Source organism: Schistocerca americana, chromosome 4 (genome assembly GCF_021461395.2).
Source record: "Schistocerca americana isolate TAMUIC-IGC-003095 chromosome 4, iqSchAmer2.1, whole genome shotgun sequence".
NCBI classification, from domain to species: Eukaryota; Metazoa; Arthropoda; class Insecta; order Orthoptera; family Acrididae; genus Schistocerca; species Schistocerca americana.
The window spans coordinates 850,364,860-850,509,038 of record NC_060122.1 but is presented as its reverse complement, the minus strand read 5'-3'; positions in this window follow the sequence as shown (position 1 = coordinate 850,509,038).

Genomic DNA, 144,179 nt, shown 5'->3' with positions numbered 1-144,179 from the left:
TGGACGTTACATGTGTTACATGTGTTACGACCCGTGGCTCTACCCTTCATTCGATCCCTGTGAAACCCTACATTTCAGTAGGATAATGGACGACCGCATGTTGCAGGTCCTGTACGGGCCATTCTGGATACAGAAAATGTTCGACTGCTGTCCTGGCCAGCGCATTCTCCAGATCTCTCACGAATTGAAAACGTCTGGTCAATGGTGGCCGAGCAACTGGCTCGTCACAATACGCCAGTCACTACTCTTGATGAACTGTGGTATTGTGTTGAAGCCGCATGGGCAGCTGTACCTGTACACGCCATCCAAGCTCTGTTTGACTCAATGACCAGGCGTATCAAGGCCGTTTATGGCCAGAAGTGGTTCTATGCACCCAAATTGCGTGAAAATGTAATCAAATGTCAGTTCTAGTATAACATATTTGTCCAATGAATACCCGTTTATCATCTGCATTTCTTCTTGGTGTAGCAGTTTTAATGGCCAGTAGCGTATTTCGCAGCGAATAAACGTTTTCACAATGTACCTCTGAATTAACAACTTTTTATCGTTTCATATGATTTGGACAAACGGTACTTCAGAAGATGACATTGCTCTATAGTTATTATCCCTGAAACATATGTATCTATATCTATTTCATTGTTTGATTTACGACGTCCTCTATACCAACTTCATTATGCAAATGTTTGTCAGAATGTCGTATTCTCCACATTTATACAGCAAATGAACGCAACACCAGTACCTCATATTTTGCCATACTTGTGATTTTATTTACTGAACAATTTACTACACCTTGCCAATAACTTTTTTTAAATGTCGATTGCAAGCGCTATTAAAAAGCTGTGCTAATTTAAGTGGTCAGTCCAATGTGTTAGCAGACACCACAATTGAAAAGATAACCAAAAGAGATTTCTGTCAGGAAGGCATAAATAATTGTCCAAACAATATTTAAGGACGACCTGCTGTTATTTATAGCGAACACACTTACACAGGAATGCCAGCTTTTTTTATTTATGAACTGGGTATTACTTGTATTTATTCTAAATGACCTGAGTGTGACTGAATGTTGAGAACATTTCTTTATTTATATATTGTTGTAATTTATTAGTTTAGAGCGGAAAAGTGGTCAGCGTGAATCAAATAATATCTGCAGAGCTTAAGGACGATGTATTTTTGGTGGGGATGGACTTGAGACAATGGAAAAACAGATTGTAGTGGGTCACTATGGAAGTCAAGTGGAGACTGGGACTTCCGGAGTAAAGAGCTCAATGGAGTGATTCTGGACACTCTGTGTCAAGTGCTGGAAGGAGGCAGACCTGCCTTTGGTAACGTTTAGGTGACTGGACGGGCTCTACAAAGTGCTTGTGAAAGGACTTCGCGTTTCGACCGGTCTGAATGTGCTCCAGAATAGGACTCTTGAGTTTTCCCGCTCGTACTTCCGAACTGAGAATGGACAGAATATGAGTTCTTATTCTTTGTACCACGTGTGTTAATTTGTGAAACATCATGTTGAACTCTGAACCATTTTGAGCTGGTGAATATTTCGTGTACTGTGTTTACGAAATGGACTTAGTTTCCGCTTATCTTTGATGACTATTCAGATTGGAAAATTTGCTACCATTCTGTTATTGCTCTCAACGCAACTTTACTACTTTTATAAGAGCATTTTTCATCTGTATTTTAATCGAATAATGTAGGACCACTTCCCGTTTCTTTGAGATGTTCTTTCTCGAATAAATATTATTCAACATACTCCGAATTCTCTGTGGTCTAAATCAATTACAGACGTTAGAACAGAACCATTGTTATTAAATTAATCATTTATCTTTCATTCTATATTTCTGTGTCATTAATTAATTCGAAATAATAGCCATTGCTTAAACTATTTGATTGCAGGATCGCGACTACAGGTTATTATTTGCCGTGAATCTGCTGTGGGGCATGAAAGGAGATGTGTTTGGTTCGACACTATGACAACATCGAGCTATTCTAGAATGAGGTTTTCACCCTGCAGCAGAGTGTGGGCTGATGTGAAACTTCCTGGCAGATTAAAACTGTGTCCCGGACCGAGACTCGAACTCGGGACCTTTGCCTTTCACGGGCAAGCGCTCCACCAACAGCAGGAGAGCTTCTGTAAAGTTTGGAAGGTAGGAGACGAGGTACTGGCGCAAGTAAAGCTGTGAGGACGGGGCGTGAGTCATGCTTGGGTAGCTCACTTGGCAGAGCACTTACCCGCGAGTCTCGGTCCGGCACACAGTTTCAATCTGCCAGGAAGTTTCATCGAGCTATTCTCTGTAACAAGAGCCCTGCTGTCTCGAGGCACCAATACTAAAACCATTAGACCACGAACTGTCTACTTTGTTTCGATAATATTAATGGTTCATATGGCTCTGAGCACTATGGGACTTAATATTTCAGGTCATCAGTCCCATAGAGCTTAGAAGTACTTAAACCTAACTAACCTAAGGACATCACATACATCCATGCCCGAGGCAGGATTCGAACCTGCAACCGTAGCGGTCGCGCGGGTCCAGACTGAAGCGCCTAGAACCGCTCGGCCACAACGACCGGCGACAATATTAATGTAAAGATAGAAGTTTCGGTACTAGTATTCATACCTAGTGTAGCATGGAATCTGACACTGAAACGTACCTATGCTTGTGATTCCCCAGCTGTTTCACATTGTAAACTCCCCACAGAAATGAAATTTTATGACAATATAAAAAAGGAAAATAGAGCCAAGTGTAACCTCCCCGTGAAAATATGATAATGAAAAGAATTGAATAGAATGGCAAATAGTGCCAAATGTTAGCTTCCCACACTAATAAAACTCAATGATAATAAAAATGTGCAAAAATGTTAAGTCCCCACAAAATTAACGTTAAGGTGAACCTGATAAATTTTATAAGGGCAGCTGCGCTGACCTTAGGCCCTGTGCAATAATTAACCTGATAAATTGATTCTGCGAGGAAAAGCATAGGAAATATTGTTTCAATTCGAATGATTCTTTTCTTAAGAACGATTGCTTTGAAAACAAAATTATTATTGGGGCATTTCTTGAACAAATTAATTACAATTAACATACATTACATTATCAGATGTGCGCAATGCTGCTTCATTACCTTATTTAACAATATACCTCGTCCTGAATCGTGACCAGAGACCCATGTCGACGCCCGCCGACTCCTCACACACAACTACTGTTCCTGCCGACTCGCTATACGCAACTGACTACTCGCTCTGCCGACTCCTCACACACTACCGAACTCTCGCGCAGACTAGCAACGATAAATAACTCTCTGGTCAGAGATTCTGTCATGTCTCGCCATCGCTGGTACTGTTTCATAACCCTCCACTGAGGGGGGAGGGGGGGGGGGGGCAAAAATTTGGCAGCGATGGTGAGTCATTTGGACTTCCCATGAGCAACAAATTTTTTCTTAACTAATTAACTTAACAAACAGAGAATATACAGATAAAGAACATGAAGTAAATATGGTGAACGTGCACCGAATGCAAAACATAGTAGGCAATAACAAAATGTGAGTACAAAACATGTAAACAAATGACATAAGTGCACATGCACTGAAAAATTCTTCAAAGTCTTCACAACAAATAAACATAATGAGTACAAATATCATTGACAAATGACATAAGTGCACATGTACTGTAGTTCAGGACATATCAGCAAATCAAAATGCACATACAATGAGTAGAAATCATGTTAGAAAAATGACAAAAGTGCACACGCACTGAAAAACTCTTTAGCATTTTCACAACAAATAAACGTATTGGCAAAAAAAAATCATGTTGACAAGTGACATAAGTGCACATGTACTATGGTTCAGAATATATAAGCAAATCGAAAAAAATGTATAGGCCATGAATACAAATGACGTTAGCAAAAAAAAAAAAAAAAATGATTTTCACTATGTTACAAGAATTAGGATGGGAGAGGGAAGGATTGCATCATGGTTGTAGCACTTTAGGTTGCACGCAGCTGCACTGAAAGTCCATATCTTTCCACAGAAGTACAACACCAAGTGAGACAATCTGAAGTTCTTTTCCCAGAAGTGTTTATCAGCGTAGCCAAGACACTGAAATGTCGTAGTAATATTCCATCATTTTGGCAGTACATCAGGTACACCAAACAGGGGACCATAATAACGTCTCCATCGCTCACGGTGGTGGACAGCATGTCGTGTCAACACCACGCTCTTACAAGGCACACCAACGTAGAATTAGTGCAAAAACCAAATATAGTGCTCCATGATCAAGAGGATATACAGGACAAATGGATATTGCAGTAATTCAAGGTAGTTAGGTCAGAAGGTGGAGGACATTAAGTCACATACTAGTCTTCATTGCGAATTACATTAGTAGTTTGCGGCAGTCATAGCCCAGTTATTGAACATTTCTGTACCATGTATGTAGTATTACAGAAAAATGTACATTAATTGTTTTACAGAGAACATTGGCACTCATTCTCTAACTACAAATCATAGAAGTCATTCGTTTTACAGAGAACATTTTACAGAGAACATTGGCATTCATTCCCTAATTACAAATCATCAGAAGTCATTACTCAAAACAGGAGGTTGTAAGTAACATAGTATTACAGAATAATGTTGATGATTAATCATTGGCCATCCCAATACAGTAATCATTAGCATTCATTTCCCAGTTACAAAGCATTATTAATTAATCATTGGTCATCTCAATACAGTAATCAGTAGCATTCATTTCCCAGTTACAAAGCATTATTAATTAGTCATCTCAATACATCTACATCTACATCTATACTCCGCGAGCCACCTTACGGTGTGTGGCGGAGGGTACTTATTGTACCACTATCTGATCCCCCCTTCCCTGTTCCATTCACGAATTGTGCGTGGGAAGAACGACTGCTTGTAAGTCTCCGTACTTGCTCTAATTTCTCGGATCTTTTCGTTGTGATCATTACGCGAGATATATGTGGGCGGTAGTAATATGTTGCCCATCTCTTCCCGGAATGTGCTCTCTCGTAATTTCGATAATAAACCTCTCCGTATTGCGTAACGCCTTTCTTGAAGTGTCCGCCACTGGAGCTTGTTCAGCATCTCCGTAACGCTCTCGCGCTGACTAAATGTCCCCATGACGAATCGCGCTGCTTTTCGCTGGATCATGTCTATCTCTTCTATTAATCCAACCTGGTAAGGGTCCCATACTGATGAGCAATATTCAAGAATCGGACGAACAAGCGTTTTGTAAGCTACTTCTTTCGTCGATGAGTCACATTTTCTTAGAATTCTTCCTATGAATCTCAACCTGGCGCCTGCTTTTCCCACTATTTGTTTTATGTGATCATTCCACTTGAGATCGCTCCGGATAGTAACTCCTAAGTATTTTACGGTCGTTACCGCTTCCAATGATTTACCACCTATGCCATAATCGTACTGGAATGGATTTCTGCCCCTACGTATGCGCATTATATTACATTTATCTACGTTTAGGGAAAGCTGCCAGCTGTCGCACCATGCATTAATCCTCTGCAGGTCCTCCTGGAGTACGTACGAGTCTTCTGATGTTGCTACTTTCTTGTAGACAACCGTGTCATCTGCAAATAGCCTCACGGAGCTACCGATGTTGTCAACTAAGTCATTTATGTATATTGTAAACAATAAAGGTCCTATCACGCTTCCCTGCGGTACTCCCGAAATTACCTCTACATCTGCAGATTTTGAACCGTTAAGAATGACATGTTGTGTTCTTTCTTCTAGGAAATCCTGAATCCAATCACAAACCTGGTCCGATATTCCGTAAGCTCGTATTTTTTTCACTAAACGTAAGTGCGGAACCGTATCAAATGCCTTCCTGAAGTCCAGGAATACGGCATCAATCTGCTCGCCAGTGTCTACGGCACTGTGAATTTCTTGAGCAAATAGGGCGAGCTGAGTTTCACATGATCTCTGTTTGCGGAATCCATGTTGGTTATGATGAAGGAGATTTGTATTATCTAAGAACGTCATAATACGAGAACACAAAACATGTTCCATTATTCTACAACAGATTGACGTAAGCGAAATAGGCCTATAATTATTCGCATCTGATTTATGACCCTTCTTGAAAATGGGAACGACCTGCGCTTTCTTCCAGTCGCTAGGTACTTTACGTTCTTCCAGCGATCTACGATAAATTGCTGATAGAAAGGGGGCAAGTTCTTTAGCATAATCACTGTAGAATCTTAAGGGTATCTCGTCTGGTCCGGATGCTTTTCCGCTACTAAGTGATAGCAGTTGTTTTTCAATTCCGATATCGTTTATTTCAATATTTTCCATTTTGGCGTCCGTGCGACGGCTGAAGTCAGGGACCGTGTTACGATTTTCCGCAGTGAAACAGTTTCGGAACACTGAATTCAGTATTTCTGCCTTTCTTCGGTCGTCCTCTGTTTCGGTGCCATCGTGGTCAACGAGTGACTGAATAGGGGATTTAGATCCGCTTACCGATTTTACATATGACCAAAACTTTTTAGGGTTCTTGTTTAGATTGTTTGCCAATGTTTTATGTTCGAATTCGTTGAATGCTTCTCTCATTGCTCTCTTTACGCTCTTTTTCGCTTCGTTCAGCTTTTCCTTATCAGCTATGATTCGACTACTCTTAAACCTATGATGAAGCTTTCTTTGTTTCCGTAGTACCTTTCGTACATGATTGTTATACCACGGTGGATCTTTCCCCTCGCTTTGGACCTTAGTCGGTACGAACTTATCTAAGGCGTACTGGACGATGTTTCTGAATTTTTTCCATTTTTGTTCCACATCCTCTTCCTCAGAAATGAACGTTTGATGGTGGTCACTCAGATATTCTGCGATTTGTGCCCTATCACTCTTGTTAAGCAAATATATTTTCCTTCCTTTCTTGGCATTTCTTATTACACTTGTAGTCATTGATGCAACCACTGACTTGTGATCACTGATACCCTCTTCTACATTCACGGAGTCGAAAAGTTCCCGTCTATTTGTTGCTATGAGGTCTAAAACGTTAGCTTCACGAGTTGGTTCTCTAACTATCTGCTCGAAGTAGTTAGTAGCATTCATATCCCAGTTACAAAGCATTATTAATTAATCATTGGTCATCTCAATACAGTAATCAGTAGCATTCATTATTCAAGTGACATACTATTCAGAGCTAATCAGAATTACTCAGAACTCTCTTAAACTGGTATCATTATTTGGGACTGGTAATATATTTTTTTGTTAGCAATGCATTGCTTTGGGTATTTATAGGGGAAAGCAAGAAGAGAAAAAGAAAAAAATTGCTTCTGGGTTGTTCCTGTAAATGAAAATGTGTAACGTCATTCGTCATGAGTCAGCTGTAGCAAGGTTATGAAACAAGTAGAGTATATGTAATCACATTCATAAATGGCATAGATTTAATGAGCAACTGCTTATAGCACATTAATTTCACAAATAATTTCTCCTGCAAAAATATATTTAAAAAATGGATTATTAAGCGGAAAGAAGAAACGCATTTTATGCTGAAAAGTAGTGACCTTCGAATTAACAGGTAGTGAAATGTGTATAATAATGTGTTCCATAGCTGTCCTTTCCAAAGCCTTCAGTCATTATACTGTGCAATATAACACCTGCTGTCAAAGCGAACTGCAACAAATACTTAAATAACTACATAGCATGAATACATAACTTCCACATTATACTCATCTGTAAAGAAAAAAAGAGCTTCATTATCGATCACTTCATTATCTGTATTATCATAACTTCATTATTATCATCACCTGTAAAGAAAAACTTCATTATCCATAGTAGCATATTCTTCATCATTATTCATGAGCATTCATGATCATCTGCAAAAAATCACTTTATTACTCATTATACAACTATTCCTTATTTCTATCATATTTCATCACTAAAACTAAGATGTGTAGTTCTGTCTGACAGCCTGCATCAATCGCCTCGTATTCTGAAAGAAAAAATTAGTTAAGACTGCTATTCTACGATGTGTATAGTATATTCTTGTTAATGCTTGTTAATTCTGATCCATTTACTCTTCATCACGAAGTATTGCATTCTCTTTCGTTCATTCCGAAGGTGAAATTCCCATTTTGTTTAATTTATTTCTTTCACACATCATTTCTTATTGAAATTGATGAATAAAGAGCAATATCTTGCATTTACATCATATACTCACTAAATAATGACTGGTTTATGGTAACATAATTAAGCATACAGCATAACATGACAGAAAACGTAATATGTGAAAAACTTATATAGTGTTCAGAGGCAAAAATGTACTCAGTGTATCACAATGTAACAGTAAAGTAGTCACGATGTTGAGATATCATAAGGCAAAATGTCAAAGTCAACTAGTGTTTGCTATATCTTAACTATTTCATAGTGCATACAAACAAAACATGAAACAATCGTATATACCTAAGAAAGACAAAAAATGTGACGTTCGTTGTGCTCAGCTTGTATGTTGTGTAGTTAATAGGGGCGAGAATTAAAGACTCTAATGGAGAGAAAATTTAATAAAATTAATATGTCACTTGATAACATTGCATAATTATTCATAAGATACATAAGTTTCTCTGGAAAAAATGTGCACAGTCTGATATGTAACGACAAGAAAAGCGACCTGCTAACCTTACCTTGCCGGGCACTTGCCAAGAAAAAATACGATAATCATTAATAAGTAGTCACATAAATATAATTGCATAAGTGGTCATAAAATGTGTAAATTCATCTGGAAAAATATGCACGGTCTGATGTGTAACGACAAGAAGAGCGACCTGCTAACCTTACCTTGCCGGGCAATTGCCAAGATAAAATACGATAATCATCAATAATTAGTCATGTGAATATAATTGCATAAGTGATCATAAAACTAGCAAAATGGCATTATAGCATGTTAAATCATAAAGTGTCTTCATTCAATAAAAGGTTTGATGTTTGACCAGTGGTGAGTGCCTTTGGATTTTCTGGTTCTCAAAGTTTCGACGTGTACAATATTGGGGTGAGGAATGCTGCGAATCCGATATGGACCTGCGTATAGAAGTTCAAATTTACTGCACCTACCTTTTCCTTTGTTGGATAAATAGTGTGTACGTACTAATATTTTCTGTCCAATGTGAAAGTCACGGCGTGTACAAACCTGTTTTTGCTGTCTTCTCCGGCGCTCTGCGGCACGTTTGATGTTGTTCAGCGCAATGTCAATTATTTCATGGTGTCGTAGTCGACGAGATGTAGGAAATGTTACTAATTCTTTAATTTTGTTAAGTGGTTCAACATTTTTCAGTATAACAGACGGAGATAGCATAGTAGATTCATTTGGTGTAGAATTAATTACATCTTGGAATGAGTGTATGTGTGTGTCCCAATCAATATGACTTTTATGGCAGTATATTCTACACAGTTTACCAATTTCTTTCATTAATCGTCCACAAGGGTTCGAAGAAGCATGGTACCTGGATACATAGATCGGAGAAATGTTTCTAGCTCGTAACATACGTGTCCATATAGCAGATCGAAATTGTGATCCATTGTCGGAAATTACTTTCATCACATGCCCTGCATGAAATAAAAAATGTTTTACAAATGCTTTCGAAACAGTTTTAGCAGTAGCTTTGCGTAACGGAGTGAAGGTAACAAATTTTGAAGTGAGTTCAACAGCGACAAAGATGTAGCAAAAACCTCTATTAGTTCTTGGAATCGGACCAAAAATGTCTACAGCGGCCATATGTCTTAATTTAACAGGTACAATGGGATATAATGGAGGAATATATGAAGTTGTGTCTGACTTAGCTTTCTGGCTGATTTTACATGACGCTAAAACTTGTCGTATACGTTTCTCCATGTTGGCAAAATAACAGTTCTGTCTCAGTATAAGAAAACATTTTCTAGCTCCGTAATGTGCGTAACTTAAATGAGTATACCAGATTAATTTGTTAACCAGTTCGTCAGGAATGCATAATAACCAATTGTTGCTGTCAGGATAAGAGCGGCGAAACAGAATGTCATTGCGTACAGTGTAATGGTTTCTAATCGTAACATTATTCCTATCTTGCCAGAGGTGTTTAATTTCTTTCCACACGTTGTCTTTATTTTGCTCTTTTGCTATGTCCTGTAATGACGACGAAATGAAATTTTCAAATGCAACTTGCTAAATGTACATGACGCTGAAATTTGCTTTGCAGAAGTTGGTTGCGATGTCTTGCTGATTGTTGCTGAGAGAACGAGATAGTGCGTCTGCTACAATATTTTGTGTGCCGGGAATGTGAGCTATTGTAAAACTAAATTCCTGCAAGTAAAGTTTCCATCTGCTTATTCTGTCGTGAGTGAATTTAGCTGAAAGTAAGGGTTGTATCGCTCTGTGGCCTGTGTAGACGGTGGTATGTCTTCCATAAAGAAAGTGCCTAAATCTCATAAAAGCCCAAACAACACATAACGTTTCCAGTTCTGTAACAGAATAATTTCGTTCAGCAGGTGACAGAATGCGACTTGCAAATGCGATGTTTTTAATTACTGTTGAGCCATCTTCTTCAATTACCTGGAAAATATGTGCGCCTAAAGCGGTGTTGGAACTGTCGGTGGCAATGGAAAAATTTCTAGTAAGATCTGGGTGCGATAAAAGTGGTGCATTCAACAAAGCATGTTTCAGGTTCATAAATTCAGAATGTGCTTGCTTATCCCAGGACCAAATAGTGTTTTTACCTGTCAATTGGCATAACCTTGGTGTGTCTAAAGCAGAGTGATGAATAAATTTACGAAAAAAGTTAATTAAACCCAAAAAATTGCGTAGTTGCTTCTTCGTTGTACGAACAGTAATGTCACGTAAAGCTTGAAGTTTTTCCGGATCAGGCGCAATGCCTTCTGCTGAAATTACATGTCCAAGAAATTTTATAGAGGTTTTGCCAAAGTGCGATTTACTGAGATTAACTGTGAGTCCTTGTGCATGAAAAGTTTGCAACAGTCGTTCAAGAATCATATTGTGTTCATACCAGTTAGCTTCTGTAATAAGAATGTCGTCTACGTACGTCGTGATTCTGTCTTTAAGTTCTGTCGGAAGTATTGTGTTCAAACCGCAAATAAAAGCTGCTGAAGAAATAGTTAAACCGAATGGTAATTTGCAAAATTGATAGCAGTCGCCAAAACAGAGAAACGCAGGGTACTTTCTGCAGTTCGGATGGAGCTGAATTTGCCAAAATCCCGATTTTAGATCTAATGTAGAATAAATAGCAGTACCGTGAAATTTCTGTAGAAGTTCCTCTAATGTCTGTGGTCGATCTGTTTCATTAATAATTATGTCATTGATGTGACGCGAATCAAGTACGAGGCGAAGTGAGCCATATTTTTTCATAACAATATTTAGCGGGTTTATGTACGGACTAACTGCCGGTTCAATAATTCCTTGGTCAAGCATATCCTGCAATTCTTTCTTAACTTGTTCTCGGTGGATATATGGAATGGGATAATGCTTTGCTTTAAATGTGTCGTGCTGTTTGACTTGAAATTCATACATAAAACCGGACATAGTACCAGGAAAGCTGGCCGCGGTGGTCTCGCGGTTCTAGGCGCGCAGTCTGGAACCGTGCGACTGCTACGGTCGCAGGTTCGAATCCTGCCTCGGGCATGGATGTGTGTGATGTCCTTAGGTTAGTTGGGTTTAAGTAGTTCTAAGTTCTAGGGGACTGATGACCACAGCAGTTGAGTCCCGTAGTGCTCAGAGCCACTTGAACCATTTTTGAACCAGGAATGTTGTCAAAAACTGGAGCTTACTGTAAAAGAATTTTGTGTAGTTGCGTGCGTTCGTCGTCTGTATTTGCACTGCTTTGTTTAACTTTATCAGAAATCATCTGCATTACGTCGTGGTCAGCTTCGTCTGGAGTGTTATAGTTATGTACGTACGTATCCGTGAACAATGTGGAATTACAGTCTATGCCACGTGATACGGAAATGACCTCTGAACGATTAATTGTTTGTTCTTCCGCAGATAAAGAGTGCTGAAATTCTAAAGCCAATTGTACATTTTCATCCTTTAGCATTAAATTGGAATTTTGAAAATCAATAACTGCGTCGTGTTGTACCAGAAAATTAGTACCTAAAATAACGTCTGTTGTCAATAAAGGAACAATCCAAAAATTTGAGTGAAATGTGTGACCTGCAATGCAAAATGATAAATGTGTCTGTAATTTAACATCTACTCCTTTACTCGATACTGCTCCTTTCACTTTCGTTTTGCCTAATGGTAATGTAGGATAGGTATTCTCTTTATTACACTCGTTGAAAGTTTCTTCATTTATTACTGACATAGGTGATCTGGAATCGATTACTGCTGAAAATTTCGATGAACCAATTTTAATTTCGATGACAGGATGTGAAATGGATTTTTGCACAATTGGTCTTTCCTGCAAAAGAGTGTCTCTGATGTCGTCGAAAGTAATTACATTTTCGTGAACAACATTCTGCGTGTCTAAAGTAGTGCTTGTGTTAGTGGAAGATGCGACCTGTACAGCATCTAGTCAATTTCTATCTGACGTGTTATTATTGTCAGGACGATTCTGTGCCATTTCGATATTTGAACTGTTCTATTATTTCTTCCTGACGTATTACGCTCTGGATGATACCTACTGTCTGGTTCATTCACGAGAATATGTTGTTGCTGATCATTTTGTTGCTGGTAAGACCGACTGTTATTAAACGTATGTTGATAATTGTGCTCATCGTTTTTGCGTCTGTCGTGATAGTCATTTCTATACGGAGCATTACGATAGGAATTGAAATACTGTGTTTTCTGTACGTAGTTGTTTCTTCGATGCCGTGCGTTACTATTTGTTGTACCCTGGACTATACGTGCACGCGGGGAAACATTAAAGCTTGGTTGACCTCGTACATAACATTGTTGGTTAGGTATACTAAGCGGCTGACTTTCATGCTGTTGCGGTGAAAAACGTCTATTGTTACAAAAATGTGGTTGCGACTGCTGAAAATTTTGTACATACTGATGATCACGATTTTATCAGATATTAAAATTACGGCTGTAGTTCTGCGCTGCCTAAAGTGAACTGTTACTTTCGGTATAACTTGTCACATCGGGTTTTCATTACATATTTCTTAATTCTAGATAGAGCAATAGTTAAAGAGCTGTTTTGATAGATATAAAGGATAGTAGAAGAGAAGGCAGCAGTGCAGAAAACTAAAGATGAAACAGCACTACTACAGCTCGGGGCCCTATGCACGCTACGGCACATATTCATTAAAGCGTAATGAATCCCCTGAGGTTAACTACGCACTACAAATAAATTTTGGCTTTTGCGTTGCAGGCAATGGTGGCAAAAATCTAAAAGCAAATCGTTGTATCCATGCTAATTCCAGTTTCTGCATTATAGGCAATGCTGATGAAAATACAAAGGCAAATTGTCGTATCCAGTTTAAAGCTAGTTTCTGCATTACAGGTAATAGCGGTGAAAGTACAAAAATAAATTGTCGTATACAGCTCAAATCGTGTATCTGTGTTCTGTCATTATTAAGTTCCTTAGATTTTCTTACAGATAAAAATTGCTCCTAATCTACGTTCTCGTCACTGAATTTAAGAACACGTTCAGGTTTGTGTGAGAATCTGTTTGTCTGTGTCATTTCGGATTTCAAGTTGCGTAGCTTTTCAGATTTTAAGACGCGTAGTCTCTGTAGATTACCCAAATTATACGGGCTGCGTGAGTCTGACAAAATTTCGCAAAGTGGCGTCTGCTGTGATGTGTTAAACCCTGAAACATTTTTTATCTCTGTTACCTCTTGCTGTAAACTTGACAATTTTTTACGTAATGTGTTATTAGATGAATCGATCTCATTGATTGTCTGTTGTAGATTTTGGAATTCAGGTGTTTGATTAAATGTAACCGGTGAAGTATTGTCTGATTTGCTGTCATTATTACTTTCAATATCATCAATACGACTGGCCAATTCATCATATTTTTCAGTCAGTATTTTTACCTGATCATCGGTTTTAGTGTCAGACGCATTAATCTGTTTTTGCATTTTACGTGTGGTTTCGTTCAGTTTTTTAACGTCTGCTTTGATGACATCAGAATCATGTGTTAGTTCTAATTGTTCGAGTCTGTCTGTCACTGTCTGAAAGTCTGTTGTCTATGTGTTTGTTTTCGATCGGAAATTTCGTCACGTAATTCTGTGTTCGACTGTTTGATGGTATTAATTTCGTCGGACACTGTAGCAATATTGTTGTCTACGTATGTTTTTGCTTTCGCGAACAATTTACGTTTGTCTTCCTGTCTCTGGGCAGTGATTGTTTCCATGACTTGACGTTTTACTTTATTTTGATCCTGTATAAATTTGCGGAAACGCGTATCACTGTTTTGTATGTGGTGATTAAAACGTTCGTCAATCTGAGTGTTCTGTTGGTCGAATTTCGCGTCTATCTTTGCATCCATTGTGCGCGAAAGTTCTGCTGTCATTAGTTTAAACTCGTCGCGTAATTGTGTAGCTTTTTCAGAGCATTGTTTAGCGACTGCGCTAATTTCCTCTCTAAGTGTTTCTGTTGTAGCTGTTTGCATATCCCTTAATTCTTGAGCAACAGATCTAATTTCTTCGCTACTTTTTCTTGAACAAGCCTCAATTTCCTCGCGTAACTGTTCCTTAGTGTCATGACACTGCGCGGCAACGGCTTTAATTTGTTCACTAAGCTGTCTGGAATTGTTGTCTAATTTTTCATTACGCTGTTTGTTCTGTTCACTAAGTTGTTTGAGATCTTCATTATTATTGTCTAGTTTTTAATTCTGTTTGTCTTGTTTTTCATTAATTTGATTAATCCGTTGTAGCAATAGTGCCATAATTTGATCCAAGCCTAAATTACCTACTCTATTTTCTGTACTGTTTGATGGTGTATCTGCAATTGTCGCGTTTTGTGTGACCATTTGGTCATTCTGTAATCTACAAAAAGGTTTGCCAGTCGGATGTACACTGTCAGTCACTATTTCGGAATTAAATAAATCCGTCCTACTTTGAGTATCCTGTTCATTTTCATTAGAAAAATTTGTCTGCTCGTCACGTGAATTTAGCGAACCGGTTGTATTAAGCTGGGCAGCGCTCATTGCAACAGAACGCCCCACGTCATCAATTGTCGTCAAATTAACAGAGGAGACAATTGAGTTCGTTTGTTCATCATTAAGATAAAAATCATCATTAGTGGTTGGAACGCACTGATTGTCAGTGAACGCAGGATTGTCATCAATACACTGCATGTCACAAGTACTATCTGTGAAGTTATTTAAGTCGCGATGTACTAATAATAGTTTTTCGCGGCATTTTAACACAAATGACAATTATTCACAAATCAAACAAAGACAATACAAAATTCAACAAATACAAGTACAACAAAGAGCAACGAATTGCCGATGATCTGTGGAAGAAAGTCACAAAATTAGTAAAAGCGTTGCGCCAAATGCTAATTATATTAAGTAAATAAGAGCAGATATCTGACTACTTTTCACAAGATTATCAAAGAAATACGATCCTGGTCCGGATGTCGCCATGTGTAAGCTCCCCACAGAAATGAAATTTTATGACAATATAAAAAAGGAAAATAGAGCCAAGTGTAACCTCCCCGTGAAAATATGATAATGAAAAGAATTGAATAGAATTGCAAATAGTGCCAAATGTTAGCTTCCCACAGTAATAAAACTCAATGATAATAAAAATGTGCAAAAATGTGAAGTCCCCACAAAATTAACGTTAAGGTGAACCTGATAAATTTTATAAGGGCAGCTGCGCTGACCTTAGGCCCTATGCAATAATTAATCTGATAAATTGATTCTGGGAGGAAAACCATAGGAAATATTGTTTCAATTCGAATGATTCTTTTCTTAAGAGCGATTGCTTTGAAAACAAAATTATTATTGGGGCATTTCTTGAACAAATTAATTACAATTAACATACATTACATTATCAGATGTGCGCAATGCTGCTTCATTACCTTATTTAACAATATACCTCGTCCTGAATTGTGACCAGAGACCCATGTCGACGCCCGCCGACTTCTCACACACAACTACTGTTCCTGCCGACTCGCTATACGCAACTGACTACTCGCTCTGCCGACTCCTCACACACTACTGAACTCTCGCGCAGACGAGCAACGATAAATAACTCTCTGGTCAGAGATTCTGTCATGCCTCGCCATCGCTGGTACTGTTTCAACATGAAAGTCACAGAGAAGTCGAGCAGGTTTAAGTCTACACCCCATCATTTCAAATTTAGGTTCTCCGTAGTTTCAAATCCTTTCCAGGCGAACGACGATTTACCTCCTCCTTCCGTTGTCTTCCTAGTGCTCGCGAAGGCCGACGAGACGTTAAGGGTTACCCTTCGTTTCCTCCTCCTTTTCCGGAAGCATAACTGGGTATTTTCAGGTAGCGTCCATAACTTTGTAGAAATAAATATATTATCGACGGCTATAAAACAGTTAATTTTCTTTAGAGGCATTAGAACCTCGTCGTGAATCCTGTAATGTGTGTGCTTTTTGCTTTAATCGGCATTTGTAATGAAAGTTTGTGGGTTCATTTGAAAGTTGCATAATTGTTTTTAATGGCCCCTTGTAATGAAATTTTATGGCTTTATTTTTTGCTTAACGAGTACAGCCCGACACTAATTTAGCTGTAGCCCGCACACATGCTAAGTAAGCGAAATTGCAGAATCATGAAAACTTCACACGATTAACACTCTGCGACAAATTTCATCAAGATTAAGGAAACGGTAAAAACAGTTTCGTTCCGAAAAATAATGACAGTAAATTGTTTCAGGAACTTTCCACCAATTTTTGTACGTATTGTTGATATAAAATGGTAGAAGTGGATTTAATGTTGTATTCTGACGCTGTTTCTTGGCAAGATTTCCCTGCTTGTGACGTCGGAGCATTACTATACCACGTTAGATATACAGCATGATTCCGTGTCACGGGTTTCCTGTACTGGAAAGTGTAGTGCACAGTTCTGGTAGGTTTTTCATTAAACTAACAGGGTATAATCGTAAAGCCTTATTACCGTTACATAATATTAAACATAAGAGTTTTGCCATATCTGCTTGAATAAAGAGTGAGTCACTTTGAATATTTGGAGTCACTGGACACATTTTAGATTCTTATAAAATTACTTGAACTTTTGCTCCAGAATTTGGCCACATCTATGATACCTCGAGCCTTTTTTTCCATGATACTATGTGGTCTGTTGTAGAGTTCATTTCTCCCGTCTGACTGGGTCACTCAATTCCGTGCACTTAATGAAGTATAAGGACTGCTCATTATTAGTGAAATTAAGAAAATTCGACTTCCAGACTTATGCATTTACATCCAGCTGTGAAGCAGCTACTACGATTACAGATTCGAGGGTGCAATCGGCGCTAAAATATTATATAGATGATGTACTGAAACTGACGTAAATTATTTCGTTCGTTTTCAGGTACATGGCTAAGTTTCGGGTACCTTACATTGTTTGCTAGTGTTAGCCGTAATAGATTCGCTTTATTGATGCGTGTTTTATTATAGTTAGTGTTAGTGGGCTACATCACCGTCTATAGGGGATAGGCTGTATTCTCTTCATGACATACAGTATCCATCTAGTGTATTACGCACACTACCTGATGAAAAGTGCCTGGGCACCGGTACGTAATGCCGAGTTAGCCTCTAAATGGCACGCGTGAATATAAGGAGAGGCCGGTAGTGCTGTCTGGTCAGTAGGAAAGTATTAATGACAGCAAACCTGTCAGGAACATCCCAACCGCTCTAAAGCTGCCCTTGTTGACTGTCAAGTGATGTGACAGCCAAGAGGAAGCGCGAAGGAAGGACCATAGTTAAACGGAGACGGAAAAACGCACAAAACCAGCGGAAGCAATGAATCGTGGCTTCCAAAGGGGTACCAGCAGCCGAAGCCAACACAATAACTTTGCTCAGGGAGTTCAAAAGAACAGAGTACAGCGTTCTAGCAGCTCCTCATAAGTTACATTTTTCTGTAGTCACCGCTAAGCGGTGCTACGGGTAGTGTAAACAAGGAGCCCACTGCACAGGGGGGGGGGGGGGGGGGGGGGGGGGTGGTACCTGGAGACGGGTGATTTCGGGGTAATAAGCCGAAGCCTCGCAGCACTCTGACGGTAGGGTCTGTCTTAGGCAAATGGTTGCCATCATGTGTGGAGTGAACAGTGAAGTTGAAACATCCCCTTAGAAAAATTATAAATGACTGCTTAAACTTACACAATATTTTTAGCGCAATGCAATCTGACTTTCAATAATCTCGACAAAAGAATGGCCCTGACTAACATGAACCTATAACTTTCACAAATCACTTACCTCACAAAAATCTTCGTTACTCGAACTACTGCAATACAGCGAGCGCCAATACTGCCAGCTAAATAAAAGATTCTAACTACTGAAGGCACTAACTACTGATAGACATAGTTAGCAATTGAAAGATTTTGATAAAGAACAAAGAATGTATTTACCTTAATAGTGTTCAAAAGTCATAATATATATACATATCAGTTCATGACATCCAGTCTTATAAATTTACTGTCTCTGATGGACACACGTCCAGATCATCCGCTCTCAAAACTACGCCATCTCTCTCCCCACATCCACCACTGCTGGCGGCTCACCTCCAACTGCGCAACGCTACGACCTGTTTACATCGAACTGCCCAACACTACAATAGCGAATATTGCAACAATGCCGACCGGCCTCAGACTGCACACAGCACAGCCAGTGATTTTCATACAGAGCGCTACGTGACGTTACCAACATAAAAACCTAAACAGCCTACATACAAAATATGGAAGAGATCGTGTTCACGGTATTGCCGTGTTTTTCGCTGTTAGTGTGTGGTCTCCTAGCTGGAGCTCATCCCAGATACATTCCACTGGGTTCAGGTCGAGACTCTGGGCTCGTCAGTACATTCCAGGAATGTTTTGGCCATAAACCACTGCCTTACACACGCTGCTTTGTATGACAGGGTGCATTGCCATGGTGATACAATAAGCGTCTCCTAGCTATTCCTCTACAGTACACAGTACATGACGTATTCTTTTTAAGCACAACTGGTTTGGGCCACTGAGGAAGAATGTGCAACCACAGGCACTCCGACACCTCACTGAAACTGTGCTCGGAATTCAAGCCGTCATAAAGACGAACAGTGGACGCACCTCACATGCATTTCCACTAATAGGAGTCCAAATACTTTGGACCAGATAGTACGAACCGTTCAGATGGACAGTAGAACTGCAATCCACATATAGAACGTTCTTCCATGTTATTCACGTATTTTTGTGCTACAAAGAGGAACTCTCGGCTTGTTGTTGTCAGGCGTTTGTTGCGCAGTATCCGGACGGGCTAAGGCTATTAACACTAGCGAAAGGGAATGCATAAGTGCTACTGTTCCACCAGTAATCCAAGAAACCCAACATCCGACAAAATGTCCGACGTAATTTAAGCGCATTCGCCAGACGCTGACGCAGAAGTGAGGTCCGGCACCATCAATCACCAGTGTAATATTTATAATACTTTGTGAAGATGGTCATCATTCAGCGGGTATTAAACGAGTGAACTTTCATTCCATGCGGAACTGATGCGCATTGTCAACATCAGAATAAATTCTGACCCACATGGGGGCAAATACAGTCTGTTACTCGTAGTGGCATGGAAGCAAACGCCCTCCGAAAGTAATGCTGATAAATTTCATGCCATTTCTAAAACACGTACTGTGTTAGTTCATGAGGACTGCTGTGCACTGTGATATCTTTGCTTGCCTCTTGTGTTTTTAATGTGCCTATGTTACCTGTGTCTCTTTCGAAGTGCACTTTCTGGCTAAAGTGTCGTTATATATTTTATCATTCGCAGGTAGGCTGGTATGAAACTGCACGTTCTCACAGTGTATCCAGACACGCTCTCTGGTTGAGAAACACGGGACAGGACAGATGGGTCAATAATTCGCACTTTCCTCAGGGCGTTTGTAGTATAACTTACAGTGGGTGGTCTTGTATTGTCCTGCTGGAATATGCCATGTTCTACTCTCATCATTCGGGACCCACAGAAGGATTTAAAATTCCTGCCACATACTGCTGAGCATTCAACATACCTGCAACAAATACCAAAGCAGTCTTCCTTTCGTTCCAGCAGCTCTCTACACCATGGGTCTAGAAGTCGAAAAGTTTGTTAGTAGCGGGAACTGCTGTATCCTATGACAATTCACAAGATCATTTACTGACTCTGCAATGCTACACGGGCTCAGTGACAAATGAAAGAAGACAAATTAATGACCACCAGCATTAATTCATTGCTACACAACCACCGCAGGGCGAATACACTACCTTTAAAACTGCAAGTGTCTCATTACTGCAATGGAGTTTGGTCGTGTACTGTCAAGCTCTCACACACGAGTATCTATAATGAGGCACCTTACTTTAGCGTAGGCACTGTAGCGATTAGACAAATAAATTAGGAAATAACTGTGCGGCTGGTCCCGGCGGAGGTTCGAGTCCTCCCTCGGGCATGGGTGTGTGTGTGTTTGTCCTTAGGGTAATTTAGGTTAAGTAGTGTGTAAGCTTAGGGACTGATGACCGCAGCAGTTAAGTTCCATAAGATTTCACACACATTTGAGCATTTTTTTAGGAAATAACTGTGGATAACACAGGGAAATATTATTTAGCATGAGATACCGTATGACAGTAATGTGAATCACAAACATATACACTCCTGGAAATTGAAATAAGAACACCGTGAATTCATTGTCCCAGGAAGGGGAAACTTTATTGACACATTCCTGGGGTCAGATACATCACATGATCACACTGACAGAACCACAAGCACATAGACACAGGCAACAGAGCATGCACAATGTCGGCACTAGTACAGTGTATATCCACCTTTCGCAGCAACGCAGGCTGCTATTCTCCCATGGAGACGATCGTAGAGATGCTGGATGTAGTCCTGTGGAACGGCTTGCCATGCCATTTCCACCTGGCGCCTCAGTTGTACCAGCGTTCGTGCTGGACGTGCAGACCGCGTGAGACGACGCTTCATCCAGTCCCAAACATGCTCAACGGGGGACAGATCCGGAGATCTTACTGGCCAGGGTAGTTGACTTACACCTTCTAGAGCACGTTGGGTGGCACGGGATACATGCGGACGTGCATCGTCCTGTTGGAACAGCAAGTTCCCTTGCCGGTCTGGGAATGGTAGAACGATGGGTTCGATGACGGTTTGGATGTACCGTGCACTATTCAGTGTCCCCTCGACGATCACCAGTGGTGTACGGCCAGTGTAGGAGATCGCTCCCCACACCATGATGCCGGGTGTTGGCCCTGTGTGCCTCGGTCGTATGCAGTCCTGATTGTGGCGCTCACCTGCACGACGCCAAACACGCATACGACCATCATTGGCACCAAGGCAGAAGCGACTCTCATCGCTGAAGACGACACGTCTCCATTCGTCCCTCCATTCACGCCTGTCGCGACACCACTGGAGGCGGGCTGCACGCTGTTGGGGCGTGAGGGGAAGACGGCCTAACGGTGTGCGGGACCGTAGCCCAGCTTCATGGAGACGGTTGCGAATGGTCCTCGCCGATACCCCAGGAGCAACAGTGTCCCTAATTTGCTGGGAAGTGGCGGTGCGGTCCCCTACGGCACTGCGTAGGATCCTACGGTCTTGGCGTGCATCCGTGCGTCGCTGCGGTCCGGTCCCAGGTCGACGGGTACGTGCACCTTCCGCCGACCACTGGCGACAACATCGATGTACTGTGGAGACCTCACGCCCCACGTGTTGAGCAATTCGGCGGTACGTCCACCCGGCCTCCCGCATGCCCACTATACGCCCTCGCTCGAAGTCCGTCAACTGCACATACGGTTCACGTCCACGCTGTCGCGGCATGCTACCAGTGTTAAAGACTGCGATGGAGCTCCGTATGCCACGGAAAACTGGCTGACACTGACGGCGGCGGTGCACAAATGCTGCGCAGCTAGCGCCATTCGACGGCCAACACCGCGGTTCCTGGTGTGTCCGCTGTGCCGTGCGTGTGATCATTGCTTGTACAGCCCTCTCGCAGTGTCCGGAGCAAGTATGGTGGGTCTGACACACCGGTGTCAATGTGTTCTTTTTTGCATTTCCAGGAGTGTATTATGGGTGTGCAATTAGGCAAAATACAAGAAGCATTGAGCATATGAGGAGAACAGTATGGGCATTATTTTTGCATACTGCATCAACAAATGAGCACCCACAACATGTACTGTACCCCACTGGTGATGACTCATGGTGTACGTAACAATCAGGAAAGGAATATACCCATAAAACAGTTTGGGACTGGATGAAGCGTCGTCTCACGCGGTCTGCACGTCCAGCACGAACGCTGGTCCAACTGAGGCGCCAGGTGGAAATGGCATGGCAAGCCGTTCCACAGGACTACATCCAGCATCTCTACGATCGTCTCCATGGGAGAATAGCAGCCTGCATTGCTGCGAAAGGTGGATATACACTGTACTAGTGCCGACATTGTGCGTGCTCTGTTGCCTGTGTCTATGTGCCTGTGGTTCTGTCAGTGTGATCATGTGATGTATCTGACCCCAGGAATGTGTCAATAAAGTTTCCCCTTCCTGGGACAATGAATTCACGGTGTTCTTATTTCAATTTCCAGGAGTGTACCTCTGCAATCTATCAATTGCTTAATCTGTCAATCTTCCTCTTCCTCCAAGGGTCTTAGCATCACTAAGATTCTGGGTTCCTAATGTCTGCTTTAGTTTGCACAAGCGAGCCCCTTGCGCTTCTGCACATGTCCAATGCACTCCTGTTCATTAATGTGAATTTCATTGCCATATTTTTTGAGTTCCTCTACTGCTTTATCTCCCTTAGAATCACCATCTCCTAAATAGTGTATCGTACATTATACCACTCCTGTGATCTGGAAAAAAATGCTTTCACTCCCTCTACTTCCATCGCTCCACTCGTGCCATGAAAATTTGCTTCACAACTTTCACTATGTTCGTCCTTGGTATTGCCCTTACATCTACAACGTTTTGAGAGAATAGCAACAGCAAGTACTTTGCAACTGTCTCCACTGGTAGCTGTCACAACTCCATTTAGAGATTTATGTCCAATACGTTCCCATGATCCATGTAAAGTAACAGTTAAATCTGCACAATTCCCATTATCTGTCACAGCTTCTTCAACTGCTTTCTTCATTGTTACTTGAGCAATATCTTCAACAGAAGATCGCAGCAATTCATTATAAAATCCAAACTTGGGTGGTGGTTTTGGCAAGTTCATAATTCCACATAACATCGTCCCTACAGCAATGCCCTTGCCAATGCAACGCAAGCCATACACTAGCCTAACATTTATATCATACACCTTCTTTCCACTATTACCACTACGAGGAATACTGTTACAGTTACAAAACGAAACTTCTGCAGCACATTTGTTACACTTCAATAACATTTTACATGCCAAACCAATGTGTGAAGTTATTTTCAATTCCAGTCCTCTTTCTTTGCAAAAGTGGCATAATACGTTATGATTCAAAATATTAGAGAGCAAGGAAATTTAATTATCTCATTCACGTCATTAATGTCACTTTCATAGCTTTCAAAATTTTTCTTTGCTGTCCCAAAGTTTCTTGCTGGAAGAAGTTCTATCACATTCATTTGGAGTAGTCGGTGAAGCAGTCTGAGCAGCATCTCCCTTCGAAACAACAAAAGATTTCTTCTTCCACTCATTGTGCCTTTTCTTAAAAACTAGATTGCTGAAACGGGGCATACTGATATCCACCAACCTAATACTTAAAACAGGTACGAACAAAATTCCTCAATTACGCAAAACTGAACAGCTAAACAACACAAAGAAAACTCAACAAGTCAACACACACGGTATGGCGTTTATGTTTACCTATACGAACAGTCCCTCGGGAGAGCCTGTAACTCCTAGAGGGCGCGTCCCCAGGTGGCGGATCGGGGAACGCCTCCCAGATATGGGTGGTAGGAGGGAAATCAAATACCTCCCGCGGACCAACAGGCCGGGCAGAGCAAGTTCGTTAGCTGAAGTGAAAGCAACTGCTCTAGGGGTAGGCATCCCCGAAATCAAGACCCTGGTCCTCCAGGTTGGGGGTTGTGCTTAGGGCCAGCGACCCTATCACAGGATCCTGTAGGAGAAAATGGATTGCTACGAATCAGAATGACAAGAATGCTGGGCCACCAAACTTGATGACGAACTTGCAAAATTTAAAGGTTATGAATATGGGAACATGGAATGTATTAAGTCTCTATAGATCAGGATCACTGATAAATGTCATACAGGAACTTGAAAGGTATAAAATGGATTTAGTTGCAGTACAAGAAACCAGATGGACGGGTAATGGAAGTATAAACAAAAATAAGTATACAATAATGTATGGGGGAAATGATACACAAATACATGCACTAGGGACAGGATTTATAATAAACAACAAATTGTTACCTTTTATTAGGAAATTTGAGGCAGTGAATGAAAGGATATCTCACATTACGATTCAATGCAAATATAAGACTTTAAATGTTATAAATTGCCATGCTCCAACAGAGGATAAAGAGGACAATATTAAAGAAGAATTTTACAACAAATTGGAACAGGTATATGATACATTCTCGAAAAATTCAATTAAAATAATTCTAGGAGATTTCAATGCCAAGTTAGGACATGAAAATCATTATAAACCTACAATTGGACTGTTGGGTGAAAAGAAATATGAATTCAATCAAAATGTACATATGCTTTTCATTGATTTTAAAAAAGCTTTTGACAGTATCAACAGGGAATATTTATGGAAGTGCATGAGGCAGATTGGCATCCCTAACAAATTGATAAATTTAATAAAATCTTGCACTTTAAACTCAAAATACAAAATAAAAGTAGCTAGCAAACTTTCTGAAGACTTTGAGGTTAAAACTGGAGTCAAACAAGGGGATTCACTCTCACCAGTTCTTTTTAACATAGTAATCAATAGAATAATCCAAAAAGTAAAGCTACTACAAATTGGAGCACAACTGGAAAGCAAAATTAACATTGTAGCATACGCTGATGACATTGCATTATTATCTGACAGTGAGAATGATTTGAAGCTTCTTACAGCACAATTAATTAAAGCCACAAATGGCACAGGCCTCCAGCTGAATACAGACAAAACAATGTACTTTATCTTATCCCGCTATCCATCAAATAATAATGTACTGCAAATTAATAACACAGCTTTCACAAAGACAAATGAATTTAATTACCTTGGTACAATAGTAACCTCTGACAACTCCATAAAAATTGAAATAGAATCACGAATTCAGAAGGCTAACAAATGCTACTATAGTCTCTTGACAGTTTTCAAAAGCAAGTTAATTTCTAGGAACACCAAACTACAAGTATACAAATCATTGATTATACCAGTACTCACCTATGGATCTGAAACCTGGACTCTCACAAAAAAAGAGGAAAACAGATTAAGAGTATTTGAACGAAAAATTTTGAGAAAAATATTTGGACCCATAAGAGATAGGATCAGTGATGAATGGAGATTGCTAAATAACAATGAAATTTACAAATTATATAAAGACTCCGATATAGTGGCCAAAATTAAAGCCAAAAGACTGAAATGGATAGGGCATGTCATCAGAGCACCACCAAACAGGACCATCAAGAAAGTGACTGAAGAGATTCCCACCGGAAGACGACCTCTTGGACGCCCACGCATGAGATACTTGGACAATATTCAAGACGATCTCAGAAAACTAGGACATGACAGACAGTGGCAAATTACTTGTAAAGACAGAGCAAAGTGGTTCAACATTGTCCATTCTGCAGCAAAAAGCCTTCATGGATTGTAATGCTTAATAATAATAATAATAATATACGAACAGTCACTTGTCACAGAGATATACAGCGTTGGAAAACAAAACACTGTCTAATTCCTCAAAGACACCCTGCTTGCAGCCAACGAGCGGCATCAGAGGTGACACACCAAGTCGCTACAACCGTTCACGCGGCGCGTCAACTTCTTAGCGTTAAAAAGACACTTTGAATTAACTTAGAAGGGTGAAACTTGATTTGTTTTATTCAGAAAACTCGAAATAATTTTAAAATGAAAAAAAAAACAAAAACGTTAATTTTGTCATTTTCGTCGTTCCGGCTCCCCTTAATAGTCTTTAACAGTATTTCAAGCGCAGCGATAACAGGGTCCTCGTGGTCATAAATCGCACAGGGTTGAGAGGAAAAAACACAGGTTCTCAATAACGTTTATTCTTTTACTGAAAGGCAACATCGTTCCGTACCAAAAGGATACGAACACACGTTACTAAATTCACACAAAACGAGTCAATTGAATAACCACAATAATTTCTTCCCTACAGAGGACTGCCCCTTGATACTCTCATCGTCAATTTTTCAAAATAATTTAGTTCTCCAATCACAATACAACCACAGAGCGACAAGACGAAAACATACAGTGAAAAACCGGAACTCAGATATTTATCACACGTTTACCACATAACAGAAATGACACTTCCAAATTTAGCGGAGTTCATAATAAATAAGTCCAATGAATGACTATCATAATTCTTTCCCTACCGGCGATTTTGCTCCAATACAGCTAACGTCAAGATCGCAATGTAAGTTCGTTTCCTGAATGCAGTACGGCCCATAGATCGGACAAGATACCACACACAATCGCAGAAACGCAATCGACAGCCGCAAGTCGACCAAAACAGAAATCAAGTACGAGGGTTGTCTAGAAAGTGAGTTCCAATCCGCCGCGAAATGGAAACCACTGGGAAAATCCGGTAAAGCTCTGCACAGATGTGTTGGGCAGTGTCTCTAGTCTGCCCGTTGATCGTGTCGCGTCGCTCTTTTCAGTTTTGAGTAAACAGTGTGCACTTAAAGATGCGTAGGGAATAGCGCCTCCCGCCAAGTATGAGGGCCTGGTTAGAGATTTCGCCTGTGTCACGCAGCCCACATAACACAACTGTCGGGCAGTTCCTTCTTCGTGCCAATTCTCGGCCGCACACTGCAGGGGCAATGAAGACGCTCCTGCAGCGTTTCAAATGAGAAGTGTCTGATCACCCCCAATACAGTCCGTAATTGGCTCCCCCTGAGCCTCATCTCTGCTCACAAGAACCGCTGGCTATGAAGGCAAAATTTTTCCACAGACAACGAGCTGCAGACCATTGCAGATAACTGGCCGAAAGCACAGTCGGCTGCTTTCTATGAGGAGGATATTGGTTTAAATGGTTCAAATGGCTTTGAGCACTATGGGACTTAACTTCTGAGGTCATCAGTCCCCTAGAACTTAGAACTACTTAAACCTAACTAACCTAAGGACGTCACGCACATCCATGCCCAAGGCAGGATTCGAACCTGCGATCGTAGCGGTCGCGCGGTTCCAGACTGTAGCGCCTAGAACCGCTCGGCCACCCCGGCCGGTGACGAGGATATTGCAAAGTTGATACAACACTACAACAACAGTCGAAGTTGGAGCGGTGACAATGTAGAGAAGTAGGTGGAAGGTGTACCTAACGGTTGCGAATAAAACGTTTCTGGTTTTCACTGTGGTTTCCATTTCGCGATCGATCGGAACTTTCTTTCTGGACAACCCACGTATTTGTCACACATTTATCAGGAAACAAAAATTACCGTCCAAAATAAATTCAGAGCAATAAAAAAACGAGTTTTGATAATATGAAAATATACAAAGACCCCTTTAAATTCACTGCACGCCAAGATTGGACCTAGCTAGAAGTAACTGTCAACGGCTCGTGGGATGCTCATAACTGATTAATAAAAATCTAAATGTGAAGAACAGTGTAACCAAACTGTGAGGGTTATCTCCAGATCGGTAACGTAAGGTCATTATCCGATCACACTACGCTAATTTCACTTGCTGTCCCGTCAAAACTAAGGTTCACCAATACTAGCACCCAATGCTAAATCGGCGCGTTACAATAGCGGCACAATCGACCAGAATGTCCGTACAGTTTCTTCCTCGGAGAGCTCGGAGTCGGCTTTGAGCACCGCCTCCACGCCAGTCCAGAGCGGCCGCCAGCACGCCACCGTACTATGGTGCCAGAGAGCCCTCCGCGGCCGAGCTGCGGAGGGATGCTCTAGATGACCATCAGTTTGGCTTTAGGAAAGGTAAAGGCACCAGAGAGGCAATTCTGAAGGCGCGGTTGGTAGTGGAAGCAAGACTAAATAAAACTCAAGACACGTTCATAGGATTTGTCGACCTGCAAGAAGCTTTCGAAAGTGTAGAATGGTGCAAGATGTTAGAAATTCGGAGAAAAATAGGTGTAAGCTATGCGGAGAGACGGGTCGTATACAATATGTACAAGAGCAAAGAGTGAATAATAAGAGTGGAAGACCAGGAACGAAGCGATCGGGTTAAAAAAAAGTGTAAGATAGGAACGTAGTCTTTCGTCCCTACTGTTAATCTGTACATCGAAGAGGCAATATTGGAGATAAAAGAAACGTTCAGGAGTGGAATTAAAATTCAAGGTGAAAGGATATCAGTGACATGATTCGCTGATGACATTGCTATCCTTAGTGAAAGTGAAAAAGAATTACATGATCTGATAACGGAATGGACAGTAATGAGTACAGAATATGGACTGAGAGTAAATCGAAGAAAGACGAAACTAATGAAAAGTAGCAGAAATGAGAACAGCAAAAAACTTAAAAAAAAGTTGAAATGTGTGTGAAATCTTATGGGACTTAACCGCTAAGGTCATCAGTCCCTAAGCGTACACACTACTTAACCTAAATTAACGTAAGGACAAACACAAACACACACCCATGTCCGAGGGAGGACTCGAACCTCCGCCAGGACCAGCTGCACAGTCCATGACTGTAGCGCCTTAGAGCGCTCGGCTAATCCCGCGCTGCGAAAAACTTAAAAATCAGGGTAGATGATCAAATAAGGAATTCTCCTGCCTAGGTAGCTAAATAATCCACGACGGACGCAGCAAGGAGGACATCAAAAGCAGACCAGCTGTGGCAAAAAGGGCATTCGCGGCCAAGACAAGTCTACTAGTATCAAACATAGGCCTGAATTTGAGGAAGACAGTTCTGGGAACGTACGTTTGGAGCACAGCATTGTATGGTAGTGAAACGTGGACTGTGGGAAAACCGAAACAGAAGAGAATGGAAGCATCTGAGATGTGGTGCTACAGGCGAATTTTGAAAGTTGGGTGGACTGATAAGATAATGAATGAGGAGATTCTGCGCAGAATCAGAGAGGAAAGAAATATGTGGTAAACACTGATAATAAGAGACTGGATGATAGAACATCTGTTAAGACAACAGTGAATGACTTCCATGATATTAGAGGGAGCTGTAGAGGGCAAAAACTGTAGAGGAAGACAGAGATTGGAATGCATCCAGGAAAAAATAGAGGGCGTAGGTTGCAAGTGCTACTGTGGGATGAAGAGGTTGGTACAGGAGAGGAATTCGTGGTGGGGCGCATCAAACCAGAAGACTGATGACTCAAAAAAAAAAGTGTAATACTGGTCAATTGCAGCGATGGGGTAGGAGTGGCTGTTGGGACTGAAGAGGGGGTGGAGTAGAGGGGAGAATTGGGAACGCGGCGTAGGGAAAGTAAGGCATAAGGGAAAAAAAGGGGGTAAGTTGATGAAGGGAGGAGAGGGAGAGGAAGCCCTGATAAGTTGAACTGAGTGGAGTTATAGCTGGTAGCATGGATAAATATTGGGGCGTAGTTCGTGGTCTGGGAGGGTTGCTGGTCATATGAGTGAATTCGGTTACTTACTTCTTTAAATTATTGTTGAGTTCATCTCGGATTGCTGGTCCTATGCATGAATTCGGTTACTTATTTACTTACATTATTGTTGAGTTCATTTCGGGCGCGAATCCTCCCAGAAGTTCACATTCTTGTTGCAGTCCCTTGCGTTTTTTCGACGTAGGTGTGACACCACATTACTGATTGGCTTGACCGCTTCACATTTACGAGTATGTGGCCTTATTTATGTGAGTACGCCACCTTTCACAACCGTAGCTTTCATTTTAGTATGTCAGTCCCATATTACTTTTACGTTAGTAGCTCCTTCTCTTGTTCGTGGTTTGTGGTAGCTGAAGACAAAGCTATAAGCTTCCAAACCGGTCAGGGAAACTGAAGCGGATTTTTAATCTGTATCTGTCAAATCGAAAAACTAATAATTCCAGTTTCAACAAATCAGGTGCTGATAGGTGTGACTATCTGTACAGTAAGTCATGGTTGCGAAATACTAACACGAATTCCTTACAAAGGAATGGAACAGCTTGTGGAAGCTAACATCGTGGAAGATCGTCTGAAGAAACAAGCAGCCTTAGTTGCAATGTTGTTTTATTATTGTTATTATTATTATTTCCAATAACGCGTTTCACCTTTATTTACGCTTCTTTGGATTGGCTAACATTCGGTAGCTATGGGCGCATGGGATACCGAGCACAAAAATCGCAGCAGGTAAATACCCGTTGTCAGAAATCTACAAACACTGCGGAATGTGTTATTGTAACTAGGCTGTTTAGGTTTTTTTATTGGCAACGCCACGTAGCGCTCTGTATGAAAATCACTGGCTGTGCTGTGTGCAGTCTGTGGCTGCTTTGCATTGTTGTAATACTCGCCATTGTAGTGTTGGGCAGTTGGGTGTGAACAGCGCGTAGCGTTGCGCAGTTGGAGGTGAGCCGCCAGCAGTGGTGGATGTGAGGAGAGAGATGGCGGAGTTTTGAAATTTGTAATACTGCATATCATGAACTGCTATATACATTATGACTTTCGAACACTATTGAAGTAAATACATTGTTTGTTCTCTATTAAAATCTTTCATTTGCTAACTATGCCTACCAGTAGTTAGTGCCTTCCGTAGTTTGAATCTTTTATTTAGCTGGCAGTAGTGGCGCTCGCTGTATTGCAGTAGTTCGAGTAACGAAGATTTTTGGTGAGGTAAGTGATTTGTGAAACGTACAGGTTAATGTTAGTCAGGGCCGTTCTTTTGTAGGGATTTTTGAAAGTCAGATTGCGTTGCGCTAAAAATATTGTGTGTCAGTTTAAGCATAGTCTTGTATAATTTTTCTAAGGGGACGTTTCATATGTCGACCCTTAGCCGAGGATACCTCACTGGAATCGTCTGATTTTTTTCTTGTTGTTTGTGTAATTAGTGTAGCTATTGTTTATTGCTAGCGCGTAGTTGTAGAGAGAATCTCCTTTGTAGTTGCAGTCTTTCATTGTTGTACAGTAAAACAGTTGTGGCATGCATGTAGATTTGCACCAAGTATTTCGCAGCTGCGCTTGCAATTAACTAGATATTATTTTCAATGTGTTTTCTTATTTTGCTCATCAAATTGTGCTTTTCTGTGTTGTCGTGTGAAATATTGTGACAATAATGGCGTGTGAAAAACGTAACACTAGGCTCCAAAGTAAACTGAGAAATATTAGTGACGACGAGCGTAGCTTGCCAGCACCACCGTGTAATGAATTAACAGACATTCAAAGTAGTAATTTGGTAATTGTGCATAGGGAAATGGAGCGGGCGTCAAATAGTGGTGTAGACAGTGAAACAGGTAGTGAACAGGGAAGCATTATCGATCGATCGGTCGGCAACAGCTCGCCTCAGAATCGGGAATGACAGAACACAATATTGCAAATACTGTAGACTCAGGTTTTGGGTTCTCACCGTTTTCTCAAATGAGTCAAGACACATTTTCCGCTTGTCAAAATGTGAATGTTGCCGGTGCAAATGCACTGCCGAAAAGCATAGAGGAACAGATTCCAGACACTAATACATTATTATTGCACTTAATGCAGCAAATGAAACAAAATCAGAGACAAACACAGCAACAGTTAGACACGATGGAACAAAATCAGAGACAAACACACCAACAGCTTCAAAAGTTAGACTCATTGGAGCAAACTCTTGAACAAAAACGTGAAGATTTAACTACTGAGTTACATAACATTGAATCGAAATGTCAAAAAGCCTTTAATGACGTACAAACACAAATTTGTGAGCATTTTCAACTTATTTTTTCACAGCATGAAAATGCATTACAGAATCACGAAGCAGCCATAAAAGAACTGCAAATTATTGTTCATGATAATCATGAGACTTGCGAGCTAAAATTGACTCAGTTGCATCTACCGATTCGGTTAAGCAACTTGCAAAAACTCAGGAAAACTTAAAGGACACCGTAGATACTCTGAAAATTGGTTCAGAAAGACACATGGAGGAAATTAGTTCATTATCAGAGAAAGTAGTTGAACTTTCGGATCAACTAAATAATTTATCTACGAAGGTAGATGATAATCTGAATGACACAAAACCGGTAGTCTTTAATGACACAGAAGAGTGCGAACAAATTAGGAAATTCAAACAAAATCAGAATCAAATAAATACGCAACACCAAAGAGAAATCCGGGAAGTACAAGATCAGCTGACACAGGTAATACAAGAATTACGTATTTCAGAGGACACTCGCGCTCCAGTACGGGAAGAGGGACATAGAAATACAGAGCAACCACAAAATAATAACACAGGAAACTTCGGAAATCATGAAAGAAAATGGCAAGGCGCATTGAATTTTGAGATGGAACAGCTGAAACGAAGTAACAATGAGCGATGTGCGACTCGCCGACACGATGATTTTGACTATAAGCTGTTCCTTACTACACGTAAATTCAAAACATTTAAGAATTCTGGCAACGACATTCATCCACAACCATGGCTTCATCAATTCTGTCATTGTTTTCCTCCCAACTGGTCATTGGAGCACAGGTTAGAATTTATGTATGGCTATTTAGAGAATGAACCAGCTGTAAGAATGCGATCGGTCATTCACGATTGTCACAGTGAAGGAGAATTTTATCATGCCTTCTTCTCAGCATATTGCTCTCAAGCTACACAAGACCGAGTAAAACATAGCATCATAATGATGAAACATTTCGAACAATCTGAATTTTCCAGTCTTGTCAAATATTTTGAAGACATGTTGCATAAGAATCAATATCTTTCAAACCCATACGGCCCTTCAGAACTCATCTGCATTTGCTTAATGAAATTGCCTGAACATTTAAGAAATATTATTTTGGCAGGACGTTGCAAAGACGACATTGAAGCTTTTCAGGGACTCTTACAAGAATTAGAAATTGACACTGACAATCGCGGAACGCGAAAACAGGAACACAACAATTACAGGTCACATCCATCGCAATTCCGTGATGAAAGAAATAATAACTGGACACGACAAGGCTATTCTCACAACACAAATCGTGACCAAAACAGACACCACCCGTATGACAACCGTTGCCAGAGTAGTAATAATTACAGGGAAAGATCACCTCTCTGCGGTAATGACTATCACATAGACAATCAGAGAAACAGACAATATGAGAACCGAAATAATTATTATCAAGGGAGGCAGAATAACTTTAGACGTAACGGTCCAGCGCGCATTTACGATTCTGGGAGAAATTCTCCACCACGTGACCGACAAGAAAGAAACTGTGGAATCTACTGACATGACGACAGACGCTATAATCATAACGACACACCTGAATTTTATCAGAAGTGGCGGGATTCTAACAGAGTAGGGCAATCTCGACAAGGTGGATTTTGTAGAAATTAGGTCTCCTAATCCTAATAACGACGCGCGCCAACAAAGAGACAGACAATGACTCGCACAGCAGGCAGCCGCGTGCGCCAGCTGGCTCTGAGAAAAATTACAGAGACGCTAACCTTGAGAAAAATTCCAGTATTCTTTACCGACGTATACCGCATGATAATTGCGTTCAAGTTGAAACTCTGCGTACTAGGAAGAGTAAAGGTTTACACCACATTTCACATGTAAAACCCTTTATTGAAAGATAATCTGCTTTTTAACATTGTCTTTGCCATACAACTTTTCACTTTACATTGCTAGTATGCTTTGTCAGACTTAGAATCTGTTAACATGCAACAATGTTTGAAGTTAAATATCCAGTCAAGAACCAAGAGAACTTATTTAAACAGAAATTACGAATGCATTGTTATTGCGAACAGACAACACAGTGTAATTGTGTGTGTACATTCTTGCTTGTTAGTTGCACGATTACATAACGACTATAAGGCTCACATACACTGCTGGTCACCGTAAATGCTACACCTTGAAGGAAGCATCCGAATCAAGTGAAATTTACACCATGGGTTTGCAGCGATGGGATATGCAACTGATTAGAATTTCAGCACAGACGCACATCACGCGCGCCTGTGGCGCCACCTCATAGCGCCATTTAAGGCTTGGCGATTTCGACGAGTGTACGTTCGGCACGTGTGTTTACCCTATGGTTGTTTCACAAGACGATCAGTTATGCCTCATAGACAACAGCGAACATCGTTTGATCAAGTATCCGAGTTCGACAGAGGAAGGATAGTGGCTTACTGAGATTGTGGATTATCATACAGAGAAATCGCTAGTCGTGTTGGACGAAACCAAACAACTGTAATGTGGATATGTGACCGTTGGATGCAGGAGGGTACGACGGACCGACGTGGTCGATCGCATTCACCCCGGTGCACCACTGCACGTGCTGATAGGCTAATTGTGCGCATGGCAGTGATGGATTGCTCAGTGACATCCCGAACCATAGCACAGCACATTGCGTCTGTAACGCATCATCCAGTGTCTGCGCGTACCATTCGACGCCGTTTACAGCAGAGTGGTCTGTCCGCAAGACGTCCATTGCTTCGTCTACCATTGACGCAGAACCACAGACGTCTCCGTCGCCAATGGTGTGATGAGAGACGGATGTGGACGGCAGAATGGAATGACGTTGTCTTTACTGACGAAGCACGCTTCTGCCTGCAGCACCACGATGGTCGGATTCGAGTGTGGAGACACCGTGGAGAGAGGATGCTGGACAGCTGCATTATGCACTGCCACACTGGTCTTGCAGCGGGTATTATGGTACGGGGCGGTTTTGGATATTACTCTCGCACGCCTCCAGTACGTATTGCCGGTACTTTCAATAGCCGGCGCTACATATCCGAGGTGCTGGAGCCAGTTGTCCTTCCTTACCTTCAGGGCTCGGCCACAGCCATATTTCAACAGGATAATGCGCGACCACAAGTGGCACGCATTGTCCAAAGGTTCTTCGTCAATAACCAGATTGAATTGCTTCTCTCGCCGGCTCGCTCTCCGGATATTTCGCCATGTGGTCCATGGTTGCTCAACGAGTGACCCAGATTACATCCCCAGCTGCCACACCAGATGATCTTTGGCAAAGTGTGGAAGCTGCTTGGGCTGCTTTACCCCAGGAACACATCCAACGTCTCTTTGACTCAATGCTGGGACGTGTGGCAGCGGTGATCTCCAACAATGGCGGCTACTCTAGCTACTGATTCTGGCAGGAACCACATGTCACAGACGTCTGTAAACGTAATCATTTGATACTTGGTCAACATGTTATCTACAACATAAATTTTGTTGTCCTACCTCTTGTCTTTCTTGGTGTTGCCTTTACGGTGGCCAGCAGTGTACTTAGAACATTTACCAGTACTGCTAATGAGATTTTAATGCAACATTTCGGTTTACTTGAAAATACATTCTGGATTTAAAGTACTTTCTGTGAGATACCAGATGGCACAGTGGTTAGTTTATGTGACAGCTACACGATTTTATCACGACACTACTAATGAGTGACAATTTGCAATGTTGCTTTTGCGGTGTTTTTGTTTTATATCTGCACAGTTTTTCTGAATTATTCTGGAAAGTAAAACATGTTTTAGTAGTAACTTTTGTGGTATAGCTACAAGCAGACAGCCTTTTCCGTAGCACAACAATACGTTGCAGCACAGTACTTTCTTCATCACGGCAATAAGCGTAATAACTAAGATATCTATACGCAAAGCATTTCACTTTTGTTTATCATGAGGTAAGTACATTGGTTTCTGCAGAACTTAGCTTTTGGAGGACAATAACTACGACACTTCCACAGAGATGATCTTACAGCAAGACGCACATTTAGCACTACAGGACATGTATTTGAGTGATTAATTTTGTACTTAAATCATTTATTTTTAAAGACATTTGAAGTACAATGATACAAAGGTTTTCCATAATACGTTTCATTCTATTGTTGTAATCTGTAACACCTGAAGGTATAATTACATTAATCCTCAGGGGGGTACACGTTTACTTTGTGTACCATGTGTGTGGCAAGCACAAGGAGCCCTAGCTAATATGGTATTTGCTTATACAACTTTACACATCGGTACCATATTTCTCTAACACATAAATTACACAGCTATCTGATTATTTAACAGAGAAACAAACATTTTTTTATTACATCAGTGACAAATGTTTACGTAATTACACAGTTGGATAACTTCACACTTACGAAATTGTATTTTGTCTGTACTTTGTGAACCGTTCATATTTTTTTGGACCCATTGTGATATTATGAGAGCTTTGAATAATATATTTGGTATGGGATCACGAGTTTTAAAGGACATTTGATGCAGATGACACTTTTGACATGAGCAGAGAATTTTTTTTGGTTTTGAAATTATTGGAGGAAGCTACGACGATTTTGAGAGTTGACTGAGGTGTGATGATGTTATAATTACGATGACTATGTGTATTACACTGTTGCGGTATGTTTATGATCAATAAGCTGATGCTATATGAGTTATTTGATTATGCTACAGATCTGTTATGATGAAATATTGCAGAAGTGTTGATGAATAAGATAAGGAATAATGAGTAGTGTTTAGGGACTCTGGTTTGTGAAAAAGGTTGTTGGAACCAAGAATCGTACTTTAAGAGTTATGAAATGTATGCGTGAATGTATTACAATGCCGACGAAAATTTTTTGGACACTGTTATATCAATAGCATTTTGTTTCTACAGATTTGTAACGCAAATTCTTGACCTGTGAAATATTTTTATATGAGACTGTCACTGTAGCGGAAACTGCTGTCGTAAATATTTCGGTAAGAAAGTTAAGTGACCACCTTCACGTAATGCGTCGTGGGCACCCAGCTGTGCGACAGACGCCCGGAAAAAAAGCCATTAGTGTGTGCCTTTCAGAGGCACAGGTGGAGAAAAAAAAAGGGGCCATTATCCTCGCTATTGACATTCCTTTGTAGAAGGCATAAGTAAATACGACACCCTCAAACTTGAAAACATGTGATTACACTATGGAGCTCTTAATTTATGCCTAATGAAATGATGAGAAACATTTTTACATTTATTGTCTTTCTAGTTGAGAGATTGCTCAATTTGTTTAATACCTAGTTTCTAGCTGCCCTGCAGCATTGGTTAAAATAAAATTTTATAGATGTACTAATATAAATATTTTATGCCTACAGACCCAGTAAAGAATAACTTTATGATGTACTTCAAAAAAACGAAGGAGCACAAAAAGACATTTCCCTTCACAGGAATTGCGTACAGAATTTTCTTTTCAAGTACTTGGTAATTTCTTTTGTTTAATAAATTGTGATGCATCACTCTAGTGTTAAGATGTGACATAGGTATTAGACATGGCCATCTTTAGTGTAATATTTTTTCTGCTTGAGCTTTGTCATGTTTAGATATAAGTTATTACATTTGCTGCTGCTGTTTGCCAGGCATAGTGCAACTACTCGTAAATTTCACTTTGTATTGGTCTGTTAATCTAGTTTTACCACTGATTTATTTTTCTTGTTGCTGCACATTGGCTCATATTAATTATAATGTTGCATTGCTTGGTAATTTAGATTTACTGCAGCTTGCTTTGACAACTTCCATTTTTTTTTCATTGCTGTTTGTATTAATTGTTTTATGCTGCTGCATTGCCTCGTCCCTTAGTTTAGCATCTGAGCTCAGTAGATTTAAGTTAGCTTAAGAGAGGGTAGACTATATAAGAGAATGAGTTGCGATGAATTGGAAGAAATGCATTGAGAAGTTATACGAAAGAAGTACAGAAAGCAGGTATAGATAGGACCTTTTGGTAATAATGATGAACGAAGGGAGATCTCCAAGAAAAAAAGGTTTTGTTTGCAAAATACTGCAGTACAAATGTCACACTGAAAACAAACCCTGCCCTTTCCTCTTGTGTTATTCTGCTATGTGTTTGTGTACTCTTGTATATTTGTGTTTTTCCTGTCTTTATGTGTTTAGCTGATATGAGTTACGTTGTAGAATTTTTCTAATACTATGTTATTTACTTTGTAAAGCTGTTAGACATTATTTATCTGCTCTGTTTTGTTGCTCATATGTGAAGTTGATGTTTCAAAAGTTATTCTGACCTTTTATGTATGAACTTATGTCATAATTCCTGTAACACTGATGTATATGTTATTTCGATTCTTTTGTAAAGCCTGTACTACAAATGTTATCTGTATTGTTATGTTCTTTAATGATGCATTTTGTACCTTTGTAATTATATTCTTCTGTTGTAAAATTGTAATTGACACCAGTTCATCAAATTAAGTAACTTGTAAGTTCCATTTCACTGCACACGTTTCTGTTGGTCATAGTATTTGGACAATATGTGAGAAGTAGGAACTGTTAGTGTTTGCACGTGTGTTAATAATTCAGTAAGGGACTGGATAACAGCATTGCTGGTTCTGAGGACAATTCCAAAAACTTTGTGAGTTCACAAGTGGTGGTTATGGACCTGCTATATTATCTGCAAGACTCTTCAATGGTGATTGTGCACCTGCACAGTCACAACAGATGGCTGCTGGCCATCTCTACAAGGGCTACAGTGGGTTTGCATCTTTGATGACCCACTAATACCATTATTTCTATAAGGACTGCAGTGGGTCTGCACCTCTGGTGGCCCAACAGTACCATAATCTCTACCAGGACTACAGTGGGTCTGCTCTGTGATGACCTACCAATATTCTTCAACTTCGACTGACTGTGCTGTGGGTTTGCTCTGTTGTGGCCCATTACCTGTCTGCATGTCAAGAGTCAGCACTGTCTTTCCGTTGGAAGGACAACACTACTTCTTCAAGACTGCATGGAAATCCACTACTTCTGTGTGCATTTTCTTTTACTGCGCAGACTTTTAGAAAAAAAACACTGCAATTTTACTGTGATGAATGATCAGGACTGTGAGAAAATTTTAGCTTTTGACCAACATTGTATCAATAGGTGTGTGCATTTGATATCTTTGTTATTGTAATTATGAAAAATTTTGTCAAATCATTATTGGGCACTGCCCAAAACAATTTGTAAAATTTTTAGTGGGGAGCATGGGGGTTTTGTAAGTAGGCAGTTTAGGTTTTTTTGTTGGTAACGCCACGTAGCGCTCTGTATGAAAATCACTGGCTGTGCTGTGTGCAGTCTGTGGCTGCTTTGCATTGTTGTAATACTCGCCATTGTAGTGTTAGGCTGTTGGCTGTTAACAGCGCGTAGCGTTGCACAGTTGGAGGTGAGCCGCCAGCAGTGGTGGATGTGAGGAGAGAGATGGCGGAGTTTTGAAATTTGTAATACTGCATATCATGAACTGCTATATACATTATGACTTTTGAACACTATTGAGGTAAATACATTGTTTGTTCTCTATTACAATCTTTCATTTGCTAACTATGCCTATCAGTAGTTAGTGCCTTCCGTAGTTTGAATCTTTTATTTAGCTGGCAGTAGTGGCGCTCGCTGTATTGCAGTAGTTCGAGTAACGAAAATTTTTGGTGAGGTAAGTGATTTGTGAAACGTATAGGTTAATGTTAGTCAGGGCCGTTCTTTTGAAGGGATTTTTGAAAGTCAGATTGCGTTGCGCTAAAAATATTGTGTGTCAGTTTAAGCATAGTCTTGTATAATTTTTCTAAGGGGACGTTTCATTATTGTGGCATCTGGCGCAGCCGCGCGGTCTAGGGCTCCTTGCCACAGTCGGAGGTTAGAGTCCTCCCTCAGACAAGGGTGTGTGTGTTATCCTTAGCGTAAGTTAATTTAAGTTAGATTAAGTAGTGTTTTAACCCAAGGAAATCTAATAGTCATGCGCGACTGGAATGCAGATGTAGGGGAAGGAGTAGAAGAAAAGGTTACAGGAGTTCTGTAACAAGTTTCAGTTAGTAATAGTGAATACCCTGTTCAAGAATCACAAGAGGAGGAGGTATACTTGGAAAAGGCCGGGAGATACTGGAAGATTTCAATTATATTACATCGTGGTCAGACAGAGATTCCGAAATCAGATACTGGATTGTAAGGCGTACCCAGGAGCAGGTATAGACTCAGATCACAATATAGTAGTGATGAAGAGTAGGCTGAAGTTCAAGACATTAGTCAGGAAGAATCAATACGCAAAGAAGTGGGATACGGAAGTACTAAGGAATGACGAGATACGGTTGAAGTTCTCTAACGCTATAGACACAGCAATAAGGAATAGCGCAGTAGGCAGTACAGTTAAAGAGGAATGGACATCTCTAAAAAGGGCCATCACAGAAGTTGGGAAGGAAAACATAGGTACAAAGAAGGTAGCTGCGAAGAAACCATGGGTAACAGAAGAAATACTTCAGTTGATTGATGAAAGGAGGAAGTACAAACATGTTCCGTGAAAATCAGTAATACAGAAGTACAAGTCGCTGAGGAATGAAATAAATAGGAAGTGCAGGGAAGCTTAGAAGAAATGGCTGCAGGAAAAATGTGAAGACATCGAAAAAGATATGATTGTCGGCAGGACAGACTCAGCATACAGGAAAGTCAAAACAACCTTTGGTGACATTAAAAGCAACGGTGATAACGTTAAGAGTGCAACGGGAATTCCACTGTTAAATGCAGAGGAGAGAGCAGATAGGTGGAGAGAATACATTGAAAGCCTGTATGAGGGCGAAGATTTGTCTGATGTGATAGAAGAAGAAACAGGAGTCGATTTAGAAGAGATAGGGGATCCAGTATTAGAATCGGAATTTGAAAGAGCTTTGGAGGACTTACGGTCAAATAAGGCAGAAGGGATAGATAACATTCCATCAGAACTTCTAAAATCATTGGGGGAAGTGGCAACAAAACGACTATTCACGTTGGTGTGTAGAATATATGAGTCTGGCGACATACCATCTGACTTTCGGAGAAGCATCATCCACACAATTCCGAATACGGCAAGAGCTGACAAGTGCGAGAATTATCGCACAATCAGCTTAACAGCTCATGCATCGAAGCTGCTTACAAGAATAATATACAGAAGAATGGAAAAGAAAATTGAGAATGCGCTAGGTGACGATCAGTTTGGCTGTAGGAAAAGTAAAGGGGCGAGTGAGGCAATTCTGACGCTACGGCTAATAATGGAAGCAAGGCTAATGAAAAATCAAGACACTTTCATAGGATTTGTCGACTTGGAAAAAGCGTTCGACAATATAAAATGGTGCAAGCTGTTCGAGATTCTGAAAAAAGTAGGGGTAAGCTATAGGGAGAGACGGGTCTTATACAATATGTACAACAACCAAGAGAGAATAATAAGAGTGGACGATCAAGAACGAAGTGCTCGTATTAAGAAGGGTGTAAGACAAGGCTGTAGCCGGTCGCCCCTACTCTTCAATCTGTACATCGAGGAAGCAATGATGGAAATAAAAGAAAGGTTCAGGAGTGGAATTAAAATACAAGGTGAAAGGATATCAATGATACGATTCGCTGATGACATTGCTATCCTGAGTGAAAGTGAAGAAGAATTAAATGATTTGCTGAACGGAATGAACAGTCTAATGAGTACACAGTATGGTTTGGGAGTAAATCGGAGAAAGACGAAGGTAATGAGATGTAGTAGAAATGAGAACAGCGAGAAACTTAACACCAGGATTGATGGTCACGAAGTCAATGAAGTTAAGGAATTCTGCTACCTAGGCAGTAAAATAACCAATGACGGACGGAGCAAGGAGGACATCAAAAGCAGACTCGCTATGGCAAAAAAGGCATTTCTGGCCAAGAAAAGTCTACTAATATCAAATACCGGCCTTAATTTGAGGAAGAAATTTCTGAGGATGTACGTCTGCAGTACAGCATTGTATGGTAGTGAAACATGGACTGTGGGAAAACCGGAAGAGAAGAGAATTGAAGCATTTGAGATGTGGTGCTATAGACGAATGTTGAAAATTAGGTGGACTGATAAAGTAAGGAATGAGGAGGTTCTACGCAGAATCGGAGAGGAAAGGAATATGTGGAAAACACTGATAAGGAGAAGGGACAGGATGATAGGACATCTGCTAAGACATGAGGGAATGACTTCCATGGTACTAGAGGGAGCTGTAGAGGGCAAAAACTCTAGAGGAAGACAGAGATTGGAATACGTCAAGCAAGTAATTGAGGACGTAGGTTGCAAGCGCTACTCTGAGATGAAGATGTTAGCACAGTAGCACAGGAAAGGAATTCGTGTCGGGCTGCATCAAACCAGTCAGTAGACTGATGACAAAAAAAAAAAAAAAAAAAAAAAAAAAGAAAGCTAAACATCCGACATGTTTATGGAAGCTTTGCTGTCGGCGGGAAGGTAAAAGTTGGGTTGGTGCGAAATACTGTAAGGAGTCTTTGTGAGAGAGATAGTGGCTAGCCTGCAAACAGCCAACTTCGTGGGTGCTAAGCAGAGCAGCAAGAGTGGAGTAATTATGTTTCGCAAGTGGATGTATATTGGCTACAACGTCATGGGATTTGTTATTAGTTTGCTTTGAGTCATAAAATTCCGGCGCTAGGAAGATAATTTACAGAGCAATTTCACCTCATTGATCTACCGTCACGTAATACCTGTACCACAGAATATTTTCACCTTAGCACTTTCACTACGAATAAAGTTCAGTACAGCATGTATTTGCATTGACCAGTAAGTTGCTTAATTGCGAATAATAAATGCTTTCACCTCAACTTCGTGTCGAAAACAATAATTTGTCCTCAAACGCTTACTTAGATAGATGCCTCTTTATGATGCCAAAATAATTCAGTGTGTCCAAATTTTAATGAACTGCGGAATCAATACTGTTAAAAAAGTAGTATCTTTTTTCGTGGAGCTATAATTTTTTCAAGCGCTTAGATAACCTTTATATGAAGTGCACCAGCTGTTCTGTAAAAGTATTGCAAGAGAATAATTCCTAAGAAGGATTAATTACGTTATTCAGATCCAACTATAATCAAAAGTTTTGCTCAGTAGTGAAGTAACAGAATGGATTGTGATTATTAGGAATATTTACAGAGCGTTACAGCTTGAAAGCCAACACAACTATGTTGTGCTTTGCAGGTCTGTGGCAGTGGTTCTGTTCTAATGTTCCCCATTGTTTATGCGTTTTTAACTATGCCTGGTCAGAAGTATTTGTGCTAAACTCAGTCGACAGAAAGTACATATTCTGAACTCCTACCCAATTTTGAGCCAGTAGTTCAGTAATTCTTACAGTAACTGTTTTTATGGAGAGCTGTAATCATTCCAGAGAAATGTGTGTTCTTATAAACATAACTGGCCACAACTTAGTAAGACTGGATGAGATTCAGACTACCCAAAGTTTTCCTTGTGTTCTGCATAGTGCAAAGACTTATATGTTCCACATAAAAACATTTGTTGTTGTTGTGGTCTTCAGTCCTGAGACTGGTTTGATGCAGCTCTCCATGCTACTCTATCCTGTGCAAGCTTTTTCATCTCCCAGTACCTACTGCAACCTACATCCTTCTGAATCTGCTTAGTGTATTCATCTCTTGGTCTCCCTCTACGATTTTTACCCTCCACGCTGCCCTCCAATACTAAATTGGTGATCCCTTGATGCCTCAGAACATGTCCTACCAACCGATCCCTTCTTCTGGTCAAGTTGTGCCACAAACTTCTCTTCTCCCCAATCCTATTCAATACTTCCTCATTAGTTATGTGATCTACCCATCTAATCTTCAGCATTCTTCTGTAGCACCACATTTCGAAAGCTTCTATTCTCTTCTTGTCCAAACTATTTATCGTCCATGTTTCACTTCCATACATGGCTACACTCCATACGAATACTTTCAGAAATGACTTCCTGACACTTAAATCAATACTGGATGTTAACAAATTTCTCTTCTTCAGAAACGCTTTCCTTGCCATTGCCAGCCTACATTTTATATCCTCTCTACTTCGACCATCATCAGTTATTTTGCTCGCCAAATAGCAAAACTCCTTTACTACTTTAAGTGCCTCATTTCCTAATCTAATTCCCTCAGCATCACCCGACTTAATTAGACTACATTCCATTATCCTTGTTTTGCTTTTGTTGATGTTCATCTTATATCCTCCTTTCAAGACACTGTCCATTCCATTCAACTGCTCTTCCAAGTCCTTTGCTGTCTCTGACAGAATTACAATGTCATCGGCGAACCTCAAAGTTTTTATTTAGTAATCATAATGATTAGCGTAACAGTCCGAAGATAATTTTCTATTATCGTCTCGCAATTGTAAAGTGCTAAAGCCAACTCCTGTCAAACTTAAGTGTGCTTCTCGCTTGTTATAATTGGCACTATGTATTGAACATTATCTTCCTTGCTTTCAGACAGAAAACGAGAGTTAGAGAGAGGTAACATGCTGGCAAGACATTTTAACAGTATATCTGCGTTTCTCATGAATAGTTACTATACAAGTATGATCTAGACTGTACTATTTTTTCGTATCCAATGCACAAAACCGATTCCAGTTAAAGTGAAGTCACATGCAGCAATCAGTTTTCTTGATTAACGGTGTATTTTATTGGGATCATTTTACATAACTAGACTGGCGACCGTTTCTCCTTAGCTCGGTTACAGTACTGTTTTCCAACTTGGGTATCATGGTTCGATCCCTGTTAGTATAACTACTGCTCTCTGCCAATGCGTTATCTTTCCGATGATGAAACATAGTGCAATTCTTTTCCCTTAACACACTATCATGATGAGACTTTTATTCCTATCACGGGAGTAACATTATCGGGAACTTACTCAAGCGGTAATCACCGGTAGTGTTATAACTACACGAAACCGAGTGCCGATACTCGGAGAGTATCTGATGATGATGGCCAGCCAGCACCGCAGAGCTTATGTTATTTCTGCTTCTAATCTTAGCAGATGTTCGCTTCATGCGCTCTGGAATGTAAAGTGTCCTAACTAAGGTGATCCCGAGGAGTTTCGATGTATGTTATGACGAAATTTGTTACCCTCAAAGTAGACATCAAGGGATCGTTGTGGAAATATTCTGGACAGAGGAAAATATGCATTTTCTGTTTAATTTCGGTTAGGTTGTGATCTCCAGTTACGAAGCAAATGGCTTAAGATGCCTAGATCAAAACTTTGGACTTTTTAAGTCGTTTCGAAGGTTTTATGTTGGATAGATTAGCCCAGTTATTCCCACAGCCAAACTTTATGCACTGTGTTGGAAGAATATACATACATTAAACTGAGCGAAATAATAATTCCAGAAAATGGAGTTGAGCCAATCAGAAATTCGTGAACTCTACAACGACGATCATGGAAACCTCAAAGTTCCCGAAGAAGATCCCAGTAGAGCTGTTGAAACGTCCTATATTGAAGAAGAACATTCAAGGAGAACTGGACGCGGTCTAAAAGTTTTCATAAACCGAAAGTGGGTACGAGACCACGTTTTGGAGAAGGGTTGGCAACGAATATCCACTAGTATCGAAAAAAAAAAAAAACAGATATAACATAAAGGTGGACAGCAAAAAAATTAACGTCAGACATCTGCTAAACACACTATATATTGTCTTAAGGTGAGACGTACATTTTATATTTTTTCTTGTCTTTACAAACGAACATCTGATTATGCTTGATGAAACGAAAATCTTATCCTACCCATCTACCTACTGCTCTTCCACCAACGAAGAAGCCGTTGCTATGGTAATGTGCAAGGACAACTGTAACTACGACAGTGACTGTACGCTTAAGCCCTTTTCACACTATCGATTTTCTTGTCTCAGTTGACTACTCGAGAGAAGTGAGTCTACAGCAGTCTTACTGGCGATTTATTCCTGTTCTGAGTAGGTATGTTTCTAGTGGTCATTTTCGTTTACACGGCAGCACCAAAACTGCGTGCGTTATGACTGTCCGCTGTGCGGTTTGGCATCTGAACTGTGAAAGCAAGCATATGATGGACTACCCTCTTTACAAAAAAATCGAAATGTAGTAACAAAATCTAGGAACAAGCAATAATAACAGTTTATTAATGACGGAAGCAGAGTTCATAACGGAAGTCGTTGTTGAAGGTTGTGTGGTAAATTCTCTACACTCCTATGAATTGAAAGAATAGAAAAGTGTCATCCAGAAATATCAGAACATGTTCATTTATTTTCTCGAGAAAATACGTACCTGCAAACACATCAAACTATGTCTGGAACACAGTAAACAGCGTCTTTCTGCCATATCTTCTGTATCTTGTTTCTTACTAAGTACAAAAATTAAATCGAAAATTACTTTTCTCGTCGAATAATTCTGTCTGTCTCAGTATTAAAGTACTTTTCATTGAAACACGTTGAATTAAGTACGTTCCAATTTATTCTTAGAATAAGCTTTTTCTCCATAAAAGGTAAATTTCATTTTGCTCTGAGATATTCCGTCTCTCCTGTAGGGAACACTAGTACGAAGAAATACCAGGACCTTGTCTAACCTTTCAGTGTGTCACGAAAACGAAGCAAGCAACACTATAAACATAACGAAGAGACGACAATCTTTGTATTAGGAGTGAGGTGGACCAGACTAGGTTAGCCAAGCTCCCACCAGGCCGCAACCGAGAATTGAAGTAACTGTTTCCGAACTGAAGGCCATCATCTGCAGGGACGAATGTGAAAACCAACCTACGATTTGAAGGTTTTGAGAGATAACGAAAGGAAACCGAAGAACAAAATAAAGGGCTGTGTAATTCAAAATATCTACTCAGTAATCAAGTCTATCTTAAATGAATGTAGTTCACTAGTTTATTAGGTCTGCATCGGAAGACGGGAAGAATACACGGTCTGTTTCTTATAAGTAGGAGCGGAACTGCATCAAGTTATCGATTCAAGGTTTTTGTATGAGTCTTACTAGGTATCTGATAGTGAGATTATTTTACCATTGACTGAATTTGCCACTTTCGGTTCCTGTTCAAACTTTGCTAGCTCATAATCTGCGTCTGTCGTTTGCGTTTGTTTTTCAGTCTTTATTTTTTACGTCACCTCAATTTCCACAATTTTATCGTATTTTTCCTTCAACTGGTTTGGACGTGAATATATGTAATCTGCAATATAACTTGAACCAGCCACCTAATTTCCGTACTTTTTTCTAACAATAAGTATGCCAAGTCCTTATTAACGGCAGTTGCATGCCATAAGTCATCGTGTATGCAACGTCTTATCAGATATTTGAAATAATTTACGAAGTGCAATCAAAGCATTGCCCTGCAAACGGCACTTTTCATATGGTAGCGCCACACTAGGGTAATTGAGCGGTCTAGTTATTTTTAGTACGTCTATGAGGTTAGGTTCCGATGCTAGCAAACGGCGCCACAGTCCCGAGCAAGCGCAGTGTACAAGATACTCGGAAATTTAGAGCGGGAGACTCGGCACAATCTATAAATCCCATTCAGCCTACTGGATTGCAATATAACTGACCGTGGTCGCATACGCCTAATGAAATTTTACAGTGAGCCAGGCTATCGTTACCGAAGGGAAATAACGCCGGTTAGTTGGAGGAAAGTGTACAACAGACTCTTCTGCAGGAGGAAACCTATTCTAAACTTAAGCTGATGATAAATTTGAAATGGGTGGAATATATTGTAATCGCTCGCAGGAGGGTTGGGGGCGGGAGAAAGGTACTACGTAATGTTTACTACAAAAATCACTGATAACACAGAGAAAACACTGATTAGTTAAAAAGAAGGGATAATTAAACGATAGCCAGCCCTCTAGGGCAATGATTCTGCATAATCTTGAAAAATGTAACGGCAAAGAATTTTACGCAAATAATCACTGACGTGGCAATAGAAGTTTGTCACACTGTTCCACAGCACAACAGTTCACGACAAAATAAATGAATCAGAAAGCACTGAGTTTGCAGTTACTCATTCTGAAACACCATGTTTTGAAAGTAACGTTCAATTGAAATTATTAGTTAAATAAATGACTGGCTTAACTTAAACTTTTTTATGTAAAAAAATAACTTTCAGTAACCTCAGTGTAACGTGATGCAAAATTTAGAAAAAGGCGAGCAATTTACTTTATTGTAATACTGAACTCAATGAGCAATTGATTTTACTTTTAAATACAACAATAAAATACATACCAAACCAGCAGAAGTCACTCTCTAAGCTAAATACAGAATAAAGGAATTTGTGCACTCGTAATTTGTGCTATATCTTTAGGCATTAGTTTTGACAGTGCAATTTACTTTAAGTAGCCTCTGTCATGCAATACAAGAACGAACTGTTACTGAGGCAAAAAATTTGGATTGAAACTGGTTAGTGCCAAATGCGCAAAACTGGCAGTAAATAATCAGTTTTCATATTCGTGCGACACTCGGTGATTGCATGGAAAGGAAAGGGACCCTGCTTGATAATAATGTCTGAGGACAATGACGATACAGGTGTCCTACAAGTGTTAACTGTTGCAAGTTATTATTTAGTTTACCCATACTTTGGGAAAGAAATGTTGCTGGGCAAAGCCTCTACATTACAACGTTTCTGAGTCAACAGTCTTACAGTGTTGTAGCCGTGCGGACGACGAAGAACGTAGCGAGCGACAATGCTGATCTGCCATTGTTGCTGCTGGTGCTGCTGTACGAAGAGAACCGCGAGTCGTCTCCAGAGCCACGGATGATTACGAGACAGGCAACAGTTGGAACTGCAGCTTCCTCCGCCGCTCCTCTCCTGCCGCGCGGGTTAACAAGTGAGGCGCGCCTACACTGGCGCCAGCACAGCTACACACCGCGTCTGCGCCAGCGCCCAACAAACACTTCGGCACTCTTTCACCACTCAGGCTGCTCCGCCTCCTCTCTGCTCGCAAAGTTAAACAACGGCGGCACAGTCATTGCCATTTCGTCGTCGCTATCGATATATTTCAATGAAGCTCCCTTGGTTATACCAAGCAATTTATAATATTTTCATAATAATTACAATCAGTCATATACAGTAAAAAAAAGGGCACTAGCACATCGATTACGTATTGAATGTAGTTTCTGTAATACAACTTAAGGATTCAGAACCAAAGGACAGTGCAAGTTATCAACGGATATTAAACGGCGAAAATTTTGAATGTTGCAGAAAGTATTTTATCAGCATTTTCACTCATACAAACACTTGTGTTCTCGTCGCTTGCTGACTTCCACGTGGGCACGAAGGGCTCGCGCTCTTGGGGTGGTCGATTTTTACGAGAAAGTCGCTCGTGTAAAAGAGTCTTGAGCGACGCATGGAAACGGACTCTTGACGCTCGAAGGCTACAGTTTTGAACCATCCAACGCAGTGGTAGCCAAACTGTGGCTCGAATCAAGTATTCCCTCGGTCCGCGGTTCTCAATCGTATTTTAGAGTAATGCGCACGCAGCAACTAACAGCATAATCCAAAGACGTCAACTAACGTTAATACTTCCTTGAGAGTGTAGTTTTCGATCTCAGTAACAAACAAAAATACTTAGAGGTTCGATAACATTTTGAGATGTGCTTGATTTTGGTTAACGTTGGTCAATTTAGCCACGAGTTATGTTGAGTTCACGGCTTACCTCAGCGGCAGAGAGCATAGCAGCGGTGTGACTGCCGGGTTGTAGGGTGTGACAGGCAGTGTTCCCTTCTTTGTCTTTCAGTACAGAGAACTCATTCAACTGCTGTGAAATATATTTTGACGCGGGAGTAACATGGTTCCGCGGATGGGCATTGCAGAGACGGTCAGCCTGAAATGTGGTACTTATTTGCAAGCAAGGAATATGAAATTTAATGCCGGCTGTTGTAATATAACGCAGTAAGTAGAAGAAAAAATGACATTAAAAATATTTAGTAAACATTTGTGATTGTGGCTGACGTTGCAATATGCATTTAAATACAGAGGGTGTTCGGAAACTCCCACTACAAGACTTGTAGAGGGCAGTGAGTACGTTGTATTTTGTGTAGGAACTCACGACCGTACCGTTATACGACGGTTTAGCATCAGATGTGTAACACGCCCACTTCTGCTGAGGGAAAGACAAAAGTCACAGAATTACATGTTCTGGCATGCAGTAGGGTAGACAGGTTGACGTGAAGTACTTCTTGTGTCGTTGTATGCAAAGATTGATTTACGAGACTCCTGTAGAGGCACAGGAAGATTTGCTGCCACGGGATCTGCCCGCTGCACCAGGAACTGATGAGACACGCGATGGAATGGCGACTGTATACCAGAACACGCTTCATTGGTGTAATGTCCGTAACGACGATGATGGTCGTCACATCGAGCCACTGTTGTAGTACATTAGTAGCGTTCTGTACGTAAGAGTACAATGGACTTCTTATCCTTCTGTAATAATATAAATGTGTGTTAACACAAGAAAATGTACTTAAGTGATAAATGGATGATTCGTTGTGTTTCCCTTTCGAATTGTTACCTAACAATTGTACTGCCTAATTTAGCTCCCCAACCAGAAGTGGATAAGTTAAAAACCTGAACTGAAACCGTCATAGAAAGGTTACGGTACATTTCTGGACATGGGATCCTATTCAAAATACGCTAAAACGCCAAAGAAACTGGTATAGTCATGCGTATTCAAATACAGAGATACGTAAACAATCAGAATACGGCGCTGTGGTCGGCAACGCCTATGTAAGACAAAAAATGTCTGCCGCTGTTGGTAGATCGGTTGCTGCTGCCTGAATGGCAGGTTATCAAGACCTAAGTGCGTTTTAAGGCATGTTACAGTCGGCGCAAGAGCGATGGGACACAGCATCTAGGAGTTAGCGATGAAGTCGAGACTTCCCCGTACGACTACTTCACGAGTGCACCGTGAATATCAAGAATGCGGTACGAGATCAAACTTCCGACCGGCCGGAAACAGATGTTGAAGACCGAGACCAACGACGACTGAAGAGAATCGTTCAACGTGACAGAAGTGCAGCCCTTCCGAAGATTGCTGCAGATTTCAATGCTGGGCCATCAACAGGTGTCAGCGTGCAAGGCACTCAACGAAACATCATCGATATGGGCTTTCGGAGTCAAAGGTCCACTCGTCTGTCCTCGATAACTGCACGAAACAAAGCTTTACACATCGCCTGGGCCCGTCAGCACCGGCATTGGACTGTTGATGACTGGAAACATGTTGCCTGGTCGGGGGAGCCTCGTTTCAGACTGTATCGAGCGGATGGACGTGTACGGGTCTGGAGATAATCACGTCAATCGGTGGGCCCTGCATGTCAGGAGGGGACTGCTCAAACTGGTGGAGGCTCTGTAACGATGTGGAGCGTGTGCAGTTGGAGTTATGTTGGACCCCTTGTAACGCCGGAAATGCATATCCTCCTATTTCCATCTATTGTACTATTATTTTTTTTCCTGGTTTTGTTACCTCAAGATTTGACATTTCTGTCTCTTTATATATTGTAATTGTTTTACTGTTTGTATATATATATATTTATGCACTCATGTCGATGTATAATTGGTTTGTTTCGTAAATATTATTTGTATTTTTACGCTGTGTCTTGCCTAGGGAAAACTGCTATCGAACGATTACATCGATAGGTCGTGTGAAGACTCAAAGTGTGTAGGATCTGTGGTAGTGTTAACTCTGCCGCGTGGAGCGCGGGCAGAGCAGTAGGAGTCTGGCTGGAGTAGCGAGTGGAGCAGGTGTGTTGTGTGACGCTCCCGCGAGTTGCCGCGCTTTCGGGGTTTGGCAGCATGTAATTGCGCTCGACTCGCGATGATAGTTTCTGACATGGTGTCGCGGACGGGAAGCATTAGCTGGCGCACATCAAGAGCCCGTTTCGCCTGGTGACCGTGTCGAGAAGAAGGCGCGCCAACATCCAGCTTCTGCAACAGCGACGGCCGACAATGAGTGACTGTCGCCACCTCCTCGATCGACGGCTTCAAACCTTCAATCAACCAACAAGGAAGACTAAAAGCACGTAAAGTTTCAGAACTGTATGGCAGACCTCAGCTTTTCAAATTGTTCCATTTGCCTCGCAAAATTACAGCAACTTAGCATGAACCTTTGTTGCTCATTGTCCCAATTGCATTGCCAAGCAGGGTCCCTTCCTTTTCCGAAATGAACCCGAGTGTCGTTGAAATTCGAACGCCAGCATAATTCCATTTCACTGCTTTAATTTCAAAGTTCAGCTGGCTACAATATTTAGATTACACAAGCACAAATTAAGAGTGCGAGTTTTATTACCGTATTTTAGCTTACCTGTGACTGCAGCGCAGCTTGGTACGTACTAAATTTTACTATTGTTAATTGTCAGAATCATGTAATTCAAGTTCAAAGTTAAATCTCGTCTTTCTAAATTGCGTAGATTCAAGTAGCTTTAGAAATGATTGTTGAGGTAGTCCAAGACTAACTGTATTTCGATGTGCTTCAGAAAGAAAGCTCACTATTAACTTCAGTCACTAAATTAACTTTCGAATTTCCGGTTTCATTAATTCTTTTGCTAAATTAAGTGTAGCGAAATTTATTACTTCTGACAAACTTTCAGTTTTCACACTCCACGTGTTTTCACACTCCAACCTTCAGTTGCCACGCTTCTAGTGCTAATTATATGTGTAATAACCTTTCTTTTTCAGTTATTATAGTAATTGTCCATAGGACTGGCGACCGTAATTTCCCCCAAATCTCAAATATCTAATTACCGCTAGTTGATTGTTAACGTAACGGCCGCACATTTACTTTCTTTATTAACTTTATCCCTATTTCAAAATTAATTTCCACCAGTTTCACTTGCATTTTTCCTTTCATATAGATGTAACCCTTTCCTCCCTCTTTACCGACAGGTTAACTTCGGTGACGATTGCTTTTCCAAAATTCCCATTAGGTACACGCGGTTTCATTTTTCACTGTCATTAAGGTCGATAAGTGAGGGGGAGGTTACACGTGGCGACCTGGTGACAGGACAATCTTCGGATTTGAGGTTGTTCTGGACACGAATTTTGTATGTTGCAAATCTCGTAACGAAGTACTGGTTACGTACAGGCCGTTACGTCAGCGAGAATAAGTAGTGGGAGGAATCCTTATTAGATTTGAGATATGGCATTTATATTGAAAATTATTAAAATGAGTGAAGGCAACAATTACCAAAATTTGGTAGGCTTGGATAAGGAACAATCGGTCGAACAGTGGGGAACGCGCACCGCGGTACCCATTGTTCAGGGACAGGCGGCTAGCATAAAAGACGCGACCGCCGAAACGCAACAAAGAGCAGAAATGGAATTCCACACTTTAGAAAATGTTTGGGAATCGGAAGTGAAAATCAAATCTGAATCCCTTGATGACGAATACGGGGGGAAAATTAAAGAGGAAGCCGCTGCGGAAGTGAAACCGGTAGTTTCCGGGAATTTAACTGATTTATTGAATGTTTTGATTAACGAAATCAAGAGTCAATCGGCCAAGCAAGAAGATCAGGCTGCCAAGCAAGAAGCTCGGGCTGCCAAGCAAGAAGCTCAGTCTGAAAAACTTGAACAAAAGCTAGACAATCAGAACAAAGCTATTAATGTTGTTAACAACAATGTTGGAGTTGTTAACACAAAAGTTGATAAAATCAAAGAAGATATTGTCGTGATTAATACCAAAATCGGTAATCTTAAACAGGAAATGATAGGCGTTCAGGCGGAAATTGCGAGCATAAATACTCGTTTTAATTCTGAAATTAGCAGAATCGAGAAAAGTGTAGGAGAATCAGTTGCTCCGATCATCGAGAATAAGGTGACGGAACAAATTCAATTAGTGAAAAAAGAGGATCAAAAGAAGGTGGAAACTTTAAAGGCTTTAGTATCCGAAGTAGATACCAAAGTGACGAAGCAGGCTAATACCTGCGAAGAGAAAAAAAGGGAAGTAGAAACGCTTGCGACAACCACTTGCCAAGTAATTACGAGAGTGTCGGAATTAGAAAAGAAACTTGACGAAAAACAGAGCTATGTGCCAATCTATGCACATAGTTCGGAATTGTTGACGAAAGAGGAGCGGTTCGACCCCTTGAAAAAAGGCGGTATACACGCGACGGATTTCATTAAGAATTGTGAAAGAGTTTTACCCAGATCATGGACTGATGAGAGAAAAATTAATGCGATTATTGATGTGTTGGCTGGTGATGCCAAGCGTTGGGGCTTAAACCTCAACATTACGAACCTGACTTTTGACGAATTTAAAAATTTGTTTCTGGCTGAATACTGGTCAGAGCAAAAACAGCAAAGTGTCTGGCGCGAATTTGTCGTATCGAGGCCTTTCGATGCGAATTCGCGCGGTTCGATGAAGGAGTTTTGTGAGGGCTGGATCCGCAAGTTGGATTATTTGCGTGATCGCCGCACGGAATCCGAAATAGTCTGGGAACTCTACATGAAGCTTCCAGATGATACAAAACGCTACGTAGGAAGCAATTACAGAACAATAAATGATTTCCGGGAAAGAGTGGAGGATGAGGACAACTGGCGCAATAATCGCGACAGTGGTAGAGGCCGTGGTAGCAACAACGGGTACCACAGCAACCACAACAACAATAACCATGGGAATAATGCATACCGCAACCATGGCAGCAATAACAATAATGGTTCGGACCGTAATAACAATCGGTACAATGCAAATAATAACAGGAATAACGGAAACCAGTATCATACTAGCGTGATACGGGCTTCGCGCAATAGTAATAACGTCAGAGGGTGTGATAAGCCGCCTCAGCAGCATCCGGAGAGCGTATCTGCTGGGACGAGACAGGGAAACCGTTAGCCGCGCCGGTGAGGGGCCGACCGGGCGTGGAGAAATTTTGGCGGCCCAATAGCAGGAGAAAACCCAGGTGTCGTCGTTATGAAAATTCCGTGTGGAATAATCAACGGCGGGAGAGTGTGCCAGTGTTAGGAGAAAGGAGTGCGCCCACAAGTAGTAGATCAGCTGTATACACGGCAGTAGGAAGTACATTCACTGTCAGTGAGAACAATTTAAGTAGTGTTCCGGAAATCGGTTATAAAGTGGCAGCTGTAATACCCACAGCGGAACTGGAGATTGAGTTTAAGAATGATTCACAATTGTTGAGAGAAGATCAGATGTCGGATAACACGTCCGTCATTGAGCGAGGGGATGCAGAGAGGGATGAGGTCTGGTTAAGGCAGTTCGGCCGCTTATACGACGAACTAAGAGATTATAGGGGCCTGTATGGGAGAAGTGTTTATGGGGAGCGCGTGCAGGATTTTCCGCGTCTCGTCCCGCAGGAAGATAGTGTTTGTGAAATGATAGAAAGTTCTGGCCCTAACCGGCAGACTTTACTAGAAATAGTTGATGTTAATGGGGAGCACGAGCAAGATTGGTCGTGTTTCGTCCCGCAAGAGTTGGATGTTGAAGTAGTAACGGAAAGTTCTGGCCCTAACCGGCAGACTTTACCGAAAGTTATAGTGATAGAAGTAGCCGACCCATCCGACGCAAACCTCCAGTTTAAACGTTGCGAGAGTATTAAGGAGAAAGATTACGAAAATTTTAGTGATAGCCGGACACGATTGGTAGAAAAGCACATAGATTACAGCGTGTATGAGGTTAGAGCTGACATTATACAGTCAGACGATAGCAGTGTGGGTTGCGCAGATCTAGAGGAAGTAATTGCAAATATTACTGGGCACATTTCTCCAGGTAGATTGGCAGATGAGATCAATCTGACCAAAGAGGAATCAACAAAGGTGACAATTAGTGAATTGATAGCAAAGCAACACTCACTAGTTGACAAGTTACAGGAAAAAGTTTCGGTATTGGAGGCGAAGCTAGAGACTAAGCCTCAGGACAAACGTGTTGAAATTAAAACTGTAAGTGAACAGAGGCTGAAAAAGCCGCCAGATAAACCGGATTTAGGATCAAAGCCGGTTGGTTTTTTCTGGAATGACCTGGATATAGACGAGGATTTACTGTGGGAAAATAAAGAAACAGTCGAGGACAAGTGTAGACAGATAGTAGTGTCTGTTAATATGCACGACCTACAACTAAACGTGTTGATTGACACCGGTGCAGAATTGAGTGCTGTATCTGGGAAAATATTTGAGTTCCTGAAAAACAGACCCGGCATCGTAGTTATGCCAGTAACAGGAGTGAAAATTATCGGTGCTACTGGGAAGGCCAGTAAACCGGTCACAAAACAGATTTTTGTCAACTTCGAGATATGTGGGGCACAATTTGAGCAAGAGTTTGTCGTCGTGCCAGACTTAACTACGGAAGTAATTATCGGGTTAGATTGGCTATTAAAGTACCGTGCAGTGATTAATTTCGAAAGCAAAACTTTCACATGTACGTCCCAAGATAAAACAATAGTGGTTAGTTTTGACGAGGCAGGAGACGGTGTGCATAGGCAATACCAGTCTATACACATTGTTAACTGGCCGAATGGTATTGACGTAGGTATGAATTTGAACTACTGTAATGTGAGGAATCTCGGCATTGACAATAGTGTAGAAAGTGAATTGGAAAGTATTGTAGACGGTGTGTCAAACGTAACACACGAACAAAGACGAGGCCTGTATGAAGTAATAATGAGGAATAAGAGTGTGTTTTCAGACAAACCGGGACTTGTGGAAGGATATAAATGCAAGTTGCATGTAATTCCGCACGAACCATTCTTCGTGAGACCGTATGCTATACCGCTGTCCAAAAAGGAAGCAGTGCAACGGGAGATAGATAAGATGATCGAATGGGGAGTGATTGAAAGTAGTACGAGTCCATACAATAACGGTTTGGTCATTGTAGCAAAACAGGATGGTAGTGTGCGTATTGTGATTGACGCACGCACGTTGAATAGGGTCGTTCAACGCGAAACAGACAGACCAGAGAGTATGGAGGAGATTTTGCAACGTTTTCATGACGTTAAGTTCATGACTAGCCTCGATCTGACGGCTAGTTACTGGCAAATAGAACTCGAAGAAGAATCTAGGCCATACACCGCCTTCTTGTTTGCGGGCAGGTGTTATCAGTATAGAGTACTGCCGTTTGGACTTAATATATCTGTGTCCGTATTCATCAGGGCCCTAGATAAAGTGCTAGGACCGGCTTTGAGTTCAAGATTAACTGTATATGTTGACGACCTATTGTTGGCCAATGCCACCTGGCATGACCATTGTGACCTGTTAGATGAAGTTTTTAGAGCATTGCGCCGTGGCGGAATGACTCTAAAGCTAAAGAAATGCGAATTTGTGAAGCAGGAACTGAAATTTTTAGGGCATGTAATTACCACTGCTGGTATTACGAAAGACCCAGAGAAACTAGAGGCAATAAGGAATTGTCCTCCACCCAAGTCTAGGAAACAGTTAAAAAGTTTTCTAGGGCTCACAGGATTTTACCGTAAATTTGTAAAAGGACAAGTGTTTAATGATGAAAATTTGAATAACCTCTTACGCAAAGATGTTCCGTTTGTGTGGACTGACGGGTGTCAGACCGCTTTCGAGAGATTAAAAGACGAGTTGTTAAGATCTAACATACTATTTCATCCTGATTTATCGCTACCCTTCCATCTGGGAACGGATTCGTCGAATTACGGGGTGGGGGTAGAACTGTTCCAAGAAGTTGGTAAAGGAGAGGATAAGGAACACCGGACGATAGCGTTCGCGAGTCGAACTTTATCAAAAAGTGAGCGAAACTACACGATTTCTGAGAAAGAGTGTCTCGCTATCGTGTGGGGATTCAAGAAGTTCAAGGGTTACCTATGGGACCGTAAGGTGATTGTTCATACGGACCATAAGGCGCTTACTTATCTGAAGGATTGTAAACTACTTCACGAAAGACTGACTAGGTGGTCGATGTATTTACAGCAATTTAACTATGACATCTGTTACGTAAAAGGGACCGACAATTGCGTAGCGGATGCGCTGTCGCGGTTGCCCGAGTCTAATCAAGGTCTATTGAAAGATGAGGCAGATGGAGTGGTCAAATTGTACTATTTTAAAGAAGTTGAGGGACGTAAATTAATAATGAACATCTGTAAGAATCTACGTCGTCATCAGAACGAGGATGGTTGTTTAAATATGGTGAAAACCCGATATGATGAAAAGAGTCCAGAAGGAGAGAAATTAAGGAAGTATTACAAGATATACGATCATATCTTGTACATACGTAAGGGTGAAGATAGTAATATTTGGCGGGTATGCTGGCCCACCAAATACGTCACGGAAATAATAGACTACTACCATTTGGCGTATGGTCACTGTGGACCAAAGAAATGTACGGAAAAGCTGAGTGAAGTAGTGCATTTTAACAACATGTTAAAACGCGTTACTGACAGAGTGAAAACTTGCGATTTATGTCAGAAGGTGAAGGTTACCAACTGTACGAGTCGTGGTCCTATGCAAAGTATAAGGCCTAACGACACCTTTGAGTTACTGTGCGTGGACTTGTACGGACCTTTGCCCAAGTCATCAGGAAACTTTGCCTACATTTTAGTAGTGCTAGAAGCTTTTTCCAAGTTCATCAAACTATACCCGATTAGGAAAGCTACAGCCAAAGCGGTCTATAGCAAGCTTGTGAGCGATTATTTTGTTCATATTGGTAAGCCCAAGGCGATTCTATCAGACAATGGGGCACAATTTACTTCTAAGTTGTGGAATGAAGGCATGGCAAGTAATGGGGTCGAGGTGATCCATATTTCAGCTTATTGTCCGGCTGGGAATCCCGCTGAGAGGTATATGCGCGAGCTAGGCCGACTGTGCCGTACCTATTGCCATCACAACCATAGGGCATAGGGCAAATATGTAGCAGTATTTGAGAGAATTATGAACACCTTGAGACATGAATCTACGGGATTTTCTCCAGATGAAATCCTGTTGGGTGACAGAAGTAAAAGTTTAGTGGAAGAGATAATCAAATTCCCTCCACGGATTGACATTAGTATTGTTCTGAAAAAAGATCGTTTGCGAGAAGTAATGAAGCTTAAAGCCGATGCTCGCATACGTCGTCATGACGCTAAAGCGCGTTTTGCTAAGTTTGCGATCGGAGACTTAGTACTTGTAAAAGCTCATTAGAAATCGAGCGAGATAGACAATGAAATCTCTAAATTTAAGTTTGTTTATAATGGACCATATAAAGTCATTGGTATACCTCACACAAATGCTTATTGCTTAGAGTATCCAAGCGCTGGAAAGCTATTAGGTATACGAAACATTGTAGACCTGAAATTGTACCAACCAAGGATTGATTAGTACCACAGATAGGGTAATTTGTACGGTATGTAGATATAGAGTGTAAGATTTAAGGATGTGCCATGTGGCGATGCTTTTGCCTGACCTAGAGGTCATTAAAAAGTTGTAATTAATAAGTAATTAATGTTGATTAAATGATTTAAGAGTTACTGAATATTAATCAATTTTAAAACCAAGCTGCTAGTTTAAGTTTTCAGCTGAGTCACAGTAGATTAAGGAATGTAAATATGATTTTGTAAATAGCTGTAAGATTCCATAAATATGTGATTTACTAGTCATTGCCGATGTACTTAGACGCTGTTTTAAGTTTCAGGCTAGTACATGCGTGTGATGATGGACAGTGTTGAGTTATCCACTGTGATAGTGTTTATGGACTCCTTGAGATTACTCGGGAGTGAGTTTTTCCGAAAGAATTCAGTGAAACGGACGTTCTGGAAATGCCATAACACAGGCGAGTGAGATCAAGCGTGCCGCACAGGCGGGCGCAACAATACTGGCGAGGCGGTGCCGCTGTCGGCTCTTGTGCCGCTGTCGGCATTCTTTGTACTTGCGAGTACGGAAGGCGGAATTGTTTTTCTTCCCGAATAGATGATGTGAAAGAATTCTGCTTTCAATACTTATGTTTTTTTCGATCTACTGAATATTATTTTCTTGTTTAGCATTAAGTGGACTCTCATGGAAAGCGTATTAATTATGAAAGTTTTATATAAAATACGTATTCTATGTAATTAATTATTAATTTGCGTATTTTGATATACCTGTTTTTTATGACCATGTAATCTGATTAATTTTGTAAATAGTATTCCATTTCTTGATACTGCTAGGAATTTAGATTTTTAGAATAGCTAAACCATTTTCTATGTTTTCTATGAATTTTAATATGTTGTCAACCTGTTTTGTTTTGATCAAGATGACAGAGTGGAATAAGATTAGGAGAGTCTCAACTCAATTATTATCGTCTAAAAATTGGTTTATGGTTAATTAGGCGAATGCTAAATTTTGTTGATGTTTTGAGCATATGCATTTCCGCTGTTTCTTTTTTGGGACATTTTCTGAGTCTGTTTACGTTACACGAACATCCTCAGACAATGTGGGGCACGTGTATCGCCGGAAATGCATATCCTCCTATTTCCATCTATTGTACTATTATTTTTTTTCCTGGTTTTGTTACCTCAAGATATGACATTTCTGTCTCTTATATATTGTAATTGTTTTACTGTTTGTATATATATATTTATGCACTCATGTCGATGTATAATTGGTTTGTTTCGTAAATATTATTTGTATTTTTACGCTGGGTCTTGCCTAGGGAAAACTGCTATCGAACGATTACATCGACGGGTCGTGTGAAGAATCAAAGTGTGTAGGATCTTTGGTAGTGTTAACTCTGCCGCGTGGAGCGCGGACAGAGAGAGTCTGGCTGGAGTAGCGAGTGGAGCAGGTGTGTTGTGTGACGCTCCCGCGAGTTGCCGCGCTTTCGGGGTTTGGCAGCATGTAATTGCGCTCGACTCGCGATGATAGTTTCTGACACGGTGTCGCGGACGGGAAGCATTAGCTGGCGCACATCAAGAGGCCGCTTCGCCTGGTGACCGTGTCGAGAAGAAGGCGCGCCAACATCCAGCTTCTGCAACAGCGACGGCCGACAATGAGTGACTGTCGCCACCTCCTCGATCGACGGCTTCAAACCTTCAATCAACCAACAAGGAAGACTAAAAGCACGTAAGGTTTCAGAACTGTATGGCAGACCTAAGCTTTTCAATTTGTTCCATTTGCCTCGCAAAATTACAGCAACTTAGCATGAACATTTGTTGCTCATTGTCCCAATTGCATTGCCAAGCAGGGTCCCTTCCTTTTCCGAAATGAACCCGAGTGTCGTTGAAATTCAAACTCCAGCATAATTCCATTTCACTGCTTTAATTTCAAAGTTCAATTAAGCTGGCTACAATATTTAGATTACACAAGCACAAATTAAGAGTGCGAGTTTTGCTAGCATATTTTAGCTTACCTGTGACTGCAGCGCAGCTTGGTACGTACTAAATTTTACTATTGTTAATTGTTCAGAATCATTTAATTCAAGTTCAAAGTTAAATCTCTTCTTTCTAAATTGCGTAGATTCAAGTAGCTTTAGAAATGATTGTTGAGGTAGTCCAAGACTAACTGTATTTCGATGTGCTTCAGAAAGAAAGCTCACTATTAACTTCAGTCACTCAATTAACTTTCGAATTTCCGGTTTCATTAATTCTTTTGCTAAATTAAGTGTAGCGAAATTTATTACTTCTGACAAACTTTCAGTTTTCACACTCCACGTGTCAACCTTCAGTTGCCACGCTTCTAATGCTAATTATATGTGTAATAACCTTTCTTTTTCAGTTATTATAGTAATTGTCCATAGGACTGGCGACCGTAATTTTCCCCAAATCTCAAATATCTAATTACCACTAGTTGATTGTTAACGTAACGGCCGCACATTTACTTTCTTTATTAACTTTATCCCTATTTCAAAATTAATTTCCACCAGTTTCACTTGCATTTTTCCTTTCATATAGATGTAACCCTTTCCTCCCTCTTTACCGACAGCTTAACTTCGGTGACGATTGCTTTTCCAAAATTCCCATTAGGTACACGCGTTTTCATTTTTCACTGTCATTAAGGTCGATAAGTGAGGCGGACGTTACACCCTGATACGTCTAGATACGACTCCGGCAGGTGACACGTACGTAGGCAACCAGTCCGATCACCTGCATCCATTCATGTCCACTGAGCATTCCAACGGACTTGAAGAATTCCAGGAGGACAATGTGACACCCTACATGTCTAGAATTGCTACAGAGTGGCTCCAGGACCACCGTTCTAAGTTTAAACAGTTCCACTGGCCATCTAACCACACCTACATGAACATTATTGAGCGTATATGGGATGGCTTGCAACGTGCTCTTCAGAAGAGGTCTCCACCCTGTCGTACTATTACGGATTTATGGACAGAATCATGGTGTCAGTTCCCTCCAGTACTACTTCAGACATTAGTCGAGTCCATGCCACGTCCTGTTGCAGCATTTCTGCGTGTCTTTGTCTTTTCAGTGTACTATGTAGTCGCTCTCCTCTAGAGATCCTTTGTGACGCGAATTCTCGAACAACCTGTCTATGCACTACTAAGCACTGTTATAAATCGCTTAACCATTCGCTCAGACAGGCAACTACAGTGTGACAATTTGGAGGGGGGGGGGGGGGAGCGATCACAAACAGTCGACGCGAAGTGTCCGGAATGGTGCCGAATTTTGACGGTCTGCGCTTGGGTCTCGTAGGCAAACTTCTCGCCCCCTTAGTATAGCTAGTGTGTTGTTGGTTCATAACATACTACACAACTGGCCATTAAAATTTGCTAAACCACGAAGATGACGTGCTACAGACGCCAAATTTAACCGACAGGAAGAAGATGCTGTGATATGCAAATGATTAGCTTTTCAGAGCATTCACACAAGGTTGGCACCGGTGGCGACACCTACAACGTGCTGACATGAGGAAAGTTTCCAACTGATTTCTCATACACAAACAGCAGTTGACCGGCGATGCCTGGTGAAACGTTGTTGTGATGCCTCGTGTAAGGGGAAGAAATGCGTACCGTCATGTTTCCGACTTCGATAAAGGTCGGATTGTAGCCTATCGCGATTGCAGTTTATCGTATCGCGACATTTCTGCTCGCGTTGGTCGAGATCCAGTGACTGTTAGCAGGATATGGAATCGGTGGGTTCAGGAGGGTAATACGGAACGCCGTGCTGGATCCCAACGGCCTCGTATCACTAGCAGTCGAGATGACAGGCATCTTATCCGCATGGCTGTAACGGATGGTGCAGCACCGTCTAGATTCCCGAGTCAAAAAATGGAGACGTTTACAAGACAACAACCATCTGCACGAACAGTTCGACGACGCTTGCAGCAGCATGGACTATCAGCTCTGAGACCATGGCTGCGGTTACCCTTGACGGTGCATCACAGACAGGAGCGCCTGCGATGGTGTACTCAACGACGAACCTGGGTGCACGAATTTCAAAACGTAATTTTTTCGGACGAATTAAGGTTCTGTTTACAGCATCATGATGGTCGCATCCGTGTTTGGCGACATCGCTGTGAACGCACGTTGGAAGAGTGTATTCGTCATCGCCATACTGGCGTATCACCTCTTGTTCGCACTGACGGCAGTTTGAACAGTGGACGTTACATTTCAGATGTCTTACGACCCGTGGCTCTACCCTTCATTCGATCCCTGAGTAACGCTACATTTCAGCAGGATAATGCACGACCGCACGTTGCAGGTCCTTACGGGCCTTTCTGGATACAGAAAATGTTCGAGTGCTGCCCTGGCCAGCTTATTCTCCACATCTCTCACCAACTGAAAACGTCTGGTCAATGGGGGCCGAGCAACTGGCTCGTCACAATACGCCAGTCACTACTCTTGATGAACTGTGGTATCGTGTTGAAGCTGCATGGCAGCTGTACCTGTACACGCCATCCAAGCTCTGTTTGACTCAATGCCCAGGCGTATCAAGGCCGTTATTACGGCCAGAGGTGGTTGTTCTGGGTACTGATTTCTCAGGATCTGTGCACCCAGATGTCGTGAAATTGTAATCACATCTCAGTTCTATTGCAAAATATTTGCCCAATGAATACCCGTTTATCATCTGCATATCTTCTTGGTGTAGCAATTTTAATGGGTAGTAGTATATTTTATTTAGGTTAGCAACTAGTAATAAGATGCGTGCGTGTATGGTTGGACTCAAAATGTCAGTATTGGCTCCTGAGCAGAAAAGTTTCACGACTTCTGATTTGACGAAATCAGCATCAACACAATCTCTGGCATCATATGCGAGTTCCGTGATTCGTGACTTCCTTGTGACGTTATTTAGCCAAGAGAATGAAATGGCGGATGACGTACAGGTAACTCGTGACGAAGATAGAGGAACTCATCAAAAGCCTGAGATTACATACAGCTCTAACAAGGAGACGTGAGGACCGTGGGGTCGGGGATTTGTCCGCAATTTTGTGTGGTGAAAGAGGACCCCTAACACCTCACGTGGTTAAAATATTAGGACGCACTACTCGGAAAATCGAGAGAAAAATCGATCCAAAGTTTCTTAGGTGACTTATGAGCATAAGATGTTAGTCCAACGTCGTGCCGCCGTCTGGCCTACGTGTTTAGCGCTCGGACCCTTACGCCAGAGGTTTCGGGTTCTATTCCTCCTCCGGCACTTTTTTTTTCCTTCTGTTGCTTGGAAAATTGCAGCGCATTGTTACTGGAGAATCGTGAAATTAATTCCCGGGAAGATTGCATAAAAATTCATTCTATAATTCACCATCAATTATCGTCACCAATATTCCGAGACATGATTTAATATGCCTGGTTTGCCTCAAAATTGTCAGAAACTCGAAACATTTTCGTAAACGTTAATGGGGCATGTTTTGGTACAGATTTACTGCAAAAGCTTTGTGATTGTAAAAAATCCGCTTTTATATGTCGCCCAAGATGTCGCAAAAATTATTGCTTTGTTTGTTTTTAGGATAATTACCACTGCGGTTCTTGTTTATAATTATCATACTATAAAAATTGAATATTTCCCAATCGACTTTGTTATCCTGATTAAAAATGCAATGTTTCTCCTCATATTAATTTACAACGAAAAATGGAAAACCCACCGCCATGAATTGTGTTGTTGGACAAAAGAAAATAATTTTTATTCAATAATGTAACTAATTTGTTAAAGATAATGTAGGTTTGGTTTGGGAAACTTTCTGAATAATTGGTGGAATAACCAAAGAAAATGAAACAGAAAAAAAAACGTGCTAGAGGAAGAATCGAACACGAGATCTCTGGCGTAAGAATACGAGGCCTAAACACCGAGGCCAGACGGCGGCTCGGAACTGTACTAACATTTTATACTCATAAGGCACCTAAGAAACTTTGGATAGATTTTTCCCGGGATTTTCAGGGTAGTGCGTCCTAATATTTTAACCACGTGCGGTGTTAGGGGTCTTCTTTCACCACACAAAATTGCGGAGAAATTCCCGACCCCAGGGTCGTGCCGTCTCCTTGTAAGACGACGGGAAGCCCGTGGAGCACCTAGCCGGTGTCGTGAATGCTGACACCGGGCCAGTGCCGTGACGAGGTGGGGGGAGACGGGCTCCCGGTTCGCATTCCGGCCGGCCGGCCCCAGAAGACGCGCCACCGCGGCAGATTCCGGCCCCCGCTCGGGTCGGCTTCTCATTAGCATCGGGCCGCCTTATTCGGCCTCCAGGTCCGGCCACGGCTGGACTGGCCTTCCGCGTTTTTGCCGCCCGACCCGTCGGACGCAGCCGCTCCCGTCCGGGATAAATCAACGCTCGCGTCCCACCACCTCCCACCGCCTCTCATAATTGCGAGCAGTATATTTATTTCGCTTCGGGGTCGCAACAGAGACGTTCGCCCAAAAGCGCTCATTTATCCCATTTGGAGGACTCACTCATTAAAATTCGATAATAGCGATCACCTCGTAATTTCGGTCCAGTTTTTAGACACCGATTCCCCGCACGTACAGATTATTCGTATCGACACGCTCGGGACGGCAGTCCTTTGATGCTCCTGTCGATGAGAAAGAGGTCATCTGCGTATTTATTGTCGAGTGTCTGACGGCGGTGGCAGTTGCGGTGGGAGGGGGGAGGAAGTGGAGGGGGAGGCGGTAGGCAGGGCCGTTGTGGCAGCAATAAATGTGTTTCAGAACAGGGAACTCGGTCGCGTATACTGCCACTCTGAATGGGATAGCTGTTACTGAATTCAATAAAACGTGTCACGAATAATCTCTAGTATTCACCCCAGAAGAAAAAGTCAAAGTTACTGATAAACATTCATGCTGAAATTATTGTTAATAACAAAATAATAGAACAAGTCGAAAACCAACGATGTTGCCTGTAACATAGGACGAGTAAAAGCAGTATCTTAAAAGCAAAGAACGAGTTCCTTAATTTCGAGGGTCGTTCCATAAGTAATGCTCCATATTTTTTTTCTCAGAACGTATTTATTGTCAAGAGTTAGAATATCGTGACAGTATACAGCAACATGACTTGTCCATCTCCTATTTTTCTACGCAGTCTCCATCACGTTCTATGGACGTACGCCAACGATGTGGAAGAGCATGTTGGTAGAAGCTCTTTGCTCTGTAGGCGTAGCCATGTTTTCACTGCACAACTGACATTCTCGTCATCTTCAAAGTGTGTGCCCCATAGAGAATCCTTAAATGGCCCAAGGAGATGGAAATTTAAGGGTGTCAGGTGTGGACTGAAGGGTGGATGAGGCAATAATGTCCAATCCAATTTGGCGATATGTTGCCGTGATATCAGACTTGAGTGTGGGCGGCCATTATCGTGCTGGAGCAAGGTTTCTGTTGGATTCTTGTCCGATCGAACACGTATGCCTCTGAATTGATGGCTGTCCCTCTTTGCATCACATCAGCCAGAATTACGTCATCACAATCCCAGAACGCTGTCACCAAGGCTTTTCCGGCGGAGGGGGTTGTCTTGAATTTTTTCCTTTGTGGTGAATGAGGATGATGTCACTCCATGGATACCTTTTTGTTTCCGGCACAAAGTCCTCCGTAACGATCCGTGAGAGAAAGGCTTCTTCGTCGGTCTCAAAAGATTGCAACAATTCATATGAAATGGCCCTTCTTTGAATCTTGTGGTCTGCTGTGAGCATTCGTGGAACCCATCGTGAGCACTTCTTTGAATATCCCAGAGTCTCGATCATTGCAGACGCACATCCAATGCAGACCGACCACTGTAGAGCCAACTGTGGGGTTGTGATGCGCCGGTCGACACGAATAATGGCGTCCTCCTGATTCAGCACATTTGGAACAGTGGCTGTGAGGGGACGCCCGGAGCGTGGCTGATCATGGAGCTCTGTTTCTGCATTTCCTGCGGCTGTAACTTTCTTTACCCATCGCCCAACTGTACTCCTATCAACTGCAGCATCGCCATACACTGCACACAAACGTTTATGGATGTTCACCACGGTTTCTTTGTTTGCACACAAGAATTCAATAACAGCACGCTGCTTGTAACGTGAGTCGTGTGTAGACGCCATTTTCACGCTTCACTACGGCTCTGCCATCTGCCAGAACGGTTCGAAACGTCACCAGCGCACAGAACAAACATCAAATGTGAAGCACCAACAAGGATGTTTGTCTATGCACATTAATGGCTTTTTTTTTTAATGTGGGGCATTACTTATTGAACGACCCTCGTAATTTGTTAGTTTGACTTCAGGTACACGTTCGCGGCTCTGGTACACACAAGGCATCCTCTTGCCACAGTATCGTAGCGCGGAGCTAGAGGAGCCTAAAGCAAGTTGCAGTATCGAGTGGGATTTCGTTTTCGGCAGCAGTGAAGGTGCAGAAGCTGTGTCCAGCCAATCTACAGGGTGCTCCATCTGAAGGTTCGGATGAGATTATCTTGGAAACTATACATCAGGTAAAACTAGTGGGTAAGACAAGTTCGTAAGCTCAATGGGGGACATCGAATGATACTACCCGTGACTCCCAGGCCCCGCCCCCTATGTGGGGCGGGGGCCAACTTTTAAATCTTAAAAGGAGACGCCCATTTTTATTGCAGATTCGGATTCTCCATAAAAAAGTAATCAAGTTTTGTCTGAAACATTTTTTTAAACAATTGACAGATGGAGCTGAAATCGAGAAAAATTAAAATTTGGGCAGAACTCCGATTTATTTAGAATTATCCGAGAAGGACGCATCAAACCGATAAAAAATGTGCACCAATTCTTACATTAAGCCAAATTAAGCTAATCTTTTACACAATGTGTCCTACCCGCCACAGTTTTTCATGGAGTGAGGCGGAATGGTATTAAAATCTCGTTAGGGAACTCTTCACAGTTGCATTACTCACCCGACAGTGGCGCTGCCGTGGCCAAACTGCGAACTATGGCTCAGTATAAAGGTCGGTGCAATGCGATCAGACGACACATCACTTTCAGATTGTGAACCGTAAACATGAACTGACGAAAGTAAATTATTCTTCAGCGAAACATGGCACACTATCCTCCTAGAGAGATTGCTATGATGTTAATTTTAGGTGAATGCCATAACAATTACACTGCAGCTGCGCAGTTGCATGCGGATCGTTTACCAAACACACGAGATTCAAGCGAAAACATTATTCGAAATTGCACTCAACGAGCCCGAAATGGATACATCGCAAATTCAATGAAAATGACGCTCGCACCCTTACCGTTCTCGCCTGTGTCCAACTGGATCCCGAAGTTAGTAGTCGTGCAACTCAGAGACAGACTGGATTACCGAAATCAACTGTTTCGTGGATTTTGAAGGCACACTGACAAAGGTATTAACGCCGAAACATATGCAAATACGAGTGCATTTATACCAATGGGCTTGGAAATGATAAGAGGTGACAATGATGTTTTTAGATACCATATGTTCACCGATGAAGTCACATTCAAAAACAATGGCGAATTAAATCGTCATTATTGTCATCATTCGTCCCCTGTCAATGCACACTGGCACAGACCCTTTGACAATCAACACAAATGGTCGTTAATGGTTTGGTGTGGCATTGTAAACGGTTACGTGATAGGACCGTATTTTTTTGACCGAAATGTTACTGGGTAATCTTACACTACTGGCCATTAAAATTCCTACACCACGAAGATGACGTGCTACAGACGCGAAATTTAACTGGCAGGAAGAAGATGCTGTGATATGCAAATGATTAGCTTTTCAGAGCATTCACACAAGGTTGGCGCCGGTGGCGACATCTACAACGTGCTGACATGAGGAAAGTTTCCAACCGATTTCTCATACACAATCAGCAGTTGACCGCCGTTGCCTGGTGAAACGTTGTTGTGATGCCTCGTGTAAGGGAGAAATGCGTACCATCACGTTTACGACCTTGATAAGGGTCGAATTGTAGCCTATCGCAATTGCGGTTTATCGTATCGAGACATTGCTGCTCGCGTTGGTCGAGATCCAATGGCTGTTAGCAGAATATGGAATCGGTGGGTTCAGGGAGGTAATACGGAACGCCGTGCTGGATCCCAACGGCCTCGTATCACTAGCAGTCGAGATGACAGCATCTTATCCACATGGCTGTAACGGACAGACAGGCGCGCCTGCGATGGTGTACTCAACGACAAACTTGGGTGCACGAATGGCAAAACGTCGTTTTTTCGGATGAATCCAGGTTCTGTTTACAGCATCATGATGGTCGCAACCGTTTTTGGCGACATCGCGGTGAACGTACATTGGAAGCGTGTATTCGTCATCGCCATACTGGCGTATCACCCGGAGTGATGGTATGGGCTGGCCATTGGTTACACGTCTCGGTCACCTCGTGTTCGCACTGACGGCACGTTGAACAGTGGACGTTACATTTCAGATGTGTTACGACCCGTGGCTCTACCCTTCATTCGATCCCTGCGAAACCCTACATTTCAGTAGTATCATGCACGACTGCATGTTGCAGGTCCTGTACGGGCCTTTCTGGATACAGAAAATATTCGACTGCTGCCCTGGCCAGCACATTCTCCAGATCTCTCACCAATTGAAAACGTCTGGTCAATGGGGGCCGAGCAACTGGCTCGTCACAATACGCCAGTCAATACTCTTGATGAACTGTGGTATCGTGTTGAAGCTGCATGGGCAGCTGTACCTGTTCACGCCATCCAAGCTCTGTTTGACTCAATGCCCAGGCGTATCAAGGCCGTTATTACGACCAGAGGTGGTTGTTCCGTGTACTGATGTCTCAGGATCTATGCACCCAAATTACGTGAAAATGTAATCACATGTCAGTTCTTGGTGTAGCAATTTTAATGGCAGTAGTGTATTTACAACTTCTCCTCCATGATTTGTTGAAGCTAATGGAAGAGGTTGATTTAGAAACTACGCAAAGAATGTGGTTCCAACAGGACGGAGCAGCTCCCCATTGCGCTAAAAATGTGCGGAACGTTTTAAATTTGTGGTACCCTGGTCGGTGGATACGACGTGGCGGACCAGTTCAGTGGCCTCCACGTTCACCAGACCTAACATCTCCAGATTTTTTCTGGTAGGGTTATTTAAAAAATAGTGTTTATGAAAGACAGCCCACTAACCAAACGATATGGAGCAACGCATTCGAGGAGCGTGTGCAGCCATACCACGGGATGTGCTGCTTAAAACTGTGGACAACTTTCGCAGACGATTGACTTTGTGAACTGAAGCAAATGGGGATAATTTTGAACAATTTCTTCGTGACTAATTTCATTAGACTCACACTAGTGAAGCACCCCAACATGTGTGACGCAAGGGGACCCACACTAATGAAGCACCCCACGAGAACATAATTCTGCTACGTACATGTCGTTGTTCCTGGGTAACGCTAAAAGTAGGATACAGTATATTTTGTATAAAAATAGCTTAATTTGGCGTAATGAAAGAATTGATGCACATTTTTTATTGATTGTATTGTCTTTCTTGGATAATTCTAAATAAATCAGAGTTATTCCGTAATTTTACCTTTTCTCGATTTCAGTGCCATCCGATTACTTTTTTTATGGAAAATCAGAATCTGCATTAAAAAATGGGTGTTTCCATTTAAGATTTAAAAGTTGCCCCCTCCCCACCCAAGCGGGCGGGGGCTGGAGGTCAGGGGTAGTATCATTTGACGTCCCCCTTTGAGATTACGAACTTGTCTTACCCACTAGTTTTACCCGATAGATAGTTTTCGAGATAATCTCATCCGAAACTTCAGATGGACCACCCTGAGGATGACTTATTTAGCGACCGGGATTGGCCTAAATCTGATATTTGCAATGTAAACATCTCAATGTGTAAGTGCTAAGTCATGATAATGTGTTTATTAATATGCTCTGTTGGTCAGACAAATTTCCATCAAAAGTGGTAGAACCTTACTGGCACGCACAGAAAATAATACCGTTCACGCTCACGTGAACCTACACGTAACTGTATAGCACCTGATGACGGCAGTGCTGAAAACGCTTCATGCTAACAAATATTAGTAATAAGTCACTAAGCAATAAAAATTATTTTATAAATGTGTAATACAGTCGCTTACCTCAATCACTTCCATACAACATGGATAAATTTGAAAAGAATCACACACTATACCATCGGTGGAAGGCATACGAAAAAAAGTACGTTTTAGTGTCATGGATCTTTGGAGGATGATGAAGATTTCAAAGCACAAGAACTAATATACACAGAAAATGGAAAAATCGATATTGGTTCAAAATGGGTCTGAGCACTATGGGACTTAACTGCTGAGGTCATAAGTCCCCTAGAACTTAGAACTACTTAAAGCTAACTAACCTACGGACAACACACACATTCATGCCCGAGGCAGGATTCGAATCTGCGACCGTAGCGGTCGCGCGGTTCCAGACTGTAGCGCCTAGAACCGCTTGGCCACTCCGGCCGGCAATAGACATTGATCATGAGACATTCTTGGATGTCCTTCCCTATTGATATAGATAGCCCTGAATCCAAGTGCTAACATTTAGAATAAAATACACCTCTGTCTACACAGTTCTGCCAGGGTCAACAACCGCTATTACGGGGTCCGATTAACAACCTTTGGAAAAACTGTTTTTACCAGCACAAAACTCGTTACAGAGATCCTAAATGAATATCTAACTGCGTAATGTTAATATTCTACCGGAGAGCCTGACAATAACTGAAGTAAAAGTTGTATCACTGAATCGTGAACAACTCTACTAACCTGTATCGTTTTGTTTCCAAACCGTACACCATTTGAAAGTAAATGTAAATACTAAAAGCTCAAATTTCTCGTGAGTTCACCCATACTCCCAAAATTACAAAGACAGTATGTTAATGAATAGATCATGTATTTTAATAAAATAATTAGTGTGTTAGGCCGCATCATTATAAAACACTACAACAGACGTTTTGAGCGTCTTTGCAGCGTTCCTCTTCAGGGCGACAAGACTGAAAAGACGATCGAAACATCGGTTGTATAGCTGTTTCAGTATTTTATCATGAAGTGGCCTAAATCACACAATTAATTTGAATATAAAGCTGGTTTCTGTACAGATACCATTGGTGATCTTGCAGCTGTCGAAAAATGAAGTTAAAATGAAATCCAGACCTTTATATGCTTACAGGCGTTGATAAATATCAACGGGGACAGTTGAAAAATGTGTGTCCCGACTGGGATTCGAACCCTGGACCTCCTGCTTACATGGAAAACACACTATCCGACTGAAACATCGTAGGCACAGAGGATAGTGCGAGTGAGGGGATTATGCCAATTATATGGACGACACATTCGTTATCTGGCCTCACGGTGAAGCAGAATTGGGAAACTTCCTCCAGTACTTAAATAGCCCGCACAAAAATATAAAGTTCACACATAGACCGAAAACAATGGTACCTTGCCATTTCTGAATGTGGAAGTATACAGAGCTGCTGGAGGTAAACTGGGACACAAAGTGTACCAGAAACCAACACACACTAATCGTTAGCTGCACGCGGAGAGCCAACACTACCCAGCTCAAAAGTATTCTGTGATGCATACGTTAACTGCCCGAGCCTACCGGATAAGCGATGAAAATAACATCAAAGAAGAGTTAAAGGAGCTACAACACACGTTTCGTGCCAACGGCTATGATGACAACATCATAAGAAAGGTAGCTAAAACCAAAGGGAGCAGAACACGAGAAGAAGGCAAAGAAGAGAAGCTTCCACTGGTACACTTACCATAAGTAAAAGGCGTCAGTGAACGGCTAGGCAACGTCCTCCGCCGACGAGGTTTCAAACCGATTTTTCGAAGCAATCACAGGATCCACGAAATGATAGGTTCCACCAAGGATGTAGTCAACAATCTTAACACTGCAGGTGTTTACGAACTACGGTGTGAGTGCGGAGGTGCCTACGTAGGAGAAACATGGAGATCTGTCTGTTTACGAGTAGCAGAACACGAACGGTATGTACGATTGCAACAACTTAATAAATCGGCACACCAGCGTGACTGTGGACAACCTATCAGGTTCCAGGACGCCCGAGTACTGGCGAAAGAATCGCGGATGCGAGAACGCAAAATACGGGAGGCGATCGAACTTATTAAGCAGCCTGACAACACCAACAGAGAAGATGGCTACAAACTCCCGGCGTCCTGGCTGCCAGCCATCCCAGTCCAACGGGCCGCGAGCGGTCACTGGGCAGAAGCTACACGGGACACGGGCGTATCTGTAGAGCAACTGTCACTCCACTTCCACACACACCAGGAGGAAAACTTGCCGACCAGAAGCCGAACGCTGATTGGCGGACAGCTACCAATCGTTGACGACACGGACATCCACGAATAGCCTCTTTCCTTTCATCTTCCCTTACGTCATGACTAGCCATTCATATTAGAGGGCCAATTAAAAGTTTTACAACAGTGACGTCAGACATCGATAGTCTGTGATAAATAGAAGCACCTATCCCCATGAAAAACCAGTCGTGCCCTGAGGAAGGCCGTTGGAATTCGGCCGAAACGTCGGTTTTAGTTTATTATTGTTGTTAGATTTTTAGCAATGACGCGGCATAATACCCAGAAGAATTTTAATCACTATGACACCGGCCGCGAAAGCCTACTTTCTTATATCGAATAGCTGTAGTCTAATGCAACAGCTCCAGGCAGTGTCAGCTTCGGATACGCTGCTTCAGGCTTTTGCTGATGAGTATTAGTGTGAGGGGCCAGACATGTGGATCTGAGGGACGTCCAATAAGACCCACATGTCCCGCTATTGTGGCCGCCCCTGTTACTGCCCATACTGTGGTTGACCCCTCACCTGTGGTCGAGTGGGAGGTCTTTCCGAGTGTGGCAGGCAGCGAAGGACTACTGGGGGGACCTTCTGGAGAGCTGTAACAACAACAACGCTGTACTATTGTACATATAATAATTTTTTCTTCTGATTTTCGATAAATTAGTGTAATCGATGTTCTGATTTCATTTCTTTTTTGTTTTATGCCATTATGTTAAAGAAACTGTAAACAATTTTCGATGTGAATATTAATGTTTATGTCAAATTTCAAGCAATATTATAACAGAATTGAAATGTAAGAAACGTTGAAACTATTGTAAGATGTTAAAATTGTAATTGTGCGTCTGGTCCATACATAGGCAATGTATTAGGATATGTAGAATGCAAAACCTCGGGTGAATACCCTGTCAGTAGGGGAGCGGTAAAAGGTGGATGGCAGGCGAGCGCGGGAAAATGCACACGGGCGCTGCACGGCATAACGGGCTCAGCAGTTGTAGTTGGAGTTTGGCATTGGTCTGAGCAACACCTTCTGGAGCGAGGAGGCTCTCCTGAAAGACGTAGTTTCATTGAGGCTCGGGTATGCCGTTCCAACGCCCATACACCATGGTAAAATTCCATAGGCACCAAATGGAAAAGTATAGCGACGCTAAGAAGAAGTAAAGTGCCGATAGGTCAAGAGCCATTGCTGTGGTTGTATGTGTGCTCTGTGCCTCGCCATCTCGCCGCCCGCCAACCGCCACATCGATAGCGAACAGGTTGAAACTTTTAGTACTGTATTCGTGTGGACCAGTGTTACTTTTGTTCCATACTGTTCAATAACAACTTAAATTTTACCAGAATTGTCCTATCATTTAATTATCCTCACAACTAACCTAAACAGGGTCCTTTCCAAATGTTGTGCAATCCGAGTGTCCCGAAATGAAGAATTAAAGTTTCTGTTAATAATAATTACCGGCAGACCTAGCTATGTTAGAATGATGTTTAAAGAACTTTTTTGTTAATGAACCAATAGACGAATAACAAGGTCTGACAAAATTAGAAGATAATTTTGATATTGATTTAGTAATGAAGGTTAATTATTTCGAGACAAATATAATGGTAATTAAATGAGCAGGAAATAAGACAAAAAGAGTAGTAAATCATATATTGGAAATCTTGAGGGCATAATGATTTCAGTAATTAATTGATTCAATACAGTGATCATAACAGTTTCAGGGTCCCCCCCCCCCTTTTTTCTTCATTTGAATTCTGAAGTGTTCTAAACTGATTTGACCAGCAAAGTCAAAGCCAAAATAGAAACCAAAATTTATCAGTGTTTTACCTTTATCAAAATTGACATTGTGCGTGTGTTTCGAAAGTGCTATTTCTAGGGTAACCTATGCCCGATTTTAATCAGATCAATAGACAGTACGAAGTTTTGTAGTAATATTACAGTGTAATGTTATGTATTTATGGTTTATCCATATTAGTTCAGAAAGTGAAATTATCAGTTCAGTAGATTTTCTGGTTCTAAAATTTACCATATTATGCAGTGTTATTACGTGTGGTTTCGCATGAACGTACATTAACTTGTACAGGGAAGAAACTCAGTTAGTGCCTAATTAGGCTGGCGACCGTATTACTAACAAATTGGTAGCATCTTCTGTGTTGTTTCTTGTCCGTCCTGACGTGTAGTTGCATTTCGGACTTGCTCGACGTGTCATTGTTATTACAGGGTGGGTGTAAGTCTGATTTGCCTCCATTCAGGTACATGCGGTCAATATCTATAAAAAAAATCCTGTCTCGTAAGGTAAACCCCACTCACTTACCATAGTACAGGTTTTAAAGAGTATTGTGTGCCACAAGCGCAGCGTTTACAGAGCCTCCTCGGTTCGTCTGACGAACTGGTTTCAATCCCGCGTCCAGCCATCCTGATTTAGGTTTTCCGTGATTTCCCTAAATCGCTCCAGGCAAATGCCGGGATGGTTCCTTTCAAAGGGCACGGCCGACTTCCTTCCCCGTCCTTCTCTAATCCGATGAGACCGATGACCTCGCTGTCTGGTCTCCTCCCCCAAACAACCAACCAATCAACGAACTGGTTTCGGGTGCTATCTGTGACTGACAAAGTCATTAATGGAGAACGGAAATGCAGTTACGGAGGTAATTTGTGAAAACCAATCTAGAAACAGAGCCCTGTGGCATATGGTCATCAACATTCAACATTACGCTCGATGATGGGAAGGTAACAGAAAACTGGCAACACTTGTTGCTCTCTTAATGGAAACCAGCGTCATGAAAGTGCAGAACAAAGGGAGAAGAGAAATCAGAACGGTAATTAGTTCAGAGGACTGTACAAATAATAAGCGTCTATACGCCTCTGGAGAAAGAGAAATTATGTTACGAAAGAAGAAATCTCCAGAACAGGATAGCATTCCTCCAGAAGTAATACAAGGCTTAACTAACATTTACCTGAATGAAATGTGTAAGGAGTTCCTCTAGCAGGTAAGGATGGAAGAGTTTTGAAATGGTTGTTGCCATATAGGCTGTGATGAAAGTAACGTGGAATGGAGAATGAGAGACAATGAACTACGTGAGCAGGTCAGACACTGTAACATAATCGAAGTGGTAATGAAGAGAATGTTGAACCCCGTTCGCATCAATATGAACCCCATTGTCAACATAGTATTTCATTTTATCTGTTTCTACTATCGTGTTATAATTTCATGTATTGATTCGTTCCATGACCATGGAGACCTCTCCTTAATTTGGTACCACGGAACAATAAATAAATAAATAAATAAATAAATAAATAAAAATAAATAAAACATCGCTCAACACTTCGTGTGAGTAAATTAGTAGTTGTATTTCACAAGAACGATGTTTTCTCTTCTAAATTCGTGTTGACAATGAGTCAGAAGGCCTCTTCGAGGTAATTCGTACTGTTCGAACATAATATACGTGCCAAAATCCTGCAGCATATCGACGCTATAGATTTGTTGTTAGTTAATATTCTCAAAGGATGGAGAAATGGGCAGTGAGACCGGCAACCAGTAGACGAAACGACCTATTTAGAGTGTTCGTTGCATTAGTCCTAGCCATTACATTCGTGTCTATTTTGACATTGCGTCGAAAATTATGTAATCGGTTGCAGTGAAGGAAGAGATTGAAGTAGCTTCAAAACAGGTCCGTTTGCGGAAGACAACTTCCAGTAGTGTAGTAGTATTAGTTTCACAAAAAGATAGTAATTCTACTGAAGAAGCAAAATTACTGTAGTCATAGAAGCACTATTACAATAGCAGCAATAGTGGTTGTGTAATTCGTTCGGCTGTCAATATTTCTTTCTTACAAGGGAACCTCCCCATCGCACCCCCCTCAGATTTAGTTGTAAGTTGGCATGGTGGATAGGCCTTGGAAAACGGAACACAGATCAATCGAGAAAACAGGAAGAAGTTTTGTGGAACTATGAAAAAAATAAGCAAAATATACAAACTGAGTAGTCCATGCGCAAGACAGGCAACATCAAGGACCGCGTGAGCTAAGGAGCGCCGTGGTCCCGTGGTTAGCGTGAGCGGCTCCGGAACGAGAGGTCCTTGGTTCAAGTCTTCCCTCGAATGGACAGTCTGCTTTCGGCTGCGGTGGGGCGAGGACGTCCGCTGCGCCTCGCCGTGCGCGACCGTGAGCGCTTGCTTGTGTTTACCTTCTCGCGGCGCGAGTTGTGTTTGTTCCAAGTTCAGTGCGACTATGGCACACACATGGCGCCACGATACGATCAAAATTACTTTCCAACCAGATCACGCGCGTCCTCGAGCCTATGAAATAGAACAGTTCATACGCGACGATCTACGTTTAGATCCGGCGACTGTCGTCGGAATACATTTTCCTATAACGGCGAGCGTGGTTTATGTTAAAATGACCAGTGCAGAGGTCTGCGCGACAGTGGTTTCTAAATGCTCGAACTCTCTCAGATTCAAACATTCTGACGGGCACATCGGTGCAGTGACGGTGGATCATGCAGGCATGGGCCTAAGGACTGTAAGGGTTTTTGAGCTCCCCTTCGAGGTCCCAGAGGAAGTTGTCAAGGACGCCTTCCGACCATATGGCAATGTTATCAGCCACGTTGCAGAAAAGTGGCAAACTTTCTCGACGTATAAGGTTTACAATGGTGTGCGCCAAATTAAACTTGAGCTCAAGAAACATGTGCCGTCCTATTTGAACATCGGTGGCTGTCGTGCAATCATCATGTACGACGGTCCACCGCGTACCTGTTCCGGATGTGGGCAGGAAGGCCATGTTCGATCGAGCTGCTTACAACGTAGAATTACGCAGATACCAGTGGGAGACTCCGTTTCCCCGACGGGGACGACAATCCTGCCCCTCACGTACGCTCAGACGACGATGCGCACCATAGTTGAGGACGAAACGGGGTATCAGACACATCCATCGACGCCAGAAGTACCAAAGGAGGAAGAGGAAGGACCCTCGGTGCCAACCCATATGTCGTCCCCTCCACAACAACAACAGCAGCAACAGTCCCACGGACTCCAGACGCAACACAACATTCAGAACGTGATGGACGTGGACGCGACCATTGTCCAGACCGCGGTTTTCCTAGCGGAAGGTGATACGACGCTGGATTGCCTCCCACATTCGGATACGGATGTCCACGTTCGAAAGCAACGTTCGCCTCGACGACGAAAGCGACGTCGGCGGACCCCTTCTGACGATTGCCTCCCACACACTGCCGGTCAAGAAGGTGACATCTCATCAGACGGCATGGATGCTGCGCCTGCTGAGGATCTAAGTGGTGTAGACGGTTCACTTGCCCATACTACGAGTGCCCAGTTACTTCTTGCACCACAGACGCGGCAGGTCGCGTCCATGGATGGCGCTCCGTCTACCTCTACCAAAGATGACGTACGTGAGAGAGATTTAGGTGCCCATCAGCTACACAGCAACGTGTTGCACCCACTGTGGTCGGACGATGTTGAGGAACTTCCTGAAGAGGACACGGATGACAGGGGAGGGGACGGCATTGGGGGTGCCACTCCTAGCGTGAAAAACTCATAATTTGTAACGGGTTTGGTGGGTCCGTCATCTCTTGCGGTTAGTTTTGATTGCCATGGCGTCTACCCTAGGTGAAGAGGCTAGACAGCACACCTTTCGCCTTGCCACAATCAATATCAACGCGATAAGGGCACCACACAAACTGACAATGCTACAACGCATGCTTGATGCGGCGGACATCGACGTGGCCCTCTTACAGAAAGTATGTGTTGCTAGTTTCCCTGACTTCTACGCATGTACCGCCCTCATCTCCCACGCCTCTTCTACCGATTGTGGTGTGGCTGTTCTGCTACGGGACGGTTTGGCGGCTACGGACGTACTGTACTTACCGAGTGCAAGAGCCATGGCAGTAACTGTCAACGGTGTACGACTCATCAATGTATATGCCCCTTCAGGATCAGGGAGACGGAGAGATCGGGCCCGCTTTTTTTCGGAAGATATTACGCGTCTATTTATGGGCCGCATAGACGATATGGTGATCGGAGGAGATTTTAACTGTATATTATCTCCATCTGATCAGCAGCCACATCACGTCCCGTATGCGGAATTGGAAATGCTAGTGCGTGACCTCCACCTGATCGACACGTGGCGCCACATCCACGACCCAGCTCCCGGTTACACCCATTAACAAGCCATTCGTCAAGTCGGTTGGACAGGATTTACGTCACAAGCACCCTTTCTACGGCGACGAGAGGAGCAGAGCTCTGGCCCACTGTATTCACCGACCACACAGCCTGTATTCGCACCGTTGCCCTCCAACCTGCACGTGTGTGGCGCAGTAGGCCCCCCTGGAAACTGAACGTCGCCCATCTGGACGAGCCGGCATGTAAAGGTGCTGTCGAAGAGTCGTGGAACGCGTCCTTACAGCGTCGTGGTCGTTTCCGATCGACCCTCAGTTGGTGGATTGAATGTGCGAAGCCTGCTCTTAGGCGCACCTTCATGGCTTACGGCCGGGAAGCGGCGGCATGGAGGAGGAGCACGGAAAACTTTTATTACACCGTCCTACGGGAATGTCTTGCTATGGAGCCCTCACCTGACAGGCAGATCATAGTCAATCGCGCGAAAGCGCAGCTCGTCTCCTTAGCACGCCGTCATTTACAAGGCGCTGTTATACGGTCGCGTGCTCCAGACATGATACAATCAGAAAGGCCACCTATGCACCACGTGCTCCTAGAACACAGGAGGCGCCGAAGGGCACTGGTAACCGACATGATAACGGACGACGGTCGACACGTGGTAGAACAAGCAGATATAGCAGAAGCCTTCTATGGGCATTACGCTCAACTTTATTTAGCAGTGCTCCCTGATATGGCGACGGTAGACACCGTTTCAGCACATGTCCACGGTACAGTTCCACCAGACATGGTACCGACCTTACTGGGAGAAGTGACAGAAGAGGAAGTGCTCGACGCCATTGGTAAAGGTGCTCCCCATAAATCACCAGGAATCGATGGATTACCATTAGAGTTCTATCGAGCCTTTAAACAACTGTTGCTACCGTGTTTGATTGAAATTTGCCAGGAATTGATGTCCCCGGGTATAACATTGCCTGCACCATTCTTGGGAGGTCTGATTGTCCCCATCCATAAGCTGAAGGGACGGAATCTGTCCGCGACTATCGTCCCTTAACGTTATTGAACAGCGATCTCAAGATCTTTTCGAGGCTGCTATCAGAACGTATTCGCGGCACATTATTGCACGTCTTGTCCGGCGATCAGACGTCCTTGGGGGGACCCAACAACATCAGAACTGCGTTATGTCGTTACAGAGATCTCATCTCCCTTGCACGGGTGAGACGTTTGCCGGCAGCCCTGGCGTCTATCGACTTTAGCCAGGCTTTTGACCGTGTGGGCCACACTTTCCTCACGGCCGTTCTACGGCGCATGGAATACCCCGACCCCTCTATCACAGTGTTGACACGCCTTCTACATGGTGCAACTTCTCGAGTTCTTGTTAATGGAAGACTGACGGCACCCATGCCCATCCGCCGATCAGTACGACAGGGATGTCCATTATCAACATTGTTATTTGCATTGGCCTTAGAACCTTTGTTGTGTGGTCTCCGAGGCAGACTCACTGGGATACAGTTCGGCGGCTCTATCGTTGCACCGCATATGCGGATGATTTGATGATCGTCATACGTGGAGCTGACGACATGGCCGCGGCTTTGGACTGGATTGCAACCTACGGTACAGCTTCTGGTAGCCAAATCAACGTTGACAAGTCCCTCGCCTTGAGCATCGGGATTGGGCTACCGCAGGAACACATTGCCCCCTTACGCTTCAGTGATACTGTACGCTGCTTGGGCTTAGATTTCAAGAACGACATGCGACGCGCGACGACGCTCAATTATCGACGCCTTCTTAACCAAATTAGGGCCGGATTCGCAAATCAGCGCTTGCGATCCCTCAACATCGTTCAGCGGGCGTATTATGCCAATGTATACCTTGCGTCCCGCATACCGCATGTCGCCCAAACGCTACCCATTCCGAAGCCCTTGGCTCGTAGCATTATCGCTGCGCTGGGATACTTCGTCACCGCTGGTATGTTACTGAAGATCAGATACGTATCTCTTACCCTCCCCAAGGAAAAATGTGGTCTCGGTCTAGTTAACGTCCATGATAGGGCCATTGCCCTCTATGTTAGCTCACATTTATGTCTGCTGCGCCGTTGTCCTACGAGCCTCACGAGTCTGCTTCTGACGGCGCTACGACCTGCTTCACTAAGAGCGCCGGTGCCACTACAGGACATCCCAGCGCCCCTCTCTTATATAGGACGTTTCTATTTAGAACAAAATTATTGCAGTGTGGCGCTCACGGCACCACAAATGGCCACAACTCGACTCCTATATCATGACATGCTGCAACGCCGCCCCCTAAATGTGGTCGAACTAAAACATCCTGACGTACGGTGGCGCGTGGTGTGGAAGACTGTACACGATGCCATGCTTGATTCCGATGTTGTTTCTCAATGGTACGTAGTCGTTAATGGGAAGCTGGTCACGCAAGAACGTCTCTACAATATTCACATGGCAGAATCTCCCAATTGTGTGGGTTGTAATACAGTAGATTCTGACGAGCACCGCCTCGGCTGTGGAGAGGCGGAACCGGTTTGGCACCTAGTGCGGCAGATGCTGGCTTATCTCTTGCGAGTTAGGCCGGAGCATATATCTGCACGCACGTTATTGTTTCCGGATGAGACATTTTACCCCAAGACTCGAACCAACTCTGTCACCTGGATACGTGGACATGCAGTCCATTACCTCTGTCGTGACGAACACAAGAATTTCCTTTACTTCTGGCTCTATTTGCAAGAAAGACATCATGCTATTTCCGGGCATACCAGATTACCAGATATCGACAATGCTTCGCAAACCACCTATGGAGTGCCTTTCACAGCCCGCCGCGTAGCTGGAATGTTCCATGTAGTGGCAGATTAGGTCAGAACGAACTGCAAACGAGCATATATTGAACAATCTTTATCAGTGGGCGCAGTCGCTGGGAAGCCTCACTACGACGTGGTAGCTATCTTTTCATTTTATTTATGTTTCATATCTTCGATGGCGTCTTCATTCTGTTTTAGTTTTCCAGGCTTGATTAACTACGACTGTTCGCAAATTGATATCTATATAAATAATTTTAAAAAAAGATTAAAAAAAGTGGGCAGGAGACCTGCTTTCGCGGTTCTAGGCGCGCAGTCCGGAACCGTGCGACTGCTACGGTCGCAGGTTCGAATCCTGCCTCGGGCATGGATGTGTGTGATGTCCTTAGGTCAGTTAGATTTAAGTAGTTCTAAGTTCTAGGGGACTGATGACCACAGCTGTTACGTCCCATAGTGCTCAGAGCCATTTGAACCAGCCAGACCTGCTTTAGAATCCAAATAAATACACAAGAACAAAATAAGAACAAAATGAACAACAAATAAAATATAATAAAGTATTATACCCTTTCCTTTCTCCTTTTATTTTATTTTTTATATAAAGTTCAGAGGCATATTTAATTTTTGTTCGTTGGCGGAACCTGAAGTGGTGGCGAACGGCCGTCCTAGTTAGCATTAGGATGAAAGTGGCGGTGGCACTAGCTTTGTTTTTGTTTTTAGGCTAGATAGGTTTTTGGGGGTAGTATGGGTGATAGGGGCCAACGCCTGAAGTGGAAGAGGTAATTTTCTTTCCTTATTAAAAAAAAGGGGGTTAGCGTAAAAAAAAGGTCCTTGGTTCAAGTCTTCCCACGAGTGAAATGTTTACTTTCTTTATTTTGGCAAAGTTAAAAAAAATATAAAAAGAAAAAGGTGTAGCGTCAAGTTAAAAAATGAAAAGTTTACTTTTTTTATCTTCGCAAAGTTATGATCTGTCCGTTCGTTCATTGACGTCTCTATTCACTGTAATAAGTTTAGTGTCTGTGTTTTGCGACCGCACCGCAAAACCGTGCGATTTGTAAACGAAAGGACGTGCCTCTCAATGGGAACTGAAAACATTTGATCGCAAGGTCATAGGTCAACCGATTCCTCCACAGAAAAACGCGTCCGATATATTCTATACGACACTGGTGACGGCATGTGCGTCACATGACAGGAATATGTTGTCGATCCACCTAACTTGTACACTTGGCGAATGGGTAAAAAGATTCTTCTACCTTGCCCGATTTAGGTTTTCTTGTGGATGTGATAATCACTACCAAAGAAGTGATGAAAACATAACGGACGGACAGACAGACAATAATGTCTGGAAATAAAAAGTTAAACTTTTCACTTTTTTTATTATTTTTTTTTATTTAATTTTTTTTTCTGAACACAAAAAATTAAAATTTTCACTCTAGCAAGACTTGAACCAAGGACCTACCGTTCCTTCTTTTTTTTTTTTTTTGAACAAACGGAGAGTACATATATATATACACAAAGCAAAAGTTCTTCAAGGTACCAGTTAAACATATACAAATGAGTGTTAGGTAAACAAATGATTAGAATAACATGAAATACAACAAATTAGAACATATCCTGTTTACCTTTTTTTTTGTTTCTTTTGTTTTTGTTTTTGTTTAAAAATTTGTATTGAACAAACTAAAAGTACATATATATTCACTATGCAAGAGTTCTTCAAGGTACCATTTAAAAATATACGAATGACTGTTAGTCAAAAAAAATTATTAAAAAAGAAAAACATTAAATACAACAAAATATAACATATTCTGTCTTCTTCCTTTTTTTAAAAAAAAATTGTGATTGTTTTTGGTCGATGCATGAGAACGTGGATAAGGGTGTTGCATCATGTGACAGGTAGGCATGGCACACCCCAACTTTGAGGGGGGTCAAGGAAGACGCTGCGGAGATAACCGGCAAAAGTTTGTCGGTAAGATGGTTTTCGGGTGAGGGTGCTATGCGCGGTCACAACTTTGTACCAGAAGTCATGGACTGTATGCGGACCACTCCGAAAGAGATATTCTACAGCCTGTCCTCGAACCCAGATTAGGGTATGGTGCTTAGCAAGAGGGTAGTGAAATGTCTGGGGCAACAACAGGAAATCCGGGGTTACCGTCGTTGGCGGGGCACGGAGGTAAAAGCCCACGATTCGTTGGATGAGGAGCCATACGTTTTGTTTCAGGGGGCACGTAAGACGGTGCTCGTCGGTGTCTTCGAGCTCACAGTCAGGGCAGAGAGGGGAGGTGGCCAGTCCTATGCGATAAAGTCGACTATTAGTCGGGAATTTTCCATAGACTAAAACATACCAGAGTGCAGACACAGACGACGGTAAAAAGGGTGCATGCACACACCCCCAAACCGTGCGCCAGTTAATGTCAGGATGCTGTAGCACCATGGGGTCGCAAGGGTTGGACAGCATAAACAAACGATAATAATCTTTAGTACGGGGAGGACGGGTGACTGGAAGATCGGCCCGAACGTAGCTGAGTTCTATGAAACAATTGGCGACGTAGTACAATAATGGAGAAATAGGTGCCACATTGATCGGTGGATCGAGAGAAGCTGGTCGGAGGATATCTAAGAGACTGCGTGTTAAAGACGGGACCGGCCCCTGCCAGTGCCCCAACAGAGTGTGGACAAAGAGTGCAGAAGAGCGTGCCCGCACGTTGATGAGTCCGAGGCCACCTTTTGCAGGAGGCAGTGTTAGAGTGTTGTAGCGGACTTTGAAAAGTGCCCCTGCTGACACGAAACATCCAAAGGCTGATTGGATGCGGCGGCCAAGGAGTAACGGCATTGGGAGGATCTGGGCGACGTGTACCAGTTTAGGGGCGACATAGATGTTGACATAGGACACACGTTGGAGTTGGTTTAAGTTACGGTGCACTTGACCGCGGACATGGTGCCGAATCGACTGCAAAAGCCGCCGGTAAGCCAGGGCCACTGTGCGGTGTGTGGAGCTCGTAAATTGAATTTTTACTCGAGGGAAGACTTGAACCGATGTCCTCTCGTATTCACTCGAGGGAAGACTTGAACCAAGGACCTCTCGTTCCGCAGCCGCTCACGCTAACCACGGGACCACGGCGCTCCTTAGCTCACACTCTCCTTGATGTTGCCTATCTTGCGCATGGACTACTCAGTTTGTATATTTTGCTTATTTCTTTCATAGTTCCACGCAACTTCTTCCTACTTTCTCGATTGATCTGTGTTCCGTTTTTCAAGGCCTATCCACTATGCCAACTTATACCTAAATCTGAGGGGGGTGCGATGGGGAGGTTCCCTTGTTAGTGGCAGAAACTAATTTCTCTTTTCTTCCCTTATTTTTCTGTTTGCACTTTTCTGTAGTATTAGTGTTTCTGTAATATTAGTATGTAGCAAGTAGTAATACCCGTTAAACATACAACCTTTATAGCAAAATTTGTGAATTTTATTGCATTTTTCAGTTATTCAGATAATGTGCTTTAATTGCTAAGCACTAGTAAATTAATGAAATATGCACTTACTGATCGTTCGTTAGCGGTCGTCTTGTAGGGCTCCTAGAACCGAGGAAACTACTTAGTGGGACCCAGTGTGGGTGTAGGTCGTACCGCCCTGATACTTTCACTTACGGAGGCGGCAGTGTGTGGAATGTCCCGTGCCACACCACCCTGCGGGAGTCTTCAGTATTGAGAAATGCTACGTTGGTAATTAGGCACAAATTAAGTGATAAGTTTATGAACAAAGAAAATGTAGACACATTCCCGTCCTAACACAAACCTTCTTTGACAAATGCAATTTTCGTTATAGATTCAGCGAAGTTCTATCAGATTGCTTCTGTCAGAGAAAGGGTCTATGAGGATGTCATTTATCACGTTACATAAACATCCCAGTGCAGTTCTCTTTCTCGTCTCATTTCTCGATCATACGTTCATTCTGAGCTCGAAAGCTCATTAAATTCTGTGGAGTATCGCGACGTTGCGACGACTGTTCAGTGCGGAACACGAGGTAATTACGGTGGAGAACGATGGCTTCTGAACGATCCTGTTTGGTCTAGCGTTGATGTAGTAGGTGGGCCGCGATTTCCAAGTAGTCGGCTATCCCACATACAAGGGGAGGCCACTACGTTTGGAACGTGGATTTACTGCAGACTTCGTACACTCGTAGTACTCCATGAGGACAACAAAATGTGTAATCTGTTGCGCGTACTTCTTAAGCGTCATTAAGAAAATCGCAAGATAATTTCGGTCGTCAAATCTATACCTCTGCGTGGCCATTTTTACCACGAAGCGGCGGCAGCCGAATGTTGCCGGCACGATAGCTCAGCTTGTTCGGTAGAGGGCTCTTTGCTCTCTGTAATAAAAAAAAAAAAAAAAAAAAAAAACCTGTGTAAATGAAACAACGATCAACTTGCACGGATGTTTTGTGACGTCCGCCCAGACCAAACGCAACGAACAATACCAACCAAAACGAGAAAAAAGCGGTTAGCGTTCAAGCTCCATAATCGCTGGATCGACTCCCGTTCGTCAGGTTTTTTTTATTTTCAACACAGTCAGTTTCTTTACTATTTATATTACAATTGATATAATTGGAAAAATATGTGTAATCGGATGAGGTTTTATTAAATTCACAATGTTATTTGGCAGTCTACAAATCTTTATTATCACTAATAAAATAATCTTCGTAATTATTGACTACTAAACGACCAAACGTAAAAAGAGATACTGAAAATATATGCTTGTCCGTGATTTGAGAAATCCCTTACATCTGGAAGAAGCCCGAAAGGACTTGTTACCTCCAAGTTTTGACCGGCACAGACGGCTTTCAAAAAATGTACAATTAATCGTCGCTTTTGACATTACAAGTTACAGGATGGTATTTTTCGTAAAAACATGGAGTACATAAAGTTAAACGGCACCAGCTGCATTGAATAAATGCTATGTTTCCGCATACGCAAGGTCTTTTGAGGTCTTCCGTGGAAAAACAAACCACGTTAACATTTTCAAAGACCTCTCTTTCAGCCGATAATTTGGAAGCAAATCACGCATATCGCAGTATTTCCTTAAATATCGGCGCTGATAATCGGTCACGCAGTATCGAGTGTATTTTAATAGCGTCTTCACGAGAAGCGATTTCTCTTTCGATTAAATACGGACAATTTCGAAGACACGGGCAAGCATACATTTTCAGTATCACTTTATGCGTCTGGTCGTTTAGTAGTCGATAGTTATGAACATTATTTTATTTGTGACAATAAAAATTTGTAGACTGCCAAATAACATTGTAAATCTAGTAACAGTTCACCCGATTACACGAATTTTTCCAATTATATCAATCGTAATATGAATAGTAAAGAAAATGACTGTGTTAGAAATAAAAAAAAGTGACGAACGGGACTCGATCCAGTGATTACGGGGCTTGAAGGCTAACCACTTTTTCTCGGTCCCTTTTTGTCCTATATTGTCCGTTGAACTTGTTCGTGTGCGGATGCCCGATGACACCGGTTCAGGTTGTTCGTTCATCCGTTGACTCAGTTTTCTTATTACAGAGCCTAGCGAAGCCCTCTGACCGAACACCCTGAGCCACTATGCCGATTCCTCAATAACGCTTGAGAAGTACGCGCTGCTGTTTATACATTTTGTTGTCCTCATGGAGAACTACGAATGTACGAAGTTTGCAGTAAATCCGCGTTCCAAACGTTGTCGCCTCCCCTTGTTAGAGAGGGCCTCGTGACACAGCCACAGTCGCTGACACATGAATACACCGCCGATCCACCTTGTGGGCGCCTGTTTACTCCAGGGCAGCATGCACCAAAACCATCCCGGTTTCACACAAGATAAGGTTTTGTGGGAGTGTTGGCTGCGGATGTAGTGTAAGGTTTTCACACCAGATGGGTCTTACTCACCGCAGTGGTAACTAAAAGTTGTAAAGTGATTTTAGAAATGATAGAATACAACAAAAAGTTGGTAACGTTTTTAACTGTGGCTTTATTTGTAAATTAACATGGTGACTGCACTGAATTTATACAGGGGCAGAAAAATTACTCGATAAGACAAGACTACGGCAATATATTTCGATGCAAGGGAAGTTTTCCAAATGAATGTCGCCCAGCAATGCACTGCAGCCAAATCGTAAAACGATAGCCAGTCAGTGCGCTTGGACGTGAGTGCATTCAGACTGACTTGGTCCCTCTAATAAAAGTTACGCAAAAGAGAATAGTAACTAATTAATTTAGCTAATGCAATAGTTTCAAGGTGAACATTTAAAACTAGACAAACTTCAAATTTAATACACGGTTGGTTAAATTACACGTGCATTTTGTTTGTTTTTCAATGGTTAAACCTTAAACTATTAAATTCACTATCTTAAAAGTGCCGTAGTGGCATTAATTTCCTAAAATACTAACGTGTACTTCGGAAACAGCAATGCAGTAAGATAGACGATATGCTTTACTGCAGAGTGCATTGTTATTAACAGCCGGCCGCGGTGGTCTAGCGGTTCTAGGCGCTCAGTCCGGAACCGCGGGACTGCTACGGTCGCAGGTTCGAATCCTGCCTCGGGCATGGATGTGTGTGATGTCCTTAGGTTAGTTAGGTTTAAGTAGTTCTAAGTTCTAGGGGACTGACGACCACAGTGCTCAGAGCCATTTGTTATTAACAAGTAGCTGTTCTAGGGCACGCGTTGCTGTGGTTCATTCGAGTTTAGTGGAACAGAAACAAAAGAAAAATCACATGTATGGGAGCTCGATATGGACCCTACTCTCCTATCTGTGTACATCACACATCACCTGCTAACTGACTCGTTCCACAACATTTCTATTAAGGAATCACTCAGAACACCGATGGAACATGTAAATAGCTAGGAAACAAGGATTGAGAGTTTGGATGAGGGTGTCAAGAGAGTTACCAGAGATAAAGAAAATGTATATAAATACCAATAGTTGAAAGGGAAACTACAAAAAGGCACAGAGAAATATGGGTGCTTAAAAGCTTGGCGTTAACATGGAACTTTTGAAAGTAGGTGACAGGACTTTCGAGGAACGATTGCTGAACTTTATGAATAAGGTATGGAGGGGATAAACACCGCTAGAAAGGCGGCAGAGAGCCATTGTCATCCCAGTACATGAAAAGGTGATTTCATAAACCGCAGCCGCGCGGGATTAGCCGAGCGGTCTAGGGCGCAGCAGTCATGGACCGTGCGGCTGGTCCCGGCGGAGGTTCGAGTCCTCCCTCGGGCATGGGTGTGTGTGTTTGTCCTTAGGATAATTTAGGTTAAGTAGAGCGTAAGCTTAGGAACTGATGACCTTAGCGGTCCATAAGATTTCACACACATTCGAACTTTTTTTTCATAAACTGCAATAACTACGGAAAAATAAGGTTATTCAACACTTGTAACAAAATTTACTATAAAAACATAAAATTAAAACTGCATTTTATGAACCACTAAACCAAAGTTATCAGCTGCATCGGCAAAGAACAAAAGAGAACTAAAATTCAAGTAGACAACACAATCCCTGAATTAGGATCAATATCAAAATACCTAAAGTACATTTAAGAAAACGGTGTGGGGCACAAAATCACAAATTTCACAAAAGCGTCAGGACTAAAAAGAAACATCTTCAGAGCATCTCTTGTTGAGTGACACACGAGATTCAAATTGTACGCCAACCGCTCCGGACAAACCTACCCTCTTGTATTGCAATGAAGCGTGAACACAGGGTAGAGATTACGAAACGAGACCATTAAGTACTGAGATGCAGATCATGAAAAGAACAGCCGGATTCACGCTATGGGACAGGGAAAGACCTTGAGGGATTTCAACGTAAATCCAGTTGTCAACGCAGAGCGGAACTACAGAATCTCTTGGGAAGATTATGTAGTACGGATACAAACTGGCCGGAACTCCAGAAAAATCCTTAAATACCATCCCACAGGTGGAAGACAGGTAAGACATGGGGTGAGGTCGGAAAAGGGCTACGAGCCTAATGCTGGATAGAACGGAGGATGTAACAAAGGGTAGAAGCTGGTATCAGACAGAAATGAAGTACACAATTAATAAAATGTTCCTGGCTATTGTGTCGTGGTGGAATTGATTTCACTTTAAAACCCGACGTTTCGTCCCTATCTGCGGAGGACATTTTCGAGGGGGATGGGAGCTCTGTTGAGTGTCCCATGCCAGGGTGCGACATTCAACAAAGCTAAGACCCCCCTTGAAAATGTTCTCCGCAGCTGGGGAAGAAACGTCGGGTTTCAAAGTGAAAGCCATTCGACAACGGCATAACTGCCCGGAACATTTTATTTATTCTTTCCGGCGGTGAAAGTTTACGTTTCACACGAATGAAGTACGTTTACAAGCACGCATCCGATACGTAATAAAGTACAAGGCAGTGGTTATGCTTAGTTTGAGTGAGTTATCAGCGGACACAGTATTTATTGCTTTGATTATACTCCGTGGCACATTTCTCCGTTTTCTGAACAAGTAATTATATCTCATGATAGATCACTGTAGCTACAAAGATTTACTTTGAAATCGGGCTCACAGTAGCTGTGAACTTCCTAAACGACTCCATGGCGCAGTCAACTGTCAATGTTCAATACGCGCAGTACAGAGAAACTACAGCCTTGGGGCATTTTCAGACATCCTGTTAAAAGTTTGTTACATTCGGAGTACACAGGTTTTGGTTAATGTTACAAGGAAAGACTAAATAGAATGTAGCTCACACTTTACGAAATAACTCGCTACATACATTCGTTGACTGTTTGGGCACACAAACTTCACACTGGCCTGCTCTGCCATACAGGCGTTTTGTGCGTACGTCCCGTACGTGAAATACGCCACTTTGCCCAGTACTTCCGAGTTTTGATGGTGTAACCGCCCTGGAAAATTGTTAAAAACGTAGTCAGCAGGTGTCAGAATTTTGAAATGAGAGGTACAAAATTGAAATAACAATAATCTTCCAGAGTTACAGGAGCTGGTATTCAAGGTATTGTAAATGAGAAAATCGTTTTGTTTCAGAAGCTGTTTAGCACAATTTCACTTGAAATTACACAGCACTTCGTTTACACGTCTTATCACAACAACATGAAAACAACGAAACGTAACTATTACTAAAACTCATAAACGAAGAGCGTAAATCTTCTTTTGTCCGTCAGTTTTAAATACTTTTCAAATTAATCTTTCGTATGAGAGTCGAATAATTATCTATACATTTATCGATAAGAAAAATTTATTAATTTTCTTTACTATGGCCAACCAGCCAACGAATGTTTGAAGTAAGTTATTTCACGTAGCGTAATGTATGTTCTGCTTAGTCACTGTAACTTTAACTGGAAACTGTGTACTCAGAACGTACCACTGCTTTGCTTTAAAAATACAACGTTGATCAACGGCCGCTGTCGAAAGTGTCCTACGATCGAAAGTGGGGAATAGTACACAAATATACTAAAATCAACAGTTGCACGCGACATAGTATCATTTATGATATGGTAATTACCTTCATATTGATAAAGAATACACGCACCTTTAGAGTATCAAAAGTACGTAGCGAATCTCACATCCAGAGAGCTGTTTCGGAGATGGCACGCTTATAGCGTGACAGTAATTCTTTCTTTTTCCGCTCCCCACCCGCATAAATCGATCAGCGAATCGGTTTTTCTGGCAGCTCTCCTAATGAATTATTTAATATTGTATAATGCTCCATTACAGGCAATCCATGACATCGGACGAGGACATCAGAAGCCCGTTCGATGAGTCGTGTCGATTATTGGTGCTTAAAATTTATTGCAGACGGCTGTGGGACGCCTTTGATGATTGCGTCGGCCGCATCAAAGAGCGAAGGAACAAATGGTCTCGCCCCACCTTAAGATACGTGGCACGTATCTCGCGTCCGAATCTTGTATTTTTATACGGACAGACACTTTTTAGCGCACTTGGTCATTTGATCACAGCCCTTTGGTTTGTTAGCTTTTTCATTATGATTTCTGAAGTTGAACAAAATTGAATAGAGATGACATTTATTACACAGTCTGAATAGGTCCTGCCTATAGAGATTTTTTTTTATTTTTTTAAAAATCAAGATCTTGAAAGACTTACTGTTTAATTGACAGAGCCAGTTTCTTTTATTTGATGAACAATATAAAACTGAAGTCTACAACTACGTTACGTTCGTCATAATTAAGCGTGCAACAGAGTCATAGGTTAAATTTATAAGTTTTCATGTAAACAGTTACTCACACATGTTACTTGAGAGTAGTATATTTATGAGAGTTCTGGAGCAAAGAGGAGTTTGGGTTAAAAATTCCAGGTTGCAAACAAATAATCTAATTTTGCAGTATTTCACAACCAAATTCTACATAAATACACCAAAACAAAATGAACAACAAAGCTGAGCTATTTAAAAAACTAAGAAAATTATGGTGAAAGAAATTTTAATTTAATTAAAAATACAAAAAATTTAAAAATTTATTCAAATTCGTAGCATGAATTGTACGATCTTTATTTGTTTTTTTCTTTACCGTGGCAAATAAATTATAATCCTACAATGTTATCTAAAGTGTCATTCTCATTTGTAAAAACTTCAGTATAACGATCTGGAAGAGTAATTATATACTTATCATCCAAAAGCAATAAAACTTTACCACCAAATTTAGTAGATAAAATTTCAGCTTTTGAAATGATTTATGTTTCTTCCATTCTGATAATTTCGTGAACACTTCTGAGCAACCATTACTGTAACTGTTAAATTCCATTAATAGATTTTCAATGCTACCATCCATGATCATTATTATTCATACAGAAAAAATTTAAGGACTCAATAATCAAAACGTTTTCCAAACGTTTGTTGAACACTAACATTGAACACAAAGGCTGAACATAAATGTTAAACATAAATGTTGAACACTTATGTTTATGTTTAATGTTTATGTTCAGTGTTTGTGTCCATTGAACGTTTGGATAAGTTTTGATGTTTGAGTCCTTAAATTTTTTTTATATAAAGTATTGAAAATCTATTAACTGAACTTAACAATTATAGTAAGGGTTGTTCAGAAGTGTTCTTGAAATTATCAGAACCAAAAAAGCATAAATATTACATGATTTCAAAAGTTGCAATTTTACCTGCTAAATTTGGGGATAAAGCGTTATTACTTTTAGATGATAAATATAAAGTTATTTTTCCAGATTTATCTACTAAAATCTTTACAAATGATGGTGACAAATCAGATAAAATTGTAGGATTACAATTTATTTATCGTGGTGAGGAACACAAATAAAGATCATCCAATTCATGCTATTGAATTTAAATAAACTTTTAATTTTTTTGTAATTTTTAATTAAATTGAAGTTTCCTTTACTATGAATTTTTAAGTTTTTAGAAATAGGTCAACTTTGTTGTTCATTTTGTGTTGGCTGTATTTACATAGACTTGGGTTGTGAAATACTGCAAATTTAGATTCCTGGTTTGCAAACTGGAATTTTTAACCCAAACTGCTCTTTGAGCCAGAACCCTCATAAGTATGCGACTCTTATGTATCCGTTTTTTCTTCAGTACGTCTTATCAGACCTTAATACTTGTTAACGGTGGCGCACTTCAGAGGTTTTTCCTCATCAGCAGGAAAAAATTAGAAAGAATTAACATTTAGCGACTGAACAGCAATGTTCCAATATTTATAATTGAAATTTGTAAGATTAGCTGAAAAACTGGCAATGTTTTTTACTAATCCCTACCAAATAGAGGTGCACTGATTCTTTGTTATTATAGAGGAGGCTGCAGACTATAAGATCATTTTACCTTGCTCTGCAAAGAAATTATTCGAGTTACACGAAAACTTCATTAACTGTCAAACTACCCCTTAAAGAAGGTATATAATGAAAAATTCCAAGTGTAATTTACCCTCTGCTAGCTACTGCAAAATATTGCCGAGTTTTGTACGTCTCCACTTGAAGCAAATAAGGCTATAAATTTATTTAGGAAAGGACAATAACACAAGTACTTGGAAGTAAATAAATGTACAAAATGACAGTAACACAAGTATTTATAGGAAAATAAATTTAGTGTGAGAAATCTCCATCTTGTAAAACAACTGCCTTAGCTGGTTTCAGTTTGAAGCACATGACCAGCTGAAATGCAAGTATCATGATTAACTGAGGTAGTGAAGGTAAGCATACCGTTATTATTATAAGCGTGTGGATGAACTTTTTAACCTGCGAAAAGAAAAGGATATGAAAAGAATAGGATAACGAGGGGTAACTCATAATGTGACCGATGTAACCTTCGTTTCTGGGTAGTAAAATAGCAGAGGCGTCCCTCTGTAAAATGGTGCATGTAATTAGTATCTAGCATGATTCCAAGTATGTGAACTACCTGTTTAAAAGTTTTTGAATTTATAAGTCGAATAACAGCGATTTTTCTCGTAATTTAACAAAAACAACCAGTATAAATCGCTGATGATAGTTTTTGTGGTAACCGGCTTCAGTCACAGAAAGAGCATCTTCAAGAAAGTAAGCAGCTCTGAAATTAACAAAATAGGTCAAGAATAATACAGATATTCATCCTATATAACATTAAGTTCAAATGTTCAAATGTTAGAATGTGTGAATTCCTAAGGGACCAAACTGCTCAGGTCATCGGTGCCTAGGCGTACACACTACTTAAACTAACTTATGCTAAGAACTACACACACATGCCCGAGGGAGGACTCGAACCTCCGGCGGGAGAGGTAACATTAAGTAAGCAAGATAGCCATCAAATAAAAATACAAGGTGTAAATAACAATTAATGTTTATTCGTAAATAATCCATTCTCCTTAAGCGCATACGACTGTCGTACACTGAAGCGCCAAAGAAACTGGTATAGGCATGCGTATTCAAATACAGAGGTATGTAACCAGGCAGAATACGGCGATACGGTCGCCAACGCCTGTATAAGACATAAGCGTCTCGCGCAGTTGTAAGATCGGCTACTGCTGTTAGAATGGCACGTTATCAAGATTTAAGTGAGCTTGAACGTGGTGTTATAGTCGGTGCACGAGCGATGGGAGACAGCATCTGCGAGGTAGCGAAGTGGCGATTTTCCCGTACGACCGTTTCACGAGTGTACCGTGAATATCAGGAATCCGGCAAAACAACAGATCTCCGACATCCCAGAGGCCGAAGAAGGATCCTGCAAGAGCGGGACCAACGACGATTGAAGAGAATCGTTCAACGCGACGGAAGTGCAACCCTTCCGCAAATTGCAGCAGATTTCAGTGGTGGGCTATCAACAAATGTCAGCGGGCGAACCATTCAACGAAACATCATCGATATGGGCTTTCGGAGCCGAAGGCCCACTCGTTTGCCGTTGATGACAGCACGGCAAAAAGCGTGACGCCTCGCCTGGGCCCGTCAACACCGACACTGGACTGTTGATGACTGAAAACATGTTGCCTGGACGGACGAGTCTAGTTTCAAATTGCACTGAGCGGATGGACGTGTACGGATATCTCATGAATCCATGGACCCTGCATGTCAGCAGGGGACTGTTCAAGCTGGTGGAGGCTCTGTAATGGTGTGGGGTGTGCGCAGTTGGAGTGACATGGGACCCCTGATACGACTCTGACAGATGCCACGTACGTAGGCATCCTGTCTGATCACCTGCATCCATTCCATTGTGCAGTCCGACGGACTTGGGCAGTTCCAGGAGGAGAATGCGACATCCACACGTTCAGCTACAGAGTGGCTCCAGGAACACTCTTCTGAGTTTAAACACTTCCGCTCGCCACCAAACTCCCCAGACACGAACATTACTGATCGTATCTGACATGCTTTGCAACGTGATGTTCTGAAGAGATCTCCACCCCCTCGTACTCTTACGGATTTATGTACAGCCCTGCAGGATTCATGGTGTCAGTTCCCTCCAGCACTACTTCAAACAATAGTCGAGTCCATGCCACGTCCACGTCGTGTTGCGGCAATTCTGCGTGCTCGCGAGGGCCCTGCACGATATTAGGCAGGTGTACCAGTTTCCTTGGCTCTTCAGTGTTTAATACAACGACGGCCGTGCAGCGGAAGACGTCTCGGTTGACTGGGTACCAGTCAGCGCAAACAATTGCCGCTGTGGTGGCAGTCATAGACGGCGTCTGTCGCTCCCACCGCATGGTAACTAGAGTCTAGACATCTTTGCAATGATATCTCCACGGCCTGCATGCCTAATCTTTGGCGCGACATGCACGACCTAATAATTTCATCCACGGCGCACAGAGGGCACTTCGTCGTATTTTTGCCGCTACTTATGGCCTTTGCAATATGTAATCTCTTTCCCAATTATTTAAATACATTTTAAATATATTTATCTAGGGTAACTAACGTCTTTACCGTAAGAACCATCAACATCGCAGAGCGTCAGCAATCGTTGGTTAATATATCAAAAAACTAAAACCCGCTTCGACTGCGAAAAAAGCGCCTAGTGTTAACCTAGGTTTCGGCGTAGATAACTACACCTTCTTCAGAACAACAATAAAACCCACAAGTGCCTAAGAAGACCTTTTTCAATTATTAAAAGAACACCATAGCTATACATTTATTTTCTTTTGCACTTGTGGGTTTTATTGTTGTTCTGAAGAAGGTGTAGTTATCTATGCCGAAACCGAGGTTAACACTAGGTACTTTTTTCGCAATCGAGGCGGGTTTTAGTTTCTTAATATGTCTTTACCTTAAACACATGCTATATGAAGCTTCCGTAATCATACATGTACTATTCCGTGTGTCTTAATACTCACTGGCTGTTCAACTGATCGCGCACGGAACTCGTATTTATAACGCATAGCGTCCCCGTGTTGGCCAGGGGTTGACGATAGCTGCCTCTCGTGCAGTGGCTTGGAGCATTGTCTCCTCACGTCAGAAACATTCGATCTCTGGCATTAACATCCGACAGTCGGCAACACAAACCAAAACATAGCATCAAAACAAGTGTTCAGTTCCTAGTACTGTGATGTGTGGTAAACAAGAACCAAAATGGCAGTTATAAGAAGAAGAACAGGGCCAAGAACGAAACAAAAACACGACATGAAGAACATCATCCGTAGAACATGTAAGTAGAATTTATAATATTAGTAAGCCATATAAAAGCCAACCACCAGAGCTGTTTATAGCCTACATATACATTGTCCCAAAATGTAAACTAAATCAAAAATATGTACATACTGCAGGCCGCTGAAGATGGCTTGCAAAGAATAAATGCGAAACGTGTACTGCACGAAAATTGTGTTTAATTCAGTTGTAGGCAGACGCTCCAAAAATAAATTATCGACATACAATAATATTACACACAAATGAGGACGACAGGACTACATACGTTGAAGAACAATACAAATCCTCTAGGACTGAAATAAAGAGCAAGTGCAGGGCAGCCAAGGGGAAGTGGCTGCAAAGAAACATGTGAAGTAAACGAAAAATAAATGATCGTCTGGAAGACTGACTCAGCATATAGAATAGTAAAAACACCTTCGCTGAAATTAAAAGCAAGGGTGGTAACATTAACAATACAATGAGAATTAAAGTGTTAAACGCAAAACAGAGAATGGGTAGGTGGAAAGAGTACATTGAAAGCCTCTATGGGCTGAAGATTGTATGAAGGAATGACGGAAGAAAAGAAATTGGGGTCGGTATGGATGATATAATGGATCCAGTAGTAGGTCAAATAAGCAGAAGTGAGAGATATCATTCCATCAGAATTTCTAAAGTCTTTGCGGGAAGTGATAACCGAACGACTATTCACGTTTGTGTGTACAATGCGTGGGACTGACAACATACCATCAGAGTTTCGGAAAAATATATTAAACGCAATTCTGAAGATTGCAAGGGCAGTTAAGCGTGAAAATTATCCCATAAGCAGTTTCATAGCTCTTGCACCCAAGCTACTGACAAGAATAATCAGCAGAAGAAGACGATCAGTTTGGCTATAGAACAGGCAAATGCACCACCAGTTTCCCCGGTGCGCTTTATAGTGGAAGCAAGGCTGAAGAAAATTAAAGACACACTCATAGGATTCGTCGACCTATAAAAAGCGTTAGACAATGCAAAACAGTGCAAGACAGTTGAAATTCTGAGAAAAATAGTAGTAAGCTATAAGGAAACAAGGATGGTAAACAATATGTGCAAAAACCAAGGGGGAAAAATGAGTCTGGAAGATGAAGAACAGAGTGTTCTGATTAGAAAGAAGAGTTTATACATCGAAGAGGCAATGAAGGAAATAAGAGAAAGATTCAAGAGTGAATTAAAATTCAGGCAGAAAGGATATCAATGAGAAGATTCGCTGATGACATAACTATCACCAATGAAGGGGAAGAAGAATTACAGGAACTGTTGAACTGAATGAACAGTCTTATAGGTATACGATATGGATTGAAAGTAAACTTGAAGAAGAAGGAAGTAACGAGAAGTTGCAGAAATGAGAACAGCGAGAAACTTAAAGCAGAAATGAGAACAGCGAAAAACTTAACATCAAAATTAGTGATCCTGTAGTAGACGAAGTTAAGGAATTTTGCTACCTTGGAAGCTAAATTACCGTTGAGGACGAAGCAAGGAGGGCATAAAAATCAGAAGAGCACAGGAAAAGAGCGCATTCCTGGGCAGGAGACGTCTACTGGTATCAAACATAGGCCTTAATTTGAGGAAGAAATTTTTAAGAATGTACGTTTGCAGCACAGTCGGAAGTAGTAAATTGCGGACTGTGGGAAAACCGGTACAAAAGAGAATCGAAGCAAATGAGATGTGGTGCTATAATGAAATGTTGAAAATTAAGTGGACTGATAAGAGTAAGAACGAGGAGACAGACTGCAGAATGCGCGAAGGAAGGACACACGGAAAACACAGATAAGAAGAAGGAGCAGGTGACAGGACGTGTGTTAAGGCATCAGAAAATAATCTCTATGGTACTACGGGGGACCTGCGTAGGGTAAAAACTGTAGGGGAAAACAGAGAGTGGAATACTTCCAGTTTATAGTTGAGTATGTGGGTGCAAGTGCTGCTCTGCGATGAAGATGTCACCACAGGACAGAAATTTGGGGTGGGCTGCATGAACTAGTCAGAAGACCGAGGAAAAAAAAAAAAAAAGAGAAAAGATAAGGCAGAAGGGATATACAATATCCATCGAAATTTGTAAGATCATTGGATCACTGAGGGAAACGGTAAAGAAACGACTGTTCAGATGTGTGTACAGAATCTATGACTCTCGCGAGGTACTATCAGACTCTCAGAAAATTATCATCCATCAAATTCTGAATATAGCAAGAACAGAGAAGTGTGAAAATCATAGCACAATAACTCATGCATCTACGGTGCTGACAAGACAGTATACAGAACAAAGGAAAAGAAAATTGAGGATTTATTAGATGACGATAAGACTGGGTTCAGGAATGCTAAATGCACCAAACTAACACTTGTACAGGGGACTGTCCGAGTCTGGTGAGCGCTGTTTGCAAGAGGGGTGGACACAGCTCTTGTGAGGGCGATTGCGGACCTACTTGACTGAGAAGTAGCAGTTCCGGTCACGAAAACTGATAGTGGCCGGGTGATACGTGTGTGTTGAGAACATGCCACTCCATATCCGAGTCCAGAGACACCTATCGGCTGAGGATGACACGACAGTCGGCGGTACCTTGAGGCCTTCCGAGCCTTGTTCGGATGGAGTTTAATGCACCAGAGAAGCAGTTCTGGCGTTGTTCTCGATATTGGAAGCAAGACTGAAGATAAATCAGGGCCCACTCGTAGGATTTGCCGACCTAGAAAAAGCGTTTCACACTATAAATTAGTATAAAATGTTCGAAATTACGAGAAAAATAGCGGTAAGACACAGAGGAAGACTGGAGAAATGCAAAAAGTACAAGAACAAGTAGGGAAAATTAAGATTGCAATACCAATAACGAAGTTCTAGGATTAAGGGGAGACAGAAGGTAGTTTTTATCCCTATTCTTCCAATGCTATTTTACCATTTGAATAGGTACAGTTTTCAAAAGAACTATAAGTGATAAAACAGTAAAACTTTTACTGCATATATACAACATAAATGCCTCAATTTACGAGTAAAATGAACATAATACCTCTTATGGGTTTTAGCAAAAAAATTTTATTCTTTCACTAGTAAAATTTAACTTTTTATGTACATTAATTATTATAAAACAGTTTCTGATTGTTTGGTGGTTCTCAATTAACTTGTAATACCTTATTACCATGTGCAGTACAAATTGTCCAAATTTCATGTTTCTAACCCCATTAGTTTATCAAATAATGGTACCCAAAAGTAAAAATCATGTAGTTTTGAGAAAAATTCATTTAATGTTTAATATTGCAATTCTAGTATAGTTTCTGATGAGAATTACTTACCACTAATATTTTCCTGCACCTTACTGAGCATCGTCTGAATCATACTCATCTTATTTTCTTCACTAGGTCCCTCTTCTTTTCTGTCTGCCTTCTTTTTTGCATTTTAAATAAGCAATATCTGCTTTGCAGATTCTCTCTTTATCTATTTGCACCAAGGATTTTGCAGTATTTCCACTAGATTTTATACCCAATAATTCCAAAACATCCAGTTTTCTAATTACACCATCACTGAAGCATAAAATAGCATCGCAAACACCAAATTTTAGGGTTGTAAGCTGAACAAATATAGTTTTCGGTAACAATTCACACATTGATGTAATTTTGGGTTTTCCCATGAAGACATTTCTTCAACAAGGTGCCGGCCGGTGTGGCCGAGCGTTTCTAGGCACTTCAGTCTGGAATCGCGCGACCGCTACGTTCGCAGGTTCGAATCCTGCCTCGGGCATGGATGTGTGTGATGTCCTTAGGTTAGTTAGGTTTAAGTAGTTCTAAGTTCTAGGGGATTGATGACCTCAAATGTTAAGTCCCATAGTGCTCCGAGCGATTTTTTCAACAAGGTACCTTTACAAAGGTCTCTAAATACGGATTTAATTTCATGCATTAGTGATGGAGGTAAAGACTGTTTGTGGTCATATCTGGCACTTATCCTATACTCCCACCAAGTGTCAGGATCATTTGGGCAAAGACCATGCACCGGATTTTCGTTTGTGGGAAGCTTATGGAAAAATATAGCCAATACAGCTTTTGTCATGTTTTCTAAATTCTCTATATTTCTTCTTATGGCCAAGCCATAATAATACTGCACTCTGTTTCAACAATTGTCAGGCGACCTGTACCACCTATCTTCTTACCTTCTTCCAATACTATTTTTGACTTTTCTTTCAATAATCTTCTCAACCTGGAACCCCTTCTCTTCTGGACATCCCCAATGCACCCTAATTTACAAATTGTGACGTTAGGACCATAGGATTGTTCTGCACATACCCGATCATAAGCCTTGCTGTCACGGTCCCCTAAATACTGTATGTATCTGACACCTCTGTTTGCCACTGAACGATTAAAAAACCTGAGAACTCCTGCTGCTTCCATCCCACCACTTGGACCAGTATAATTCATCTGACGGTTATGTCGATGCTCCTTCTCAGTTCCATTGCCACAAGTTTTACTTGCTTAGAATCTCTACATCAGTTACCTAGCCGGTATCAAATGATGTAGCTGTCACGACACTATTTTGTGAGGTGTGTGCACGTTTCGGCCAGCTATCAAAACATGCGCAAATATCACCACTTTCGCTGTCATCACTTTCCTTGAGTGCTTCTTCAGCTGCTTCCTTGATTGAGATGTTACAAACTTTAGCAACAGCAGTACCAATAACATTACTGTAAGTCATAAATTTTGCAGGAGGGTTTGGAATGCCAAGTATGGTACGTAAGAGTTTGCTTGCCCTCATCCCTTTACCAATAGATCTGATACCATAAACTAGCCTTATGTCGTTCTCATATAAATTGTTATTTGCCATTTTTATGTCATTGTTGCAGCAACTGGAACACTTTTTCTACATCTCAATGTCAGATTTGACACAATCCCTTTACGAGGACGCTGATTCTCACCCAAAGATACGTAGCCACCACATATTCTGCACACAGTATTTTTGGAAATGAAATCACAGAGCATGCTAAGGTTCACAATAATATTTTCAAACGAATGTTCGTCTCCACAAGCTGGCTGGGAGGAAATGCCTTGAAGACACTGCAGTCTCTTTCTGGAGGGGCTGAATTTCTTCATGTTTAACATTCTTGGATCCTTTGACCCACTAACCTCATTAACCTTTACGTATTTATTTCCTCTGAAATTTAATTTAGGTGAGAATTTCTTTATTCGCGGCATTTTTATGAAAACATGTGGAACGAAAGAAAACACACATCAACACATACTTCACTCACAACAAACTTCACTAAGTACAACCATTAACGCTCAAAAACAATAACAAACACGATCGGAAAAACGAGTATCGACAGTAGATACAGGGTAGGAAACATTGAAGCGATAAAACAATAGAAGCATGAAATAATGTACAAGGCGTAAAAGAATTCTGTGCATTATCTCTGCATGGCGCTAAAAGGAAGGCGTGGCTTTTAAATGCTAGATTGCACAGAGCGTACGGAAAACCATCATATCTCACAAAGAAATTGTCGTATTTATACAAAACAAAAACTGTTTCACTCAGGAAAGACCAGACATTTCAAATATGCTAAAATCTAAAAATCGAATTTTTGAAGCCCACTTGCCTTCCGTCTCCCTTTAAAAAGGGTGGTAGACGTGGAAGCACTCCTTCGCCCCAACTCGGAAGACCAAACACACGTCGCCCGATGAGATGGCCGACCGAACGACCAGCCAACGGTCGTCCCAGCTCAGGTCTCCTTCCGTCGGACAGTGCGTGTGTGTTGCCAGCGGTCGCACGAGTACTGGCTGTGCAGACCTCACTGACTGAACTCACCGCACACCACGACTCGGAAATACTAATGATCGCTCCAAAGATGGTACGACAGTCTTCTAATCGATAGCGCTGCTGCTGCCACTCACGGGCAGGCATGCCAGCAACTTAGAGACGCCAGTAAATCGAATAAGAAACGGGACGGCGGTACCGCAAAGATAAGATGTCCAGTAATAAACGGCACAAACACGAGTCGCGCACTGCTCAAAAAGCTTGTCATGCTTTTTTTAAAAAATCTTCCGCAGGCAGTTTAGCTTTTCCTCTCTTCCTTATATATACTTAACCATCTGAAACATACCAGTTATATATATATATATATATATATATATATATATATATATATATATATATATATAAAGCAGTGTGTGTGTATGTGTATGTGTGTGTGTGTGTGTGTGTGTGTGTGTGTGCGTGTGTGTGCGTCCAGGATCTCCTCCCAAGCCCGTGGATCGATTTGAACCACAGATGGCACAGAAACAGTGGGCCTCATGAGCATCAGTAGTGTGGTGTTTATAACCTCCTATGTCAAATGAGATAGGAGATATTAGGAAAGGCATGTTTTCCGGTCCTTGACTTGTAGGGTGCCATGAACGACAGGCATATTTTCTTGGCCTGCCAAATCAGCTGGCTTCGCAGGACAGCATATTTCTCCAGGAAAAGAAATGTTTTTTCCATGTCCAGACATGTACGCTGCACTGCATGAAGGACACATGATGCTGGAATAGTATCAGCTGGCCTTATCGATCTACTTTGTATGGCGCCCTGTGCGTCCAGGCAAAATAAGCGATTTTAAAGTCCTCAACTTGTCGCCTGCCCCCACATGACAGGTATGTTGCGGGACTGTAGTATCGGCCTGCTTTAATGAACTACTGTATATTTCAGGGGCACACTTGCCAGTGAGCATGCCTGGAGATAGGTTGAGACGTATAGAGGTTGGAATGGACAGTATGAAAGGAGGAAGAGAGGGACAGAAAGAGTGGAGGTGGAGATGTATGAGACAGGTGGCATGTGAAAGTGGTGGTGGACAGGTGGAATAGAAAGACGGGGAGACAGAGACAGAAACAGAAAAAGTGAGGGGGATACGGTCAGAGGAAGATGGAAGACATGGTTAGAGAGAGAGAGAGGTTAGAGGAAGTGGAGAGAGATTGGGGGAGGAAGAGATGAAGAAACAGGGTGAGTACGAAGGAGGAAATAGACGTGGGAAGATGAGGTGGGCTGAAAGAGGTAGAAAGAGGTGGACGCAGAGAGGGGGAGAAGAAGGTGTGTCCGATATGTGATAAACGCACACATAGGCGAAGCTGTAGCGAAAAGGCAGATATTATTCCTGCAATGATGGCCAGTTTATAGCCAGAGTGTAAATATCCCTGGAATCCAACGAGGTGAATTTAAAGGGCGATCACCATTAATCCCTGAGGGGCTGATGCTGAGGGGAACAATGGTGGTCAATGTACATGGTGACTGCGAAAACCCTACGGCAGCAATAATGCTAAATAAAAATGGAAAATCCACCAGAAAATTCGAAATTTTGAATATATTTTTGTGTGAAAACATCAATGAAAGAAATGAAGCAGTCGGTTTGACAGTTCTGCTATCACATATTTTCATAAAAAAAACTTTGACATTCAGTTTGGCAGATATTTTGTTCGTAAGCTCCAACTGGGGGAGTCGAAATCGATTGTAGCCGTTGTTCCGCAGTCATAATGGATTGCGCTTGAGAAACTCTTATTCGGTCGCCTTCAATCGCTCTTCGTCTGCCAGCCCCATTGACTCGACGATCACGTAGTTGGCTTGCGCTTTGCCGCTGAGTATTATAGAAAGGCCGAGGTTTTATCCCAACTTTTAAGGTAAATGCTTTTTCGACTGCATCGCACATCCTATACACACACATACACACACACACACACACACACACACATCAGTGAAACAAACATCAACGATTCACGAAGTCAGTAATTTGTGTTCATTTTTACAGCTTCAAGGACAAGTTTACCATTGTGTAGGAACATTGTTGCCGCCAGTAAGTGCTGGTCACAAATTCCTTCAGATTTACTTCCTAGGAAATTTTGATGATGAAATCAATCGGCATTGTGCCATCAGTCGAGAGGCTAAGCGAAAGATTATAGCATAAATACAATAACTGTTACATAAACACAATCAATTGGTCGAATTCTTCAAGACCGTATTAGAAACAATGTCTACGGATGATGACAAAATAGCGATCAGAGCAGACAAGAGAGCATCAAGCGAACACGAGACACGCTTCAGTGCACCGACGTTGAATGACGTTGCCACCGTGGTCGTTGCCGAGAATTTGGCCTCTCGCGACATTGTGGTTAGACAACGTGATGTGTGATAGCTTTCGCCGGCCGGAGTGGCCGTGCGTTTCCAGGCACTACAGTCTGGAGCCGAGCGACCGCTCCGGTCACAGTTTCGAATGCTGCCTCGGGCATTGTTGTGTGTGATATCCTTAGGTTAGTTAGGTTTAATTAGTTTTAAGTTCTAGGCGACTGATGACCTCAGACGTTAAGTCGCATAGTGCTCAGAGCCATTTGAACCATTTTGTGATGGCTTTCAGCGTATAAGCGAAACCATCGTCCGTATGATGCATTACAGTACCCGCTGATATTTTGCCGAGGAGAGCAAGGATGACATTTTTTGATCAAGATTATTAATCCATTAAGAGATACGATGATTAATCCGTTAACCAGTGTGTAGCATTGTTGTTAATCGTGTTTCAATTCGATTCCAAACAAAAGTTCATTATTCGTTTACAGGTCAAGAAAAAAAAACAAAAAATTAGCTGTATGAAATTTTTGTTCCCACCGTTTGGTGAGTCGTCTAAACGAGGACAGTCACTTATTGGAATGCTGCAGATTGTTTCGTCATTCCGCCGTTGATATGTATGTCAAAACTGAAACGGAATGTGTGCCATATATACGTTTAAATCATCAAAAATTGCGTACGGAACAATACACTGATCTGCGTGATGTCAAGAACGTACATGGAAATGCAAACACTACCAGCTGACGTGCCATTTTCCAGTGACGTATGTTGGGAGTCAGAGACATACGCACGAATACGCAGAAGATGCGACGACCGCACAGTCCACCGCACTTATTCATACCTTTCACTTGAAATCCAAAATGGATCGATGTCGTGCTGCTGATAGTAGGCGGTCAATCATCTAGCGGTGGCCCCGGCGTTACAGCACGAGCATTGCAGCAGAAACTGAAGACACTCGTGGAGTTTATTACGAAGTATCGTGCCTTTGGAGACGCGCGATGTTGGATGTACTCTGTGGAGTGGCAGAAAAGAGAACTGCCCCGTGCACATATTCTCCTATGGATGTTCGAGAAAACAAGACCCGATGAAATTGACGCCATCATTTGCGCACAAATTCCTGATCCGACAGCTCCTGAGTTATATGAAGTAATGACGACGCTAATGATTCATGAACCGCGTGGTGGTCACAAACGGGATCACCGTGCATGCTTGAAAACAAACGTTACCCGCGTGCTTTGTTGGTTGACACAATCGCAGGCGATGAAGGCTCCCCCTGTCGTCGCTCTGCTCGAGGTAACGGCGTAACGATTGCGTTAAAAATCAAAGGTAAGGATGCTGTAGCCGACAACAGTTGGAATCCGTATTCGCCACTGCTTTATAAAGCATTCAAAGCGCATTGCAATATTGAGTACTGCAATTCTGTCAAGTCCATCATATACGTATGCAAGTACGTCACGAAAGGAAGCGACATGGCTCTATTTGGTACTGAAGCTCCTGTCACCAACGATGAAGTTTCGCAATATCAGATTGGAAGCTCTGTCGACAGAAGTGAGGCAGTTCGGACAATATTTTCATCCTCCATACACGAACGTCACCCCACTGAGACCCATTTAGATGAGCACCTGGTGAATGGAGAACGAGTTCATTTTGTAGTAGCAAACGCAGCATAGAGGGCTGAAGGACCACGCCGACAAGCTTGTTCGCGACATGCGCAAGAGGTCCATTTTCAACAACACTGCTTTACTCGGAGATGCCTACATATTTCACATGGAACGAATTACCAAACAATTCCTAAGTCGGAAACGGATACGCAAATATGTCTTCAACTGATGCATTGGGGCACATTTACACAGTAAAGCCGAGTAATGGCGACTGTTTTTACCTGAGTTTGTTATTGTTAAACGTTCATGGACCGAATTCATCCGAATTTTTACGAACTTTCAGTAATGAATTGCGTGCAACATATCGAGTAGTCTATCAGAGTTTACATTTTCTCTAGGCTGACATGCACACGTTCTCTGATGCCTTTATTTCCTCTACCGCCCATTAAATTCAATCTCTTTATGCCTTCATAATTCCAACGTCTTTTCCATCGACGCAATTCTTTTGTAGAACAATAAAAAGACAAAATGACTACACATTCTGCATCGAGTACGTACTGGAATAGCGCATCCCGAATTTGAATTTTACTCGCAGATTCACAAAGATGCGTGATTTCTACAGAGGATTTGCGCCTGATGATGGCCGGCAAGATGTTGCAATAATTCGGAAAGCCAGCACTGAATCGCCCCATGCTCGATGCATTCAGTGGAGAAACTGAACGAGGTGCTTTAAGTCAGTTAACACGAACACAGGTCCCACTTTTGAATCAGCAGCAGAAAATCACTTACGACACATGGATGACAGCAGTCAGCGTCGGCTACAGACCAATATTCTTCGTCAATGCAGCTGGCGGACCTGGAAAAACGTTTTTCATTTCATTGATTTTACACTATTGGCCATTAAAATTGCTAAACCACGAAGATGACGTGCTACAGACGCGAAATTTAATCGACAGGAAGAAGATGCTGTGATATGCAAATGGTTAGCTTTTCAGAGCATTCACACAAGGTTGGCGCCGGTGGTGACTCCTACAACGTGCTGACATGAAGAAAGTTTCCAACCGATTTCTCATACAGAAACAGCAGTTGACCGGCGTTGCCTGGTGAAACTTTGTTGTGATGCCTCGTATAAGGAGGAGAAATGCGTACCATCACGTTTCCGACTTTGATAAGGGTCGAATTGTAGCCTATCGCGATTGCGGTTTACGGTATCGCGACATTGCTGCTCGCGTTGGTCAAGATAAAATGACTGTTAGCAGAATATGGAATCGGTGGGTTCAGGAGGTGTAATACGGAACGCCATGCTGGATCCCAACGGCCTCGTATTACTAGCAGTCGACATGACAGGCATCTTATCCGCATGGCTGTAACGGATCGTGCAACCACGTCTCGATCCCTGAGTCAACAGATGGGGACGTTTGCAAGACAACAACCATCTGCACGAACAGTTCGACGACGTTTGCAGCAGCATGCACTATCAGCTCGGAGACCATGGCTGCGGTTACCCTTGACGCTGCATCACAGACAGGAGCGCCTGCGATGGTGTACTCAACGACGAACCTGGGTGCACGAATGGCAAAACGTCATTTTTTTGGTTGAATCCAGGTTCTGTTTACAGCATCATGATGGTCGCATCCGTGTTTAGCGACATTGCGGTGAACGCACATTGGAAGCGTGTATTCGTCATCGCCATACTGGCGTATCACCCGGCGTGATGGTATGGGGTGCCAATGGTTAGACGTCTCAGTCACCTCTTGTTCGCATTGACGGCACTTTGAACAGTGGACGTCACATTTCAGATGTGTTACGACCCGTGGCTCTACTCTTCATTCGATCCCTGCGAAACCTTGCATTTCAGCAGGATAATGCACGACCGCATGTTGCAGGTCCTGTACGGGCCTTTCTGGAAACAGAAAATGTTCGACCGCTGCCATGGCCAGCACATTCTCCAGATCTCTCACCAACTGAAAACGTCTGGTGTAATGACACATTCCTATGCAGAGACATACGATATCTTAAAAGCTGCGCCAAAGATAAATTGAGAGGCATGTATATTATAATCTTTGTAAAGTTCACATTGGATTCTCTTTTGTTTGATACTCCAAGGAGCTAAGGGACACTTTCGATTGTTGCCTTGTGGAGGATGGACGTGATTTTGGACTGTGCGGAAAGGCAGCCATGTGGTTGGTAATTATGGTTTGTGCGATGAGCACAGCAAGTCTTATTGTGTTGTGAATAAAAAATAGTGAAAAGTATCGAAGTGTTACGAAAATTATTTATAGCGACGTAGCATAGTATTCCTTGGTTTCCACCGTCTTCGTGAAGTGAACCGATGCCGACTCATGATGGTACACACGGTCAACAAAGAGAAGAACATCGATGGCGACTAATGAATTAATATTGTGGCAGAAGGACTAATTCTACGTCTAAGGTGAGAACTCTGATTAAATCAACAATGACGTGGAATTTAAAATATAAAATGTTTTTTATTTATTTCGCCACACTGGCGACCGCTGACAGGGACAGTGCTGGTGGAACAAAGAGTAAGTACTTCATTGTTGTGCTACAAATGTACTTGTACTAATTACTGTTTCTCTGTTACATGACGCACATGGAAAATGACGAATAAAGTGAAACAATATTAACTGTATAAACGGATGGCACAATAACCAGAAGGAACAAGGACAAGGATTTACAAAACTAACGTAATCGTGAGTGACGCAGCTCAGTCGGAATTAAGGTAGGAAAGCGCAAACGCATGCAGTGGCTGCACCTTGGCTTAGCTCCACTTAAAGCAGAACCTTTTCCTGTCCATATTAAAATCCTGGTAGTGTTTGTGGCAACACACAATTACACTTTGATAATTACTTTTTTATGTTCAACAATCGCAGAATTAGAAGACGTAGTGCGCCATCTTGTAAATTTCCGACGCGCAACAAATAACAATCGCGAGATATTTTTATTAATTCTACTGCGAGAGAATTTAAAGATTTAGATTAACAGTAAAGTACAGATAAAAATAATATCTTCACAATGGAATCGAAGAACTTTAATTTGACAAATGTTCATGGACACGTCACCGATTCTGACAATAGTGACGTAAATGATGACGCAATTAGTTTTTCAGCACAACATAATGTAGAAGTAAATACAATTCAATTGCACTCCACAGGGATTAACAATAACGAACCACTTGCAAATGAAACCTTGTGCACAGTCGATGAAGCATCGATTACCAGATCAGATGAAAATATTTCGCGTGAAGTCAGTGAACCTAGCCCGGTTTCGATTCAATCAGACCGTGGCAGAGAAACAATGGCAACAAATAATGGCATAAATACAAACACACAAGCTTCGTCAGTTACGCTTGAGGCATTATATAGTCTGATGTCAAATGTGAGCGAGAAACTGGCGAATCTAGAAATAATGACAAACACAAAATTGTCAAACATGGAAATTGGGTTCCAACAGCAGTTTTCAAGTGTAAACACGCAATTTGAAAACATACACAGACATTTCGATCAACGCTTAAATAAACTCACCAATGAAATCGATCAAAAGATCGAAGACAAAGTCATCAAAACCGTCAATAGTGTATACAATGTATTGGCAAATGACTTAGAAAAGAAATTGTCAGATCTTACAACCAAACAGGAACAGGAACTGTCAGAAATAGTAGAAACACACAATCAAACACAAACCGTACAAAAAGAAATACATGAAAACGTACAGGCTATTCAATTAAATTTAACAAGAGTACAGTCCGCATGTGAAGAAATACCTGACCAAGTTAATAAAGTTAACGAAGAAGTCGGTTTTCTGAAACAGGAGACTCGACGTATCAACGCGGACATTATCAAAATAAATGAAACTTTAGAAAACGGTAGTGTAAATGAATCAATAACTGACCGGGAAACAAAACTTTTTGAAAAATTAGGTAATGAAATCAAAGTAGCCGAGGACAGAATACGCAAGGAAATTGCTGGTAGACTGAATGTTTCAAATGACTTGCCTACGTCAAGCAACAGGCAGTGCGACACTTATTCGCCCGTGCCAGATTACGATGGCAATAACGCAGAACATCACGCGCCCAGTCCGGCGTATGTGCACGCACCGGCACAGGCAAACAATGGCTATTCGCCAAACGCGGTGCTGCAACAGGCAGTAGGCGTGTCGCCTTGCATCTCGACGATTCTAGTCGATGAGAGCCTGTTGAAACATAGACAGTTTCCAGTTTTCTCCACAGAATCCAGAAAAACTCATCCAGTCGTATTTGTAAGAGCATTTAAAAATGTCTTACCAAGAAACTGGACTGAGGCACAGAAGATTAGATATGTAGTAGGCTTCACACAAGGCGACGCACTTTTGTGGGCCACAGACATGGCTGAACAGTGCGTCACCTACGAACAATTTGAACGGGCTTTCTTGGAGAAATATTGGTCGGCTGGGGTCCAAGAAAGACTGCGCCGTGAAGTATTCAACCCACAACCGTTCAACCTCAAAAACGGCGGGTTGAGAAAGTATTTCGAAAAGTACTTGAATAAGACGCGCTATTGGAACAATCCAATACCGCACGTAGATGTTCTCAAAATTCTGAAAAACAAACTACCCGCGAACTTACGCGAAAAATTGGTAACCATACCGGAGAACGACCTTGAATACTTTCTTTCCGTGCTTGACTCAATTGATCTAATATACGAAGAAGAGCCGAGCACAGGTAATCGGAATGAATATTCCGGAACCAATCAAAACAACGGTAACGGATATCATTTTAATGGCAGTGGACAAAACCCACACAGTTGGCATCCGTATGCGACAAGGCCAAATAATGGAACCTGGAATTACGGGAATCGGAGGAATTCGGCGCCACAGAGACGTGAAGACCGAAGGTATAGTACAGATTACGGTCCACGCCGGTATGGAAATGATAGAAATCACGTGAATGATTGGTCAGGCCCGCGTGATGAAAGGCGGCACACAAATGAAAATTACAATAGTTACAGTAATAGCAATGATAGACCAAGGAGGAATAGCGACGGCCGGTCGCAAGAAAATGTTGCACGCAGCGGTCCGGAAACTAATTGGCGACAGAATAACCACTCAGTACACTTTGTAGATGTAACGGACAGTACTGAAGCAACGCCTTTGTCTCCCCCGGTAAACAACAATCGGTCGTAATGAGCCCCCACCGGCCGACCGACTTGACAACAGGGGGCACAAGCAAGCACACATTACATCTTAGACAATTATTTTTAAGATATGATCAGGATGCGACCGTAGAAGATGATCTATGTGAAGAAGAGATGAAAGCACCGGACAAGGTAAGTGACCTCGTGCAGGCTGTAATAACAACAAAAAGATAAGAAAGGTTACAGAATTTAACATTGGACAGGAAGTACTATTACGTACCCACCCAAAATCCTCTAAAATTAAGGCATTAAACAAAAAGTGGCAGTTGTTGTATGATGGCCCTTTCATTATAATAGACAAACCTCACCCAGGATGTTATCTGTTAGGTAACACACGAACGGGCAAGGTGAAAGGGTTATACCCCCACAAGGACATCAAGGAATTTTTTCATTAAAGGTTATATGTTATTTTAGTAAAATTGAAATTGTACAACCTTGGATCACATAGTAAAATTGCTGTCATTAACCTAAGAAACTTGCGAACAACTGGGGGCATATGCCAGCTTAAAAGCGCATATTTAACCAAACCTAATGAAACATGTGTTACTGTGAGTCTTAACACTGTAAAAATAAACCATACAGTACTTTTGTAGTCTAACTCAGTTATTTAAGAGAGGGGAACAAAGACAAATTAGCGCGACGGTCAGAGTTTGTTCGCTTGAGACGAGCAAGAAACCACGCGTCGAAGTTGCAATCCAATGCTCAGCTCATGAGCACGCGATAGCTGCATGTCAAGACGAGGTCATTGGCCGCGCTGTAGGCAGCGAGCCGGGGAGAAATCTTCCCCCCTTCCATGTCCGATCAGCTGAGCGTATACAAAGCGCGAAGGCGCATGCGCGGTCGAGTCCAGGTGTCACGTGACTATTACACGATGGTGGCTATCACGAATAATGTTCACCAACAATGCAGAGTTTTCCCCGCGCCTACAGTCCAGTCGTGGTACGTAAGCGCGCATGCGCGGAACGTTTAAAAGTTTTGAGACCACTCTTACTATGAGACACTGAGACGAAAGTCATTCAAAAACAGGAAAGGAAAGGGTACACAAGTCTTGTAAATAGTAACTTAGAAAATTTAATTATAAGCTGGTATTATGTAATAAAAGTGAACATACAAGTACATACTGGTCATGGACGGTATTGTAATATTATATTATACTGAGTAAAAATCTTAGCTTGTACGGAAGGAGAAAGAAAATAAAAAAAAAATAGATAAATAATGCAGATATATAACCGGAAGAAAGGCTATGTACACGAGAACAGCACACAATTACATATAGGGAAAAAGCAGCAAAGAGGAAATCAAAGAGATAACGCATACATTTACATTACACAGTAGATAGCGATTTTCAGAATGAACAACAAGGTAAACGCGGGAATTTTTGTGACTAAGGAAAAGAGTGACACAAGGTTTAAAATAAGGTAATAATAAACAGACCTATGCAGCGTGAGTAATGAACTGAATCGCTCTCAAAACAAATACCTAGGGTTTATAGAGAGAGAGACACACATTAACGTTAGGAAACACCTGAAGCACTCAGCAAACAACTTTGTAGAATATATAAGCTATACACGAGGGTACATGTACGAAAGCTAAAGTGTAAAGGAGGAAACTAGGGAATGTTGCGTATTAATGGACTGTAAGGCAGTTATGTATGTAAGAAGAAATATTTAGTTGTAAGTATTATTAGTATAAGGGACGATGCTCAGCACACCCTGAATTATTTTGGAATATTGAAGGAATGGTGCAGGGTACCGAAAAAGGGCCCCACCAGCAAAGTGTATATTATAGTGGTAGATATTTTTTTTTGTGTATAAACGTATGTATGAATGTGTGAAAGGCGAAAGAAGCCCTGTACATGTACGGAACTTAAACAACGTAGAAGTGTATAAGGAAAATTAAACTGTAAGACAACCTCGTATAAACAGGTATACCTAACGTCAGGAAACAACTTAATTAAAACTGTAAGACTCTACGAGTGTACGAGAAAAGGTGAAAAACCTGACACAAAGTGCAATATTAGCGATGCTTCACTCATGTATGCAAAAGGAAGGTATGAATTACTTTACCCACTTGAAACATGAAAGGAAAAAATCATGTCAAAATTATATGTTTCACACATATTACAATTTACAGTCACAAAGAATGAAAATGATCTCGCCGCTATACGAGAAACAGGTAAGTAGTGTGATCGACGACCTGTAAGCAAAGGAATCGTCTATAAAATGAATTATGAACAAAAACGTCATAAAGAATTTCATGCTGCACTGAAGCTATGAAAGTCTGATTGTTCGTGTACATAGATTTTCATGACAACCGATGCATTAAAATGTCTGTAATTTTTCTCCCATGATAACACAAGACGCCTATAAGTGCACTTTAATTGAAGATGATACACGCAAACAAGGGCGTGCCGCTATTATGAAACTCTGTACATAGTAATAGTAGTTACACCCTGAACTTCAAAATTTTATGTTTATATGTCCATGTTAAGGTAGGAAGTTTTATTAGGGTTAATGATTTACAAGCACACCAGAATGTGCTTACGCCCAAAACACTGTACATATTAGGGTTATGCTGCATATAAATGATTATTTCGTGCATTTTCAGATTTTATACGCGAAAAACCGTAGCATACACGTAGTCGTTGCCACTACCCTAAGTAGAAGGTAGAAAATTCCCTTCCCAAGCTTCAGTGGAGCGGCTACAGATGTATTCTCAGCATGCTGATGCATGTCGTTACGTATGAAGAATACGTAACGGAGGTAAACCTTAACTTATACTCGAGTTCAAGAAGGAAAACAAAGGACTTGTTCCTTCTAACAGATTAATGGAAAAAGGCGAGCGTGTGTGTCAGTAAAATCCAAGACGAAGAAGCCACTATGAGTGGTCAAAAATTTTTTTCAATTTTAGTCGATAGTTTTTTCCTGTAGTTAATGTAAACAATGTATTGTATGTATTATATGTTATTCCATTGTATGTGATGTATTTTGTATTTCATGCCAAGTCCCGTGACTTACAAATTATGTGCATTGACCAGAAGTATTGAGGGGAATGAATCTCAGTACAATAGGTAAAAGGGGTTAATGCGAAGAAAAAAAAGTGTAGTGAAAAGGAAGTTTCGATCGCAATACTCGCGGTTAAAGTGGTGTGTGTGTAGAAATTAAAATTGTGCAAAGTAGTGCTACGTTGCAAATGTCAGCGACCCTAAACAAGTGACAGCGAAAATTGAAGCTTGTATCGTCAAACGACCCATGGCGTCACAGTAGGAAAGGACAATGCCAAACAAGTTTGACATGGTACGCTTCTTACCAGGAGCTGCATCGACGGGATCGTCCTCCGCCTCGCACATAGTGTGGTGTGTTCTTCGGGGCACATATTCCAATGTACCTCGTTGTATCCAGTCTAAGTACTGGAAGGAACTACAAAAAGCACACGCATACTGAGGTTCGGAAGTCTTGACGGTACCCGCACGTCGGTGTATATTCAGTGCACTGGCGCGCGCATTCAACCAACGTCGCCAGCTAACGGACGACCAAACAATCAGGCGCGCGTATCACCCGCCCATATTCAACACGGGCTAGCGAACAAAGCTCGTCGCCCCAGAATAAATACAGAAAGCAATACAAGGACTTAATTTTCACCTCTGATGAGGAAGGAAACATTTGTATGTAACGTTGTATTCAGTGTATATTTTATTGTACAAACTTTACTACATGATGTCATTTTCTCAGTATTAACCAGAACTTTGTATATTAGGATTAAGGTTTGTAAATATTAGCATAAGTATACCAAAAAACTGACACACACTCAGAAATACCAAAGAATTCACAGTGCCATGAAAATGAGACAATAAAAATGAAGTGTGTAAATAAAAGACCCCCAAACCTATCAATTGCAAGGTCGACTACTGTATCCTGTCAATCAAATAAAATTTTCTAGTGACAGTATACAGTAGGGGGGCAGTTGTAATGACACATTCCTATGCAGAGACATACGATATCTTAAAAGCTGCGCCAAAGATAAATTGAGAGGCATGTATATTATAATCTTTGTAAAGTTCACATTGGATTCTCTTTTGTTTGATACTCCAAGGAGCTAAGGGACACTTTCGATTGTTGCCTTGTGGAGGATGGACGTGATTTTGGACTGTGCGGAAAGGCAGCCATGTGGTTGGTAATTATGGTTTGTGCGATGAGCACAGCAAGTCTTATTGTGTTGTGAATAAAAAATAGTGAAAAGTATCGAAGTGTTACGAAAATTATTTATAGCGACGTAGCATAGTATTCCTTGGTTTCCACCGTCTTCGTGAAGTGAACCGATGCCGACTCATGATGGTACACACGGTCAACAAAGAGAAGAACATCGATGGCGACTAATGAATTAATATTGTGGCAGAAGGACTAATTCTACGTCTAAGGTGAGAACTCTGATTAAATCAACAATGACGTGGAATTAAAAATGAAAAATGTTTTTTTATTTATTTCGCCACACTGGTCAAGGTGGCCGAGCAACTGGCTCGTCGCAATAGGCCTGTCACTGCTCTCGATGAACTGTGGTATTGTGTTGAAGCTGCATGGGCAGCTGTACCTGTACACGCCATCCAAGCTCTGTTTGACTCAATGCCCAGGCGTATCAAGGCCGTTACTACGGCCAGAGGTGGTTGTTCTGGGTACTGATTTCTCAGTTGCGTAAAAATGTAATCACATGCCAGTTCTAGTATAATATGTTTGTCCAATTAATACCCGTTTATCATCTGCATTTCTTCTTGGTGTAGTAATTTTAATGGCCAATAGTGTAGCTTCGACTCACGCACAAAGTCATATAGCGCTGCCCGTAGCATCATCTGGCATCGCTGCTACACTGCTAGAAGGAGGATGAGCAGCTCATTCTGCATTCAGACTGCCGCAGAATTTGCAAACGATTTATGAACCGACTTGCAACACAGCCAGAAATTAACCAATGGCGAGAGTACTAAAAAACTGCAAATTAAGCATTTGGTACAAGTGTACGATGGGCACAAACGCGCTTTCGGGTAAGTCGATCGAACTTTGAGAAATTTGCACAACAATCTAGACCTCTTTGGTCGTACGATGATTCTGCTGGCGAGGTAAACGCTTTTTTGAATTCGTTTACTTTGTGGATATACTCGTACGTGAAAACTTTCAAGTTAATGTCGAATCGTTGTAAAACTTTTTAGAGCAGTTATTCGACAATGGCAATGGGAAAATTCCGGTTGACGCTTCCACTGGCCTCATTTGGCATCCATCTAGTTTTTGTCTGTTTAGAACATCGAAAGAAGCATTGATCACGAAAGTGTCCCGAATATTGCTCCAAATTACAAAAGCCAGTTTGGTTGAGCGAACGAGCAATTGTAGTAGCCAAGAATTCAAAATCAAAATTGCTGGCCATTTACTTTCCTTTAACTCTATCGATTGCATGACCAATACAGATGAAGTCGTCAACTATCCAACTGAATTCATGAATTCGTTGACCCTGTGGTATTCATGTTATGCAGTGTGAACGAACTGAAACTATATGATGGAACAAGACTCGCTGTAAGAAACTGGTGAACAACGTGACTAAAGCAACGATAATCATAGGAAAGTTCAAAGGCGAGGATGTTCTGATTACAAGAATACCACTGATTCCAACGGTCTTGCCGCATCAATTTAAGCGTGTCAAGTTTTCGGTTCGCCTTGCATTCGCAATGAGGATTAATAAACCGCAAAGCCACTCATCAGAAGTGTATGGAGTAAACCTTCAATTGCTGCGTTTTTCCCATGGCCAGTTGTGCGTGGCGTGTTCGAGAATTAGTAAACCAACGGCGCTATTCGTTTTCGCTCCGGACGGAAACACAAAAAAATATCGTTCATCGCGAAGTGTTGAGATGAAAGCATTAAAAGCACCAACAAATTATTGCCAAAACAGTGCATTCTGATTTACTGCATTTCAACAAGTTCATGATCTTAGTGAAATTCTATTGTTTCAATTCACACAAATCCAAGGCAAGATTAGGTTGCATGATTCCCTTCTCGACCAACTGACTGACTGATAGACAACGCACAGGCTAAACCACTGGAGATATAGACATGTCACACAGTAAACTGGCTCAGAGAAAGACCACGCCAAACTGCGCTGTGAGAATGTGTGTTTTGGTATTCCTTTTCCCTCTCATTTCCAACAGAAAACAGGAATGTTGTGTTTATTGCTAACTTTATAATCCTACCCTTCGTAGATTAAAAGCATGCGAAACACTGTCACTAAAACTATTGTCCTCACAGACCCAGCAGTTGGAAATGTCTCTCTCGTAGACTTTGTACTAATGATTCCAGCCGATGTACGCATTCATTTTGACTTCTATTGCCAATAAGGTTCCGTTTGCAATAACACTAAATGTGGTCAGACGGAGGGGGAGGAGGAGATGGACAGTGAAGGGGGGAGGAAATGCGAATAAAGAAGAGAAGAAGGATATGGACAGAGAGATAGGGAGCAGGAGATGGATAGAGAGAGTGTGGGATAAGAGCTGTACAGGGGGCGGGAGGGAATATAATGGACGCAGATGGGGGTGGTGGGGAGGAGGAGAAGATGGACAAAGGGAGGTGGCAGGACGAGAGGGAGAGAAGGAGATTAGGATATATATCCAATACATATTCAGCAATAGCGAAGCACTGCTAGGTTCACTAGTTATTAATAAAGAAACCGAATTAACGGTATGAGTCATGAATATTTTATGAATAAAGACGCGTTGATCGCAAAATGAAATGCTTTTGTTTATTGCTGTTGCGTTGGTACGTAAGTTCTTTGCGATTGTTGCGCTTTTCCACAAGTGTAATAAAGGCAGCAGATACACGTAACAGAGACTTTTGTCATCAATAATATATTCGCTTCACTATTTGCAACAGTCTGCCAAAGCTGCAGTAAAAATCGCGTGGTTTCGAGGTGAAGAATTTGTCGAGGTATGTTCGGAGCTCATTTTCACCGGGAAGGAAGTTCCCTTAAAGTTGTTCGATAGATAGCGGAAAAGATGAAAATCTATGGAAGTAAACTGCCCGCTCTCACTATTGAATGTAGCTGCAATTCCAACCACTATTGCAGCGAACATATTTTCTAATTTAACAGGTTTAATCTGATGATATGGCTTCTAGACTACGAAACAGGTCGTTAAATAAATTATTTACAAGAGCAGCCGAGCAGTAATGGCTGCAATTGTCTCTCATACGGGATAGTGCGTGAAAAAAGATACACTGACATTTAGAACATACCCCACGGAATCACACGGAATAGAGAGAGAGAGAGAAGAGAGAAAAGAGAGAGAGAGAGAGCTGTAATTTGACGTAAACAATTTTTTATGGAAATAGCGCAGAGAGATTAAATTGACTGGGAGGCTGATAAACGAGAGAAATTTATTCATGAAGCACAATTTTAGGTGTTTACAGATTTTGTTATCGTAACCCACACCGAAATGTAATTTTTGTTCTTGTTACTGATGTTGCACTACACAGACGAGACTGAATCTTGAGTGCTTATGTACTCCCGGTAAATAATGCAAATATGTGTAAGATGGTAGATACAGTGTCTGACGTTCTTACAGTGAAAGACGATCATGATAACTCTGACACACACCGATCAGGCAAAACGTTATGACCTCAGTTCACTACGAAGTTCGACGCCTCCTAGTGACGTTGGGGGCACATGACGCGGAAACAAAAGTATGCGAGCGGAACACATAGTGGGTATCACCGCAGTAAATCAGAAAATGGATTGAGACAAGCGACTCTGACAAAGGCGAGAAGAGCCTGTGAAGGAGTATCTCGAAAACGGAAAGAGTATCTCGTAAACGGGGACGTTGGTCGCACGTTCACGTGCTACTCTCATAAGCATGTACGGAAAGAGGTAGAAGGACAGTGAAACTACTACTAGGCGCTAAATGGTTGAAAGTCCACGACTGTTCACAGAACCTGGGGTTTGGTGGTTTGTCTGCTCTGTACAATAGATATCTCTGCCGAAAGAGCACAATGTTGGTGCACGTACAAATTTTTTGGAGCACACCGTTGATCGTACATTATTGAACATGGAGCTTCGTATTCACATGTTGACCCAACGACATCGTCAAGTATGATTGCAGTGGGCATAGGACCATCGGGATTCGACAGTTAATCAATGTAACCTTTCAGATCTCCAGGTAAATCACGTGCTACACTAGGGGCAGATGGTCGTCCCTACAAACACCGTCATCGAAGAGAGCGCGGTCTCGAAACGTGCAGAGCTACACGGACGAAGGCGGGTGGGAACAGTATTATGCATCTGGAGACATTCTCCTGCCCTTGTATGGGACCCGTGGTAGTAATCGAAGACACGCCGACAGCTGCGAACCACCTCCATCCCTTCATGCTTGATCTTTTCCTCGACGGCGATGCCTCTTTCAGCTGTATAATTGTCCGTATCTCGCAGCCAAAACCGTGCTGTTGTGGTTTTAGGAGCACTGCAGTGAAATCACGTTGATGTCTCGGCGACCAAATTCGGCTGACGTAAATCCTATGGGACCTATCTGGCTCGCTATCGGGCACCATCACAGCGCACGCAAATCAACGGCCTGTTATTTCCACGTATTGCATGACCTATGCTTAGACATCTAATGCTACATACTTCTATAAACTAGCCAAAATAATGTAGGATCCCTGATATGAAGAATCAGTGATGTATTTCGTTAGAACGACGGGCAGACAAGTTGTTAAGCATGTGATTATTACGTTTTGGCTCACCGATGTTTGCGCCCCTAGCTTCAGTATCAAGTAAGCATTGAAAAATTCTTCCTATTACGCCTACAGTACTTAATGTGTTCAGGAGAAAATTTCGGAGATACAGATGTTAAAGCCCACGTACTGTGTACAGTTTAGAAGCTGTGCAGGTAGCTTGAACGGTAGGAAGCGCGCTACGATAAGCAACTCCTTAGCAGATTCTAATGTTATGAAGTTCTCGTATAAAATGGCGACTCGAATGGATGTTCACTTGATAACTGAACTCGGGTTCCTACTACAGGCTGCCGGCTGACAGCTCAGGGTGCAAATCGCTATCACAGACGTGAAGACGTTCTCATTAGCCATTATCAGCGATAATTTGTTAACATCTTGCTAGAAGTAGCAACGTGTCTCGTTGTACAGACTTCATTGTTAGGCAGACATGAAAACATTCAGTCTGTGTTCTTAACTGTTGAATACGCTCTTGTGGCTTACTGTTCTTTTATTTTTGTCATAGATTAAATTTTGGCGACCACTGCTAAAGTATAGTTAATTAGTTAAGTATAGTGTAATTCACTAGCAGCACGCTATTTATTGCGCAGATCGCCTTTGGTGGAAGAGACGAATGGCATTTGAAATGTACTTACAGCAGACCAGCGGAGGACATCACACTCTTTCAAGTGCGTTACGTTTCTCTATCCAGGAATTAACAAAGTGCACTCCAGTACAATAATATCATCGAAAAATCACTGCGTCGTTAGGGTAGGTATGTTTGTATTGTCATACTCCCCGGAAGACTGGGATTATACCTAGAAAAATATAGTAGAAGAGTGAAACAATATGTTAGCAATTTCAGTATTGTGGGATGTATTGTCTTCAAGAGAGACTGTAACTGTAAATAATTACATTTTATCCATTAGAAATGATCCGTGAAAACCGGAGATTGTAAAAGGAATGAATTTATATTTTGAAAAAATAACTCTTCCTGCTGCCAGTGACGGTTTTCTGTTATTAATTCTTGCACCTCGCGGTTCGGGAAATAATTCCCATTTTCAAGCTCGTTTCTTCCCCTGTATTCTGACTTTTTACGTGCCATGTTTTCAGCGTGAGAACTGCTAAATTTTTGTGTCGTCTTCATTGTAACATACAACCACGCACACTTTTGTAATTAAACATAAATCGAAATGAACAGCTAATAGTGAATCTTGAAAAAATGTTTATTTATGTTTCTCTCGTAGTACCGTCATATGGATACTCACCTATTTTAAACATAACTAAAATAATCTTTAACATGTTTGAGTTTCTACTTGAGAAAATTATAAGAAAATCTAAAAAGATTTTTCCAATTCACCATTAATTATTCATAAAGCCACGTTTTAAAAACATACAGTATGAAACTGTTTTTCAGCTGCATACCATATTCAAACGTGAATTTGAGACAGGAAAATGTTTAAGAACTGTGAGAAAAAAACAAGAATTCTAATATTGCTCAGTACTTACTTCTCTAACATGGTAACCGAATTAGTTTATTTTCTCATAAATTGGTCTGGGAACGTAATGAAATAGTTAAAAATGTCCTGTCATTCTTGGAAAACGTACCTTAGCACATACAAATAGAGGTAGAGTCAAACCACACACATAAACACATACAGACACGCAGCAAAGACTCCCATGTCTTTCGAGTAATGATTTGATAAATTTGAGAGAAGGGAACACTCAGGGAAACTGGTTCGGAGTAGTTTCTGATGCTTGTGGTAAGACTTTTTTGCATGAGACACTTTGATGTTTTTGACTCGTTTCACTTGATTTGTTTCTCAGAGGTAGAATTTCATCTAGTGAGCTACTGTGCGCAATCTACCTATATATATATCGCGTAAACTTTGTTTCCTTAAAGTATTAAACAATAGGTACGAGTGGCCTTAAGTGTGATAAACTTATTTCGGTTTTTTATATTATTTTAGTGGATGGTAGTTCCTGGGTTGAAGATGAGGAATTAGCTTGAGATTTCCCAGAGAAAAGCAAACATGACGGCAAGTTCACTGAGACAAGGGTCATCATCCACGTGTGTGGATTCGACCCAGCATTAACCATATCATCAAGTACATCCAGTCGTCCACGTCCCATATAACACCAAACATCTCGGCGCCCACCGAACCTCACTGCCTTGATCAAAGATATTTCGTTGAGGTGTAGTAAGGTTGAGAGGAACACCAACTATGATCCGCAACTTCCTTTGCGTCCACAGCAACTCCAGTCCAACAATCTTTACCCACATACCGTCACCCCATTACCAATAGCGCCATTTACTACCGTAGACACCACACTGAACCTCCCTGGTCCTAATCATACCGCTGAATGAAGCGTCTAGCCTACAAATGACGTCTTGTCCAAGATTTCATACACTCAGCCCCATTCGCACCTCTTTTCGCTATGTAATGCTTGCAGTGTGTCCCACTCCATCTTCTCCTATAAAAGTAAGGCACATCCTCCTCCTCCCAAACATGAATTAACTGTCCCTTCGTAGATGGACTTCATCACTCAAGCAGCTACCTACGTGCTAGCACCACCACTAAATACAATATCAGCAAAGGATATCCGGAGTACCGCCTTCCCCAATTTCTAAGTGATCTCATATCACGTATTTCACATGTACATCACCCACCAGCATTTACTTCTGTACCACTCTCATTTCATTTTGTCAACCCTGTCCCTCCTGGAGCCCTTATCCTAACCTGCCTTCTGCGGCACCTGCTATCTTACTGCAAGCAATACGTACAACCAGAACGGCCACATCTTCTTCAATTATTTCTTGTAGCTCATCAAACAATTCCTTTCTCCAACCCCTTTTTTGCATCATATAGGTCCGTTTCATCCTACTTTGTACTGGAATCTACTTGTCAAACCTCACATGATCTTCAGTAGAATGAACATCTACATCCTCTGTAGCAAAAGAACACTATCAAATTAGTACTCTTTATGTGTCATATGACCATCCCTAGTTTGATTACTGAAGGTAAAATTCGATAATCCCGTAAAATTTTTACATTCGCTTCCGTTATACCAGGACTCTGTAGGCTAATCATCAGATATCTATGTCGTGTCAGATCACTTCGACAGGGACAAACCTGAAGACTTTTATCATCATTTTCATAAAAGTTCTGCTTTTAATGTAGACACCAATTTTTGTAACATGATCAGCACTGAAAAGCTCCTTCATTTTAGATACACTAACAGGGGAGAAGATGAACAAACATTTGCTGCTGATTTTTAAAAGATTATTACCTCAACTTTGTTAGGTACGTCTGTTTTCTAGAACCGTTTATTCATCCAACAAAATCGCATTTCTCTGCACTGTGATTCTTTGTGATAAATAGATATTTCTAAAATATAATATAAAGTAAGGTAAAATTGAATTGCGACAAATATCTCTATTGCAACACGTTGTCGTATTTTACAAAATTTGCTCATGTAACTGACGTCGCTGTATGAAACAATAATTTATCAGCATACGTCCTGGGACAATGTTTATTTATTTGATTTCATTTCCATAGTCGTAAATGAAGCATGGCCTGCTCTTAGAGCGTAACATGTGACACTCTAGCTAGCCAGACGGAGAGACGAAAATGGTCTTCATAGAGAACGCCAGCTAACAAATATTCAAATGTTCAAATGTGTATGAAAATCTTATGGGACTTAACTGCTAAGGTCATCAGTCCCTAAGCTTACACACTAATTAACCTAATTTATCCTAAGGACGAACACACACACACACACACACACACACACACACACACACACACACACCCATGCCCGGTGGAGGACTCGAACCTCCGCCGGGACCAGCCGCACAGTCCATGACTGCAGCGCCTTAGACCGCTCCGCTAACCCCGTGCGGCTAACAAATATTACTTCCGTACAGCGACTAATGTGCGAGTATGCTTTTGGACAGTTTTCCACAGTCATCTACTCACTTTCTGTCTTCAACAACAGAAAAGACAACACTACACGACTCCGTAACAATTCAACTCTGCCATCTGTAGGAAAGAGTTGAACTTACGACACAACGGGCATCAATTCAGGCAGCTGAGTCCTTAGACGACTCTCACGTGACAACGCCACGTAATGCATGTATTACAATATTTAGTACAATATCGGAACTCTACAGGGAATGTTTGAGATAAGCGCAGTGCATCAAAAAAATTCTTCTGAATACTCTAAACAAGACTTAGGTAGCTTCAATATGCGGTTTAACTTCTAAATGCGATAAAGAACGGTAAAGTTTGGGAAATTGTTTCTAGATGACTGGGAACCTCTACGGCGGTGTTTAATATGTCAGGGAAACTGTAATTGAGTGATTTAGTGACATAGTACAAATTCGAAAAGTCGTTTTTGATATTTGTGTAGTTTAAAGATGATTTTGGCTTTGTTGCCGTACTGCGGAAATTTATCTTTTACATTATCTCTTTTAATGTTTCTGAAAATACCTTCCCCTATCTTCCTTTCCTCCTTAACAGAACCCTGTCTCATGTCGTTCGTGCGTAAATACGAGTGCTTTCATTGGTACATTGTAACATTATGTGATTGCTTTATCATTTTAAATCATTCTCTAATCGAGCAGTCGCTCGGCAACAGCTACAGTTAGCAAATAATGTTGTGAGAATGTAAAAGGTGAACCACCTGTGACGTAACTTGTTTGTTGTCGAAGCGCCGTCAGAGATACAGTGAGTTATTGACTTTGAAAACCGCGGCGCGAAAACGGACAGAAGAAGAACGCTTTTACACATTTTTTTTTTGATGTACGAGATATTCTCGATGAACAGTTACTCATTCTTCTCTTGCCTCTTGTAACTTGTGTCGGACGCGCATGTCTTGCCGCCGTATTATTATCGTTAAAAATAATATTGTTTTAGTGTAAAGTAAATGTGTAATACTACAAGTGCCTAGCAGTGGCTTTATTGTGCGACGTGTATGTGAAAACGTCAAAGGAATTGTTTTCATTACGAGAAGTGCCAGTCAAAACGGCACCCATGTTAAATTCTTCATTGTAGTGTAAGTTCATCTATTAATAGCCATAAACTCAGAGTTAAATGGAACTAGTGTATGGACTATTTATTTAGTGTAGAATCTATGTCCCACCTTCATGAAGTTATTTAATTTTCTTTATGTTTCTGCCAAATAGAGAGTTCACAGTCACGAATTCTTGCGTCGAGTTCGGACGGAAGTTGCATGCGGCGAAATATTTTCTCCGCGCCATATTCTACTGGTAAATGCATGATAAACTACAGTCCCTTAGGAAATTCGTGTTGAGCTATCCAAAAATAATTATATTTTGAATAGGCATTTACTCACCTCTGCAATGCAACTTCCGACTGATCAGACGATCAAACAAGAAACAGCCGCACACGGTCGGCGTTCGCAAATATGTTTCCACCGCTGATTATAGCTATATGTTACAGCACAAAAGTAAACATATTGTTATAATTAGCGACTACGAACGGGGACATTTATAACTGTATGTTTATGTATACACTTTACGTAAACATATCGTTATAATTGGCGCCCGAACAGGGACGCGAATTATAAAAAAAAAAAAAGAAAAAAAAACTGAAAGGAATAAAAATTTATATAAGATACGCATTGTGGGAATATTCATAAAGAATTGTAGCTAATCTTGTGCTTTTTATTTGTTACATGGCATCAAACACCATCCAATAAAATTTCCATTGAGCGAAAGAAACGAGATATTCAGAGTAAATTACGGAAGAGAGATTTTTTTTTGGAACCGAATTTGTGCGAAAATCTAGTAGCAACGCTCAAGGCAGTCATCAGCAACGTAAGTTAAAATTTCGTTAGCCGTAGCCAAGCTTCCTTAATTTCAGCCGACATTAATCAATTTGTGACGATCTTTAGTAGTTGCAGTAAAATTTGCTTTGAATTCAGTAGATTGCATTTAGTAGACTAGTAATTTCTTCAAGTGTTGTTTAAATTCCATTGTTGTGTATTGCATATCATTTGTTTTTAAATGTCCGCTGCCTGTTCACGGAGCTGACCAGCCTTAGTTTTCATTTGTTGTGAACAGTGTGCAGCCATACTTTCTTTACAGTCCAGAATAGTCTCTTGTTCTCGTGACGTGCATCTCCCGACATTCCGATCTTGTGACGTAGCAGTGACAACTGACTCGCAACCGATAAATTACATCTCTGTCGACAGCTGACGGCCGTAGCTCAAACGAACTTCATTGACTTACTGTTTGTAAATAAGTGAGCTATGGCAGACGATAAAATGTCATCACTAGATTCAAATGATCAGAATGAAACGAGTGAAGTGTCGCGTCGCTTACGCTCCCGCACGATAATTAGTAGGGCTGAGACACCAATCGAAACAATTGTAGAAAGTGAAGTGGGAAATCTTACGGACTTTAGTGCCTCACACCATAATGTTACTGGTACTGAACTAGACAATGCCAGCATAGTTTCTGCCACTAGTAGTCGTAGCCATATACTGGTTACAAGGGAGGCAGGTGAAAGCAATTCAGGGGTAGTGACAGACGATGTATTCAAACAGCTACTGAATCAAATAAGTCAAATGATGCAGGACGGAAATCGCAAATTGAAAGAGGAAAATCGCCAAATGGTGAATTCCATTAAAAATGATTTGAAACACGAAAATAGACAAATGTTAGCCTCGCTTGAAGATAAACTTTCTACAGTAAGCGAAAAAATAAAAACTGTTAGAGAAAAGGTAGCCAAAGAAGTCGCAAAGCAAGTTAAGGATGCTGTTTCTCAAATGCGAAGTGGAATAATTTTCGAACTGAATGACACTTTAGCTACCATGCAAAGCGAGACAGCTGACATCCGAAACGCAACCAAGAATCTTGACTCCATCGTAACCACGGTTAATCACAGATTAGACAGAGTAACTACGCAGGTAGAAAAACTAACCGAGGGAATGTCAAACTTGACTCTGGAAACGGAAACGAAAGTAAAGGAGAGGCCAGATAGTCATGAGAGAGAATTTAGAGAAAAGTATGAGAACTGGATTGCTGGAAAGGACAAATTTGTCGAAGATAAAATTAACAAAGACCTAGTAGAGACTGTGAAAGCAACCACTCTTGGTATCTTGTCAGCTCCTGGAAGCTCCGGAGATACCGTAATGTCTGAACTCGGTAGCATTAGGCGTACCCTTCAGCAAGAATTACCAAATTGGAAGCAAGAGGTAGCGGAACAGCTAAATAACATGAAGGCACAAGTGAGTAGTAGTTCCCGAATACAGAGACCGAATTATCCTAAGTCTTTAGCCTCAGAGGAAGAAGATGAATTATTTCGTCAATTCCGAATACCTGTTGTGCCTAATGAACACACTTCACCACCACATATTCCAGTTAGTCACCGAAACCAAGAATCTGACTAAGTAGTAAAAATGATGAAGGAAGAAAGCATGATAATGCATCGAGTTTTTCAAACCTTTAACCCGGAAAAACGAAATATCCACCCAGTTGTTTTTCTTCGTGGATTCTCTGGCATTTTTCCAAATTCGTGGACTGATAGACAGCGTATCCAATTTGTTACCGGATCTATAGGTGGCGAATCGGCAATATGGTGAACCGAAGTGGTTGATAAGTGTCGGACATATGAGGAGTTTGAGCACTGTTTCCTCAGCAAATTTTGGAGCGAAGGTGTTCAGAAGCGCCTTCGTAAAGAAGTCTATAATGCAGAACAATTTGACCCCAGGAATAGTAGCCTGAGAAAGTACTTCGAAAAATATCTTGGCAAAATTAGGTATTGGGATAACCCTATCAATAGTAAAGATGTAATTATGATTCTCAAGTCTAAATTACCCATTTCGATTCGTGAAAAGCTGATAGCCATACCAGATGATGATCCAGATACTTTTCTGTCGATATTAGATTCCCTAGACCTGATCTATGAGGACATGAGAGCTAACAAACCGCGGAGTACTCCGCACAATTCTTGGCCACAACATTACGAGAGTAACGGCTATGAAAAGCCAGGGAACGGTTACAAAAATAGTAACGATTGGCAAAACGGAAATAAAGGCAATGGGTATCCGCACAAAACGAATAGACATAATCAACACAACCGATTCAATCCCGTGTATAACACGACTGGTAACCAGTACGGCAATCAATCGTACAAGCAGAAGTTTGGAAACGGTTTCAGTCAAAAAGGTTGGCAACAGCAGAGCGGATCGCAATGGAATGCACCGTACTCGCGCAGCCAACACTCAAATTACGGGCAGCAACAAACAGCTGATAACGCCCACTCATACCAACACAATTCCACGCCTAGTAAAAATCAAGAGCAGGGAATGCACAGAAACACACAGTTTAACGGCAAACCACAGTGTGAAGGTGGATTTCACAGTAACAATTCCGGAAATCATAATAGTAATAAAAATCATCAGACCCCGCGAAGGCATTACAATCCCCCTGTATTTTTCGCAAACGCGGAAGACAGTAACACGCATTGGACACCAGAACAAACGCAGCAACATTTTGACACAAGGTTTGTGCATAACAGTAATTTTGTTCCTCAGTGTTCTCATAATGTCAGATTGGTCGAACTTTCTAATGATGAAGGCCAATCAAAACCACACAAGCAGGAAAACTAAGTTCAGCATCTGAAAGCTCCCTAAGTGATGCTGTGAGACAGAATGGGGGCTACCACTTCGACGGAGAGACTAACCATGACGTACTTGTACTGAGATACAATGACGGGATTGACATGAGACAAGAATTATTACAAGAGAAACAGACGACTGACGGTGATGGACCGATAGATGACCAAGTGCAAGCTATGACACGGAATTTTGACGACTGTAATCCTAGATACAGGTGCAAATATTAATGCTGTGTCCTTATGTTTCTATAAGCAAATTAGTACATTAATTAAAATTCCAACAGTACCCGTCCAAGGATGTTCAATAACAGGAGCCATCGGCTCCCAGACACAAAAGGTCAGTATACAAGCTTGGGTACCACTGGAGATTCAATCAATACCCATAAAATGTATTTTCCTCGTTGTCAAGATTTTGGCAGTGCCATGTCTCTTGGGAATGGATTTTCTATGACGATATAGAACCCGAATAGATCTTTATACAGGCATTTGAACACTTTTAGTTGCTAAAAACACACTTTAAACCATGGTTGCTCTTACGCAAAAATCGAAAATGGCAAAGTCTTTTTGAGGGACCTTACGAGATCCTTCGTGTACCGCATACAGGTTGTTATCTAATTTCTGATCCCGCAAATGGAAAAATAAAAGGGTTATACCATCACTCAGATCTTAAAAAGTATCATGCTACAGAATAAGTCAAAAGGACAGCTTTATAATGGCAAGAGAAGGTTAGCCGCTAGTGACTAAGCGACAACTGATCTGACTCTTAAAAAAAAAAAAAAAAAAAAATTAAAAAAAATGCTTAGAATAAATTACACGACAATGAGTCTTATCTTGCTATACAGCAGAGAATTTAAAATATGTTATCTTGAGCCATAATTTAAGTACAGACAAGCTGATAAATAATAAAAAATTCTTGTTTAACAAAGAAAGTGATCAACTCCAAGAACTCTAGTTTTAAGATTTAGTTTTAAGGAGATAATATTTAAGAGAGAGAAATGAAATATAAAGCGAAGGATGTGCCTAACAAGCCGGCTTCTGCGATATGAAATGCTAAAAAGTGAAAATAAAACATAGTACGTAAGAAAATTTTTTTTAGTTCAAGGAGCAATGATCGAGAAATGAAATTTATTTTCGTCAAGGACAAGGGTCGCTTGACAATTATTGGTTCCTGATCCCACTAAACAGGAAAACAAGTAACTAATTTATAAGTCAGCTATGTCTAGATTAAGTTCTAATGTACATAAAAATCTGGAACAGGTTCATCTCTGCAATAAAATAACGTAATGTTCACGAAGCATGTGAGTTACTTGTAAGTACCAACATGACCACGAAAGCGCTGTCCTTCAGCTAGATAAACAAAGTAGCATTAATTGTAATTGAAATACGCAGGTCAGATACATTCAAAGACATAAGTGAAATAAATACCAAGTATAAGAGTGTAAGTGGCAAGGACCAAGCAATGATGACTTAAGGTCATATATAGAGGTCAATGCAGTGTAGCGCAAGCAGGCGTCAAGGCGAGAATAAAATGACAATGAAACCGCCGGCAAAACAAAGCAGCTAGTTTGTAATTGGAGCGCGTACGCAGACGTACGGCGCAAAGGAAAATTAATTTCTAAGTCATAAGGAACAAGGAGTTGTTTGCTAGATTTCTCCTTCTATGTACTATTATATCTATGTCTTTCTTCTGAATTTGTGTAAATATCCTAACCCGCCTAAACCCGTCCCGCAGACTTCACGTCACAGATTGAGAAATGCGGTTGACGTGGAGGGCTGGTTTGGCATACGATTTTCGAAAGGAAACGCGTGAACGAAATCTGGAAAAGCTAGTTTTGAAATGTCTTTATTTTTCCTTTTAAAGTCAATCCGAGACGCAAACCGAGATCGCGTTAAGGAATTTGAATATTTTCTTGAATGTTGTTCTGTTCTCATGTGAGAGGGCGATCAAATGTGACTGATTGATTCTGACATCTAGTAAAAAGAGAATTTTTGTTGAAATGACAGTGGCAACTTTAATGAAACTAATAAATAAAAAGAACGATTCAAATGAATTAAAATAATAATAATAATAATTGCTAACAGATCGGAGAAACTAATGTGACTGTGAAAATGGTTCAAATGGCTCTGAGCACTATGGGACTTAACAGCTGTGGTCATCAGTCCCCTAGAACTTAGAACTACTTAAACCTAACTAACCTAAGGACATCACACACATCCATGCCCGAGGCAGGATTCGAACCTGCGACCGTAGCAGTCGCACGGTTCCGGACTGCGCGCCTAGAACCGCGAGACCACCGCGGCCGGCTGTGACTGTGAACTAAAAGCATAATTAGTCTTAGAGAAAGATGAGGAACAATGTAAAGCGAAATGTTAAGGTAGTTACCAACAAAGCAACAGAAATTGAAATGGACATGATAATCAAAGCTCTCACTTAGCAAGCTTCAAAGTGAGACAAACTATTTGATTATAAACTGCAAAAAAAAAAAAAAAAAAAAAAAAAAGTGTACATTGTAGTGTATAAGTGAAGGCTTAAAATGGTGTGGAAGTCTGCCACAGACACGAAGCAATGCATCGTTGTTATAAGTAAGTGATAATTTCATTCACGATGAAGATAAAAAGTGTTAAACGTGCAGATAGGCCGACGGACAATGATAGTCCGGTTGTGTAACCGAAGGCGGTGATGTGATTACGTGCAGTGCATCGGAAACCAAGTGTGTTAGCTGCTTTGCAAAGTGCGCTAGCCTACCTTAAAATCTTCAAAATCGGCTGGAAAATGTGGAGACATGGATGGTTTCAATGGAGTCTCTGTCCCTGGTAATCCTCGTCCCTCCGCATCAGCTCAGCAAACCACAACACCATCGACGCAACGTGTACGCTGAACCGTGCGCGGAAAAGCTGAAGTACCGCGTGGAGGCTGGTGAGCGCCTCGAGTTCCGATTCAGCTCTAACAATCAGCCTGTGTCAACGTCCATCGACGCAACAAACGCGTTAAATTTAAAGTGATGCACTAGCACAGCACTCCCGCTGCAGTTCGACGAAACGGACTTTCCATGAAAGCCGCTCCTAAAATAAAAGACTCTTATATGAGTTCACAACGTATCACATACTATGCTAACGTTATATCCCGTGAATGAAATGCGAACAGCCAAACCACACGCGAATAGTGACAAAGTCAAATTCCTATGAATCCCAAGTCCTAAAATTAGATTTAAGCTTAGATTTTTGGCTAATGGGTATTTATATTTTTTGTTACATGTAACGTGTGTACCTAACGTGCGAGCGAGACTCGCCCACCAGAGCTGATGAAAAGTTTTCTACTCGGAGACCGCAAAGTAGCGATCCAACTTCTCAAGGGATAAGCTTCACCTGGAGAAGAACTTACCTGTCAAATACACAAACAATGAAAGCGTAAAAATCATACAACTAGTGAGCAATGAAAATTGGACACGTGTGACAAATTCCATGTGTGAGAATTATGTATGTATAAAAATGGACACGTGTGAGAAATTCCATGTGTGAGAATTACATGTGTGTAAAAATGGACACGTGTGAGAAATTCCATGTGTGAGAATTATGTGTGTATAAAAAGATGAATCCTATGTGTTTTCTTTCAGGAGCAAAGAGCCTATGAGCTCTGGACAATAGCTTGAGGCCACAAAGATGGTCGTTATGAAAGACTGTAATGAGTATAATGTATAATCCCCATTGTAAACTTCGTAGATTTACTGTCTTAGTTTTTAAATTTTTTGTGTATATTTACCTTAAGAACTGTCTTTGTCTATGAATGAGAGATCACCATATTTGTGTAATCCTAATAATCAAATGACAGGAATACTGTGTTTGATCAATGTAAATCTGTAACGTACTCAATCCCATAATGTTAACGGCGACATGTGAATCTTGGTAATCTCCTTGATTTCCAAGATTCCCATGGAAGGCAATGTAACATTATGTGATTGCCTTATCATTTTAAATCATTCTCTAATCGAGCAGTCGCTCGGCAACAGCTACAGTTAGCAAATAATGTTGTGAGAATGTAAAAGGTGAACCACCTGTGACGTAACTTGTTTGTTGTCGAAGCGCCGTCAGAGATACAGTGAGTTATTGACTTTGAAAACCGCGGCGCGAAAACGGACAGAAGAAGAACGCTTTTACACATTTTTTTTTTTTGATGTACGAGATATTCTCGATGAACAGTTACTCATTCTTCTCTTGCCTCTTGTAACTTGTGTCGGACGCGCATGTCTTGCCGCCGTATTATTATCGTTAAAAATAATATTGTTTTAGTGTAAAGTAAATGTGTAATACTACAAGTGCCTAGCAGTGGCTTTATTGTGCGACGTGTATGTGAAAACGTCAAAGGAATTGTTTTCATTACGAGAAGTGCCAGTCAAAACGGCATCCATGTTAAATCCTTCATTGCAGTTTAAGTTCGTCTATTAATTGCAATAAATTCAGAGTTAAGTGGAACTGGTGAATGGACTATTTATTTAATATAGAATCTATGTCTCACTCCATCATGAAGTTATTTAATTTTCTTTATGTTTCTGCCAAATAGAGAGTTCACAGTCACGAATTCTTTCGTCGAGTTCGGACGGAAGTTGCATGCGGCGAAATATTTTCTCCGCGCCATATTCTACTGGTAAATGCATGATAAACTACGGTCCCTTAGGAAATTCGTGTTGAGCTATCCAAAAATAATTATATTTTGAATAGGCATTTACTCTCCTCTGCAATGCAACTTCCGACTGATCAGACGATCAAACAAGAAACAGCCGCACACGGTCGGCGTTCGCAAATATGTTTCCACCGCTGATTATAGCTATATGTTACAGCACAAAAGTAAACATATTGTTATAATTAGCGACTACGAACGGGGACATTTATAACTGTATGTTTATGTATACACATTACGTAAACATATCGTTATAACATGTAGGAATATTTTTCCGTCCATTGTCTAGCTCGTGCGTCACTGTTCACCATGAATCTGTACATTGAGGTCAATTAACCCTTTGGGTAGTTTTGGTCCAATAGGAGGCGATCTGCCTATCGCTTCTTGCGACCTGAGAAAACGCTTGTACTGCTAGAAACAAGAAGACAAACAATTTAAAGTAGAGAACGAATCACTGTAATACATTGTTTCATAGCAGCCTGTTGACATAGATGAAAACCCCGTTAAGTGCCAGGAAGAAGTCGTTTTGACATATATGGAGAGGATTCCGGTACCAAACTGCCACTGGCACCACATGTATTCAACCCATGCATGACGACACCGAACTGAAGTGATAACTTCCCACATTGACTGGATTATACTGGGCACCGTTGTGACGGAAGCATCCCTTAGTATTCAGTTTCTCTTTATAGCATAAATTCGCTTTGGTACGACAGTTACCTCTGTGTAATACAGAACATTTGTTCTACTTGTAAAAAAATGTATCCGTTGATTCATGCTACTCGTGGATGGCAGAGAACGCCCTGATCATGTCCTACTGTTGTCAGAGCTCCAGGATGCAAGCAAAGACGGTACTGAAAGGTCGAGTGTGCATTGACGAGGGTTAATGTCCAATCGACTACGAGACTACAGGTCGGATACAATCACGGATTGGTGAAGATAGATCTACTGTGTCGTCACAACATTTGCCTTCCGGAAGGCGTTCGATACAGCTACGCACTGTCGCCTAGTAAACAGAGTAAGAGCCTACGGAATATCAGACCAGCCCTGTGGCTGGATTGAAGAGTTATTAGCAAACAGAACACAGCATGTTGTTATCAATGGAGAGACGTCTACAGACGGTAAAGTAACCTCTGGCGTGCCACGGGGGAGTGTTATGGGACCATTGCTTCTCACAATATATATAAATGACCTAGTAGATAGTGTCGGAAGTTCCATGCGGCTTTTCGCGGATAATGCTGTAGTATACAAAGAAGTTGCAGCATTAGAAAATTGCAGCGAAATGCAGGAAGATCTGCAGCGGATAGGCACTTGGTGCAGGGAGTGACAACTGACCCTTAACATAGACAAATGTAATGTATTGCAAATACATAGAAAGAAGGATCCTTTATTGTATGATAATATGATAGCGGAACAAACACTGGTAGCAGTTACTTCTGTAAAATATCTGGGAGTATGCGTACGGAACGACGGTAGCGTTCTCGTTTCTTGCGCCCGGGTTCCCGGGTTCGATTCCCGGCGGGGCCAGGGATTTTCTCTGCCTCGTGATGACTGGGTGTTGTGTGATGTCCTTAAGTTAGTTAGGTTTAAGTAGTTCTAAATTCGAGGGGACTGATGACCATAGCTGTTAAGTCCCATAGTGCTCAGAGCCATTTGGCCGTTTGAACGTACGGAACGATTTGAAGTGGAATGATCATATAAAATTTATTGTTGGTAAGGCTGGTGGCAGGTTGAGATTCATTGGGAGAGTCCTTAGAAAATGTAGTCCATCAACAAAGGAGGTGGCTTACAAAACACTCGTTCGACCTATGCTTGAGTATTGCTCATCAGTGTGGGATCCGTACCAGGTCAGGTTGACAGAGGAGATAGAGAAGATCGTGTTTCGTCACAGGGTTATTTGGTAAGCGTGATAGCGTTACGGAGATGTTTAGCAAACTCAAGTGGCAGACTGTTCAAGAGAGGCGCTCTGCATCGCGGTGTAGCTTGCTGTTCAGGTTTCGAGAGGGTGCGTTTCTCGATGAGGTATCGAATATATTGCTTCCCACTACATATACCTCCCGAGGAGATGACGAATGTAAAGTTAGAGAGATTAGAGCGCGCACGGAGGCTTTCAGACAGTCGTTCTTCCCGCGAACCATACGCGACTGGAACCGGAGAGGGAGGTAATGACTGTGGCACGTAAAGTGCTCTCCGCCACACACCGCTGGGTGGCTTGCGGAGTATAAATGTAGATGTAGAGGAAAATACGTCGCAGGTCGGGCGGGATTTTAGACATATTGCTGCTGGTGTGCGGTTATCGCCAGTGACATATAGTGACAATGATAAGTGCTGGGCAAGGGTTACCTGTGTCAAAGCATTCAGGACATATTCTGATCGGATGCCACAGAGTTAGAACTCTACCTACATACGCGTGTCTGGTGAGCAGAAGCAAACCGTTTCTAGGTGTTTTCCTGACTCGGAGAGGCTACATGGTTTTTGTACCGAAGCCTATTTTGTGTGCGACACAGCTGGCTTCGACGTCGTCTTGTTTGAGCTCACCCAGTTTACTCACACCTTCTTCCAGATAAGCAGGTGGTGGAGGTGGCGCCCCGCCGCCACGGACACGCCTTCCCGCGCGACAGCCCCCGCCCCCGCCCCCGGCAGCGTCTGTTCGGCGAGGCCTCTCACCGCCGTCGTCGCAGCCTCCGCAGGGGACCGGAGGCTACTCTGCAATGCGCAGAAAACAGACGACAGTCGGGCGGCGCTGTCGCTGTCCCCGTTACAAATATATTACGTCAGCTGTGCGGGTGGTCGACGTCCGCCGGCCGCTTTCCGAATTTACATTGCGCTGGTGAAATAAATGCCTACAAATGAATCCTGCTAATATATCTCCCTTTTCCTTTCTGGTCGCGTTTCGACGTTTCCAAGTTTTTGCCAGCGGTGAATATAAATGTCTGAAATATTAATAGTGGCAGAAAGCGAAGGCGGGGGGTTCCCCGTTTTTGGAGCCGTCATTGTTCGCCGCCGGCGCCCCTGGCGGTCGCCGCATGCATTACGTCGGCGACGGTGGCGGCGCGCAGCGGCACCCCCTGCGTGACGGACACGTGTAAGCAGCCGCCGGCGGAGATACCAGAGCACTGCGGGCCACGCCACGTGTTAGCAGCCGGCAGCCGACCACAGTGGTGGCCCACCCCGCGCGCCGGTCCTTTCCGGGATGGCGCTGTCAAAAACTGTGTCCGCTTATTATGAAGCGCCGCGTCCGAAATATGCGTACCGATTATTAATGGCCTTCCCGACGCCAGACCAACTGCCGTTTTCATTCTGATTGACGCATTTGTTACATTCCTGGAACACATTCCTTCTCAATTAGGCTCAGCTAATTAGTGCTTGCTAATGTGCTGCAGTAGCCGTCCTCTTCCTAGGTTGGTCCGCAGTTGCTACCCACCAAAGAAGCCAACGGGGTCATTGATAAACCGAGGAATAGTCGGAAACTACTGCTTACACCCACTGACGACACAATATCATCAACCTGTCTATCGGTGGTTTCTCTGCTGCCTACTATGTAAATTTGCAACAGTTTGAAGGTGGTAGACAACACACGTCAGTTTGTCAAGATGTGTTCTCGTATAAGTCTGCATTATCAAATGATTAGAATTTCAAAGCAGCTACACAGAGAAGCTAGCAGTTACGTCATCTACGTTCTGTATTTAAGGAAAGATGCTGCTTCGGGTTTCTCACTCAGAAATTGCGAGTGACCCTTGTTTGTTAGCGACATGCGAGGTTTTCGTGTTATGACTCTGGTAAGAAAACCTGTATCATCAGGTTCCCTTCCATTCAGAAGGATGCTGCACGCAGCGGCTGTTATATTGACTTGTAAATAATAGATTTCAGCTATCAGTCGTCCTTTTTAAATTTTATTGGCAGATCTAGATTTCAGCTACAAACTAGCCATTCTCAATGCACTATCATTTTTGATCAATGCATGTAATGCCTATTGGTCGGACTTCATCCACAGTTTATTGAATACTGTATCAGTACAACATCAAACCACTTCATCTTTCGGCTCATGTTACAGCAACCTCTTTAGATGTTCAGGGAAGAACAGGCAGTCTCGGTTGCAAAATGATTTTTTATTTGTTTAACTGGTGACGCGTTTCCCTCCCACAGGATCATCTTCAGACGTCTGGGGGAAACACAAATTTCCTCAGTACAAATTTAGGAGCCAGGAATCGGCTATAAAGCTACTGTCAGTTAAATAAAGCAACTGCGAAACCACGACCCGAGTTGTAAAAAGAGTATAACCAAAGATAACCTCACCTCTAAAAATACTCGAGGACCACTGGCAAGTGTACAGAGAGTCCAACATTCACCAAAAAAAAGAACAAATATTGAGGGCTAAGTGACAGTGGCTCACAGAGTATGTGAGTAATATAAGGAATAAAATCGTACAAGAGTCACACGTTAATTGCGTTTATGCTTACTCGCTCTTAACACAACGCAGGGTATGTTTACAACATAGCTCAGGTGTATAAAGGTTCCTTTTCATACACGTTTGCGGCTCCTGCTACAGAGCTATGAATCAATGTGACCGACTCAGTCATAGGAGGCGCCGACAGACGGGAAAAAAGACAATATGTGTTTAGAGTAATAATTAACTTACATCCATTGTATAAGATTAAAAAAACGAGGGAGCACAACTAAACCGCATCTACGTATAAAGCAAAACCACAAGTGCATAGAAATTTATTTAAAAACTGACATCATAGCCTCGAAGTAATCCTGGTTGTGGAAGATCAATTGTTTGTTGAGCAGACCTGGGCTATTCAAATGGGCTCTTTTGTTATAACTTGGCGAAACTGTTAAGGAACACTAAGGTACAAATTATGCCCTCTATAAATGTGGGAACACGGTTCCTGCTTCCTCACAGTAAGAAACCTAAGTCTTTCCACTTCTCTAGCTCTTAAGTATATCACATTAAGTGTGTTGATTGTGACGCACAGTATATCGACTGTTGTATAGCTAGAGAAGGCCGAAATGCACGCGTTAAACTCAAGCAGGCTGGCGTGAGGTCTGAAACAGGACACGGAATGAATGCTATAAAGAAAAGTACGTAGCTGCTGGAATACTTAACTTTAATCCATCATTTGTATACATCGTTCTTGATGAGACATGCTTCATACGATAACTATCAATTGCTATGGCGCCTTGCTAGGTGCCCGCATCTCGTGGTCGTGCGGTAGCGTTCTCGCTTCCCACGCCTGGGTTCCCGGGTTCGATTCCCGGCGGGGTCAGGGATTTTCTCTGCCTCGTGATGTCTGGGTGTTGTGTGATGTCCTTAGGTTAGTTAGGTTTAAGTAGTTCTAAGTTCTAGGGGACTGATGACCATAGATGTAAAGTCCCATAGTGCTCAGAGCCATTTGAACCATTTTTGAACCTTGCCGTCACACGGGGAAACAGAGCTGAAGGCTCTAACTATCTTCTCTGCAAATAAACGAGGCTTCGTCAGCCTTGCATCGCTAGCTAAGTCGACCGTACAACTGGGTCGAGTGCTAGTAAGTCTCTCTATACCTGCCGTGTGGTGGCGCTCGGTCTGCAATCACTGATAGTGGCGACACGCGGGTCCGACGTATACTAACGGACCGCGGCCGATTTAAAAGCTACCACCTAGCAAGTGTGGTGTCTGGCGGTGACACCACATCGACCAAACGGGGAGATCTTTTATAGCCCATTTTTGAGAGCATCTTTAAAAAAAAGGCAACTTAAAAAAATTCTCCCTTTGCACAACATTTCAAACTTTTCGCCACCACGCACCAGTCATAAATGATCTCAATATTTGCATTTGTACAAAAAGGCAAGGAGATGATCATCTTCGAAGAATATGAGATCTCGAAAAGATCTGTTTTAACAGCCCTCGGCTACTCAGCAAAGAACTGACATTTCATAACCAGGGTTACTTCGAGGCTATGGTGTCACTTTTTACATGTACACGGGGCTTTGGTTTGTGCCGTGGTATGGGTTAGTAGTGCTCCCTGTTTTTGTCTTATATAATGAATCTAAGCTTACCATCACTCTATAAACACATCCTCTGTTTCCCCGTGTGACGGCGCCACCTAGTTCGGCGTTGGTCACGTTGATTGATAGCTCTGTAGCAGGAGCCCTAAAAGTGTGCCCTAAGGACGCTTTATACACCTGGTCTATGCTGTAAACGTGTGTTAAGAGTGAGAACATGTAGCACAGGTAACGTGTGACTCCTGTACGATTATATCCTTTACGCTACTCACGTACTTTTTGAGCCAAGATCTCTTAGCCTGTAACACTTATATCGATTACTGGCAGGTCTATATTAGGTAACTATCTACGATTATGGAGCGTGTGTTCTTTGTTAGTTAACGTCATTGATTTGTGACAGGAAATTTAGAGTTCTGTAATGTAAATATAGAAAAAGCTAAATGATGTTTAAAATAATGAAATTTTATAATATGTGTATATTTAGAAGATAAACTTTGTATGTTGGAAGCTAGTTCATGCTTAGGACGTTTGTGTCTGTAACATGTAAAAGACGTAGGGAAGTCCCTCCGCAACGGAAGTGGCTCGGAGCAATGTAAAAGGTGGTTCTGGCGGTCGAACTGGGCGGCTACTTGGTGGGAACGGTATGCAGGCAGCCGTTGCACAGTACACATCGCCGGTGCCAAGGGAGGCAACTGGAAGCCGCTTTGCAAGGGATTTTGCCTCAGATGTGGATTTGGCTGTTGCATGGTACTCTCGGCAATAAGGAATTGCCCCAACACGTTAAATATCCGTCGCCAAGAAGAAATTTTGTAGAGCATTCAAGCATCAGAGGCCGTGAGTACAGTTAGCCGTCACGTCGCTTGCCACCACTACTTCGCCACTGCTCCACCAACTTCATGCATACAGACATTGAAACGTCCCCTTTCAACAATTCTACACGACTGTGCTTAAACTGACACACAATATTTTGTTAGCGCAACGCAATCTGACTTTCAAAATTCCCTACAAAAGAATGGCCCTGACTAACATTAAACTATACCTTTCACAAATCACTTACCTCACAAAAATCTTCGCTGCTCAAGCTACTGCAATACAGAGAGCGCCACTACTGCCAGCTAAATAATAGATTCAAACTATGGAAGGCACTAACTACTGATAGGGATAGTTAGCAAATGAAAGATATTAATAGAGAACAAACAATATATTTACCTTGATATCATCATATATAAATATAGCAGTTCACGACAAATTTCAAAACTCCGCCATCTCTCTCCCCGCATCCACCACTGCTGGCGGCTCACCTCCAACTGCGCAACGCTACGCGCTGTTCACAGCCAGCTGCCTAACACTATAATGGCGAGTATTACAACAATGCAAAGCAGCCACAGACTGCACACAGCATAGCCAGTGATTTTCATACAGAGGTGGCGTTACCAATAAAAAAACCTAAACAGCCTACTTACAACATGTACCAGAGGATAGACCAGTTGATTTGTGTGATGATTTTAATAATAATCCAAGTGCTACAAATTTGTGTTTAGAACCCTAACTTTTATCCTCATCATACAGGATCCCCTCCTAAGTGATGAGAAAACCGAGTATCCTGTTCCAAATTCAATAGTGATTTATTTATGTTTGTCAAATGTGCAAGGATTTGCAAGAGTTGAAGTTAGTTAGAATGTTGCTAAAGAGATCTCAGTTTATTGCAAAGTATCGTTTTGCAAAAATTCAGTGCAACACTGTGTAAATGTTACTGTCTAAAATACCTGCTTCACAGGCGATGAAAAACTCACGTGAGTTAAACTTATTTGAAACATAATTGAGCCTTGATTACTATCATGAACGAGTTTTTTGAAGTTAATTAAGCTCAGTGTTGAATAATTTGCCTTAAAAAAAGTAAAACAGAAACTATTTCAAGTGAAGCTAAGAATTAGATTTAGTTGAATTCAATTTTGCTACTGAAATAATCAGAGAGTTTGACTAGTGATAAAATATCAGTTTATGGGTCCCCACCATATTCTAGAAAGATAAATGGAATGTTATTACTAGTAAGGAAATCTATTTCTATAAATGATAGTATAAACAGGGTGATTATGGTATTATTTATTTCAGTTGTGGTATTTATATGTCGGAAGCCCCTCCTGGCCAATTTTAGTTCTGCACCTCTTGCAGGAACATTTCAGTAATGATCCAAGTAACAAGATTGAGTGCAGCCCTTATTAGTTTGAGTTTGGTACGACTTTGCTTTCTATGATTACCAGTATGTGCATAACTGGTAACTACTGCTACACACAGCTCAGACTGCTCCGTGTCCGTTTGTATCTTGTGTCCTACTAAAAGGGAATCTTAATGAAAGTCACTTCAAGAACTAATTCAATTTTCTTAAACATATATTTTCAAATAAATATGCCTAATTGGACTGGCGACCTTTTATTAAACCCGAAAGTTTAAAGCCTGTTTAGTTTTTTATTAATTGCACTATATTCCAAACTGTAGTCAGATACCTTCATCCAGTAGACACACGCGCGGTCAGAACTCAAAATCCTCCCAGAGGGTAACATTAGCTTACGTCAATCGGCAGATTAGTGTTGTATGTGGCTTTCCCCGTGACGGCACTAAATGTACGGTGGTTAGGGAAGAGTGACGTATAAGATAGCTCGTGTTATAAGCCCTCAATATTTGTTCCTTCATCTCCAACCTTATTTACATGGTTTCATATGTCGCCTACCCTCTTGAAACATATTCTTAATTATTTCCGTAGGTGGATGTGTCCTGTAAATTTTGTTGGATGAAGTGCCATTTTTGGTGACTGAGTCCGCCTCCGAAGAGTAGCGGTAGCGTTACCGCTTACTACGTAGAAGGTCCCGGTTCGATTCCCGGCAGAGGACTGGGTGTTGTGTGTTCTTCATCGTCATTGACTCACAAGTCACCGAAGTGGCGTCAACTAAAAAGCAATACGGGGGCCGAAATCCACCGAAATGGGGCCTCCCGGCCAACAATGCCATTCGATCATTTCCTTTTGGTGATTATTGGACTTTCTGTACGCTTGCCAGTGGTCCTCGAGTGTTTTTACCTGGTGAGCTTGTCTTTGGTTACTCTCTTTTCACAAGTCGGTTTTGCTTTCCAATTGCTTTATTTAATTGATAATGTAGCTTTATAGCCGTTCCCTGGCTCATAAATTTGTTCTGAGGAAACTCCTGTGAGAGTGAAACGCGTCGTCAGTTGAAAGCATTCTGAAATCGAGACTGGCTATTCTGTCTTGTATCAGTATGAATTCGACTGTGGCAGCATTGTCGCTTGTCGTTCCGCGATATTGCTACTCAAGTTGATCAGGACACTGCGACCGTGGTGCGAAAATAAAGGTGTATTTTGACACAGTTTGCCAATGGCCACACGTGACTAGCGCGTGAGAGGACGTAGTGTGTTTGGGGATGAAGGTTATAGAGCGACGCTACATATCTTGAGTCAAGAAATGGACTCGTTTACAGCAAGAGGAGTGTCCAAACGGGCAGCACGACACCGTACTTACAGCCAGTATGATGACTATTGGTCTGATTTCCCTCACGAGCCAAAGACTACACTGCATACAGGACTGGAAAAAATGGCTCTGAGCACTATGGGACTTAACATCTGTGGTCATCAGTCCCCTAGAACTAAGAACTACTTAAACCTAACTAACCTAAGGACAGCACACACATCCATGGCCGAGGCAGGATTCG